The sequence below is a fragment of the Phyllostomus hastatus genome, unplaced genomic scaffold (assembly GCF_019186645.2).
Source record: "Phyllostomus hastatus isolate PE091 unplaced genomic scaffold, TTU_PhHast_1.1 phas_contig_159, whole genome shotgun sequence".
NCBI lineage: Eukaryota > Metazoa > Chordata > Mammalia > Chiroptera > Phyllostomidae > Phyllostomus > Phyllostomus hastatus.
Window position 1 is genome coordinate 39,788,775 of NW_025333640.1, and position 141,520 is coordinate 39,930,294.

Consider the following 141,520-nt stretch of genomic DNA (forward strand, 5'->3'; position numbering starts at 1 on the left):
TGTAGACTAAGAAAGAACAGAGTTAACTGTGCTACAGGAAAATAAATCATAACTAGACAGACGCTTACATCTGGGTTGGGATTCTTTTCCCCGGACCTTCGGAATACAAGCGTGCGTTCTGACCAAGGCCGGCTTCGGAAACTCCAGCCCGAAAGAACGGGATGAAGGCGCCCCAGCGGCTGCACGCAGGGCGGCATGAAAGGGTGGGCAGGCTCCTGTATTGTTTGAAGCCTCAATTTAGAGTCGGCTTAGTGGGGATCAGAATTTGTGGCGCGTCTGCAAACAAGCCTCAGAACATTCCCACCTCTGCGTCTACTGTAGATCCCCAAGAAGACAGTAGGATCATTAAAGTAACGTGAATAGTTCTAGAGGGACCGAGGGCAGATTTTCCTAAAGTGCAGGTTAGAATAACGGCAGATTTAACGAGACCTACAGCCGAGCATCACGTCTCCGCAGCCCCTCCCTCCTGCTAATCCCGCACTGGTCACCCGCCCGGCCCCGCCCACCCCTCTGCACAGCCCGGTGCTCAGCTGGACGCGCAAGGCCGGGGGCCACGCTGAATGGCCGAGGATGCACTGAGTGCTTAGTATCGACTTGGCATCGTTTTTTACCAAGATGACCATTGCATAAATATTAAACAATAATACGTGTCATACAAATGCACGGCCCCTCCGAGGGCTGCTGGGCGAAACTCCTGTGTGCCCTGCGAACTCGGAACTACGCCAACGACAGCCACAAGCCCACGCTGCTGCCATGGCAGTGACAGGGCAGGGGCGGGGTCCGAGGGGCAGGTCTCCACGGACCCCACTGCACAGAACTGTGGAGACGCCGAAACACCAAGCTCTATACCTAACATTTCAAAAATTTTAAGTGCACGCTTTCTTTTTTAACAATTTAGCTCTTTTGACTAGAAGAAGAAACAGCCGGAGGAGAGATCTGAAACTTGGGGAGAGTCTACTTATCAAGCCTGAGAGACTTTCGAACCATCCTTCTCCTGTCTTTGACGTGAAGGTCACTTTCCAGTCTACGGCAGAGGAGAGCAACATGAATCTCTGATTAGAGAGGAGATCAGACGAAAGGAAAAGTAATATGCAAAGACAAGGCAGAAATAATGAAGCGAGAAGCCAGTGCGGTGAACATGGTGTTAGCAATAACGAGCGAATGAAAACGTGGGACTTTCTGGAGTGTGGCCTGGTCTCTTTTCTCCAAACATATGAAAAAAGAAACAAGGAGCCCTGGCTGGCGTAGCTCAGTGGATTGAGTGCAGGCTGCGAACCAAAGTGTCACAGGTTCGATTCCCAGTCAGGGCACATGCCTGGGTTGCAGGCCATGACCCCCAGCAACCGCACACTGATGTTTCTCTCTCTCTCTCTCTCTCTTTCTTCCCCGCTCCCTTCTATCTCTAAAAATAAATAAATAATAAATAACCTTAAAAAAAAAAGAAACAAGAAAAGGTGGAAACTTCTCAGTGCCCACCAGCCTGCACTGCCCAGCCAGTTCTGATAGGCTGCCCCAAGTTGGAAGGCAATGATTTTGCCTAGCAGTGGACAAAGTCACTGATTTTTTTAAATTGAGAAAGGTTAACATTAGAAACAGCCTCCCTTTGAGAACTGTTCCCTCTCTAGTAACAATGGACGTATTCACTGGGTCCCTCAGGAGTGGACTTACTGTGCAAGCAAAGTTAGTACTTTTTCTTACTATATACTGGATAAATGAAGAAATCGTGGAAATAATTACGAAATTATTACGACAGATGTTGCTCGAGTTGGGCAGAGTTCCATTTTCCGAGCGCCCAGGGCCTGCAGGTCAAAAAATAAAGACAGTTTGAGGGGGAAATAAAAAAAAAAAAGACATTCCCCTAATTTAAATGTTTAATCTTCATAAGGTAAAAGTTATGTCGAGAAACCTTTATGGAAAGGTTGTTTTAATTAGTTGGTCTTAAAACAGCCCCTGGTTATTTTTGCTTTCCTAAAATGAAAACACAATTAGACAAGAATGCGAAATCACTCAATAAAATTTTAAAATATGTTTCTGTTTAAATTCAGGGGGAAAAAAGAGTTCTAAGTGGATGTGCTAGACAGCAGGAGACCAGCGGAGACCACAGGGGTGGAAGGAAAAGACAGGTCACTCCTCACCACTGCGGTGCTCCCTCTCGGGCCCGATCCGAAGACACGGCCTGGATTTCCTTTGCAGTCTGGGACCGGCATGGCCTTGGAGACGCAGTGCCGTGCAGTGTCGTGCACACCGAGTCCCGCTCCAAGCCGCCCCTTAGACTGGCCATAACGTTAGCAGCTGGCCCCTCTAAGGGGAGGATGGGAACGTGTTCATGTCCTCTCCTGTCACCGTTCCTGGAGATCCGAAAATCTCCAAAGTGAAGTATTCAAAGAACAGAGGGAAGCATTTCTAGTATTCCAACGTAGTTATTTATAACAACTTAGGATAAATTTATTTTGTTTTGGTCCACTGTGCACGAACAATAAAGGTAATTCAATCTAGACAAAGCTTTTAACACCGAGGGCCTTATGATTAAAGGAAGTGTGTAATAAAGACACACGTCAGTGGAAGGCTTATCTGAAGACAATGCAATATGACGGGATAATCAAAAAAGGATTTTCAAGCAGAAAAAGGAGAGGTAAAATAGAAATGTGAGCTCAAAAGTAACAAAGGGATCATGTAGGATGTTTGCGTGTTGAAGAGCCTTTCCCTTGAAGAACTGTATCCCTGGGGGGGTGGGGGGGCAGTGGGGACCTGGTCACTGAGGTGTTGGTTCGGCACGTCTGTGCCCCCCGGCGCCCACGGTCCGAGGGAGACACTCACGACTGGGTGTGAGCCTGGCCCCCTTGCCCTCAGGGGAGAGGCACCCGACTGGCAGGATCTTCACCGCTGTGTTTCTGAGACTCGCCCTGCCTGGTCCGTCTTGCCATGTCCCCTCTGTGCGGCTGCTTCTCCTGGGGTCCGGGGGCCGTGGGCTATGTTTACCTTGAGTAACTGCTGCTGTTGTTACAAACTTTCACAACGAATACAATCTGAAACAGCCAAACTACAATGGTGAGCATTTCACCAAATAAGGACTTTTTAGGACTTATCCTGGGTTCTGAAACCTCAGGCTCTGTCATCTGAACGAAACGTTTTGGGGTTTTTTTATAAGTTGACAACCAGTACTGGGAAGACTCGCTTCAGCTGCAGAGCTGGGGACACGGCCGCCTTCACCCTGCCTCCCCGGGACAGAGGGGAGTTTCCTCTCAGTCCACGAGGCTGTTTCAGCCCCCACCCACGCTCCAGAAGGGGGAGCGGTAAGGGGGCTGTTTGGGACAGAACCTGTCGACGCAGCGACACGCCACACACACCACCACACGTATGAAGACTGTGTGTGAATGGACCCTCGGGGTCTGAAAGGCGGATCAGAGCAGCTTGCAGAACAGAACCAGGGCAGCCGTCAGAGTCACAAAGACCGGATGTCACTAAGGAAACGAAGATGACAGCCATCTGCAGAGAGGTGGGAGGGACCACAGTTGCCCCGGGGAACAGAGGAGGAAGGGCAGGCAGCGAGAGGAAGGGCGTCCAGATGTCCTGGGACTGAAATCTGACTCAGCGGATGGGAGCAGGAGGAGGAGGGGACGGAGCTACGGACCCAAACACTGAAATGCAAAGAGGGCGAGAGCGAGAGCGAGTGCTGACCCCCTGCCGCGGGCCGGGCCCCGGGCGGAGCACCGCACACGCATCATCTCCCGGGATCCTCAGAGCCCTGCTCGCCCACTGCCATTCCTGTCTCTGCCTCACAGGTTCAACACAGGCACAGGCACCTGCGCTCAGCCCCTCCTCTCTGGCACCTGCTCCCGGCGCGTCCTCAGGCCCCGCCCTCCGCACCGCAGCGCTGCCCCAGCGGGGCCTCCCCCTGGCTGGCGTAGGGAGCTCCTGCCCAGCCACCGTCGGTGACCATGCCGGCAGGGGGTCCGTGTCACCGGGGGCACACGGTCAGGCCCCTGTCCTCTCAGGTGGGGAGCGACACCGACAGGGACGACAGGAAGAGGCAGGAGCTCTGATCTCGCGTCTCCTGCCGCAGGGCCGCACCGACCCTGCCTTTTGGGGGCGCTGACTGCGGCCTTCCGGGACCGTCTGGTCCGACCATCACACACGTCCTTCCCCGCACTGGGCGCGCGGCCCTCAGCAGGACCCCTCCCTGCCTTTCCCAAGTGCTGCCCCCCTTCCTGTCGTCCTTGTGTGATGTCTGCTCACCGTCCCTCTCCCCGGCCGCACTGTTTGCCCGGAGAGGGACAACACCCCGCGACGCTGCGGGCCTCCTGGAGCCGGGCAGGACCTGGCCCTGGGCCGTCTCCTCCGTCCGCCCTGTCACCCTGCGCAGGGCCGGCCCACCGCGCGTGTTTGTTGAATAAGGGAGTGGGCGAATACATGAGCATCCTTCTGCCCCGAAAAATGTGCTGAGTAACCCAAACGACTTCTCTCCGAAATCTCCAAAGAAATCTCCTCCCCGAGTGAAATCTGCCAATAATTCCTCATCGTCTCAGAGTCCATTCAATTACCCAGCACCTGAGATGGCCACGTAGGGACAGTAATAATGATAATAGTAATAATAATAATAATACATTTTACGTTTTCCAAGCACTTGTACATGCATGATGTTGCCTGGCCCTCAGGACCGTCCCCTGGGGATGACATGCAATCACTCTGTGTTCCGATGCCCTGGCGAGCATGGGCCACTTGCCTGTGGTTTCTCTCTGACCAGTAAGTGGGTGAGCAATTCTATAACATAGATTTCTCTCTTCCAAATCCTGTGCATTTTCATCATGTTATCCTAAGACTCTGAGCTTAAAACAAAGCAATTGCTCAGAACAGGCTGGATGGAACAGGACAGACTTCCCAAGGTCTCACAACAACATCAGAAGGCAGGAGTGCGGAAAGTCCATGGAAAGCCCACGTACTAATCCACGTATTTTTATCGGCCATCGAGGTGCCAGTCACTAGAATTCAAGACGTCTCCAAGTTCATCTGCTAGTTAGGGAACCCCAGAGGAAAAGAACACGTTCCAAAGTACCTGTGTGTGCGCTGCCTTCTGGTTTTCCATGAAGAGGGAATGGCTGTCTCTCACGGGCTCTCGGTTCCGCAGGGCGGCCACGCGTCGGCCCTGTGTGATGTCAGCGCGGACGTCACGGAACACGGGCATCTCTGCCCTGCCCCGACCCCAGCCCCCAGGTGCAAGCACAAAGTACTGTTTTTCCACCTTCCCTTCTTCTTTCCCGTCCCCAGAATAGGAGAGGGGAAAAAAGGTACCTGTACTTAAACCACCTGCTACTTGCCAGACCTACTAATTTGCCCAATGGCTGAGTTTTAGGTTCAATGAATGTGTTTAGGAGCCAGAACAAAATCCGCCATCTGGCACCCAACCAAGGTCTGACGGACACTCCACAAAGCTGCGAGTTCCCTTGCCCCCACACTGGAGCCGGGGCTGCCAGTCTGGCCTCGGGGAGGCAGGCGTCCCCATGCGGCCGCCGCCGGCTGGGGTTCGGCACCCACCCTCTGTGTTCGAGGCGCGCACGGCCCCAGACATGCGGGAGAGCCTGAGCCGGCGGGGAGGGGGAGCTGGGTGCCTTAGGAGAAGACGTCGTGGGCGGGGACAGGCCAAGAAAACACACAGACGGCCAGCGAACGCCCCGCTCTCATCTTCGTCGTCGTGCTGTCCTCAGCGACAGTGGCCAGTGACCACACGAGCCCGGGCCGCGTCTGGGGCAGGGCTCAGTCTCCAGCGCGCCCTGGTCTCTCCCTCTGCCGGCCCGTGAAGCCCTCGAAGGCTGCTTACATGGTTGCAAGTTTGCGTGTAGCTGACGTGACGATAAATATGACAAACGGTGCCCGACTATGGCACAGCGCTGAGCCTCAGAGCACGGGCTGAGGGGGGAAAAAAGAGGGAAAAAAACCCCAACAACACCCCCCCCCACCCCATAGTGAATCTATTTCAGACTCAGGCGAAGGATCGTTTGTCAGAGAACTAGCGAAGACGGGACGCAAAGGGTGACGTCGAGGTCCCGGGGCGGGAAGAGCTGACCGAGTGAGGGCACGCGCTTGTGTCCAGGTGACGGCCCTGGAGGACTGGGGACAAGACCCTCAATCCCACCCCGGGGGGACAGCAGCGTGCTGGAACCCGGCCGGTTAAACAACGCCAGCGGCTGCCGCGCCTGCCTTCTCGAAGGGCTCGCCCAGCCCGTGTTCTGGGTGGGTACATGGAAGTCTCCAGAAGGCCCAGGACAAGGGGAGAACCTATTGTTAGTCTTGGCCACATCGTCGTCTGTCCCACCTGGATCCAGACAGCTCAGGTTTGACGGGCCCCTCCGACTGACTTTCTGAACAGAGAGGGAGGTAAATGGAACCGTTTCAGTGTCGAAATGCTCAACAAGCGTGCACGGGGAGCCCGCCAAATCCAGGCACTGTGCGTGACCGACGAGTGGCGGCCCCCCAGCGGAGAGCTCCTGTCTCGGAGCTGGCCGGGAAATGCCTGACGGAAACCAGGGGAAGGATTACAAGAAGGGCCTAAGGGGTTTCAGGATCTCCAGTTTTCAATGTGTCTATGCTGGTGCCCTTTATCCCTGAATTAAATGAGCAAGTTATTAAAAATAAATAAATGTGGGAGCTCTTTGAACTGACTTGTGTGCCCCTCAAATTCATATGTTGAAGCTCTGACTCCCACGTGGCCATAGTGGAGAGAGGGCCTCTCAGGGGGCAACCAGGGTTAAATAAGGTCATGAGGGCAAAGGACCCATCCACAGACCCCGCGCCCGTGGGAGAAGGACACGAGGCCCCAGGGCGCTGCCTCTGCCCCGAGAGGACTCGGCAGGAAGGCGCCGTCTGTGAGCTGGGGAGGGAGCCCTCACCGGACCCCAGCCACGCCGGCACTGGACCTCCGACTTCCAGCGTCCAGGGCCGTGAGAATAGTGACTCTGCCCTCGAAGCCGCTGTGTCTGTGGCACTTTTTCGTGGCAGCCTGAGCCCGCGAAGACAGGAAGTGGTCGCGCCTCATCGCTAGAAGCCATCACGGTGACCTCTCTCCGAAACAAAACCCTGGACAGCAAGCTTCCTTGATACCTGCGGTCATTTTTCGTGCAAATGGACAAGACCTGGTCCACAACCACGCACAACGTGCACCCAGGGAAGGGCTTCTGCTGTATGGACAGCCTTGAGCAAAAAATAAAAGCACCTCCCAGGAAAAAAGCTGGTAGCTGCATCCCTTGAAATTAGCATTTTGGAACTCAAATAGACATTCGCTGGTCCAGGCCTTGTAATACTGTAAGTAAACAAGTCGGATGTTCAGAGGGATAAAATTTCTAATTAAAAAAGCCCTGACCTTGCCTCTTCTTTGCGTTATGATTATGAAAAGTTTCGTTCTCATTATCATGCCCATTTCCCACCTTCTCTTCCTACTCCCACTGAGATTCTCTTAAGCCTTTTCTTTTCATGTGTTATGAATAAATTCAGCGCAGTTGTCTGGGACGCGGTCCAAGGAAAGAACAATGAGACGTTAGCTTTTGATTTTTATATTCATCGGTTGTTTTTGGAAGGGGACCATTTGAGAAACACGGGTAGTAATTGCCTGCTATGCAGAGTTGCGGAGGATCGGTACCCACAATTGCGGTTCGCCGGGAAGCAAGGCACCAGGAGCCCACGAAATGCGTGCAGCCGAGGGCCAAACCTAAGACACAGTCTCTGGAAAACAGCGTTCCTTCCACTGGAAAAGACAGATGCCGAGGCGAGGACCAAACCGCCCCGTGTTTGCTTTGGGAACGGCTCAGCCACTGCGCCCTGAGTAAAATGATTCCTTCCCGTGGTCAGCGGAGCCTTAGAGCCGGGGAGTGCTGATGTGAATGCATACGACTGGAATGCTTTAAAATACAGGTTGCGTTTCAGCCACCATCTCAACATCTCCACTGCTTACCGAAGGAATTTACTTCTCGGTCTGGGAACTCAGCAGAAATGAATTGCACGTTCACTCCCGTCTCGCCACCCAGCCCAGTCTGTGGAAGCAGCTCCGCCTACATCTTTCTGATGCTCGGGGCAGAGGGCAGAGAGGAGACCGCGAACCCACACATCGGGATAAAGCGGCACACGTGACTTCTGTTCATCCTCATTGGCCGGAGCAAATGACACGGCCCCGTCTGGGGTCGGTGGGCCAGAGAAACCTAATCCTCCTTTAAAGCTGGGGGCAGCTTCGGACATCTGGGAGCAACAGTGCAACTTACCGCAGAGCCTTCCTGTGTAACGAGACACTGGGGTGTGACATGTTCACTCTCAAGGGAACACGCTCCGCTCCTGTTAGCCGCCAGGACCGCTGGGAAGCACTTGACCTGCGTGATTTCACTTAAACGCAAGATGCCAGTGCACGGCCATGTTGCACAGCAAGGTGGTGGGGCTTCCTGAGGCTGGCCCATCCGTGCTGTGCAGATGGTTTGTGAGTGCGCGTGACGGTTTGTAGACGTACTTGGGCCTGTACTGGACTTGAAACTACTGTCTTTCATTTTTCTTTATAAGTTGGGGCCCACCAGAGAGCCGTGCCCCTGGGAGCAAGTGTGAGGAGAAGGAAGCCACCCCCTGAGTGGGCCCAGCGGAGGGCGGTGGTAGAGACCCCTCTCCCGCCCGCCCCCTCCCACCCAGAGACCACAAAGGCCAAGGGCAACTGGAGCTCAGCCTCCAGCGGTGCAGAACCGCCCCTGCCCTGTGAGGCCTGGTCCTTCCACACCGGGCAGAACTGACCTTATGATCGCTACATGTTAAATGTGCTCCAGTGACTCTGGGGGTGAGCGAGTGGACGGATGAGAGACAGGGGAGCTGGACAGGCCTGAGACGCTTCCGAATGCATTGACTAATTCGCTTCGGCTCATCAAGAGCCTATGGGCAGCTATGGAAGCATGTAATTTGTGCGTTGGTTTTGAGAATCCCTAGGAGGTCTGGGACCGTGTCCACCTGTGTCCGGAGGGATGGCCGTGGCTGTGCCCTGTGTTTGCAGGGAGAGCTGACACCCAGGGCTGAACTCGCCGAGCCAAGACCCACTCAGAAAACTGGGTCGGTGGTCCGGAGATGCCTCCCGTCCAGAATTCCGCAGGGAATGGCTCATTTTTCACGTTCTGCTGGGTTTGCTTGCAGCGGCTGGGGCCACCAGACGGCCCAGGAGTGGGCGTGAGGCCCAGCTCTGGCGAGGGGCCCCACCCCCCCGCTCCGAGGACTGGCCTCCAGGTGGGCACCCGGTCCGAGCCCCTTCCTCAGGGCCCCTCCGGGAAGACCCTCACTCCGGCTCCTGCCACGGCATGCATGCACGGACGGAGTGCGGGCTGTTCCCGCTCTGTCTCCTGGCTGCGTGATGACGAGGAAGCCATGTTAAATGAGAAAAATGAAGCCAAAACGCAAGGAAAAGGGTCACAAGAAAGAGGTAGAAAATTTCCTGGTGACATTATTAAAACCTCTGAGACCAGCCATTATTCAGAGCTAATTTCCAGAAGAGAAGATAGGAGAAAAATCTATATAATCTTAAGTTAATCAAAGAGCTCTCATATAAGACACCAAAAGCACAAGACATAAAAATAATTAATATACTGGGCCTCATCAAAATCAAGAATTTCTGCGATTCGGAAGACAGTGTAAAGAGAACGAAAATGAAAAGCACAGAAAGGGGAAAGAAAATACTTGCAAACCACATGCACAGGAAGAGATTCGGGTCCAGAATATACTTTTAAAACCATTAAAATTTAATAAGGAGAAAATAAATACCTAAACAAAAAATAGAGCATAGTAGTAAAATTTTAAAAATTAGAACATTTGCTTTATCAAAAAAGGTATACAGGCGGCACACAGGCACAAAAAAGGTATACAGGCGGCACACAGGCACAAAAAAGGTATACAGGCGGCACACAGGCACAGAAAAAGGTATACAGGCAGCACACAGGCACATAAAAGGTATACAGGTGGCACCCAGCACACAAAAGGATGCTGAGCATCATTGGGTGTTATGGAAATGCAAATGACAACCTCCGCAAGAATCTACTACGCCCGCACACTGAAGTGTCCATCATTCAAAAAGACGGCCCCTACACGGCACTGGCAGGGGGCAGGGGCCTCAAACACCGCTCGCGGGGATGGAAAATGATGCACCCCCGGCAGACACCTTGACAGTCTCCTGAAAATCAAACGCACTCCACAAACCATTCCACCCCTATGTGCTCAGAGCAATGCAATCCTACGTCCACGACGGTTGACTGTAAGTTTACTCGTACACGTGGGAAGCCGGAAGCAACCCGAAGTCCATCACCAGGCGAACGGGGGACCCAGTCGTGGCCTCTCTGTCCGCCGGGGCGCTGCTCAGCGATGAGAACTGATGACCTATTGACGCAGGCACCGCGGGCGAGTCCCAGGACAAGCACGCCCAGTCGGAGATGCTGGGCCCGGCGGAAAGAGGCTGGGACCGCACGGTTCCACTTACACAAATGTGCAGGCCAGCGATTTCCAACCCGCGCGCCACAGGAATTTCTCAAACATGCAGCACCCGACTATTTAGTTGGGGGCACTGACCCCTTTCCCCTTAGACCGCCAAGTAAAAAACTAACGACAGCCCACACGACAATAGCCTTCCAGTGCGAATGAATCAAAATTATACCCCCCTTTTTTCTGTCACATAGGCAAAAATAGTTTTTGGTGTGCCACAGGATTCTTGTCATTGATGTATGGGCTGCGAGATGAAAAGGGTTGGAAATCGCGGTCTAGACAGCTGAGCCAGCCTGCAGCGGCGGCAGGCAGCCCAGAGGTTGCCAGGGAGCCTGGGGGGTGGGGACGAGGCGGAGGAGGACGGTGGGATGACAAGGGCAGAGAAGCTCTCTGGAGTGTTCGCTGTGACGGTTACCTTGGTTCTGGCGATATTTTTCTCCCATTCGTGAAGAACCACGGTCACCTACTCAGGCAGCGTGCAGGGGCAGCGCACGGCTTCTCGAACCCGGACATCCGACGGGCCCTCACCTGCCGTGTCCCACAGCATTTGCTTCTGCGACAGCAGCTGCCGAGCTCCGCAAAGACAGGGTGGCGTCGGAGGAACCGGCGTTCACGCTCCGGGTGCGGCCGCGTGCTTACCGCCTGGAGCCGGCAGCCGGCGAGGTCTCCGGCGAACACGGTTAAAGCGGGCTGGAGCCTCCAGAGCCAAACTGTCCCGTTTTCCTGGGCGATGTTGCAGAGTTTCCTAAGCCTCTAAGAATCTGAAGTCATAGCCACATGGGCTGACTGCTGGGCGGGGTGGGGGGGGGGGGCATACAGGGGCTGAAAGGTAATGGAAAAACCACAATAAAGGTTACATTTTTAAGAAAACAAAGCCATACCCACAAAGAACTGTTGGTTTAACCAGATAGGGTGTGACCTCCTCGGGCAGAATTTTTGGCGTGCGTTCCAGCTCCCAGTGGGGCCGTTCCGGACGCCCACTCTCCGCCGTCGTGCGTGTTTCGCCTGCATCTCTGCTGCGAGCGTGAGGCGGCACCCGCCCCGCCGCTGACCCTTCGGTGGCACTTGGGGAAGGAAATGCAGAGACCACCCCGGCTCTGCCTTGGGGCGCAAGCACCTTCAAAAAGCCCAGATGGAAGAAACCCAGACAAAGAAGCAATCTTTCCTCCGGGACCCCCGGCAGTACCTTTAATTCTCTTTGCTTCTGTTGTTGTGTTAGCTAATAAATCGTCTCAGGTTACTTTTCCCCACATGTTATAATGCAATCAGGAAACCTTGTTTGCGGCGCCTCAAGAATGACTGTCAACCGGCCTCGCTTTTCTATTTTTACTGAACTGATTGGGGTGACATTGGCTCCTGGCATCGCACAGGTTTCAGGCGTAAGTTCTAGAACACGCCTGTGTGTCGCACTCCGTGATCGCCATCCCTAACCCGGTCTCCTCCCACCCCCACACGGCCCCCTCCACCCTGTTCTACCGCCCCCCACCTCCCGTCCCTCTGGTGGTCACTACTGTGTCTGCGTCTACGAGGGGTTGTTTTGGAGGGCTGTTTTTTGCCTTAATCCCTTTACCTTTTCCACCCAGCCCTCACCGCCCTTCCCCCTGACGGCTGTCAGTCTGCTCCCCGCATCCGCGAGTCTGTTTCTGTTTTGTTGGTTGGTTGAATTTGTCCATTGGATTCCGCACGTAAGTGAAATCACGTGGTGCCTGTCTTCCTCTGGCTGCGGCCGGCCCAGTGCGGGGCTGCCGCGGGAGCTCCGTGAGGGTCTCGGGTCCGAGAGCGGACGTCCCCGCGTGCTGCGGTTTTAGTGAGCGGCAGGGGGAGTGTTCGTGAGCGGGCCTGTGCCTGAGCTTGCCTGGCCTTCAGCAGGGCTCAAATCTGGGGAAATTCTCCTTTCTCCTTCCATCTAACCAACCAGCTGCCGTCGTCTTCTCCCACGTCTTTGCCTTGGCAGCGCAGCAATCGATCTAACTCTGCCTGACAACTGGACCCTGTGTCCAGAACCTGAAGTGTGTTCCAGCCAAACGCCGATTAAATTGGCCAAGTAATCATGCTCCTCGAATGGCCGTCCCTGCTTCAGTAACAAACACAGTGCGACTCCCAGACGCAACTAAGATCCAGGCGTCCTCCAGCTCGCGTGTCCTTCCTGCCACACAGAGTCGTGGGAAGCTCTGCAAACATCTGCAGAGAGAAACAGGGTCCTCAGTGATCCAGCGGCGACCTCGCTGCTTAACAATCATGCACCTCTCCCTGGCTGGTGTAGCTCAGTGGATGGAGCGCGGGCTGCGAACCAAAGTGTCGCAGGTTCGATTCCCAGTCAGGGCACGTGCCTGGGTTGCAGGCCACGTCCCCAGTGGGGGCCTCATGAGAGGCAACCACCACACATGGATGATTCTCTCTCTTTCTCCCTCCTTTCCCCTCTCTAAAAATAAATAAATAAAATCTAAAAAAAAAAGGAATCGTGCACCTCTGAGGCAGCTGAGCACTGACCCATGAAACCTGCCTCTGCAAAGGTCAGCGCAGGGGCAGGAAGGCCGCACCACCAGTGAGCATGATGGAGCTTCAACAACGTGCGACCCGCGGCTGCTAATTAGGATCTGTGTTCTGGAAGTCAAGCACGCGGCCTTACGGCTCGTGATGCAGTTGCAAGCAGAAGAGCCCGGATGCACGGGCGAACCAGCGGAGACGGAGAAGGCGCTCCGAGCCTCACCCACGCACGCCGTGCTTTGCTTTGTTCACCGTGTCCTTTATCACGAGCGAGAATACAGTGAAAGCTCGCCTTTCTCCGTTCGTACTGCTCACCCTGAAACCACACAGGCTCCCTCAGGATGAGACCGCCAGGCCCAGGCTGGCCCTTCCCCAGAGGGTCAGGGAGCAGTGGAGTCGCCACCTGCCGGCACCACCCGGCCACTCCCAGGCTGAGCAAGTCCGGGCTCCGTGCTCGCCGTCCCAGGCTTCCCAGCGCCCCGGGATGCATCACCCCGTGGAGCTGCGCAGGGTGAGAAACGCTGCCCCGGAGAGTTCTGTTTAGGAGAAGTTATGCCCATCCAGTCATCTCAGGGGATGTGAGCACGGCCATGTTGAAGACTGCCCGTTACTTGTTCATCCTGGGAGGAAAAATGAGACAACTGCTTCTGAAAACATGAAAAGCATCACAGAATAAAAATCAGACTCCCGCTTGTGATTCAATTTCAACTCGGTAATTACGGGTGGAAATAATTACTCAATTGCCAGCAGTGAGGAATAATCCTTCATCCCGGGGGAAGTGCCGAGTTCTCACAAAGCGATTAAACCTTCTCTCGGCTTCGGAGCCCGCGGCGTCAAAGACGCTGCCCCATGTCTGCACGTGGCTCATCGACCCCCCTAACTGCCCCCGTGTCTCATGGCTGCGTTTACGCCAGCACGTTCTTTCTCCCCAGCTACACGCAACGGTTCCTTAAGGGTCTGGTCTTAAAGACCTTTGGATGCAAACACGTAACCCCCTGCCTCATGCAGAGAACGAACATACCCAGTGTCCATAACAAATGACCAACCTATTGGACAGTGTCCAGGACACTGGACCAGTGTCCAGGACACTGTCTTTACGGCACCGGGGAGAGCACTGGACACACGGAACGACTGAGAGATGTTTGCTGGGGATTGTCTGCACAAGGAGATGTTATAAACACCTTCCCAAAATTATCCTGGGACCCCATGACGTTGCCTGTTGTCCAAACTCTTTTTGTGACCCCAACACCCAGGAATGGCATATAAGGCTGTCTTCAAATCGAGCACAGGTGGTAAAGGAAAATAACTAAAAAGACAGAGAAGGGGAAGTTCCGGTGCAGCGGTGACAACACGTGGCTGTTACGTGCGTTGGCCCACTGAGGGCACTGGTTCTGCATGGACCACACAGCCGGAAGTGGCGCAAGTGACGTGAATTTGCCCCAACTCTCAGCACCCCCAGGAAGCGGGAAGAAGTGAAGGCAAGCTCTCCCTCTGACCGCGGTGAACAGCGCAAATGATTTTCTGTGGACGGGGACTAGCAAGCCGCCGAGGATAGCAAAGCTCCGAAAGGAATAAGACGACACGGGAGACGCCGGAAGGAAGAGGTACAGAAAGCTCTCTGCCGCCGGGTGCTATTAGAATTTCAGAAATGCAAAGTATGGACACAGATATGCTGATCACGTTCAAGGAAAGAGATGAGCAATGGAAATATCTGGGGAGAACAAGACACTATAAACAGGGGTTGAGAAATAACTAAATGAACTGTAGAATCAATGCTGCAATCACTAAAATCAGAACCTCACTGGCCACACTGGGACACGCGTGTACGAGACAGAACTAGCGAGCCGTGAGAGCGATCAGAAGAAATGGCCGTGAGCGCAGCAAGGGGCAGGCCCAGGGGGCTTTAGTCTCAGGTCTAACAGACGTTCAACGTTCAGAAAAACTGAAAGCACAATGTGGATCTGCCACAGCCTCTTCTGGGAGGCGAGAGGCGAGGAGACGGTGCAGCTCGCTCGGTCCCTGAGGGTCAGGGCCGACGCTGGACGGGGACAAAGGAAAGGACAGCAGGACAGTCTCATGTGTGAAGGCGGACACCCAAATCCCAAACCCGTCGCCAGCACACGGAACCGTGCTCCGTGAAAGGTGGTGACACCGCGATTACGTGTATCTCAGGACCACACGGTGGATCCACACTGTCAAACCCGGGACTGGGCAGAAGACAGGAGTAGTAAAGGGGCTTAGTGGAAACACAGAAACTTTCAGCAAACCAGAAATACAAGGAGACTTTCTCCGCTCCTGAGTTGTCCAAGAAGGAGCTGCAGTGCAGTGCGTGAGGGACCACCGAGCCCTGTCCTCTGACACCGTGACCAGAACGGGGACTCCGCCACCAGCGCCTCGGTGCACGCCTCCACCGCCCACGACCACAGCTCGGTGGCGGGCCCTGCAGACGGCGATGGACGGCGATACTCAGGAAACGCCGCTGAAAGTTCAGTGTCAACCTGGCACGCTGACCAAATGCATGAAAATGTCTTAGTTTTTAAAACTGTAATAACTACAATTCCGTTTAAATCATCACGTGGGAATAGAACATGACATCTGACTTTGAGGGACTACCCTTTGAGGGGCATCCCCCCCCCAAAAAAAGGCATGAAACCCCGAGTCGGTCAAAGGCGGCGATTTCTCTGGGTTCGCTCTCAGAAGAGGGTTCCCGGGCCGGGAGCCCGTGAGACGCGGCGGACGGGGAAGTGACTGAGAGCACTTGGGAGCCCCAGCGCCCCTCTGCCAATGTGCCTCCAATTAGAGAAAGACAGCGGATGAGTTAAATGTCCATTGTGTTTGAAGTGTGGAATCCAGCCATCGTAATCCACTGCACGCCTGCCAGCCCCCTGATTTCTTGGCTCCGTTATCCAGTCGGCCTGCCGCGGCGTTTGTGTATATTGCATGTGAAAAACATGTATCTGCCTGTGCACCGCGGCAAAGCCTTCTGACCCGCACCGTGTATCGCTCCCGGCTGTGTTTGGTGGACGGCGTCCAACGGCGGGGGGGGGAGCGAGGTCTCTGAGCCACAAACAACGCTCCGGGGGCGGCGCTTTCATCTCAACCAGAACCCCCCGCTCTGTCCGTGCCATCCCCGTGTGCGCGTAATGGGAGCCAGATCGCCGGCCGGGAAGGTCTGTTTGGAGGGAGCGTGGTGCGGTTTGAAGGCCAAGCTTCTCGTTTTATTCTGCTTTACTTATTTCACTTTATTTATTTCTTACTTATTTGCCGGCCCCATCTCTGGAATTGTGTCCGAACACAATTTGGAACTCGAGATGCCACGACGGAACTTTCGAGGACACGCATTGGGTTCCGGGGATGGGCAGAAACTCCTGTCAACCAGCCCCCGAGCTTTCTGGTCCCCAGCAGAGTCGGGGCCTCCCTGCTGGACGGATCCGGGAGGCGAGGGAGGAGAGATCGCAGACCGTTTTATCTTCTGGGAGGCAGGTCCGTCCCAGAAAGGGCCGGCATCCGAACCGGTGCGCCTCTCCCGAGGCCGGCCCCCCTTCCGTGCCCAGAGAACAGCGTCTCGTGCGAGACTGTGTTCGTTTTCCAGTGGGAGCGGCAGTTGCTGCCCGTCAGGGTATATCTGGGGGCTTCGTATGTTCTATCTGCCGGTTTTCCCCGTGATGTTTCAGGCCACGCACGATTGGTGCACGCAAACACATCTGACACATTGCCGGAGGGTCATGCAAAATCCTCATGGATACAGCATACACCTCGGAGTCACAGCTCCGCTTTTTAAAATATTCAAACAGTTTCTTAGAACAGATTGCTTTCTTTAAAAAGGTAGTCCCAGGTTCAGGCTCATCTTCACGAGACAAAGCAAAGGAAAGAAATGATCGGTGGGCACTCAATCTGAGTGGATCATACTGTACGCAGCATTTTAATCAAAAGTATTTAAGAAAGTAGATTTAAATGCCTGCTTGATGTTTGACTACGCAAATAGACAAACTTGTACAACTGTTTCGTAAATCAAACCTACTAATATTATTGCTTCATTTATTAGTAACATATCCATATGAGGGCAAATATCCATTCAACATGGATATTTGTCGACGATAACTTGGTGTTTCAGATCCTCAAAAGTCTGGTTTCAATCGCAAAATTTTGGGATAGCTAATTTCGTTTCTGGTTTTGTGTAATGTGTTCAAAACCTTCCAGCCTATCCTAATATTGGTCAAAGACACAGAAACACCTCAATTGTTTTCCAAACCTCATAGGCCTGTTAAAGGTTGAAGTTGCTTTTAACGAGGAGAGTTGCCGTCCTGCGCTAGTCCTTACAGAGGTCTAGGTCTCGTCTGATCCGTCCGGCCTGCTCGTCGGCGTCGGGCGCCGGGTCCCCACTGGCTGTCCCCGGGCCTGCCTGGCTCTCCGGTCCACACTCTTCGAGTTGAAGTTCTAGAACTTGCTGGAATGTATTTAATGCAGCTCCCACACCTGAAGTAACGCCACCAGGTAAGACGAGTGCTGGCTGCGTTTGCAGAAGCTGCTGCCAAATTAGCATCACAGACACAGACGGATGTGGGGGAAGGGAGGGCGCCCCGACCTGAGGGGGACCCCCGTGACCCAGCCCATTTGTGATGGCAGCCACTGCAAGTGCAGGCAGGGGAAATGCTTTTCAACAAGCTGCGCTATATCGTGTGGATACATTTTTTGGGGGGAGGGGGAGATAAATTTAGATCAGCACAAGCCAACTCCAGAGGGGTGCTAGATTTCAACTGGTATGCATAGAAACGTATGTGCACACATATGTACGGACAGGACAAGTGACACACTGCATGGCTTTAACAGGAGCACTTCCGTTCGTCAGGAGACACAGCAAAGCGTCCCCATCAAAGCACCCAGCGGAAAGAGATCCTTGTAACGTGTGTATCAGGGCACTCACATCCGGAAGCTACAATGTAGCCTGCACGGCCCTGGGAAAAGGCAACAACAGCGCAGTAGAAATGCGGCAAGTTTCTGTTTGGATGAGCTGGCCAACCAGGCAATAGCCAGACGCCCAGTACACACGGGAAAAGGCGGTCGACAGATCAAAGGTTGGAGGAGCCGGGCAGCCGCTCAAACCCACACTAATTTCTCGTGAGATTCAAGTCGCTTCCACCGTTTGGAAAAGCGATAGAATCCACTGAATTTCGACCTCGGCATTCCCCCGACTCAGCGGTTCCACTCCTGGGGACGTTTTTGGCAGGAACGCACAGATACCTGAACCAACTAGCATGCCCAGGAATGTTCTGAGTAGTGCTATGTGGAATAGCAAAAACAAAACAAAAAACAAAAACCAACTGGAAAGACGCCAAGGGCTCGTCACAGCAGAGTGCACAGGGATGCCTGCTGCCGGCCTCCACGGACTCACACGCAGCAGAGGGAAGGGACACACCGCAACTACCCGCAACACACACACACACACACACACGGACGCCCCCGGCGGGAAGACGCTCGCCACTCTCGCTGAAACGGGGCAGACGCGGCAGGACTCCCCTGGGTGCGGGGGACGAGGGAGGGTTGCTGGGGGGGGAGGAGGGTGTGAGGGGCTTCTGGAGGCCATTAAAGGTCCATTTCTTTCTGTGACTGCTGGTTGCGTCCTTAGGTTCACCCTACGCCAACCCACCAAGGGGTGCACTGCCTATCCACAAGTGCGGATTCACGCACTTGCATGCACAAATGTGGCGTTTACATGGAAAACGGTCCCATGTTTTAGCGTGATGATCCACCTTTCCTTTGTCCGAGGTCAGAGGTCCCAGGCTCACAGAGCCAGGACGGCAAAGGGCGCTGGACCAGAGGCCCAGACCCCCGACACCCGTCAGGTCCCATCTCGCTGCCCAGCAAAGGGTTTTTTCATGAGGCAGAGACACTCCATTGGCTTCTGAGACACGACTTCTTCGGAAACATCTGCGCCACGGGCCAGGGAATCAGCACAAACAGGACTTATCAGAGCAAAGTTGATCTGAGGTTGAGAACCACCGGCTGCAGCACTAAGCACAGCTAAACGCAGAACTACTGTCCGGGGCGACACGGCGGTGACCGCAGCAGCAGACACGGCGTGCACACTTTGCCATGAAAGTCAGGGGGGGCCCGTGTGGCATTCTCATGAGCCCCCCCTCTGGGAGAGTTATCCAAGGGACAAACACGTCTCATGCCTCTCGACGGGAAACCCTGGGGACCCAGTTCAGGACGCCGGCCAGCCTGAGAGCGCAGGGGCCGAGACCCCTGAACGGTGCCGGTGCGGAGGAAGTCTCTGGCGAGGCCGTGGGCGGAGAGGGACTCGGCTTGGGGACGGACTCGGGACCGGCCAGGGACCCGAGTGTCCCCCCGTCCCTCTCACGGGGCGAACCGCATCTGTGAGCACTTCCTGCTGTTTCTTAGACCGGGTCAGAGTTCCCCGGGCTCCTCGGCCGGCCCCGAGAGTCTCTGAGACGCCTGTGCTCTGTGCTGAGACGCAGTCCCTGCCAGAGCGGGGTCTCCCTCCCCGCGTCCTGATCTGAGGCAGGGTCGCCTCACTTGGACAAAAGGGGGAGAACAAGGAGCTGTCCGCCCGTTTTCTCCTCCGGTCCTTTCTGGTCCTTTTGAGATTCGTCACGGCCTGGCTTGTGCGGCGCAGTGACCGTCCCGACCTAATTGAATCACCAGGACGTGTGTGGCTTCCAGACAAACGCTTCTATTCAGTCCCTCCACGGTGCGTGCGTGTGTGTCCCCCCTTTCCCAGGCCCCTGCGCACCAGCCCCCCCCGCCCCGCCGTCTGGCCTCCCTGGGCTCCCACACGGCGGCTCCTCTCCGCGCTCACCAGCGCCCCCCGAAGGCGCGCTTGCTGTCCCCTCTCTGCTGTGTCTGCTTCGGGGCTGGGAACCGGGGGCCCTGGGGGGACCCAGACGGACCGTTCTTCAGCGCGGGTCACAGAGCTCCGGGACCCTGGGCGCTCCCAGGGAGACCCAGGCCTGGGAGGGAGAGCCGGCTGGAAGGAGGCAGTGGGGACTTGGGGCTTAGAGACAGGCCCTGTCCCGGAGGACGCCAGCCCATGGAGTGGGCCACCTGGCCCAGGACAGGCGGGACACTTCAATGCAGAAAACCTGTCTCTGTTCTTCCAGCATCGCCGCAGGCCTGGGCGAGGGGGTGCTGGCCCCTTGCTCCCTGGTGCTCCCCTCCTGGGGGACAAAGGCTGTGGGGAGGTCCAGGGGCTAAAGGTCACTGCTCAGCCACCCAGCTTTGCAACCTAATAAATCGAGCACCCTCCCAGGGTGGGGGGCCACGGGGCGCCCGGGTTCACAGGGAGGGGGGCCCATCCCTGAACTCCCTGGGTTCACCGGGTAAGTGCCATCCACACCGAGAAACACGCTGGGCTCTTGGCGGGGAAACGCCCAGTGGGAAACCAGGCCGCCTCCCGGGCAGACCGACCCCGCTCCAGTCCTGCGGGGCCCCCACTCTGCCCCTGTGGCCGCCCCAAGGAGGCCCCCGCAGCCCGGCCCTTGCAGACTGCCCTCGGTGAAACGTGAATGGGGCCCATTCTGCCGCCCGCGGCGCCATCAGAAACGGCACAAAACCCTGCTCTCCCACAAAACAGTCCCTTGTGTTCCCAAAAAGTCAGAGAAAAGGGAATGCGAGAATGCCGTTCCCCCGCACAAATGCCACTTGCTTGGCCACAAGAAAAGACAGTTTTATCTTGCAAATGAAGTGCACAAAGAAAAGAAACACTTGCGAAGACATCATTAAGAAAAACAGGGCTGTGCAACCCACACAGTAACCCTGTGCCCCGCACGGACAGAGGGGCCCTCGGAGAACGCGGACGCCGAAGGCCTGAACACTGGCAGGGGGCCGGTCCGCGTCCTGGGTCTCACTGAGTCCCGGCGGCCAGGGACACCCTTTCCTGCCCCCCCAGGGGCCTTGTGCAGTGACCACCCCTTCAGACTGGCCATCAGCCAGAGACCGCGGAGTGTGATGTAGTAAAACGACGCCCACTGCCGAGGGGGCAGTTCGTGCCCCACCGGTTCGCATGCCCGCGTGCCCCGAGCCTCAGGGAAGCGGCTGTCTGTCTCTGCAGTGACTTACGCAGTTGAGGCTCACACTAAGTATTTCTTTTCCTCCACCGTGTATGGCTGTAGGGCCTCGGTTCACCAGCGTTACAAACGTAGAGAATCTCGTTTCTGAGCCAATGCGTCCAACGTCAATCTCAGGAGGCACAGATGGAGCCTAAAAAGGCCCAGGGGACGCCGGAGAGGAGCCGGTTCCGGTGCTGAGACCCCTCGGACACGAAGGGAGGGGGGGTGCCCATGGGAGCCCCCAGGCTGCTGCCGGAGCCAGGCTGTGTGGGGACGCCAAGCTGCGCACACCCTGAACGGCGCGCAGCTCGAGATGCAAGGACACAGTTTTCCAGGGCGGCGGCGGCGGCTGACCTCCAGGTTCCCTCCGTCATTTAGCGACAGTTAAATGTGGATGAAGCCGGTGTTCCAGCAACAATCTTTGCAGCGTGGGGCCCGCCCGGACGCCTGCCCAGAGGCCTGTGGAGAGGAACGCAGGAGCGAAGGAGCTCTTCAGTAAAAGGAGTGCGGATGGCAGCGTTAGAATAATCACGTCCTGCGGACGGCAGCGTTGGGATGAGTACATCCTCACGTTGCTGGAGTGGAGAAAAAGAGACTATTGGTATCCCTGCAAAATTTCCCCCAAAGTTCGTATGAAACACCACATGTTTAGAACAAGAACTCTAAAATAAAAACAGTAAAGACACATTTTGAACTACTGAATATTAAAATATAATTTAAAGCTGGAGCACGTAAATGTTCTGTGTTACTTCAGAGATAAGTGGACTAACAGTGAAATGAAACAGTCCAAAAAGAACCAACCACATATACTGTTTTATGTTTAAAAATTGGTGAAATTTCAAACAGTAGAAAAACAGATCACTCAATGAATGATGTTAGAACAACTGGCTAACGGGCCTTCGGGGCCCCGCAGTGGCCGGCACCCCTGACCCTGCACTTCCCTCCGCCCCCTTCCCTGTCCCCCCGCACCGTGCACCCTCTGTTTCCCTGACAGAGCCAGAGCGGCACGGCCCTGCCACCCACCCCTGAGGCCTCGTCCTCCACCCCGCAGCCAGGGGGTGCTGCGTGCTGGGTGCCCCTCTGCCCCCCTCTGCTCCTCCTCCAGGCCAGTTTCATCCACGCCCACGGTCTCGCTGCATTAATGCTTCCCAAAGAACTTGCTCGGAAGCACCAGACTTATCCCCAGCTACCCACAGATCACTCATTCCAGGCCGGGTTCTCAAAGGCTGGCAGAGTTAGCACATCCTAGACGGCAGTCTGAACTTGCACCACAAACCCTTCCCGCCTACAGTGCGCGGTCCCTCAGTGAGCGGAGGGGTGTCGCCTGCCCGGTTCTCAGGACGCTAACTAACCTGGATCGAGGATGCCTGGCACCTCCCACCCCAGAGAAACCACCCGAGTTGAGCTGGGGCGTCTCACGTGTCCTGTCTGATTCCATGGTCTTTCCTCCGTCCGTGCTGCCTCTCTGCTGACCAACGGTATCTGCGTCTTCCCCCCGACTGCCGACCCCCGGCCTCCCGGAATTGTTTCTAGCCCCTGGACAACCTGTTCTGTAGGTGAGGCGGCTTTTTCAAAGTGTAAATCCGACCTCATCACACCGCAGATTCTTCTCTCCCTCTACAGCCCAATTATACTCCGTATTTTCCTCTTGTCCTAGAACAATGAGCGAAACCCTGAATGTTCCCTGGCTCCCTGCCCCCTGCTCCGGCCCCCCCCTTCCCCGGTCCCTCTGGCCTGCGCCCCGGGCTTCCTTCCCCTTCGGGGCTGTGCATGTGCCAGCCCCTCCATGGGGGGTCCCCTACCTGCTCCCCACCTCCCCTGGGTCGCCCCGACTCGCCGCTCTGAGCTCAGGGGAAGGGTGGTTCCCTCCACTGACCCGTAGTAGGCCAAGTGTGTCAGGTCAACCCTTTTCCAGGATGGACTTCTCATTTTCTGTGAACACTTGAAACCCTACCTTTATTAACTTGATTAGTTCCAGTGCTACCAGCTCCCCTCTGAAGGGGGAGGCCGGAGGACAGTGTGTTCGTCATCTCGGTCTGCACAGGGACACACTCCAGCTCGAGGGGTCCCTCCTCACGACTCAGCGGTGTCTGGGGACAGCCCTCCTGTGACTCACCCTCATTAAGCAGCAGAGTGATTTGTGTATTATTCAAAACGTCCCAGTGGATGAGGGATGGCTGTCCACGTGCAAGTGCATTTGCGAGTTTCTATAACGCGTGGACCGCACGCTCACAAAAGGCGTCCGCTGGAGCAGAAGGCAGCGGAAGGCTTGGCTCCAGATTGCCTTTTTCCCCTTTTCATTCTTTCAAGGACAGCCCGCGCCCTTCGGTCTAGCTCTGAGCCCTGCACCCACCTACGCTGCTCCGAGGCGGTCCCCTGGGGCCCGAGGGCCCGGGGGTGAACTCAGAACGGACACCCTGTGGCCGAGGCTCTTCCTCACCGCGTCCCCCAGGACCCACGGGCGCTCGGCGCACTGGCGCTTGGGCCGACTCTCACAGGGTCCCATCGGGCTTTCCAGCGCCACATCCTCACTGGGTGGATTTGTCCCACACCGATGGCAAGACAGGAGGGGCCCCAGTTCCCGGGTCCGCGTCACGCAAGTCACAGCTTGTGACGGCCTCTGCCCACGTCCCTCCCACCGACGCCCCAGTATTTCCCCACTTCACTGATGCACCTCTAGTCAACGATTTCTTAACGCCTTCTGTGTCCCGGGCGGCTTCTCGGAAAGGCCGTATCGGCCATCAGTATGAAGTGATCAGACAAATTCTACGGCCGCTTCATGTCTCCTCTGCAGATGTGGGGCGGGGGCGGGGGGGGGCCGGGGGGGTTGGCTCTGGGAGCCCAGCTGAGAACCACGCACTTCTCTCCATCTGTGTCTTCGTTGTATGTTTCCTGCTTTCAGTGAAGGAAGAAAAGAGTGTTCTTACACAAAAATCAACAAACTCCTTGCAAAGCACAAGAAAATGAGAATTTCTGGCAGTCTTTAAAAAGAGCATTAATTTATATCATTTGTAGAACTACTACAACAGATATCAATGAACAAAAAAAGGAGGGGTGTATTGTAAAATAGGAACCTAAATCCTCAGTTGTAGAGAGGAATTTTAGAAAGTTACTTTTTGAGTATTATATGACTTGAAATAACTTTGCGGATTTCAAGATCAGTGAATAAAATGTCCCCAGTTACATGTCTCTGTTTCCATAACCCTACATGTGTTCTGGAGATAGGTATCCTGAATCTATTATTTAACCTTAACACGCCTCAGCAATAATCCAGTAATAAATAGTCTGAAGAGAGGAAAAGAAATAGTGAAACTAATGTTGCATCCTTCTCCTTCTTCCCTTTTAGTTTCCCAAATCAAGTTAACATCTTCTTGATCAGTTTCCGGAACAGACTCTTAAAAAGCTGCCCCCGGATATCTACTTCCTGCTTTTTCTTTATCAAGCCATTACCTTCAATGTAGCTCATCGGCCACAGGAGAAATTCAGGACGATTTAGAGTATCTCCTGTGTCCTTCCAGCTCGAAGACAGACCCAGGTCTGGAGCCGGCCCCGGAGAAGCACGGGCGCCCGGAGTCAGAGACACGCAAAGGGGCGCCCTGGGGGCGGGACCACGGAAAACAGGTGCCCATGACACGCTCACAGACTTCCCACGGGGCTCCAGAAACAGACACACGCAATTTCTCTTCTCTTTGAAAACCCCACTCACCTGTTTACATAAAGTGTAAACACACATATGTAACATATTTCTGGGCAGAAAGATGAAAAGAAAACCATCTGGGGTTGCACTCAGTTACGAGGCATGAAAACTTTCAGGGCACGCGACCACGGAGACTTCCTCCCCGGCGCTGAGACTCCTGCAACGTCCCCACGCCCCAGCACCGCATCATAAAACGGAAACAGTCGCAGCCCTCGCCTCGTGGAACTGCCGAACAAGTGACACCCATCAGATCCTGCCAGGCACGCCGCTCACACCGTGAATGCTCAATAAATGTCGGCTTCCATCGCCAAGTTTGTCACCGTTGTCCTCACCGTCTGATGAGACTGGGCACTGAAGGGGCTGGGCATTCGAACCCCGGCCTGGCAGCCCCTGGCAGCCATAAGCCTGTGAAAAGGGCCGGTACTCCCTTCAAACCACGCTGAGAAAACCCGAGAGCCCACAGTTCTCACGTGGCGAGACCGTGACGATTCCAAATACAAGGCAACTTTCAGTCTGTCTGCTGCAGGCTGCCGTAGGGTTTGGGAGTTTGGGGAAAAATAAACAGATACACATAAAAAAGTGCAGAGGATGTAAAAACAACAACAACAACAACCTGGAAGGCCCAGAAACGCATAACTGAAATGAGAGAGGGAGGGAGGGTCATTGAAGAAATAAGGGGCTTCTGGTCAAGATGGAAGCAGGGGTCCACGGAACCTCCCACGACCACGCTGAAATTACAGCTGGACCACAGAACCACCACCCTTCGGAGCCGCCTGGAATCGAGCCGAGGGGAAGTCTTACAACGAAGGACATAAAACGGAAGCCACGTTGAGACTGACGGGGGGGACACTGTCCCTGCCCCCAGCCTGGTCGCCGTGGGGATCAGCACGAAGCAGTTACGAAGCACATGGCCTGGCCGGGCCAGCCTGCCGCCAGTTCTCAGGCCGGGGTGTGGCGCACCCACGACCTTGTCAGTGCTCCCTGCAGAAAACAGAGGTGACCGCCTCCAGCTGGGGGTGGTAAGGAGGTCACAACACACCAGGCGGAGGGCCTTTAAAGTAATTAATAAGAACACATGTTGGTTCTATGTGAAAATTAAAGAAACAGATCAGTTTTATCTTTCATTTGAGCCGAAGAAAGAAAAGAAGAATGGAAAACAGGTTAAGCACCATCCTGATGAAGTGGAGGGCATCGTTATTATTATTATTACTCTCTATATAAGATGCACGGCTGAATACAGACAATGTCGCTGGAACATTATTGTCTACCATCCAGCAACGAAGGAAAAGAATCGGGAATATTAGGAACTATGTTTTTAGAAGAATAACTCATTAAGACAGAATCAAAATTACATACTTATGAACTTTCAAGTTAACAGTTAAAATGTTAAAAAAGGGGAAATACATGTGAGAGAATACAAATAACATACTAAATATTCCGTATCAACTGCTATTTAACTCCTAAATAATGCTGTAATCAAATTTGAAAATAAGCATTATAATTGCCTCAGTAACTCAAGACTGCCATCAATGGAGAGCGTGCTTGTTTACGTAAACTACTGAATCATTTTTTACTTTTGTGGCTTTTCTTAAATAAAATTATAACGAGGCGTCCTGAAGACATTTTCCTAAATGGAAAGCTACAACGTTGAAGACGAGTTGCTGCTGCTTACATCACGCCAGTAACTTCTTCCCCGGTTTTCTTGGTCCGTCCATCAAGTTCGCATCCCTTTCTGTCCTCTCCCAACTCCGAACCGCCGGGTCTGCGCCGCGCCTGCGCCGTGTTCCGCAGACAGAGAAGTTTTACCGATTTGAACCAACGTAAACGTGTTCGCCGCAGCGTGAGCCCTGGTGCGGCCTCTGCTCCCGCGGGGGAGGCGGTGCTGCCGGGGGTGGGGGAGGGGGCGGGGGCCACACGCCAGGGAACAGACGCCGCCTTTTCGGGACGCCTAACTCTCCCGGAGCGGACAGCGCCCCTGTCCGAGGCGGTGGCCTTCCCTGATTCACGAGCTTCTCCTCCTGGGTCTGTCCGCGTGGGAGAACATGACCCACGCTCATCTGTCTTTTCCTGCCCGTGTCCTCAAGGCATGACACTGAGGGACTTCGTTCTGCCAGAGCGTTGTTAAAAGCTGACGGCATTCCCCTGTGGAGCGTTTAAATACTAAAACCCACGTTTCATTAGGATCGGGCGGAGCGGTAAGAAGGAAGTGGGCGCGGGGTTCCTGTTTCTCAGGGTGCCCTGCCCACCCCCGCCCACAGCTCCGGCCGGTGGGGGATGCTTTTCTTCGAGAACACCAGCTCTCTCTCTCCCTCGCTCTCTCTGCAGGGCTAAGCAGCCCCTTTACTGGGGCTCTGAGGGTTGTACCCCATTGTTCCCAACAACGTTCCCCCGAACTCTTCCTTTTCGGCTCTCACAATCGTTGTGGCTCTCAAGAGCCAACTGAGATAATCAAGAAAATAGAACAGATTTTTTTTTTTTTTTGCTATTCTAGTGTTTGAAGGGATGTCTGCTACATGTGTACTTAAACATTCGGAGTACTTTTGGTGGGAAAAATAAAACAGATTCTATCCTCCACCTTATCCATCTAAGGAGCAGGAACCGGCCCAGAGGCAGCTCCTGCCTGTTGGGGCCAGAGGTGGCTGCTGGCTCTCCGTGGCCCCCCCCCGCACCACGTCACCTTGTGAGCGGTCACCTACGGCCAGGTGGCAGTTCTGCTCCGAAAGAAGGGCGAAGCAAAGGCCAACTAACTGAGGAATAACGTAGACTGAGGGAATTCAAAAACATCATAACCAAACGTGAGCCGTATTATCTATAAAAGAGTGTCATGAACAAAACCACTCGGGTGATTGTTTCTTCTTTGTGAGTGACGTTTCTTTGCCCCAGCGAGGTTCCCTGTCTCCTCTGATGCTCTCCACCTGCAAGCACCCCCTGCCCCAAGCCTGGGGACCAAAGGAGCTCCTGGAGGAGCCTGCCCGCACCCCACGCCCTTCCCCGCACCCCACGCTTTGTGGACTCGCCCTGCGCTGCCATTGGTGACACCGGGGCGGATGCCAGCCCTCGGTCCCCAAATGCAAGTCCCTTGGGAGGGGACGCATCACCCCTTTCCAAAGCTCTGGTGACGGGCGTCCTTCAGTTCGTGTCGGCCGAGTGACGCAGCCTAGGAACGCTTGCTTCACGGCCACTTTCCAGAGAATTCTTAAACTTCTTACACGTGGGTTTTGTTTTCTATTTGCTTTGGGTTTTTCCAAAACGTTCTCACTGTGAGTGAACGAATCCACCTATCTAGATTTTACAACAACAACAAATGTGTTTTCCTGACCCCCGCCCCCGAACAGAACCACGATTTCGACCTCCAAAGAGGATAATTATAAGGCAGGCACTTAGTAATTACACCTTAGCGTGCTAAGGAATTTCAAACAGAGATATATTTAGGTTCGCTGCCTGCTTTGTTATGCTATTATGCTGTCAAATGACTTCCAGTATGTTTCAAAGCCTAATAGAATGTATTAATGAAGGTTCTGGTGGTTTAGAAGAATGAACGTGGCCCTGAACGTTGTAATGCACTACCAGAGAATAGCGAAGGTCCAAGGCAGAAGTAGGTAGACTCTGTGTTAACGGTGTCAGTGAGAGTGTAAAGAAAATAGGAGTCCAGGATGATTAAAAAAAACAAAAACAACAAAAAAGTATCAGCCAGTAAATATTATAGCCACTCAGGGCTTCATGGCATAACAGAAAAATAAAAGAATTGAGAAAAGTACAAAATAATCATAATACCAGAAGCCAAGAAATTAAAATTGAACTAACAAGCAGAACAGGGACCGGCTCAGGGAGAGCGAGCAGGCGGACGGCTCTGGGCGGGGGAGGGGCGGGGAGGCGGCGGAGGGATTCCCGCCGAAAGGCAAAAGGCCTCACGGACCCGACGTCAGTGCGGGGACTGCTGGGGGGAGGGGGGGGAAAGGGGGCTAAATAGTAATGAAAAAATGCAATAAATAAAAACCTGGGATGAAGAGAACTGTAAATAAGAACAACAGGAAGAAGAAGAGGAGGAGGAATATGCCTAGATATTTCATTTTTCCAACACACATACAACCAAAGAGTATGATGGCGAGAGGAGTTACTGAGTTAGAAGTTACCAGTAAGAGCAGGAGAGAGAATAAAATGTTCACTGTTCATTCATTTCTATACCCTTCCAAATATCACATGGACACTTACTATTTTATCATTATATGAAAACAAAATAAGTAACCAGACAGATTTTCCGCTCCTCACAATCCTCAAGCACCAAAGCATTTATTGAAAAAGGTCCTGAAACCCCCACCCCAGGAGATTATGAGAAGCAGGACAGAGACAGATTAGCCGGGAAGAGGTCACGCAAAAACGGCTTAAGAGGCGACCTCCAGGCCTGCCTTCCACACCGCAGCGCCTCCGGCTGGTCCCGAGAGCTCTTTGAAACAGAAACATAATTTTGTGTTCGATGGAAATGGATGTTTGTTTGGGGAACTGGTAAAAGTCTATAATTCACACCTCACTACAGTGTCAAATAAATCTTTTTTCTCTCTTGTTTTCTGAGACCTCCCTAAATAACTGATCCCCTTTTTCCTCTTCTCCCTTCCAGTAAATGTAACTTTTGAGAAAACTCAGAAAAAAAGTCATGATAAAACCACAACAATCGATCGTTTAATGCAAACCCCTACAAGGTCCAGTGCAACCGGAGGAAAGGCAAATGGTCCTGGCCACGCACTAACCAGGATTTACGAACCACTGCACATGAGACACCGCATCACGGACCGAAGACTGAACGCCCCCCACACCCCCAACGACCGCCCAGCGACCATATAGACAAGACCAGAAGAGAAAGCTCAAGGCTTCATGAATATCTGGAAATCTTGATATTCCACTGCTGGGACCTAAGTGAACGTTGATTTCATATGATTCAATACAAAACATGGTTATTTTTTAAAAATCACAAAAATGAATTGCCATTATCCAGTATTATATTTCACAAAAATAAATAGCATTAAGATAAATACTATTCAGATGTGGAATGGGAAGCTTCTGTCTGACTTCTTTTAGCTTTTTTGATTTGGACATTTTGTTTTGTCTTTTCTGTAAGTGTTAAGCAAAACTTACTTTTTGATAAATCCTTTTAAAAGCAGCAATAAAGAAAGAGTACAGAAATAACTTTATGATGTACAGAGCTAGATATTAAAAATTGGATCAAAAAATTTTAAACACAGGCCAAACATAATTTTCATTGATAGGCAACTTGGGTATCAGATGACATCATTTTAGTTTGAAAATCCAAATGAACCTGGGGAAGGGTCCCTTTTCCAGGTGTTTCAGGTCTCTGATGTGACCAGTGCAGACACACACTGACCAGAACACACTGACACACGCCTGCATCGGTGTGAGTCACTCAGTGAGTTTTGCTGCATTTCTTTATTTCATATGTGTGTGTTGAAGCTTCTAGCTTTGGTTGATAAAATCCCCAAACCAGAGTACCCTAGGTGTTCCTCTCAAGATGAACAGAAACAATCCCAAAATTGTAAGGTCAGAAACAAATTTTAAGAAATGTTTTAGGCCCTGGATAGTATTGCTCAGTGGGTTGAGTACCGGCCTACAAACAAAAGGGTCACCGGTTCGATTCCCAGTCAGGGCACATGCCTGGGTTGCATTCCAGGTCCCCAGTAGGGGGCGTGTGAGAGGCAACCACACATGGATGTTTCTCTCCCTCTCCCTCCCTCCCCCTGTCTCTAGAAATAAATAAAATCTTTTAAAAAAGACATATTTTAGAAAATGTCTTAATTTTTTTTAAATTTACAGAAGATGCTATAAATGAAAATTCTGGGAAAGTGATATGAAGACATGATTAGTTTAGTGAATACTGAATGCACTTCAAACACAAGGATGCAACACCCCCCACATGGAAACATCAGTCACAATGCTATTCTCCCTTCAGTTCATAAGGAAGGACATGTGATCCTCCACTTTGTAAAACTTTAAGAACCTTCAGCCGGGGTACGAAGTTCAAGGCCCTTGGCCATGGGTGTGAACGCACCTGGGAGGGGAGCTGGCTTTATTTGGAGATCCTCACGCATCACAGCGGCGTCTGACTTCAATTACACTTGGTCAGGGTCCTGTACCAGCTGGTCTTCGTGCCGAAAGAGACTATCTCGGAACATTCTGGCAAGATCTGTGCACCAGATCAGTCCCTCCAACGATTCCCAAACCGAGTCACGAAGCAGCACGTGGATGTTTCAATGTGCAGATGCACAGGGCGGATGGAATGGGAAATAAACGTGGGGAGAGGGGAGCCTGAGCACCCCCCACTTCTGTACCCCCCTCGCGCAGGACGAAGGGTGGCATCCTCCCCCCGCCCCGTGTCCTGTTGGTTTCCAGCCTCTGTGATGCTTTCTCTTATTTCCACGTGCGCAAAGGCAGAACCTCCGCGGGGTCTTCTGAGTCCCTCATTCCGCCCCCACGCCTTCTGTGACGCTGTGTTTGTGCGCCCCGATCCGTTCCCCTGCAGCAGTGCTGGAGACGCTGTCCTTCGCCAGTTAGAACAGGGCAGGGGATGCCGCCCGGCCCTCGCCGCCAAGCCGGAAATAAGCGGACCACCGTATCCAACACGCGTCAAATGCGCATGGGGGGCGGGCCGTGGAGGGGAGGGTGGATGGGGACTACCACTCATACAGAACAGCCACGTCACAGCTAAAGGCATTTTTTTTTCTAAAATAAGCTTTTCCGAAAATGTGTGGTTAATTTTTCTCCGGTACAGCCCCCCCATGTTTTGTTTTCTGCATGACCTGTTTGGTGCAGGGAAAGAGTTACAGCAACCCCAGGTGAGTTCGGAAGCTCCCCACCCCCACCCCACCCCCGGCCGGCTTCGCAGCCCAGGGATGGCGTCACCGGCCTCGCGCTCCGCGTCTCTGACCTCAGCGAAAGCTCGAGGATGGAAGCGAAAGCCGTCACAAGGGTTATAAACTAATTTCCTCTTCACTCGGATGAACGGTCAAAGAAAAAAATGTTTTTCTATGATTAGAAATGACATCACTCTGTCTTCTCCAAAATAACGGTCCCCGAAGTCATTCTATTTCCATTTTTTAAACTTAGTCCTTCACTTTAAAAAAACTATAAGTGATCATTTTCAAGAGTTTTTTTATCTCTTTTCAGAAAAGTATTGTTGGTCACATCATGTGCTCAGATTAATGGGCTGTGCGACTTTCTGTGGTAACGGTCTTTCCGTTTTGGGGTCGATTGCTCTATTGTAAGTAACGCTTTAACTCAAAGAGAAAAGTCGGTATCAAAGGGGCCAGCGAGAACCTAGCAAATGATTGCCCCATGAGCCCACACCTGGGCCTCGGCCTCTGCCTCTGCCACTGTCCACAGGGGACCTCTCTCTCTCTCTCTCTCTCTCTCTCTCTCTCTCTCTCTCTCTCCCCCTCCACCCCCTAACACACACCACTCCCATCATATGAACTGGGTGAGAACTACCATTTCCAAATCACTCTAATTACATCCTTAACCCCTGACAACTGGTCAAGTTCATGGTACGCCTGTGCTGACCATGGCCAGCTGAAAACAGGCCGTGAAACCGCGGCTGCTGGGGGCAGGGACTCCTGGAGGCACTGCCGACATCACTGTGACCATTTTCATTTCATCATCACAGAGGCAAGCGGCGCATCCTTCTTGTTGAATATTTCCACTTCTTCCTGGAGGAAATGATCGCGTCTTTCTCCAGGTCCCCAGTTGTCCACCTGGTCTAGTGTCTGTCACCAACGCACGGACCCCTCCATCACATTCGTCAAACGCCCACTATTCAACGATCAGAACACTTGTGCACATCGATGGCCTGTCACACTGCCTGGTGTGTTCCCTGTCTCCCCAAGGGGCTGGCGCTGCAGTTTGGCCGGAACCTGCCGGAGCCGCTGCTCCGAGGTCACCCTGGAACCACCCACTGCCAGCACCCCCGGCCTCAGCTCCGCCCTCAGGTCCAGATCCCCTGCTCTCCTGCCCCCACGGCGCCTTCCCCCGGGCCGTGGTGGCCCTTGGCTGGAGCCCACCCTGCAGCAGCCCCCTCCGCACAACGCAAAGGGTACGAGCGTCTCGGCCTCGGGAGCCCCGCCACTGACCCGCCCGCGGGGCCGACTCAGCGGTCACGGTCTCCCCTTGACCTGTCACCCTTGAGCGGGACAGCACCGGTGGTGGCTGTCGTGGATGTTTAATTGTGCAGTTACTTCACTACAACTGGGGAGAGGGAGAGATGTCACCTCCCCGCGGCCACTGACCTGGGCCACCGCCCAGCTTGGTCCTTGTCACGATGTGGTTGTCCCCGGAGGGACAGAGCGAGACGCGAGAAACAGCTCCGAGGAAGGCTCCCGGGCGGCACCGAGCCCTGCCAGCACCCCGGGAGGGGGCCTGCGGCTTCCCCGCGGCTGCCCTGCCAGAGCCCTGCCTCTGCGGAGCTGGGCGTCCGGCGGAGCCGTTTGGCTGCGGCTGCGCCCCCGCGGCGAGACCGTACCCAAAAGCAGCGCATGGTGAGAAAACTAATTAACTTTGACTTCACGGCTCCTATCCCCAGAAGACTCAGCTCTCTTGTTGTTTGGGGAGAATAATTAAAGAAAAATAAGATTTCCCCATGGAGAGGAACTTTGGGTTCTATTGCTGTGAGACGCAGAGATGAACTAAGCGCTTACCTCGGGAAGAAACGAACTGCGAACTCCTTCCGTCTGCTGGCGGAGGGAGGCGGGGGGCGACCTCATCCTCCGTGCCTCGGGCGGCTCTCTGTGCTGGTTCCGCAGCGCGGAGGGAGGGCAGCCCGGCTGTCCACAGCCCTGGCCCCCTTCGCCCAGGGCAGGCGAGTCAGGCGTGGGGCCCAGCGTCATCACACACAGGAGTGGGCCGTGTCCATAACCGGGCGGCCCAGTGACCACTGTCCGCAAACGATCAGTCAGGAGGGGCCACAGGCTGTTTCTCTGCGGGTGAGATGAGCAGAGGGTGGGCCGTCGAGGCGGCCGGCGTCCTGCTCATTGGACAGAGCACTCAGATGCTGGGTGGGAGATAGACAATGTCTCTAAACTAGAAGCATTTTCCCAAAATTAAAGTCGACTTTGGAAAAAACCTTTGAGGAGCTCTAATCTCCTCTCACCAGGTCCCAGGGAGTGCAGGACTGGCCGGCACCGTCCGTGTTGGACAGGAACAAGGTCTCTGCGCCTGGTGTCCGTGGCTCTCTCTTCCGGCTGCGAGTGAGGTTCCCACAGGGCGGGCTCACCACCCACACGCAGAGGACGACACACGCGAGCCCAGGAACCGAGGGGTTTCTGAAGGACGAAAAAATTACCCCGCGCTTTTACAACACATCCGAAAAACGTTTTTCTCGTTGTCCAGCGTTCTTATTTGAGACTGCCCGTGGCTCGCGATGACCAGCTCGTGCTGACGATGAGAACAGGTGAGTGATCTTTGCATGCACGGACCTTCTGCCGCCCAGGCAGTAAGACGCGGGGGGTGTGCGTGGCAGGGCCCAGTTCCACCTTCTGGTGGAAACCGCCCCCCCCCGACAGTTACCCCCCCAGGGCCTCTGCCCCCTGAGCTGGGCTGCGGGGGGAGCAGGGCTGTGGGGAAGGCTGGCACCAGAGCCCTGCCAGACCACGGCGGCTTCTCCCCCGCGGCTCCCGCGAGGGACAGGCTTGTGACCTTCAGAGAGCAGAACAAAAACGTCGTGTGTCTTTGCCGTCGCCTGCTCGGGAGGCCCCGCTCCCCGGTGTCCTGCTCTCAGCTCGGGTTTGGGCCGCACTTCATCATTGGAGGCCGCCGCTCCCGGGGCCTCGGTCCCCTGCTCCGGCTCGCGGGACCCGGGAGCCAGCTAATCAAGGTGGAGGATGAAACAGAAATGGATGGCAGCCGCTGACACCGCCAGTGCAGCCACAGGGCGAGTTACGGTGCACGGATGAAAACCCAGGAGGAGCCGGGCGGAGGGTCGGCTCTCTGCCCCACCCCCCGGACATGGAGGGGGGTGGGGGGGGCCCAGTGCACCCCGATCTAGCCTTCCTTCTGGGGTTCCCACCGGAGTTCCCGGCCCTCCAGGAAACGGCTCAGAGGGGCTTTTCCCCGGACTCAGGAGTGCCCTTCATCACGCCACCTGCCAGGATCGCCTGCGCCGAGCAGGCCGGGGACAGGTGCCGCCACAGTCCCACTGGCCGAGCGGTCCCACTGCCGTCCCCCCACTCACACGGGGGGGGGGGCACGGCACCGGCCGTGTGCGGTGTCCTCAGGACAGAGTCGATGAAACGGTGTTCCTGGGGGCGAGGGCAACAGAGTCACGTCAGCGTCTGCCCGCAGAGCTGACGTTGGACACACTCGGAGGAGCAACAGCTTTAGAGGAAGTCTCTGCCCGTGGCGAGGCCAGATGCTCAAGAAATCGAAGCGAAAGCTTAACCCCGAGAAGAACCTGTCTGGGAGGAGGAGGAGATCTCTGAGCACAAACACCCCTCGGAGCTGGGGTGCGGCCGAACTGGGGAGCAGCCCCGTGTGGGAGGGTGGTGGGCGCCCTGGGAGGAGGGCGCACGGGGCAGCAGGGCCTCCTCGTTCCCTGTGAAGTCCACTCCGTGCGCACACTGGGGACAACACGGCTGTTGTAGCGTAGCTTCCCGGCTTGGCCAGTGTGTCAGCCCATCGGCAAGTGCATCCAGCTGATAATTACTTTCTCCCGCACCCGCCCCTCCCCAGATTCAACCTGCCGGTCCCGGTCCCCGCTGGCGGCAGGACTGGGACTCTTCTCTCTGCCAAACACAGATTTCCAAAGGTGTCGACTGGCCGCCACTCCGAGTCTGAGGCCGCGGGACACCTCGCGCACACGGATGCTTGCTCAACCCTCCTTAGCAACCTCAGGATAATTCTCACGATCATCCCACATGCGTCTGGATAAACAGTTTCATTCGGTTCAGCATGAGGTTGCACAGGGAGCAGAGGTCACGGGCGGAGCAGCAGCAGAACTCGGGGCTGGGAACCGGGGAGTTTCCTTCCGTGGGGCTGAGTGAGACTCGAGAGCCGGACAGGAGGGGGGTTCAGACCCAGGTGCCTGGAACCGGGGCGCAGGGCGTCCCCAGTGGGGGGGGATCGAGTGGGCCGGAAGCTGGGCAGCGTCAGGAAGAGCAGAACCAGGTGGGCCAGCGGAAGGCATCCGGGGCCAGCTGGGTGCAGGGGGCTCGCACGCAGGTCCAGCGGAGGGTCCGGGTCGCAGGGAACTGAGGCCCCCGCCCCCGAGAAGGCTCTTGAGGAGGCAGGTGCAAACACCAGTGCTCTGTTTTAGGAGAAGTGGCTCATCGCCTCCCCGTGGGAAGAGGAGGGAGACTCGGAGGCGAGGAGCCCAGCTGCCCCGCCCGCCAGGAGCCCCGCACAGCCCGCGAGCGAGCCGGGGCAGATGTGACGGCAGCGGAAGGGAAGGGAAATCGTCACGAGCGTGAAGCCACAGAGCCGCCTGGGCGTCACTGGCCACGGACCCGGGCCTGGGGGGTGGGGGGGCACCAGAACAGCACCTGTCACCTGGTGACTCCCTAATCCTCAGTGACGAGCCACCCTAAACACTCACACTCCCTCACGTGCTCACAGGCGGTGTGACTTTTAAGCACTTGACACACATTAGTCGTCCAGGGAGTGCGCTGGCCCTGTCCCAGGCTCCCTGGCCCTCCCATTCCGGCGGTTGAATCCCCGCTGGACGCTCCCGGCCTCGGTCCGGCACCCAGGGCCCCGCCCCCTCGGCCGGCTCCCTTGACCGCACCGGCCTTCCGAAGGTTCGCTCCTCAGGTCAGGGCTTTACAAACAGTCTCCACTTTTCCAGGAAAACCCAGTTTGGGGGGCACCAGAAAACAGAGGACTCAGACTTAAAGAAACGACGTTTCTTCTAAGAAACACGCCTTTCCTGCCTCCCCTGTTCCGGTTCCACGGTCTGAAGGTCTGAAGGTGACCTCGTTAACAGGCCCATGTTCGCTGAGGCTGCCGTCCGGGGCTAGACACGCGTTAAACTAGTGGTTTTAGCTGCACGTATGAAATCGCATGTGTCGTCTTTCTGCCCTGAGCCCTAGCTTTAACGTGACAGGCCAGCCTCTTCGGGGCAGGAATCCCAAGCCTCGGAATGTCGTGAACGGCTGTCTGCTGTTTGCACACGGCACGCTGTCTAATTTATTACATGGAAAACAACCGCGGACCGTGAGCTGAACCACGTAACCTACCCCCTTCCCCCCATAACTTACCCGGGCGTGTAGCGCCTGCAGAAAGACAACACTCGGAGGTGCTGAGTTCGCGGTTTCTTCGAACGCCACGAACCTTCCTCTCGGCAGCCAGAGACGCCAGCCCCTGAGACGGCCCTGTTGGGCGCCGGGGGGAACTATCCTCCAACTGGTCCACTCTCCACGAGCTCTGATAACACGGTAGCCTGCGTCTCCCCACACGGACGTCAACACACACTTTCTGCGAGTCCCGAAAATAGTCAGTGCGCATGCTGGAACAGGCTGTTTGCACATGTGACATTTTTACACCAGCAACACTGCCCGATGGTGTCTGCTGGGGTTAGGGGGAGCCGGCCTCTTAATTCAAGTGAATGTGCTGCCATCCGACGAGTATCTATGGGGCGCCTGCTCTAAACTAGCAATTTCGGGGAGTTAAAGGGTCATCAGATTGAGGGACTCGCCCCCTCGATTAGGTCACAGTCGCGTGGGGGCGACAATGTCTGCAGACACGGAATTGTTGCCGACGGAAAAGATGAGTTCGGGTTGGCGCAGAACCGTGTGACCCGCACCAGCAGCGCCCTGGGTGTCCCCCGGCATTCCCTTCCCTTCGGTATTTACGTACAGGAATGTTGCTTTTCCTCCTTTTCTACGGAAAACTCAGAAACCACTCCAGTAGCTGACAGTTATCAGGGAGGAGTTTCTCCAGTCTCCTCCTGCTTCCGTCTCCTGCCCCTCCTCTGCCCAGCCTGCCCCGGGCGTCTCAGCTCCCCCTCCACCCCGGGGGCAGGGTTGCGACCCCAGTGCGCTCCCAGAGCACCGTTGACGCGGGGCGGGGGTTATGGAAGGCTGGAGCACAGGACGGGGTTCTCTCAGGACCACACGTTTACGCTGTCGGCCACCCCCAGCACGGTAACTTCCCGCCGCCCACGTGTCCCACGAGCCCCGGCGTGGCTGCGTGTCCTCGGAACCCGGCCATCGGGCCTTCCCCAGTATTTCCGGGCCTTCTGCAGGCTCTCGTGCGCGGTCTCAGACGCGCTCTATTCCACCTCGTAGTTCTGAAGGGCCGTTGGGCCTCCCCTTGGCACTCCAGGCTGCAGGGCATCCTCATTGTTCTGTCAAAGGGCCCGTCGTTTCCCTGAAAAGGAAAGCATCTCCCCTCGTGTGGAAACGCCAGTTGCCCGCCAGCAGGTGGGCGTGCCTGCAGTGGGTTTTGATGGAATGGGGGTCTCCCCCGCCGCGTGGCGCGAGCAGGGGGAGACGGCTCTCTGCAGCTTGGACTCGTCCTCGGGACTTCGCGCAGGAAGCAGACTGGCCGGACCAGAGTCACGGGCGTTTGAGCACACTGAGGGGAGGAAGCGTCCCCCCGCAGCAGGACAAGCCCCCAGGCCTTGGCTCTGGAACGGTGCCTGATGCGTGGGGGCTGGCGGGGGGGGGGGGAGAACGGACTTGCTGGCCGAGACTCGAGACGTGAGATGGTCAGGCAGGAGCTCGGGAGAAGAGTCTGCTAGCCCATCACGGCACCCCTGGCGAGCGCGGGAAGACCACGAACACGGGACGTAGGGAGCAAGAACGAGAGCCTGTGTGGGGCTCCTTAACGGACGTGTGGTTAGTTAGGTGAAGAACCGTCTGGGCAAGGTCCACCACCCGCTGGTGCAGCATCAGTGTGTGCGGCTGGAGTGCCAGCGGGGGCGGGGCGGGGCGGGGCAGTCCCTGCTCGGGGAAACGGAGGAAATGAGCCGGCCGGGGGGTCCTGCCCGGGAGGGAGCCCAGATGTGTGCACTGAGAGGACCGGGGAAGGACCCCTGAGGTGAGGCTCCAGGTTTCCGGCCGGCAGCACTGCCCGCAGCACCCAGCAAGGGGCTGGGGCCGGGAGGCAGACTGGACAGCCCTCCCGCCGCGCTGCAGGCTGGGCCGAGGCCACGAGTCCGGGGTGTTCTCTGCCCCGGAGGCCTCTCAACGCTCCCCTCTGCGCCTCTCGAGACCTCTGTGGCCCCGTTTGCCGATATAATCATAAATAATTTAAAAATATTTCTGTATTTTAATCTTTAGCAAACTGTGTTTGTTGCTTTTATGCCAAAGGGGATGAGTGACAGTGGAAGAAAACGTTTAAAAGGAATATAAAGTAACAACCTCAGCGATCCCCATCTGGAGATACACCCTGCCAACGCCCCGCCATTGAACGCATGAACTTGAGCCGCCGAACTGAGACCACGTTCAAGTCCACCTGCCTTCTGCCCAGCTCCGGGCGCTTCTGGAACTCTGGCTGCCGCGGGGCTTCCACAAAGGCAAGTTCGTTCGGCCGTGATTCACCGTTCTGCCCGTTGAGACAAGGGAAGAGAGGGGTTGGCGCTGCCAGAGCAGCGAGGCCGCGGCAGGGAGCCGGGGGCGAGACAGAGCCGGCGGCCCGGAGAGAGAGACCCGTGCGCAGCAGCAGCAGCAGCGCGTCCGGGGCTCCATCCTTCTCCGCCCGAGTCGTTAACCGTCCCCGAGGTTCCCTGGGCCGCATTGCTCACGTTCGCCGAGGACGGCCGGGACATGGCTGGGACGTGCCCGGAGGAGCCGGGAGAGATGAGCTGGCCCCCCCACCCGAGTTCACAGCGACTCCAAGACCCCCAAGCACTTGTTTTTCAGCTGCGAGTGGGCGCTGGGAAGACGGGATTTATGGGAGCCGGGGGGGGGGGGGCGCCGTAAGGAAGTGCACCACCTGGAACCGAAGACAACAGACTGCCCTGGGAGGTCGTCCGTCCTGCTCAGCGGCCCCGTGCCGCGGCAGGGGCTGTGGCTGAGGACCTGTGCTCTTCCCCGCCCGTGAGTGACGGCACGTCTCTCTCTGCGGAGGGACGGCGGCGGGTCGCTACCTCCCCAGCACTGGAGTTTAACTCCGCTGTGGGCCGTGATGTTCTCAACAGCGTGGCCACCGCTCTCCCAGTGTCGGGTCCGACAATGAAATACGTTTATCTCCCCAAGTGTTAGGGGCCTCCGCTGTTCGCTGGGGAGCGAGGACACCAGGGAGAAGGGGCGAGCGAGCGTGGTGAGTAACTTGGGGGGTTAGGACCAGACCCACGGCGTCCTTGTCCACGGCGGCCTTGTCCACGGCGAGACGGCGGCCTGTCGGCCTGTCGCCCGGGGAAGCCGTCCTCTCCTTCTCTTCACACCGGATGCTGCCGTGCTTTCCGCCCCGTTCTCTCTTAGCCGAGCCGTTACTTACGCAGAAAACCAGAGAAAAGTGAAACAGCAACGGTTTTCCGTGCGCCCGGTCGGGGAAGGCTGCACCCCCGGTAGCAGAGTCGCCGCCCCCATGCAGGGAGGTCGAGCCCCCGGCGACGCACGGGGCAGCTTGGGGCCGCGCTCCGGAGCGCGAGTGCCCGGGGATCCAGTAGCCAACAAACACCTTCGCTGTCCGGCGTCTGAAAATGCCGAGGAGAAGCTGTAACTGGGAAATGCGACGGAGGAACCGCCTCCGGGACAGTTTCCCTTCGTGGGAGAGGCTGGCGGGTGAACACCATGCATGTGCACGTGCGTGGGGCTCTGCACACGCGCCCAGGAGGCTGTCAGGTTCCTGAGGTCAGGGGGCGTGGTCCCGCCGGTGCTGCAGGAGGCTCCCGCTCCCACCAGCAGAGGCCGCCCCCAGCCCCCAGCACCCAGCCCCGGCGCAGGTTCCATCCAGAAAGACAGTAAGAGAACAAGGGCCACCTGTAAACCTGCCCCCTGGCTCCCTGACGTCCTGGGCAGCCCTGTCATTTTGACGGGCCCCTCGCAGGCCTTACCAGCACCTGGAGTTCAGGTGGAGCAGAGACCCCTGTCCCTGCAGGCTGACGGGGACTGCGGTCGGGTCCCCAGACAGTGATGGGGGGCAACCTGCATTCACTGAGTGCCCACTGGACCCCCAGCTCGGCCCTGCTGGGCAACCACACATCTATGGGGGGGGGGTCTCTTTCCTCACGAGCCTTCAGGTACAAAGATGAAAATGGCCCCTGAGGGGTGCGCCCAAGGAGCAGGGCGGCCAGGGTCCCAGCAGCTGCACGCCAGGCCCTCCCAGCCCTGCTGAATGGGGAGCCGAGTGTCTCCTGGACGCCCGGGGTTCGCAGACAAACAGGCACTTGGGAACAGCTGACAGAGGGCACTGTGGGCCCCCCAACCCCCCCACGAATCTGTGCCCCAGCATTATGAAGGGCCCGGCCCACCACACAGTGGGCTAGGCATGTGCGAGCTTGGGGAGACCACTCGCTGGCAGACGACGGCTCAGAGCCGCAGACCGGGGCCGGCTCAGCAAGGCACTACCCTGGGCTTTGGGTGCGGTGGGGCCCGGAGGAGAGAGGGGCTGAGGCTCGTCTCTGGGGCTCCATTCCAGACCCTCTGCGCGGTGAGAGTGAGTTGGTAAAGGGGAGAGTCCGTTGTCCGAAGCAGCTCTCCCCTTGTCCTGCCGCAAGGTTACGGAGGGCAGCGCCCGAGGGTGCGCTGCTCTGGTCGCAGGGGGCAGGGGGCCGGTGCCCCGCGTGCTGGAGTCGGCGGGTCTCTGGGGCCTCGAAGGGACACGCCCACCCAGGAAGGACTGGACTCAAAGGCCGTTTCGGTTTGTAGGGAAGAGAAGAAGCGTCGGGCTGAGGCTGGGAGGCCAGAGCGTGCCGTGTCTTGAGAGTAACGTCGTAGTAGTATCAACGAATTTTCATGCTTATGACGTATTTGAAATCAGTGACAGCTCACTTTGTATCTAGTAAGGATGCACTTACAATCAGTTACGCAGTGATGACTGGACATTGGGGTGACAGGCACAACGTGGGCCTTGGGCCCCGGACCAGGGAGGGCAGGCCGGAGTCTCTAGCCGTCACCACGTGGCCCTCCGCCGGCCGCCCCCCACTCTGCGCCGCGTCGTGCAGTCGGGTCGGTGAGGCATGGCTGCACCTCACCACCCTGCTGCTGTTCTTGCACGTGCATTCTCCCCTCTTCTGGATCTCTCAAAGAATCGGCAGCATGAAGCCACAGTAGGTTTTGTTTGCATGGATGGAGATTTTGACACGTTGATGAAAACTGATTCTGCGCGAGCTCCCGCACAGAAGCTCTCCCACCCGGCCCTCCCACCCTGCTCCCCCCGTTCATTCGCTTGTAGCGTCTGTGGGGCCGCGGAGCGCGGTTTGGAAGGAAAACCAAGGCGACCTCCCTTCCCTCGTCCCCGACCCCTTTGGGGTGCAGGGTTGCGCGTATTAACCACCCAGCGCGGCTTATGAAAATGCGTCAGAGAAAAACTATTTGTTCGCCTCCTGGGTGCACTTCAGTTCCCAATATTGATGACGTCTTCCCGTGAACCACGAGAAGGAAAACGTAGCAGTGACCCTAAACGGAATTAAAAGTGCCCTCTCGTCCCAGCACGTCCGTGTGGATGGAAACGTGGACGGGTAACGGCGTGGCAAAGGCCTTCCCTTCCGCCCGCAGGGCTCGCCCGGCTGGAGAGCGCGGTTGCTCTTGGCGCTGGAGCCCGACAGCCCCTGCGTCCCCCGACCAGGCGGGCTTTGTGCTGCTCTGTGCGTTGGTTTCCGTTCTCCTGACGAGTTAATTGTCGCCTCCTCTGAAGTGTTCGGTGGCTCCAAACGCAGACACTTCCGAAAGTAGATACGAACATGCATGTCTACGGGCAGGGACAAAGAGCAAATGTGCTTTGTATTTCTCTAAATGCACAGACTTACATAAAACGTCAAAGAGTAAACTTTTAGTTCCAAACTATATGAGTTCTGGTTTGCCGTACACCTTCATTAGACCCAGAGACATTTCTTCCTAAAGTAATAAATGCATTGTAAAAGTGCAATCTGGATGCCATGTGGGTTAGGAATGAGGATTTGAGATGCATGAAAATGACTGTTAGTTGGATGAGTAGGTTCTATTTTTTCAGGCAGACGCTCCAACATTCATTTCATAGTGACATCCCCATTGCTAGAGCCACCTCTAGTTTAAGAAAACTAACTCTTCTAACCTTTTCCTACGTGCATGGACAAACCAGTCCCTCGCCCTTGTCCGCACGGAGCCACCTGCGTGTGGGACGGGCCGTGCAGACTGCTGGGAACCGGGTCCCCAAAACCAGGGCTGCTTAGAGCCCCAGTCCAGCGAGGTGCCACGTCTCAGGACAGACGGGAACGATCTGGACCAGGTCCCTTTTGAGAGAATCAAATAAAATGAAAAATTCACAGAAGAAGGACCTGCTTCTGCACAGCCTGCTGGAACCAGGCAGGCCCCGGGCAGGGTCGTGCTCGGGGGGCGCCACAGTCCACGGTCTCCGTGCGGATTCCTCGGGCCACGCCCGGCTCTCCAGGCCACTTCGGCCAGTGGACGTCTACTTGTCCAGGGGCGGCCAGCCCGTTCCCACAGCAGTGCCCGGCACAGGAGGCCCCAGGACAGCGGACGGGGGAGAAAGCAACCCAGGGACAGAACGAACACCCACCTAGAGCCCCGAGCCCGCCTCGCCTGCTTTCCGGACCCGGGGGAGGCCCCGAATCGCAGCACTGGCACTGTGGGAGGGTCCCACACTCCCGCACCCTCAGGCGAGCGCCTCGGGGGTGTGGGGACGCCCACCCGTGTGAGGAAAAGGAGCTGAGAGACAGCACCTGCCCCCAGCGAGCACTCGTCTAGTTCACGACCGGGTGCCGCTCAGCCCGTCCACGAGTGTGTGCACATGTGTGTGCGCGTCAGCCTAGAGACAGTTGTGCAACAAAGTGGGTGTGTCTCTATCGACGGAGACCGGGAGCCTCCGCTCCGGACCCCTCACCAAGAGCACATGGCCCTCTGACCCGCCGCCTGCTTCCGAGAAAGCGAGAGCAGGAAGGATCTCGTGAGCTGTGAGGACCCCACGACACAGGAGGCACCTCAGATTTGACTTTCACAAACCTTCACGACCCGGCTCTGCAGTGAGCAAGGGCTGTGCGGCAGGCATCGCTCCCGTGGGAAAATGGGTCCCGTGAGGCCAAGGAACTCGTTCTGGGCCACTGAGCGCATCAAGGCCGCTGCCAGGCTGGGTGCCAGCCATTGCGTCCCCATCCCCAGCGCCCCGTGCCCTCCCAGGCCACCCTCCTGCAGGTGGAGTTGACTTACGCACCGTTCAACCGTCGCCTCCGACAGAGGGAGCAGAGGAGCCCGGCGTGTTGGATCTGACGCACCGGCCCGGGCTGTGGGCGTGGACCCGAGTGAAATCCAGGGGCCACCCCTCACCTGGAGGCGGCGGTTCATCCGCCGCAGGGAAGCACCGCCCACCGCCGCCGCTGGGCACGTCCGCACTCGCCTCCACCACGGGCCGTTTCAGCCCCCCCAGGTGGGAGCGGGTGTGAAGCCTCACACTCACTGGTTTCCCTCTCTGCCAAGACGCCCCAGGCCGCCAGCTGGCAGCCCCTGGAGTGAGGTTCGCAGGCACGCTCGGAGCTCCGGCTCAGAGCCCAAGATGCTGCCGCCGTCGCCCCGGGCTGGTTTGGGCGGCTTCCTCCGGCTCCAGGCCCCCCGTGCGCGGCCCTCGGGGACAGAGGGAGGGCCGCGGGGCCGCCTCCGACGGGACCCTGGGCCCCGAGTTTGGGTTCCCGGTCCGGGAAGAGAGGACCAGCATTGCTCGTGCGAGCAGATGGCCACGCCAGTGTGTTTACACGTCTCACACACGCACAAATACGGCATTTTTACCTTTCACTTGGGTCAGGAAGAAGCAGAAGAAACGTTTGTTAGCTGTGCCGGCTTCGCCGCCGCAGCCCTCGAGATCCTGGGTTTTCTGTCCGGCGAGTCACAGGGTGCCGGATTCGCCCCCTCGCACCGGGTCCTCGTCCCGGCTGGACACGTTCTGTGCAGTTGGGGGTCCTGCCTCCCAGCTATTAAAGGTGAGAGACAGGCGGGGAAGCCGTGAGGGCGCGGCCGCCCGGGGAAGACGGGAAACCGCGGCCTCCCAGCGCTCTGCGGACGGTGCACGCGGGGAACCAGGCCGCCAGCCACGGGCCGGCACTCCAGGCCCCCCCCAACCCCCCCCGGAGGGCACCGCTGGAGCCCAGTCAGGGGTAACGTGGCAATCGTCTCGGAGAAGGAACAGACACCCAGGTCACTTCCAAGCAAGAAGCCTTGGGACCCAGAAACCTTCAGGACAGAAAAACCGGTGAACGTCGGGGAGGGACGGAACAGTCCTCTCCCCTGGTGTGGCCAGTGCCCACACACCACATCACGGTCCTGGGGACCTCCGACCGCTTCTGCGAGCTGGGAGCGTGGGGGCGGTCCAGTCTGCCCGTTCTGCCGGGCTCTCCCACGCCGCGGCCACCCAAAGGCTCCACGCGGCTCGCACGTGGCTGCCCAGCACGCCGGCCCTGGCCGGCAGGCTCTGCTCCGCTGCAGGAGGACGGGGCGCTGTCCTCACCATAGGGCACCTCGCCGCTGCAGACGGAGCAGCCTCCAGACGTTCCTCTTTCGGAAAGAAGAGTGCCCGAGGATTTGGGGACACAGGCAAGTCACGTGACTCCTGGACAGTCATCAACGGCACTTGGTTCAGATGCACCGAGTTTGTGACAAGGAAAGCAAGAAGCAGGAGTGTCAGGCGGACAGACAGCCTGGCTACTGAGACAGACCTGGGTCAGAAGGGCCCAGAGTGGGGTCACCGGAGCGGCTGCCGTGGGCGAGGCGCTGCAGACGGAGGAGAGGGGCTGGGAAGGGAAGGAGCGGGGGTGCGAGAGCTGCTGGAGAGGAGACCCAGGGCGTCTGGAAAGGAAACTGGGAGGCAGAGAAGGGCCTGTAATCGCACATTTCACGTAAGACCCAGGGTCGATGTTATGAGTGCACCTCGGCAGTGACCTTGCTGCGGTCCCGGCTGAAGAAGCGAGTAGAGGCCGGAGCAGCTCCTTCTGTCCGGTGGGTTTTCGGGGTCCTCTCTCTGCAGCCGAGACGCAGAGGGACAGGTAGCAGGAGGTGGCCCGGGAGGCTGCCCACAGCTGTGGACACCGCACCTGAGATGCCGCCAGCACGGCGCCATCCGCACTGGGGACGGTCGTGCAGGGTGCGAGGGCTGTGGCGGACGCGCTGGGGACGTGTGTCCGGGTTGCCCAGAGGCAGCGGGCCTGTGACAAAGTCAAAGAGCAAAGCGATGTGTGCGACGGTTCAAGTGGAACATGGGTTTGAAAAAGAAACTTCAGCACACAAGACGGTGTGGTTGTGTAGGACACACATGCCCAGCCGCCTGAGGCGAGGCCGTGGCCCCACTGTCCGCCCACGCAGCGCAGACCGGGGTCCAACAGGCAGCGGGGGGCCGGCCGGGCATCCACCTCCTGTCCGAGACCTCAGGGCTTTGCAGGGAAGCAAACCGCCCGCGGGCTCAACTCCAAGGTAAAACCTTCTGCTGAAATTTCCTCCAGGCAGGCCAAAGGTTGTCAGACAAAAAGTAAATAAATAAGAAACAACTTTTCCCAAACAAAACTCCGGTACCACTGTGAACGGACTCCGTGGGCTTCCGTTCCGGAGACCAGGGCCCGCAGCCGGCGGGGCGGCCAGCAGGGCGGGAAATGCCGGCACCTTGCAAAGCCCCCCCATATCCACGGCCCAGTCGGCCCTACCTGGGACACTTGTAGTTTGGCTTCTCGGCCGCTAAAAGAACACTTTATTTTTTATTTTTTTTAAATGTTATGAGGTAACATAGTTGTTTTTTTTAAGATTTTATTTATTTATTTTTAGAGAGGGCAGGGAGGGAGAGAGAGAGAGAGAGGGAGAAACATCAATGTGCAGTTGCTGGGGGTCATGGCCTGCAACCCAGGCATGTGCCCTGACTGGGAATCGAACCTGCGACACTTTGGTTCGCAGCCCGCACTCAATCCACTGAGCTACGCCAGCCAAGGGCTAGAACACTTTATTTTATACATTTCTCCAGGCAAAGGGGTTCTGAGTATTTCACCTATGGGTCTCGGTTCCGCCTGGGTCTTTAAGCGGCGGGGGAGCCGCAGCCAGGGCCTCGAAAGAAGCCGCCCCCTTCCCACAAAGTGGCCTTGTGGTGTCCGTCCGTCTGGGTTCCGCGCCGCTCCAATCGCTGCATTGAAAACCTCATAAAGCGGCGGAGAATGGACCTGGTGACCCCGCGGCACAGTTCTGCAAAGCACAAGAAAAGAATCGAGGGCATTCAAAAGTGAGTCCACACTTTATGGGTTTTCTCCCCACACCCCAGACACCAGCATTGTCCGGGAGCCGGCTCCTAAAGGAGCCGGGCATTGACATGCAAATCAGGCCGCGCGGTCCCAGGGGCCTCGGGGCCCTGGGGCCCGCACTGTCCCACGAATCGTCTCTGAATCCGAGCCGTTCATTCAGGACCGTAACTCTGTGTTTCACCCCGTGAACAGGCTCTGTTTGCTCCCGGAGTTCGCACGCAGCGGGCGGCGAGGTCGGCCGGAACACAGGCCGCGTGCTGGGGTGCGCCTCTGAGCGGGGGTGCGTGTGTGTGTGAACAGACTGGGCACTCACTGCCCGGGCCCCGCATTTTCCTGTAAACGTAGCACAGCCCAGACGGCCAGGGTTTTTTGAAGTATTATTTTAAGGTGGGTTTTGTGTGGAAGTAATGTACTTGCCTTTTAAAAATAGAAACATAGAAACAGTTTCAGCACACACTGTTTGCAAAGTCGTAAAAGCCACGCTGTTGCCTTTTAATGGGCCGTGATAGTGCGGGGAAGAAAAAGGGTCCTGGACACGTCCCAGGAGGAGACGGAGCGGGGGTCGACGTCTTCCAGGCCCCTCCCCCCGCCCCCAGGTGGAGTTTATAAAGCATCGACTCCCCAAACAATGATAATTAACTTTTAAGATAGTCTGAACAAGCATCCCAGCCACCAGAGTGGTGTTTAGCCCACATTTCTGGTGTGATTTCCAGCCCCCTCCCCCAGGCAGTCCCTCACTGCGCCCCCCACCACCCAGGTACCTGCTCCAGGGAGCACACCCTGAATTCTCACCGTTCCACCCTCCACCAGGGACTCGCGGACAAGGGGCAGCTCCGGACACTCCTCCTCCTCCTCCTGGGAGCCCAGGCCCGGGCCCACGGACACGGGTCTGTTTTCACAACAAATCGGAGCTGCAGAAAAGGAACAGAAAACGCTAAGACGCGGAAGGAGACACCGCAAAGCACGTTGCCGGCACGGCTGCGCCCCACAAGTCCCGGGATCGGATAGGGGGTGGGGGGGGTGGGGGCTGCCGCACCACCACCACCACCAGCCCGGGCTCCTGCTGGGAAGGGGTGCGGGGCCTTCCCGGGGCTGCCCGCCCTACTGGGGACTCGATTCCCCGCTGAGGTGGGGGGCCTGCCCTCTGGCCTCACTCCCGGGTCTCCTTCCCCGCCTCTTCCATAGCGCGGGACCGGGGCGCGGCGGCGGTGGCTGGGGACCGGCCGATGGGCGTGGAGGAGGACTGGTCTGCTGGGAGCTGCCGGGGACTGCGGACGGAGGACCCCTGAGGACACCACGTGCTGCCCCTCCCTGCGGACACCACTGTTAAATCCGGGAACTTACGGATCCACAGACTTCTGCCACCTCCACTCTTGTGTTGCTTAGATGCTAACCCTGAACAATTAGTCCCTCAAAGTCATGATGGAATTTTAAAATCTCCCTGAACAGCTTCTCGGCATTTCTTAAATCCCTTAGGTAATGCTGCCGTATTAAAGGTGAATTTATGGGCAAATCAATAATGTTTACATGCCTCCGCCAAACCACCCATTTGATCTAATTGAATGAAGTGCAAATACTTATGTCAATGCAGTACTATCACACTACTCGTAAGATATCAGGAAATCCTATGTCCTCTTCTGTGACTTGTTCATTTTAAGCAAGCTGATAAAATCCTTTGAGTCTGAAAAATCGAGTGAAAGAAATAACGCTATCGTAGTTAAAAGTTATAAATACTAACATCTAAGACAGTCTCGTTTTACATAAAAAGGCGGTAAAGGTATCTTTAAAAATGGAAGTGACATTTCAGGACATGGTGAGTGAATGGGGGTTCGTCTCAGAGGCGAAAAGAGGAGGGGACCCGTCCCTCCGTCCCCTGGGACAGGAGATGCAGAAATCCTCGGGAAAGAGGGCGCTGGGGTTACGCGTCAGGACTTCAGAGCCAAGAGAATCTCGAACGGCATTCATTTTGTCAAGTTAAATTCTGGAAGCATTGCCCTCACTTTTGGGAATTTCCAGCAGTTCCTAACGTGCGTCTCCCATCCTGGAAGATGGTTATTGAGCTGAGCATCACACAGGCGAGGGCCGGCGTGGGGAAGGGAGGGAAGGAGCGGTCTTTCTTTATTCCTCTCGGTGATTATTTCTATGAAATTCTCAGGGAGGTACAGCCCAAAAGCACCCTGGAACACACACTGACCTTGGAGGACCGTCATGTGTCAAAGTAAGGCCCCAGTTTGTGCTTCTTTCTATGATCTTGACTTCTCTACTTCTCTTGACTTCGGTAATTGCAGGGCAGAACAATATGAAAATATGGAGACACGGGAAAATCTGAAAACTTTTTAAAAATATAAACACTTCTTAAACTATTTTATTTTGTATTTAAACATATAGGCCTAAATAACTGCGATATTCTTTTGGATTTTTATGACATCTGCTTAGTTACAATCGTGTGCATCATCTACAATTTTTTTTTTTTTTCTCAGACAGGGTTTTCTTTAAGGCGCTACTGCCATCTGCTGGAGGAAGATAAAGTTGAAGCCCCGTAACGACTTTCCTGTGTGACGAGCCCAACCAAGGATCGCCTTGCTCCTTAAAATTTACCCTTGGTAAAAACACTCATGATTCTTCCAATGTACCCATAGACATGGCTTCAGCTTAGTGTTTCAAATGGGCACATCGGGAAATACAGTGAAGTCCTTGGAATAATTGCTCTCACAAACACAGCTTTGAAGTGCGTTCACTACTCAACAGAGCCTGTGCAGAGAATTCTGGGAAGGCCAGACGAAACCCGAGGGCCAGCCCCCAATGTGCTGGGAGCCTCATGGGTCGATAGGTCGGAACAAGTAATTGTGGTGAAATTAAAGTGCTGCAGTAGAAGGATAGCCCCATCATTCAAACACGTGGAATGGATGTAATGATGAACTTACCCAAAGAATAACAGAACGTATTTGTGCTGAGATTTTTTATTTTTTAGAGAAAGGGGAAAGGAGGAAGAAACAGAGAGAAACAATGAATGGGGACTGGTTGCCTCTCCCCTGACACCATCCCGTCCCATCCCGTCCCCCCCAACTGGGAACCTGGCCCGCAACCCAGGCACGTGCCCTGACTGGGAATCGAACCAGCGACTTTTCCGTTTGCAGGCCAGCACTCAGTCCGCCGAGCCACACCAGCCAGGGCTGCTCTGAGGTTCCAGACAGCTGCCTGCATTTGCAGCTGAGCAAACCGATACCGCGATGCTAACGTCTCATTCGAGCCTATTGCTCACCCGTGCCAGGGCTGAACCCAGGGCCCGGGCGGACCAACGCTCTTCTCGCGATTTCTCCTTTCTCTGCCGTGATGTCGTGCTGAAGATTTTACGGGAGACAGAGTGATGGTGGAAATATTGATAAGAATGAAGGCATGTGACATCATGCTATTTTACATCACAGATGACGTGCACCGAGAGATCCACTTTATTGATGTATGTTCTCTTTATTTACAAACTGAGAAACAAAGAGCACGTCAAACCTTCTCACCATAAACCGAAGGCAGACACTCCGGGTCTTCCGAAGCCCTCGCCGTCGCAGAAGCGTCCGGCTCACCGAGACTCCGGGACCCAGAGGCCCCCACGCTGGAGCCCCGGAGATGGTGAAGCCGTGTGGCCGAGGGCCCCCGCCACGCCCGTCTCACCGGCTGTGCGGCCGTGGGAAACTTACCCACTGCTCTGATGCCCATCAAGGGAGTGGTAACAGTGTCAAGTGAGACAATAAATATGCAATAACTGACACAGGGAGCCCTTGGTAAACCCTGTCCATTAATATTATTGAATGGTCTTCTTCCTCCGAGGTAACAATCAGGAGAGAAAAGCAGTTGTCCTCACCAGACGTGTTCTAACATGCAGTCATGAGATACACCGCAGTGCGGTGCCAAAGTTACCAGTATCTGGAGGACTTCCAAGTGAATGAAAACTCATCTGAATTCTCACTGCCTTGGTGCAAATTAAACCTCAGGCTCAAAAAATATAAGAGTATAGGCAAGCTTTTATAAAACAGAAATAAAAGGCTAGAGCAATACCCTTAAAAATCCTTTAGGTCCTAAATCAAGGTCCAATCCAGGAGACTAAACACGTCGAAACTGGAAAACCCCTCGATTGTTTAAGTGCTGCGTCAGCCAGTTTCACTGCGAAAGGAACAGCCCCAAATCCCAGTGGCTCCCTCCGCGCAGTTCCTTCCTGCTCGTTTCTGCTGTCAGGGGCTGCGGGCCCGTGCGTCTCCCACCCCGCACCCGGGCAAGGAGGCAGCCCGGGTGGCCGCATCCTCTTCCCCCGGACAAGGAGCTGCACGGCCAGGGCCAAAAAACGGGAAGGGACGTCTGTGGCCCCCACAGGAGCGGGCAGGGCTCAGGGCTAGGGCGGTGACCACGGCCCCTCCCGGGCAAGGAGCAGGGAGCGAGCGGCTGGGTGGACGATCCGCCTGGGCTCACCTTCCCGGTGGCGGGTGCTCGCTCTCCACTCCGCGCACAGGACTCGCTGCCACCCACAGGGGAGGCATCCTAAACGCTGCAGCCAGCCACCTCATCAGCCTGTCAGTCCGAGAGCCGCACCGAACCCCAGCGGCTCCTCTCCATCTGGACACACGGGAATGGGCGGACGAGGTGTGCGCCCCACACGCGCTGGGCGTGCGACAGTCGGGGGAGGCCAGGAGCACACAGACGCTCCCTCCGGAGACGGAGGGGGTGGCGCAGGACTCGCAGGCTCCCTGGTCCGCGGGTGCTCCAGGGCCGCACTGCGCAGGACGCGGGCCCTGGGGACCGACGCGGCTGCAGCTTCGAGTCTGAGATCGGGACCCGGCCCCCCAACTCGGCCCCTCAGACAGCGCCCGGCTGCAAACCCGCCTTCCACCTCCGTCACCCCGACCGCGCTGCAGAGGAAAGGGTGGCCCCAGCCTCCTCGGGGCTGAGCAGCTCCTGTGGCCTCATTCCCGCACATGCGCTCTGCTCTGTCCCGGGGGCCGGACACGAGGCTCTCCCCCGCCCCCACCCCAGCACCGTCTCCGCTGCCCACCGCCCTCCCTCGTGCCCGGGTGTCCGCCCACGCCCGGCCAAGGGGAGGTGCCGGGACCCTTGGGTCCCCTCGTCACCGCCGATGTCGACTTCCACGGGTGCAGGCCCTTCCTTCCCATAGCGCCGACCGGGGCTGCAGTTCTTAATCACCCCTAACTGGTTAACGACTGGTTATCTCTCCAACGGGGACTTGAGCTTCGTGAGGGTGGGGGCCACCACGGGGTCCTCCCCAGCTGCATACGCGACGGCTGTTCCATGGATCCCACGCCGTGTTTGCCGTACAAGTTTACTGGTGCGCGGCGATGGGACCGAATGGACAAGTGGGAGTGGGGGGGCTCTCCTCACAGAATTCTTCTCTCGGTGGGGGGGGGGGGGAGCGGCAGCTTTCCACGCCGTCTCCTGGAGGGAAAGGAGGGCAGGAATGCCCAGCGCGGTCCCCCCTCCGGCCCGTCGGCCCACGGCCGGGGCCCCTCCCTGCCGGCCGATCCCTCGACACCCCTCCACGCTTCCCGAGTCGTCCGCACGGCACGGCTACCCACGGCCACATCGGTCCTTACACGTCCTGGTAGTCGCAGACTCTCAAGCTGCGTGTGTGTGTGTGCGTGTGTGCACGTGCGTGTGTGTGCCCTGCCTAGCTCAGGACAGGATTATGTGAGAGAAAGAAAGAAAACACGATGGTGAGTGTAGTTTCCTGCCTAGACCTGCAACCTGGGAGGTGTGGAGGAGGGTGCCACTCCCCGGTGACCTCCCGCGTGACGGGGTCATGCGGGGGGCTGTGCCGGGGCAGGCAGCACAGAGCGTCTGGCGGAGCATGCGCTCGCCCGGTTCTGAACGGTTCCCAACGTGGCCAGGGCGCGGTGCGAGAGCCGCGGCAGCGTGCACCCGAGACCGCCAGCGTCCGCGGTGCGCCCAGACGCAGCGCCGGGACGCCTTCCCGTGGCGCGCTCACACACGCGTGCCCTGACTGCTCACTCACACGGCGCTTCCGCGCGACGCCTCACACACACCCAGTGCTCCCCTTCCCCTAAACCCCCCCAGCAGGCTTTTCCCAGAGAGTGCGTTTTAAAATTAGCTTTTTACAGTACGAATTCTATACAGTAACAGTCGCCAATTTTAAATGTACAGTCCGATGACTTACAGTGCAATTTCGACATAGTTTTCCTTCAGACTAGATGTGTAAGTTTTATGAAAAACATTGCACGATACAAAATGGCCTTATGTTCTAAATTATTCCAGCATGGACTTACGTGGAGACGTTTTTGTTCCGTCTTACCCTGGAATATAAAGGTTACGTTTTCCCATGTCAAAAACTCCTTTTTAAGTGGCATTCCAAAAGCATGTAGGTCCTTCCCTACTGAGAGTTACACCTCAGAAAAGCAGTCGAAAGATTAGATACATAGAGTTTTAAAAAATTAAACACAAAGTGAACATTCTGTATTTAACGCCTAAGCCATGGATGCGAGATTATTCCCCATTCCTCAGAAATTATGACTTTTTATGTCGCCTCGAGGAGAAGCAGGGGGTCTTCTAACCGCAGCCCCCAGGACACTGCATCCGACTCATCGCACCAGACCCTCCCCCGCTGGACCCCCGGCCCCGGCGCCCAGCAGACCCCCACGCACACCGGGACTCGGCAGGACCCCCCTCGGGCCGAGTGCGGAGGGACACAGCCCCCCGTCCTGCCCCCCACGGGTTCGCAGAGTCACTGCATGGGGTCCTTCTCTCTCAACCTCCTTTAATTCTCCCAAACTTCTCGTGTTTTCTGACGGACATGAGAAACTTAAAAATAGTGCAACTGGGTTTGGACACTGAAACATTTGCACCGAGACTTCTTTGACCTCTCCCTGGAGAACGGCACTGTCATCCTAGCGCCAGGCGACATTTTGATCCAATTCAGTGGATTTTCTGTGCAGTCTCAGCAGACCATCCTCCTGAAGGCTCCGCCCGTGAGCCCCCGGGGGCTGACCTGGGCCTTTGGGGCAGACTGTGCCGGCGGCCGCCTGCCTCCAGGAGCCGGGGACAGAGGCGATGGGAGAGCCCTCACCTCCTCCACTTCTTTAAACAGGTTTGCATGTTTTAACGTTGTCTCCAGGAGCAAATGGGACTTCTGTAACGTCAAACACGGTGAGCGTGTAAGATACAAGGGAAAGTCGGTCACGAACAGTTTCAGGTAAAACCGTTGCTGAGAGAGAAAGGCCGGCCTCCGGTAAGAAAGGCATGGAGCGGGAGCAGGGTGAGCCAAGGGGCTGCTCTGTGGTCATGGACAGCTGGGAGTCTCATATTTTCACAGAATTACTTTAACACTGCTCCCACTGGAGTTTCCCGAGCGGTCACTTCCTCGTGACCCCTCCCCGCCCCGAGGGGCCGTGGCCCACCCACACGGCGCCGGGAAGCGGCTGGCTTGGCCCGGTTCCCAGCCGGCCAAGCAGCTGCCCACCTGCAGGTGCCACCCAGGCGGCTGGGAGCGTGGGCTCAGGGGTCAGCCCCCAGGCCTCCCTGGACTCCTTCTGGAGGTCCGCCTGTCCCTGTTGTCTGTGCTGCCCTCACAGGTGTCCCCGCCCGCTGCAGGGGCGCAGGTGGGAGGGGCTGGGGCAAGCCCGAGCCATCACCCATCGGGTCGGTCACCCAAACCGTCGTGAAGACCCCCGTGTGGGGGCCGGTCCCCGGACAGAGACTGGGAGGGCGGCCAGCCTGCCCAGCCCCGGGGCGCAGGGCCGGGGCTGGCGTGCGGCAGGAGGAAGTCCTCAGGATCGGGGACGAAGAGGAACGGACAGGGGACGCCCACAGAAGCGTCCTTTACACTCGCAGGACGAGCCGAGGGAAACGCCAGACTCCAACCCAGCAGCCCCAAGTGGGGGACGGTTGAGCAAGACGGCCCACCACACAGACATCAGCGCTGTCAGCCCTCGGGTTGGCAGGGAACACGCAGCAAAGCGGGAACCGCACGGGACGGCCGCAGGGCTGAGAGCGGGCCGGCCGTTGAGCTGAGGACTGGCCCGGCTGCACACTCTGCGCGTTTCAACTCGGCGTCGGACGTGCCGGGCCCACAGCGAGCCGAGCCGAGGCCAAGGCCTGCCAGAACCTCTCGGGGCGGCGCCCAGGACCTTTCTGCCGGTTTCGGGCCATGCGGGAAGGAAGGTGGGGCAGGAAGGACCCACGGGCTCGGGACGAGAGCACTTTGCTAACACACAATAGGGCGTATTCTTCTCCAGCAAGGGAAATGGTCTTTGAGTACAACAAATGCAACAGACAATGAAGATACGGGGGTTCCCACCCAGAATGTGGACGCAGGCTCGTTGGTGAGCGAGAGCAGGGGCGACAGGTGTGTTCGGTGGGCCACCAGCCCTGCACCACCTGGCGCAGCCGCACCTGGCAGTGTCCCAGGTGCACCGTGACAGGCACACGGATATGGGGATGGAGACACAGCCAGCAGGATGGAGAAAGGGGGTCACCAGGGGCCGGGCGGGGGGATCAAGGAGATGTGGTTAAAGGGCTCAAACTCCGACCTATGAAATCACCAGGTTCTGGAGAGCAAAGGCACAGCATGGTGATTGTGGCTAACAACGCCGCATCAAATACTTTAGAGATGCTGAGAGTAGACCTTCGCTGGTCTCGCCGCGCAGAGAAGCGGTAACTCTGCAACAGGGTGGAGGTGCCGGCTGACTCTACAGTGGTCATCATCTTGCACTATGTAAGCATATTAAGTCAACACATTTTATACCTTAAGCTCATACCATGTTATATGCCAATTATATCTCAGTAGAGCTGAAAAAAATTTAAATAAGCAGATATTTTAAAAGGATCCAGATACGCCGTCATAGTTCAGTGGGTTCTGAGTGTGGTCCACTCCCGAGAGCTGCCGCCTCTTACCTGCTTTTGGCCGCGTGCCAAAGACCCATGAACAAATCGAGCAGTTTCCCCCGTGATGTTGCCACCTCTTAACACAATTCCGGAGCTTCAGTTTCCAGGATTCTCTACGGAATAACAGGGAGGTGTGATGTAGAAGTATTTCTATCAGAAATAGTAAAAAAAAAAAAAAGTAATCAGGTTTTGCATTGACATGGCCATGCTTCGAGTGTCTGGGAAGTTTTCTGACATAGAACAAATCTCTCTCGGACAGTTCTGGGAAAATGAGGTGTTGCCGTGTTAGTTTAGAAATGTTAAATCGCACATTCCTTGTAGACAGTGAGGAGGCTGAGAGGCCATTCTGGTTTCCTCTTCAGACAGGGGGATCAAAGAGATTTAAAAAAAAAAAAAAATAACCGTCAAGCACAGCGATGGCAAACGCTGGAAATATTGCGTGTTGGGAGCCACTTACAAGGCCTATCGCCTTTCAGGAGAGATAGCCCGTCGGTGCCGCAGTCTCAAACATAAACTTGCAGAGTGCTAAGCTCTCTTCCGGACGGAGCTTCAAAGCCCCAGAGACCACTGTCTGCAGTAAACAAGACAAAGTGGTTTACTTCTGGCCCACGGTCAGCCTTTGAAGTGCGCTTTTAAAGAACATATTTGGAAGTCGTTCTCAGAAAGAATGTTATTTATGAGAATGAAAGGAAATGCTACATCCTTGTACATTTTGTGTTCCAGTCTCTCTGACAAACGCCTTAATGGCTCCTGTGATAGGAGGACATGATTCATGTTACTACTCCTTGAGAAAGCACAGCAACAACAGAAATGTCTTTAAAGTGAGCGACCCCAAAATTCCACGATCCCGCAACCAGTGTCCACCTCGGGCTCGTAAGATGCTAGTGGTTCTCATGATGCGATTACTTCCAGGAGCGTGGAGGGAGGAAGGGACACTGCTGTCCCGGTCACGGTCACGGTCACGGCGCAGTGCTTCCGGGGCCCAGGGCTTCCTCACGTCCTCCCCACCGGGGCGCGGCACCCTGCCCGAGGCACGGGTTTCTGTCTCACGCCACCTTCCAGCCCACGGGAAGAGGACAATGTAAGCAAAGCCCGTCGGTGCAGGTGTTCCTAGAGCTGACATTCCAAGCCCAACCTCCCAAGACACTTTCGAGGCCCCGGGCAGCCACACTGCGCCCCTCGATGCTGCCGGCTGCCGGCTGCCGTCAGCAGTGCCGGGGGTCGCGTGCTGGCCCTGGAGCGTGTTCCTAGCGGCTGCCGCTCACGCTGCACGTTTTTCTGCACACGGACACGCAACCACGGTTCCATCAAGGCCACCCCAAGACACCGCCCTTTTCCAGAGAGGCTACAAAACAAAGAAACAAGCAAAATTTAACCAAAGACACTGAAATAGAGGACAGGCTGACAGTGTTCAGAGGGGAGAGAGGAGGGAATTTCAGGGGAAAAGGGGAAGGGTTTGCAGGAATGAGTATAAAGGACACATGGACAAAAACTACCGGGGGGGGGGGTGGTGGGTGGAAATGGGAGGGAGGTGGGGAGGGCTGGGTGGGTGGGCTGGGATGGCAGTAAAAGATAGAAAATTGTACTTGAGCAGTAATTAAAATAAAATTATTAAAAAATAAAAGTAAAATAAAATGGGAAGAAACTGTAAATGCTTGCACCCCAAGAGCTGAAACGTGAAGAAATTTGGCCAACCGCGCTAGTTTTGCGTGGGCTGCCTGCAGCGTCGTGGCTGTCGGTCTGAGCGGGTGCGCCTGGGGCTCCACAAAGTGTCACCTCCACCGGCCGGGTTGCTCTGGAGCTGTAAGAGGGGCGCCAGCCCTGGCATCTCTACACCCCCCACAGCAAACCATCCGAGTATTTGTACTGAACACAGACCTCAACTCACCCTGTCCAATAGGACAAAAGCCCCTTTCTCAGCCCTGTCCCCCAGCGCTGGCTGGACCCCATGAGGCATGACTGAGCCCAATTGTTTGATGGGACTGAGGGCCAGGAAGTTACGGGGGGTGCCCTGAGGGTGCGGAGGTCCGGGAACCTTCCCAACAGGGCACACCAGGCCCATCCCCTCCCCGGCCCCTCCGGACACTGCACCCGAAGATGACATCAAAACAGGCCTCAGCCCGACCGGCCCAGCCTGCTCCCGGACCACCCGGCCACCAGGGAAAAGCTGACATCCCCCACCCCTCGGGGCTGGTGCGGGCGCCCATCTCCACACCCAGCCCCGACCTTGGGAGAGGGAGATAAAACGGCTCTTCCCGAACTCTCTCACAGCCCCGGTGACCGGCCCCTCTGAACACAGATTTATTTGAGGTGCTTGCTTCTCAGAGAGTATCAGTAAATCTCGGATGAAGACTCTCTTCTTTCCTGAGAAAATAAATATTGCCTTCTTCTTTCCAGTTCGCAGGCTCATTTTGGAGACGAGGGTCAGACTCTCCGAGGCTGTAAACAGGGTCCAGCGCGCAGCCCTGAAGGGAACCCTGGGAGTCGGACCAGCGCGGCCAAGGCCCCCGAGTCCCTGGGGAGGCTGACGCTGAGCCCGAGGACATCGGCGGCGCGGTGCTGACAACGGGCAGCGTCTGTAGTGGCCGTTCCATGGGTGCCCTCGTCGTGGGCGCCAGGTCGTCCTCGCCTCACAGGGTGGTCTGGGACGCCTTCTCTGCCCTGCACACTTAGGGAGAAGCCACGTGACATCGGCACTGATTCTTCCTTAAATGCTTCGGAGAACTCACCCGTAAAGTCCCCTGGGCACGGTGTATTCTTTGTGGGGAGACTTTTAACTACAGATTCAAGCACTTTTAGTGCATATTTGGCTATTCAGGTTATCTGTGTCTCCTTGAATGAACGTCATAGTTTCACTCAGGATGAAACGAACTTCATCTTTCCAGGGATTTGTCAATATCATTAAAGACACCTTATCAGCATGTGCATAATCGTCCCTCCCCTTTATCTTTCCTGATTAAAACAGGACTGGCACAGGAGGCTGAAATAGATCGAGGCGGACGACAGAGTCACCTGCTATACGTACACATGGCTAAGTGATCGCCACCGTACGCCCCGTGAACGCCCATCGCCACGATCAGGTGCAGTTCGCTTTCCCGTGATGAGCACTCACTCTTACGAGCTGCTGTCAGCCGCCCCCAGGCACACACCGTTGTCACCTGTAGCCGCCACGCGGCACATAACCTCCCGGAGTTTGTTCACCTGACAACCGGAGGTCCGTGCCTCCTGACCGCCTCCATCCCCGAGGTCCGCCTCATGCCACCTGCACCCCCCTTTTTGGCAACCACCCCGCTGCATCCATGAATTCCTCTTTTCCCTTGTTTGTTTGTTTCTTTGTTGTTTAGGTTCCACATACAAGTGAGGTCCTCAGTATTTGCCCGTCTGACTTTGATTTCACTGATCATCACGCCCTCGGGTTCCCCTGTGTGGGAGCGGATGGCAAGGTTCCCTCGTTTTCGTGGCTGCCTAATACTCCCTCGCACAGGTGCGTGCATCACGAGTGCCCTATCCGTTCACCTGTCAGTGCACGCACGGTCTTCCGGCGTCTTCTCCACCGTAAACGGCCCTGCTGCAAACACAGGGGGCGTCTATCCTTTCAAGTCCGTGGTTCCATTTCCTCTGGACGTGTATCTGGGAGTGAAATTTCTGGGTTGTGTGGCAGTTTTCTTTTTAATTTTAAAAAAGATTTTGTATTTATTTTTAGAGAGGGGGAAGGGAGAGAGAAAGAGAGGGAGAGAAACATCAATGTGTGGTTGCCTCTTTAATGCCTCCCACTGTGGACCTGGTCCGCAACCCAGGCATGTGCTCTGACTGGGAATCGAACCTGCGACCCTTTGGTTCACAAGCTGGCACTCAATCCACTGAGCCACACCAACCAGGGCCTATTTCTAATGTTTTGAGGAAACTCCACAGTGTTTCCCAAAGGATTTACATTCCCGTCAACAGCGCGCAGGGCTGCCTTCTCTCCACTCTCACTGACACCTGTCGGCTCCTGTCCTTCCGATGACAGCCGTTCTGACGGGAATGAGGGCGCGGTGGTGTTGGCTTACGTTCCCCTGGTGGTCAGTGATGTCCAGCAAGTTTCCATCTGTCTGTTGGCCGTCTGTACGTCTCCTTCCCTGTCACCTTTTTACATACCGGTGTGATCGATGGCGATGTCACCTCTTACTCCTGATAGTTCCCATGTGCAACTCCTTTTTTTCCCTGACCAGCCTGACTAGAGTTTTATCAATGTTATTGATATTCTCAAGGAATCCATTTTTTTCATTGACTTTTATCTGTTATTTTGTTTGTTTGTTTGCTTTTTACTTCCTGGATTTTTGCTGGTGTTTTCATTATCTTCTTTCTTCTGCTAACTTTGGGTTTCATTTACTCCTGGTTTCTTAAGGTTAAAGCTTACATCATGGATGATCTTTTTCCCCTAAAATTTGCATCGAGTGCGATAAATTTTTCTCTGTGTACTGTTTAGCTGCACCCCATAAATTTTAACTGTTGTGTTTTACTTTCATTTAGATCCAAATGCTTTTCAATTGTCCTTTTCATTTTCTTCTCTGAACCACGGCTTATTTAAAAGGGTGCTATTTTGTTTTCGAATGTTAAAGACTTGTCCTCATGTCTTTCTATTACCAGTTTCTAATTTAATTCCCTCCTGGTCCTAAAATCTCTACCATATGATTTTAATCTTCTTAACTTCGCTGAAACGTCTATTGTGGCTTAGCGCATGATCTCCCTTGATACAGATTTGTGCACTGGACGCCCGAGTGTGTTATGCTGCTGTCGGTTGGAAGGGGCCCTAAATGCCAATGAAGTCAAGTTGGTCGACGGCGTTGTCCATCCCTATACTCTTCCTAATACTCTGCCTTCTTATTCGATCAATTCTGTGAAAAGTTGGTGTTGAAATTTTAAGCTAGAATTTTGGATTGACCTGTTTCTCCTCACAGTGCTGTGAGTGTCTGCTTCGTGTACCTGGAAGTTCTCTTCTTAAGCACGCTGTTATTGTTATTGAGGGTGGTTGGGTGGCAGCTGTCAACAAAAAGCGGGGGGCTGCCTTAACAAATGCCTAGCGGTGTGAAAGCGGCTTTGAAACTTAGTGTTGGGTAGCGGCTGGAGGAATTTCGAGGTGCGTGATGCCAGCGTAGACAGACACTGAGGGTGGTTCCGACGAGAACTCGGAAAGACAAGAGACACTGCGGAGGGAGCTCCAGGGGCTGAGACTGGAGGGTTGGCTGAGGGGTTTCGAAGCCCAGCCACGAGGAGCGGCCTGACCCCCCCCTGACAGCTCATGGCAAAACGCGGCAGAAGAGAGGTCCGTCGAAGGGATGTCATCAGCAGAAGGAGCCAGAACGCGAAGCTCCGGGGAAATCTCAGCCCACCGACACCGCAGAAGTGAGAAAGCCGGTCTCCAAAGGGCGCACCCTTCCCCTTCCCCTTCGCCCAGGAGCCCTCGCACACTTTCCTCCTTCGTCGGGAAAAAGAACAGCGTGGAGCGCAGACAAAGGGCGTTGTCAGCGTTACCCCCGATTCCCTCTTTACTCAGGGAATTCCATCAGGGATGGCGAGACCAGAAGCGGTGCAGATGGAAGGGGCACGAAAACACAGCCTCTCGCTGCTGGAACTGCTAACGAACGCCCCACGGATTGTTTTTGTAGCTGCACAAGAACAGACAAGGACATGTCTCCTTGAACGTGTCCCTTCCCGGGGAAAAGTGTTAATGTCGTGTAAATTAAAATCTGAAAGTCCCTGCAGCCGAAGTCAGCACCCCGGAGAGCTGTGCTTCGGAGACCAGCGCCCCGGAGCGCAGACCCCGCGGGCCTGCGGGGAGCCCTGCGCGTCTCTGGCTCCGGCTCGGCGATGGGGGGGGGGGGGAGGGGCGCATGCGCGGGGCTCCTGCTGCGGGGGGAGCAGGGGCTCCAGCCAGCTTCAGGGAACACGAACCTGGGGGCCTGGCGGGTGACGGGGGCGCGGAGACAACCCTGATTCTCTCCTCGTGAGAACTGTGTGAGTCCTCGAGGGAAGAAAGTAACTGCACGTGCATCCCCTAAAAAACCTGCGCTCACTGTCTGTCATTCCAAAAAGGTAAATACGATTTTCAAAAGAAATTGGGGGGGGGGGCGTTATTTAGTTACAGACATGAAAACATGAACTAAGCGGAATGACTATTCTGTTAACATGATGTAAACGTTCGAAAGGCAGTTGTAACCCCGATCTTTTTCTCCTCCCTTACCAGCTTCAGGCGAAAACTTAAAAAAAAAAAATTTACATGTATTGAATTTATGTCACAACACACTATAAAAAAATGATGGCTGTTTGCAAACATATTGAATCCAAGGCCTGATAATTTTTTTAGCTTACTGGGGTGGCACTGGTTCACAAGATCATGTACGTTTCCAGTGTACAGTTCTGCGCGTTCAGGCAAACGTCTAGCCACGTACCCCTCTGGCGGCAGGAGGGCAAGAAACCGGAGTTCACGGGGCGTGGGGTCTGGGCGGACTCGGGCCGGGCGTGTTAGCGGAGGGGGACCCACCGCGCGCTGGCCTTCCACCTGGGGGAGGGACACCGCTCTGTTAAGAACTAGTAGCATGTATCACAGATATTTAACTGCTTTGGGTGCACGGCTAGAGCACTGAAGAAACAGTAAAAGGAATAGGAGTGTTTTACACAAAGAAATGCAAAACCACCCTGGCTGGCGTAGCTCAGTGGATTGAGCGCGGGCTGCGAACCAAAGTGTCACAGGTTCGATTCCCAGCCAGGGTACATGCCTGGGTTGCAGGCCATAACCCCCAGCAACCACACATTGATGTTTCTCTCTCTCTGTCTATCTCCCTCCCTTCCCTCTCTAAAAATAAATAAATACAATCTTAAAAAAAAAGAAAAAGAAATGCAAAACCAATGATTTAAGCTAAAAAATACTTTCCTTGCTTACTGGGTGAATCATTGGCTACACGGGGTCACTGGGCGCTTTTTTCAGAAGTGCGCCCCGGTTCCGTTTCCTGGGGAGGTGTTCGCAGAGCACGGGCCAGCGGCCCCTCCGTGTCCTCTCCGTGCTCTGTGGTCTGCCCTCCCCAGAGAGGCACTGGGACCTCTGTGGCCCCCGGAGCCGTGTCAGGTGTCACGCAGGAGCTCCAGCAATCAGAGTCTGGAAAGTGATGACCTAAAACAACGTGCTGAGGCCTCGCGGTCTTTTCGCGACACGGCACGGAACAGGGTTTCCCCGCACCCCTGCACACCCTGGGCGAGGAGCGAGTCCCGTTAAACCTGCTGAACCTCAGTGAGAGCGCGCGGGGCGAGGAAGCGAGTCTCTCACTCAGGAGCGTACTTAATAAGTGTGAAGACCGTAAGTCCTAGCTGTAGATGCTACCAGAATCTCAGTTCAGTGCGAAGGCACACACAGTTTGTGCACAATTTCCAGCAACCCCGCTGGCGCGCCCGGAGACGACGACGCTCTCACGGCTGCCGCAGCGCCGCCGCGCTCTCCCCGAGAGCGAAGTCTACCTCTGGCGGCGGCTGCAGCCCGCAGAGCGCGGGCCGGACCCGGGCCTCGGGGGCTGTCCCGGGGCTTAAACGGGCTCTTTCTCCCCGCGCCCCCACTGCACGGCTCTCTCAGCACAAAACCGCTTTTGAGCCCCGCATTCATCCGCTCAAACAAGGCATCTGCTGTTCAAGAGATTGATCACCCCGGGCCTGGCCTAATTGGGAGATTAGATATGGTTCTCTCCTCGGGCCGGCGTGGCCTGCACAGAAAACAACTCAGACCGGAAAAAAAAAAAAGAGCAAACTTGTTTTGGACTCCAGCGCACGTTTCTTTCATCCCAGAGTTCCGGACTCGAGACGCTCAGCGCCGCAGGCGGCAGGCGGCTGAGACCCGCGCTTTCCGCGCTGCTGCGGGATCTGTGCGCTCCCCCGCCCCCCCCCCTCCCCCGTCGCTTCTGCAGCCACAGGAAGCGCGCGCAGGTTCATCACGTGGCCACCCGTCACCCCCAACGTGACTGCTCTGCCACTGGCCACTGAGTCACGACCCCGAGTAACACGCACACACACTCAGAGACACACGGGACCCCGCCTTCCACGCGGGCGTGCGTCGGTGTTCTCCGTGGCCTCGCAGGCATCACCTGCGTCCCCCAAACACAGCCGGGCCTCGGCCGCGGCGCACTGCGTGCTCCTCCCCGGCCCGCGACAGCCAGGCCTTTGTGGGCACTCTCAGCCGCCCGCCCGCGGGACCCCGGGCATCCACCCCGGACGGCACAGAGGGCGCCGATGCGCTGGGCATCACAGTCCCCCCGAGTCCGCCCTCTCCGCCCTACGCGCCGCAGCCACAGCCACAGACGCCGCCCGCCCGCCCCGTCGCCTTTGTGCTCCCCTCTGCCGCCGCCGCCGCCGCCGCCGCGCCGGCCAAGTGCGCGTTCACAGGCGGCGGGGAGCGCCACGCTTCGTCTGCGGGCAAATCAGACGGCCGAGCGCGCGGCGAGGCCGCCCGGCTTCTCCACACAGAACCTCAGCGCGGCTGGCTGCTGCGGCGGAACTTCAAAACGGGTCTGTTCCCAGGATGAAGACGTCTTTGTCCTTAGGTTTTTCCGCCTTCTTGAACTCTCGAGATGGAACCGAGTCCGATTGTCCCCTCTCACCGGAGAGAAGGGGTTTCGGGGGCAAGTGTTCGGGCAGAAGCGCGGGGCTGAATTATTCATAAAATATTTCAGGACTGAAAGGTCCAGTTCACTACTCGACCCTTTCTTAATGCTTTCAGTACAATTTGCATTAATTACTCAGAATTTCCTCCCCTCTAAAGCCTTAATTAACGTAAAATAACGTCAAGATGCTTGGAAACGACTATAGAGATGTTTTTCAAGGAAGGTTTTGTGTGTTTTTTTTTCCCTTAATGGAGTTTTCTATTTACAAGACAAAAGGAGGAAGCAGGGTGAAATACAGACCAGTCCAACACCCTCACACTCGTTTGGGACGGAGTCTTTCAAGCAGCTGCCCCCACCCCTTTTGACTCTGGGGTGGGTTTGGTACAGACTCGGAGAAAGGGAAAAGGGAGGTTCTCAGGGACTCAGAGGGCCCGGGGAAGGTACCGTGTGTGCGGGTGCGCCCGTGTTCCACAACTGAGACGCCTTCCCACTCACTTGGCACCCTTTGTGCCTTTCCGCGTCCTCTACTTTGATAGTCACTGGTTCTTAGACACGGAGTCATTGTAAGAAGAGGCAGGTAAGAAGAGGATAATTTTTTAAGTAGAAAAGCAATTTATCCAGGCAGAAGCCAACAGCAATATTTGGGCATCTTAAGGCAAGCACAAGGACCCGACTAAGGTATGTGGCTCTCTGGTCTCCGTTCTGAGGACTTTTGAACCCGATGAGGGTTGAGTGGAGACTTGGTGAAAAATGCTCAGGAACTCAGAGGGTCGCGGAGCTGCCACCCTTGCGGGCTGCTCACAGGTGCACCTGCACTCACCTGAATACACTCCTCTGTTCATTCCAGCGCCAGACAGACAGAAATGCTTCCGCGAACGAACACAATAAAATGACATCAAACATTAGCGACCACTAAAGCTTATTCGCAAAGGTTACGGGACACGGCGGCCACCTTGGGAATCGGGTGACACGGCCGCCCCCGGTCAGGACTCTGCGCGGTGAGGCGGGGGCTCACAGGCTGAGTCTCTGACCAGCCCAGAGCAGGGCCGTGGGGGACGCCGAAAAGGCCCCGACGACAGGATCGGGGCTGCGAAGACGGCCGAAAACTTGGAGGGGCCCAAGGACCAGAAGTCGAAGACACAGAAGCCAGGACAAGGGGGCGGGACTGGCGGTTCCACAGTAAGGGGGCTCTGGCCAGGGCGGCGCTCGCTGGGGCGTCGACGGGGAGGAGAGAGTCTGTGACCTTTTTGCCTCCAAGGTCACCGCAGCGCCCCAGCCGGTCAGTCGGGGCAGCTCCCAGGACGTACGGAAGACGTCACTTTGATGGTGTTGTTCCTACGTTCAAACCCTGCAGTGGCTGTCTCGTGTCTCCTGGGGAGAGCCCAGATTCCTCAGCCGGCCACGCAGAACTCTCTAGACAAGGACCCCGGTGTGACCAGAGGCCACAAACACCGTGTCACAGGGGAGAGTGAGTATGCTGGGCGCTTACCCGCGTGGGAGCCACTGAGTTTAAGTTCCGGGCCTGTGCGTCCACATCCCAGAAGGTGACTTCCCTGCGTGACCCCAGCCGGACTCACTGCTCTCCACCCGGCCCCCCACCCGCCCCGCCAGGTCCCCCTGGAACCGTTGGCAGGCACCTCCGCGTTGTTCCTGCCGCGAGGGCCGCACCCTCCGCCCGGCTCTCCTCCTCTCCCTCCTTGTCCGCGGCTTTCCTGGGCTCGGTCCCCCCACGTGCAGTGGGCTTGCCGGGCGAAGAAAGGCCGGTCCCTTCTGCCGCCCTGCATGGCGGCCCTCACGGCGTCGGCAGCTCTCAGTGGCCCCCAGGGAGGGACAAGCCTCCCTGTCTCGTTTCTCCTCTGCCCACGCTTCCTTCAGCCCTGTGACAGCTGCTCCGGACTCTCTCCCACTCCTGCCTTCGCTGCCCTGCCCGTCTCCGCCCTCCCGGCTTCCCCAGACCGCCCTCCCCCCGCCCAGAAGCCCCTCACTCAGGGTCTCACGACAGACAGGTGGTCCCCTGCCCTCCCAGCTCTCTGCCCTGCCCTTCGTCGTTTGTCAGGGGAGGGAGGTGTGTCTTTTTCAGGCCCCGTCCCCGCCCGGGTCCCTGAGGCCTCCAGGGGCGGCTCCAGGGGCGACACTACTCTGTCAAGTTCGGTGTCTGCGTGTCCTCTGGTTCTCTCTCCTCCTGCAAACAAAAGCCCCAGGACCACGCGTGTTCACGTCATTGCCCCACGTCTCCGGGCTTCCTGTCTTCGTGGTGCGTCTGTTTAAGTTCCGACGGTCAGAAACACAGAAACAAAAGACCGAAAGCAAACGTGACATCCCAAGTATTAAAACAAGTGGAAGTATCAGACTTGGAAATCCCTCTTTGCAAAAAATTAAACTTTAAAAGACTTTAACAAATAATAAGGCCTATTAACCCTAAGTCTTAAAATAGTCATATGGTTAGTGGAAGCAAAAATAATTTCTTTTTAGTGATGTGAGAATGCTTTAAAATAAATATTTCTTGATTTCATCTTTCTTAATCACTAACATCTGTGAGTATTTTAAACATTCATGTGTGTCTGTACATATTTATACATTGCACCTAATACTGTGGGAAATGTTTATAATTTAGAGATGAGCTGGGTTGGGGATAGTCATTGCTTTTCCTGTTACTGAGGGGACACGCCCCTTGGAAGGACAAGATCTTTGAGAGAGAGAAGAGGGCAGTCCCATTTCCCGAGTCCCGGGACGCTCCTCCCGCAGCCCCAGCCCCCAGGAGACTGGGCAGGGCCCCCACACCGGCAGCGGCTGCCCCTCCCACCCCTTCCCTGGGGGGCAGCGCCTCAGGATAGAAATGCCCCTTTTTCCTGCATCCCCGAGATGTTCGACTTCCATGTTACAGTTGTATTTTTGGTTCTCTTGGAAGCTAAACATTATAATTTTTTATTAATTCAGTGGAGACTAAAGATAACTCAAAATAAATAAGACTCAATGTACAATTCCAAAAACAAAAAGGGACCTATCTCATTAATAATCTTTGAATTATACAAATTCATAACCACACCTCATTGTTTAACGATAACAAAAACCTGTGAATGCACTGAAAATCCCTAACTGCCACAGTCTGCTGTTTCTCACAGGAGCTATACTCATTAAATAAACCTTGATTTCAAGCTTTCTCCTATTTTTAGGATAACACAGCACAGGTTTAGTTAAAGAGGCTGGGCCGCCTGAAAGACCACCTTAGCACAGAGACCCCCCCCCACCGAGTTCCGCGTGAGAAGCTAGCACCCCTGCTCACAAGCACGCTGGGACGGACGGAGCCGTCAGAAAGACCCCGCTCCGCTGTCGCCCACCGGCTCCCCGACCCTGAACCCGAACCCGGAGCTCAGCGAGCCTCCGTGCTGCTCCGTGACGCTAGGTGGGTCGGGCGCCCTACTCGGGAGCGAGACTCGCCGTCCCACTCAGTTTGCAACCCCAGCACAGAAGATAAAACGAGTGTGCGTGGCTCATGGGTGACCTGGTAAATGTGGCTTCACTACCGCACTGCGTGGATGAGCCACGAACAGAAGGAAGGCAGGTGATGAGAACTGCTCCAGTCAAAAAGGCCAACTTCACCAAAACGGGAAAACTATATAAATGGATTAAAGTACGTTTCATGTTTTCACAAAACTTCTCTTCCTATACATGTTTATAAAGCGGTATTGACAAATATTTGAGAAAGATCTATATTTATAGTTTTTTTTCCTCTATGGAGCTCTTCAAAAGATACTTTCCCACTTACTCAAAATCTTAGTTTTATCATTCGTTGGTAGATTTGACAGAAAGCAACTATGCTTTCATGTTAAGCAATAACAAAAATAACCCTATATACGAAATATTCAAAAGCAACAAGCTAAAAATGTACTGTAGCACCCTGGCTGGCGTAGCTTAGTGGATTGAGTGCGGGCTGCGAACCAAAGTGTCGCAGGTTCGATTCCCAGTCAGGGCACATGCCTGGGTTGCAGGCCACGGCCCCCAGCAACTGCACATTGACGTTTCTCTCTCTCTCTCTCTTTCTCCCTCCCTTCCCTCTCTAAAAATAGATAAATAAAATATTTTTAAAAATGCACTGTAGCCATAAATGGGCCAACTTTAATATATAATTATAAAACCATTTAACACATTAACTCTATTTCCACCAATTTACCAGCAACCACGGTGTGCTCAGGCTCCGCACTGCTAGTTTGCGTGTCTACAACTGTTCTGGTTTGTTCCGAATGTGTTACATTTTAAAATGTGCTGTGCTGTCAAGCCCGACTGACCACAGAACCCGTTCTTCACGTGTGTCCCACACGCACGCACTGCATTCCACAGTCTCCGGGAAGTGACCGGGAGCACAACCTACCTTGCAAGTTACACCTTTTGGCACCCAACCATGGGTGAGCTATCGAAAATCTTCCAAGTGACTCTGTGTCACTATTTGAAAGAATTATGATAGAAGTAAGAAAATGAAACCCTAAGAAAACATGAGAATGCTTTCTGATAAAGGCGGCCCATGCTTTTCATGATAAGAACTAGGGACATTTATGCTTCCAATAATATTCAGCACTCCACTTTTACTAAAGGTAACATTTAACATCCTGTGCACGCACGGATCATTAAAACCATGGATCACGTCAGCACAGAGATACGTCTGTGGACCTCGCTAGGCCGTGACCCAACTCTGCCGGCTGCCTTTCCGAGCGGGGGCTGAGGACCAGGGTCCTGGGGCAGAGCCCGGGGGAAGACGGCTTGCAGGATTCACATGCCGTGATTTAATCCTCAGGCCCATGAAACACACACGCACACTCATCAGAGCTACAAAATAAGCCTTAAGCATCAGAGGAGGAAATTGATGATGATGATTCTTGCCTCTCACAAATGAAATATATATATATAAAGAAGAAAAATTTCAAGGCTTATGAGAGCACCCTTTTTTAAAATAAGCAAATCCTTCAGACTTACATAATTAAATACCTATGTGCACGAATGTTTTTTTCAAAACTTACTAGGTGAATGTCTTATTAAAATTATCATCCAGTATCTGTTGTATCAGATTTAAAATAAACTGCTCCATTTCAAGATGTTGACCTCAAGAATACAGTGACACCTGACAATGTGGAAAGAAAAACTTTCCTAAGTCTGTAAGAATAATGATTCAATGACTTAAAATGTTTTTGTTAAAAATTTAATGTGCAACGTAAGTGTAAATATAAACGTTTTTCTGGGGTGTTGGTGTGTGTGCCCACGGGCACACTGATAAATGTTTAAAAGGACGCCGGTTGCTTCATATGTTATAATTGGACAATTCATTCTGATGTAGTGGAAACCACCAAACTCATTTTTCCTTCGTTTTACTTTGAACTGAAAGCACAGAACAGGAACTGAAGTTTTAAGATGCTAGTTCACGTGGAAACAGCGCCACCTGCTGGCAGTTGAAACTTTGCATTAACAAAATCTACGATGGATTGTAACTGCCACTTCCTTGACAAGTTATCTGGTAAAAACTCACATTCTAAAACCAGTTCATTTTTTAAAACGACCTTTAAAGACAGGGACATTTTCCAGCATGTCCTCAGACAGATGTAATTTAAAGAGAGACTCACCCAGGGCCCCTAAATCGTGCTGCTGCGCCTGTGAGCAGACACTGAGCGCCGGACTGACTGGGGAGGCACTGGGGACCTCGGTGTCCTCGTCTGCGAGATTGTTCAGCTGCGTCCCTAACCGAGTCACCTCCAGTCTCAAGTCAGACTCGATTCTGGCTTGGGAAATGTTTGTGAGCGTTTCTGGTTCTGGCATCTTAACACGGAATACGGGCACACTTTTTCACGGTTATTCTTTTATTGTGACAGGTTTGGTCATATACTCTGCTTGAATTTTCCTAAAAAAAGAAAAAAATCACCTTAACTTGCACTTCTCCTTGTCCAAACAGCATTCCCCTAAACAATACACGTTAGAAAGAACTGAGTTGTGAATTAAAGTGAATAAAAACGAGTTGTTTTTTGAAAAAAACAACACTGCACAAAGGTCAGGCGCGCATGCTTTAGACAGCGAGGGGCCAAGGTCAGAGCTCAAGTCGCTCCAGCCCCTCCGAAGCTCCAGAGCCTCGGTCGCCGCGATACACAGGGAACCGCGCAGGCCCGGAGTCCTGCAGCCCCTCCTCATGGCCCGCAGCTGCGGCCGCACCGCGCTTACTGCGGCCAGGCCTTCGGGTTCACACGGACTGCACGCCGTCCGCCGTCCGCCCTCCGCGGCAGTCGTCCGCCCGACCCGTTCCGAGCGTCGGCTCCGATGCACTGCTTCGTGCCCCAACTCTCTGGCGCCCCTCCAGGCCAGGCCCCCGACTCCCAGGCCTGCACTGCTCAGAGACCCACCAAGCTCCTCTTCCAAGAGCCACGCACGCAAGGGCCTCCCCAGGCTCATCGGGGGGGCGGGTCATGGTGCGTCTTCCCCGAGAGCCCACGGAGAACACGCTGCGGTCAGAAGCGGGCACGGGCCGCAGCCGGCATTTGAAGTGCTCTGGTGGTCAGACTGAGAACTGAAGACACAAGTGGGGTTATTTTAATGATGCTTTATTTACTGCGATGCATGTCAGGTACAATTTCAACGAGCAATCGATTTAAAACCGTATCACGTCCTCAAAACCTGCTGTTTCGTCCTGCAGCATCTGAGTTCGGGCCAGCACGTTCCAGTGCCCGAGAGCGCCCCGCGGCGGCGGCTGGGGGAAATGCACTGGACCAGGGGGTAGGCGCCAGGAACCCACGTGTTCGGCAAAACGCCCAACCCAGACTGCCCCGGGCACTCTCCGTTCCACGGCCACGGCTGAATGTAGCTCTGAAAAAAGTGTCCCTTTCCTTATGGCGACCCGGAGAACCCAGAAGTCCCGGGTGCCTTAGTCCCATCCACTCGGATGCGAGTTCGAAGCTCCCACCGTGATGCAGAAACCCGCCTCCCGCCACGTTCCCGAGGGAGGGGGCTCGGTGTGCAGCAGCAGGTAGGGAGTCACACACTCGGGCACGCCCCTCCCGCTAAGAAGGAAGGATAGACACATGCTTTGCTGGGTCAGGCCGGCCCATTCCCGGTTACACTGTTTGACCCCTAAATGGATCCAGCCCGACATCTACCGGCGCTGCAGGCAGCAACCTCAGAGGGCCCTGCACTGGCGACCCCTGGAGGGCGCACCCCATGTAACCCGCTGTGCGCGCGGCCAGAGTCGTGCCCGCGGCGGGGACCCTCTGGGAGACGGCCCGACCAGCTGAGCCAGGCCGCCCCCGTGACCGGGCCCAGGGCAGAGCTACCCGGCGAAGGCCCGGGACGGACCTCCGGGCCGGAACGGCGAGCCTGACTTCCGCCCACCACGAGGGTCCCGGAGGAGCCCCCGGGCCCGGTTCACACCGCCGGCCGGTGTCGCCTGCTACGCGGCCAGAGCGCGGGGAGTTAACTAACACGTGGGCCCGGGAAGTGCCCCGACCCATTTTGCAGGTAGTTTCCGTAGCCGCTTCAGGAGTAAACTAGCCAGCCGGGCGTCGGCTCCCGGGGCTCGGATTCCGGACGCGGAGTCTCTGAGCCTGGCCGTCCGCGCCCCGAAAAGCTCTCTGCGTCCACGTGGCCCCCGGCGGCCCGGCTACGGTCCCCACGGCCCGGGTCCGCTCCTCCCCTCGGGGACGGCCGCACGCCGCGGCCCCGGCCACTGGGGACCCCGGGGGCTGTTCGCGGCACTTTGAACTCGTCTCCCAAACGCTCCGGGGCGCTCCTGGGCGCTCGGCCCGTCGGCTAGCGAGCAGCCTCCAGCCCCGGGGCCCGCCCTCCGCCCGCGACCCCGGGCCGCGGCCCACGACCCGGAACTGGCGACCACGCCCCCTCCAGCGCCCGCGTGACGCTCCCGCTCCCGCCAGGGCGGGGCGGCGTCTGTGGCGCGTGCGCAGACGCGACGGCGAGCTGCGTCGTTACTTTTGAAAGGACCGGCGGGAGCCGCCGCGGAGCCCCTCGGAGCCTTGCGGTCGCCGAGTGCTGGGGCCGCGCGCCGCGGCCGGGGGCCTGGCCATGGCGCGGCAGCTCTCCCGGGAGCAGGGCATCACCCTGCGTGGGAGTGCCGAGATCGTGGCCGAGTTCTTCTGTGAGTCGTCCGCGCGGCCGGGCGGGAGGGCGGCGGGGCGGAGGCCCGGGGTCTGCGGGGGAGCGGGCGGCCGCTGGGCCCCGGGTGGCGGCCTCCCGCGCTGCGGGGAGTCGGAGGCGAGGCGGAGGCGGGCGCGATGCGGTGAGGATGGAGAAGGAGCCGGGGCTCCCGAGGCTGTGCTGGCGCAGCGGCCTCTTTCCGGGAGCGCTGCGGAAAGGGCGCCCCGCACTCCCCCCCCCCCGCAAACCCCCACCGCCACCGACTTAGGACGCCCTGCGGCCGGGGCGGGACTACCGCGAGCTCTCGGCGCCGCGCCGTCCCCGCCCTCCCTTCCGCCGCCGGCCCGGGGCGGGTAGGCAGACCGCCCTCTGGGCGGCGCCCTGCGGGCCGGGGCGGGTGGGACCTTCTGCGGGAAGCTGGGCGGACTCGGAGAGGGAAGGGAGGAGGGGAGAGGGCGCTAGCCAACTCTGGTACTCTCTCTGGGCACGTGATCCGAGTTTGGACTTCGGGTGCAGTGGGGGGAAATTGGGCAGCGGTAAACCGCGTGCGTGGCATTTTCCTTTTGTCGCCGCGTAAATGGAAGTATGTATATCTCTTTTATTTAAAAACAAGATTTTGAGGGTGTTTAATGGCGTTTGATACCCACTCTGCTTTCAGCAGGACACAAAAACACACACGTTTAGGCGTTCACAGCTTAATACTGTTCGTGAAACCTGAAAGCCAGGTCACATCTAAGTAGGTTTTATTTTCTGGTCTTACAAAATGACAATGGCTTGTCTTCACCATTTCTGCCTCCAGCATTCGGCATCAACAGCATTTTGTATCAGCGAGGCATTTATCCCTCGGAAACCTTCACTCGAGTGCAGAGATACGGGCTCACCTTGCTTGTGACTACCGACCCCGAGCTCATGAAATACCTGAACAACGTGGTGGAACAACTGAAAGGTACTTATCCTTCTGGAATCCACATTTTCTAGCCTTTTGGTGGTTATTTTTTGGCTTTGTACACAGAAGTGTGAAATTAACTGCCATCTCAATTACAGTGAATCTCAATTAGGAGGAAGCAAATGATATAGATTGGTATTAGGAATCTGATACAGCTTAACAAAACTGTCTTCATCAACTTGCTTAGAAAATGACATGCAGTTTGTGTGGCCAAATGGAACCAGTTGGAATTTTACATAGTTATGATGGTATTTATTGTCTGTGGGGGAAAAAAGCCTTTATAGTCTTAATACGATACATTTTCTGTACCTGCATAGAGTCTAAAGCCATCATTAAGACTAAGGAAATAAAGCTGGATTCAACCTGGTAGCTAAAGATAAAATAAAAATTAAGAAAGAACTACTAAATAATAGAGCACCCAGTAGAGTTTTCTTATTTTTCACCTATTTCCACCTGTGTTTTTAAGAAATCCTGCCTAAATTTAAACCTTTTCTAAATGTTCTTTTTTTCTTGGTTCAAGAAGTTTTTTTGTTGGATCAATACTTGTTTTGCATTGATTTTTTTCTTTTTCTACAAGTTCACTACTTTCTCTTGCATGTTTCTTTCTGCTTGGAATTCTCACTTTCAACTTTCTGAGTTGTAGGATGTTTCTCACTATCTTGCCATTTGGTTTTTCAAAGTACTAGTTCCAAAACGTGCTACAGTGCTTCTTTTTATTCCGTGTATCCTGGTTTTTGTTTTGAGTAGCTTCGTTTTTTTCAATTACATCCTGTTTTGATTGACGCCAGGGCTGACTCACCCACAGCCCTTCACAGGGCCCCGCGGGCAGCTGCGGCCTGCGTCTTGGCCTCCGTGTGATGGAGACAGTGGACTCGCCCACGCAGCATCACTGACCTTTCACCTCGCGAGCTCTAGCTCTCCCTGCGTGACGTCCACCTCGTGTTCCGGTTGAAACGGAGGACTCGCTCTTCTGAGAGGGAGACTGTTTGGTCTGCCTCCAGTCCCATCCCTCTAGCTTCCTTGTGAGCTCGGCTCGCGCTCTCTCTCTCTCTCTCTCTCTCTCTCGTGCTTTTCACTTGTTTTGATGGGGATCATTTCCCATTTTAAAAGACAAAAAAATCACCACCTACCGCAGACCTTCCCGTCCCCCTAGTCCCGTCCCATTCAGAACTAAGAGGATAAAAGTCTGCGGGTCTGAGCCAGGGGTCAGCGCGGCTGGCTCGAGCACACGCAGCCCATTTGCTGTGCCGCCCGGGAGCTGCGGGTGTCCGTACGTTTTTAAAGAGTTTTTTAAAAAGAACACGCAGCAGGGACCTGGGTGGCCCGCCAGTCTTAAATATCACTGCAGTGTTTAAAGAGCAAGAAAACACTGCTGATGTCCCAGTACACTGTCCCAGTTCCCAGGATCAACTTAGGGCTCCGTCTCGGCCCTCTGCTCGCTGCAGTCTCTCCAGGTGACTGCGACAGTGCGCGGCCTCACTAGCAGCCTTGTGAGGACCACCCGAGTCCTCCCCGGCCCCCGGCCCCCGGCCCCCGCCCCCGGGGAATGCCCCCCCGCCCCCACAAGCCTTCGAGCAGCTGTCTGAGGGACGCTTCCAAGCCAGTGTGCACAGCTAAACCCAGGGCCGTCCCCATCTCCCTCCCCCGCCCTCTCGGCGCTTGGATGGGCCGCCCAGCCAGTGGCGTGACTCGGTCCTCTCTCGGTGACCCAGTTAACCGTGACATTACACCCCGCCTCTCCGGAGCCTGTCTGCTGCTCGTCGCTACCGGTCTGTCCCCCTAGGAGCCTTCAGCACCCCCTGCTGGTAGCGCTGACTAGTTGTCCCAGGTCCCAGCAGTCCGTTTTCCGCATCTCGGCCGGAACAGGAGTCTGATGTGCACATTCGGCTACCTCACACGCTGCTGCAAACACAGCAGCGCCTTCCGGGGCTCTTGAAGTAGAGTCTTGCGAGGCCGGCCCCCGCAGCCTTGCGAGGCCGGCCCCTGCTCACCTGGCAGCCCCGCCCGTTTGTGCTCCTTTCTCGGTGGCGGTGGTCTGGGCCTTCCAGTCCTTCCTCTGGTCAGAGCTCCTCCCTGTCCTTTCCCGAGTCTCCTGCCGTGGGCTCTCTGGGCTCTCGGAGCTGACGTCGGGCCTTTCGGAGGTGAGGCCTCCCCGAGGAAGTCAGGGTCTCCGCCTCGCGCTGTCCCTGCACCTTGTGCCTCGCCGTCCTCGCAGCCGTCACAGCTCTCACCTCGCCTTTCTCGGCCCAGTGCTCCGGTCAGCACCTGTGCCTGTGTGCTCGCTGCTCCTCTGCGCCCGGGCCGGCCCGGCTGCGCATGCGGAGAGTGGGGACAGGGGCTGGCCGGTGGGAGGCGCTGTAGAGGGCAGCGGCCAGGGTCTGCCGGGGATGGGGAGGGTCAGGGGAGAGTCACTTTGTGCTGCGGCCGAGCAAACCCGCTGCCGCCTCCTGTGTTGCAGACTGGCTGTACAAGTGCTCGGTCCAGAAACTGGTGGTGGTCATCTCGAATATCGAAAGTGGCGAGGTCCTTGAACGGTGGCAGTTTGACATCGAGTGTGACAAGACTGCCAGAGACGACAGGTAAGCACACATTAAACTGTTTCCACTGTCATAGACAAGGCCTGTCCGGGAACAGTCCCGCCATTGTCAGTATGACGAGAACTGCTTGTGTGACATCAGTGTCACCTGGCAGCCAAGGACAGTGGACTGGAATGTGCATGTGTGAACAATGACAATGTCTCTGCACTAGTCAGTGGGGGCGGTAGATAGCAGTGAGTGAGCGTGTGTACTGTGTGGCCATCATATTCAAAATGACTGAGCAAGTAGAGCAACAAATCTATCAAATTTTGCATTAAACTTGAACATTCCTCCGTGGAAACTATTTGGACGATTCAGAAGGCCGCAGCTGTGGGCAACTGGTGACTGGGAGTTTCATCACGACAGTGCGCCCACTCACATCATGTCTCCTGCAGAGTTGTTGTTTTTTTTTTTTGTTTTTTTGTTTTTTTTTTGAGAAATACCAAGTCATCCAGCTGACTCAGAGCCCCTACAGCCCAGATTTGGCACTCTATGGCTTCCGGCTTTTCTCAAAACTAAAGTCACCTTTGAAAGGGAAGAGATTTCAGACCATCGATGAGATTCAGGAAAATGTGATAGTCCCCTACTTTGAAGGGGACTGAGGCGGCATTGTCCTGCGTACAATGTGTCTTGTATCTTCTCCAATGAGTGCCTATATTTTTCATAGTACGGGCTGGACACCTTCTGGGCAGACCTTGTATTTTTTCCCAAAACGTTTCTTTAGTAAAATGAGTTCTGATTATACTGAATTAGTTTCATTTAAAGTATAATCTTTTCTAACCTATGCTAATTAGCTTTTCGGTCTCCTGTGGAAAAGTACTTTGCTCACTTTGACATATCATCGATGTGTCTCGATGGCCCACTTTGCAAGTGACCGCCTTTAGTCTGAACCAGCGAATTCCCAGTGTGCGTGTGCGCGTGGGTGTGCCCAGCCCTGCGCGTGGCGCACTGGACGGGCCGCCGAGGGGCTGGGTTACAGGCGCCTCTGACCAGAGGGGTCACCCTGGGCTCTCCCGGCTTGCGGGGCAGCTCTCATGTCCTCCTTCGTTGCCGCCAACGCCCCGAGACCCTTCCCGAGCTCTGCAGTGCCCAGACCCCCGAGGGGAGGTGCCCGGCTCGATCCGCTGGTGCGCGGCCCTGCCCCGGGCCCGCCGCCTGTGAACTGGGAACCCTTTCTCACGGTGAGGGCACGTTTGCTCCCGACGCCTGCGGTCTGTGTTGGGAGACGTGCCGCTCCTGAAAACAGTCTGGGGCAGCAGGGCAAGGTGTGGAGGCGCTGCCGAAATGCCGAGATGATTAGACCAGTTAAATGTCTTAGATGCTGCTTGCTATTTTTATTTCCAGAGGCGGTGAAGCTGTCCTCGCGTGGGCCACCTGGCAGACTCCCGGTCGTCTGGTACTCGGTGGCCCGGTGCCGAGACCGGCCGTGGAAGCAGCCGGTGGGATGAGTGGGCGGGCCAGTGAGGGTGCGCGTTGTGCCTGCTACGGACGGGTCCTAAGGACACACTTACACTCATCTAAAAGGGGAAATAAAAACCTCCTTTTTAATGTATTATTTGATTTTTGGGCGCATTCCCTCAAATAAGCAAGTTTGTCAGTGTTTGCAATAACTCGTTGAAACTGAAAGCGAACCAGCTGACGTGGTTTCTTCGGCAGCGCGCCCCGGGAGAAGTCGCAGAAGGCGATCCAAGATGAAATCCGCTCGGTGATCCGACAGATCACGGCCACCGTGACGTTCCTGCCGCTGCTGGAGGTCCCCTGTAAGCCGGGCGCGGTTCCCGCGGGGCGGCGTTGTCGGGGGGGGCCTGGGCCGCTGTGTCCAACTTTACCCAGCTTTCTCTTAATCACTAATGTGTACTGTGAGTGATGGGGGGGGGCATTGCAAACCAAAAGTCATGGTGTGCGTTCCCGAAACGTGGAGATGCTGCAAAGGCCGGGGGTGACAGGGTTCCGCAGTACTCACTCTTGGCCGTTGGGTGTGACTCCTTCCACTGCGTTGTTTTCTGCACACTCTCACGAGTATCACTAACACCCCTGCTGTCACTGGGGCTCGCTCTCCCTAGTCACTCCCTCCTCCTCCAGCTGTCCCCTGGACGCGCGCAGGGTGGGGCGGTCACAGGGTGGCAGAAGGAAGCAGAACTCCAGTCTTTTGTCAGCTGCAGTGAGAGGAGCGAGTCTCTCCTGCACTGAAACCGGGGGAAGGAACGGCCTCCCAACACTGCTGAGTGTCTCGGAACGGAGACCGGGACGGGGGTGACAGACCAGAAAGCACGCCAGTGGTCCTCTCTCCCACGCAGGTTCCTTCGATCTGCTGATCTACACGGACAAGGATCTGGTGGTGCCCGAGAAGTGGGAGGAGTCGGGGCCGCAGTTCATCAGCAACTCGGAGCAGGTGCGCCTGCGCTCCTTCACCACCACGGTCCACAAGGTGAGCAGCACGGTGGCCTACAAAATCCCCGTCCTCGACTGAGGGCGAGCCGGCGCGCGCTGCCTGACACCGGGTCGGCGACACCGTGCGACGGGTTTCACCGCTCCGTCTCCAGATGAGGAGCCCGACACTTTACCCAGCTGCAGGATCGCCCCATTTGTGGTGCCTGTTTGACTTTCCGGAGTAAACGTAGTCTTTTGCGTACTGTCCAAAGCGGGGAGCCACGGGTGACGGGGGCACTGCCGGGTCCTTTTCTGTGAGGGTCGCAGCTAGATGGGGGAACTTGCACTGTAACGCTGAAGGCCTTTTTAGTCGTCCCTTCTGGCCCAGTGGCTGGCGTCGGAACGCAGGTGAGGCTGCAACAGCAGCAGAAGTCCGACGATCCGGAATGTTTATTCAGGCCCCAAAGTGACTGATCGGCCACAGCAACAGAACACTGCTATTAGGTCCTTCTGCCATTTATTTCATGTGTATGGTTCCCACGTTGAGAAAATCTCTGAGTATTTGATTTAATGTATATAATTTACACTCATAAAGCCACTGCTATTTCTACTGTTTAAGTTTTCGTGATACAGAATTCTTAGTGTCTTTGTGTTGATAAAATCAAGCTTTGAGTGACCGTGACAAATAAAGTTGAGCGCGCGTGTTTTAGCTCTGCCTTGCACTGTGTCTGCCCCATGCTCCGGCTCCCTCGGCCCCTTCCCCCGCGGCTGACCGAGGTCCGGAGCAGGCCGCTCCTCGCTTTCAAACTGCGTGCGGCACGAGGCAACCTGCTGCTGTCCTGCCCCGCCTCCCAGGGTCACCGAGGGGGGCCCTCAGACGGACTGTCCTGGGGCCGAAGTGCTGGCACTCACGTCACCTCATCCCGCTGCGTCACGGCCGCAGAGCACAGGAGCACCTCGATGGCAGCTTGGGCGCGCCAGGGGGAAGCCCTAGAGGCTGCATTTCGGTGACCAGGCAGGCACACACGGGCGCACCGCAGCCCCGGCTATCCCCGGGGTGCCTGGCGGCTGTGGTGCCCGACACAGACAGACCCGGCCGACTGCGACCACAGACGGCTCCTGGCCACAGCGAGGTGGGAGGGCCGAGGGCTCCAGGGGTGAGAGAAACTGGTCAGTCGCCTCTCGCAAGCCCCCACCCGGGGACCTGACCTGCAGCCCAGGCACACACCCTGGTCAGGAGTCACACAAGTGACCTTTCAGGTTGTGGGACAACCCCCACCCACTGAGCCACACCAGTCAGGGCGGAAGGTGGGTAGGTCATGAAGGATGTCCTATTGAATGGGCTTCCAGTGCACCCCCCACCCCAGCCGCCCCCCGTCACTTCTGTACAGTGGTGACGTGGGGAACCGGTTCGGTTCGGCAGTGCGGCTTGCAGGGCCCACTCCGCGGGACCCTCGGGCTCCCTGGGGTTCCTGACCATTTTCTGCCAAGTGCGGAAGACACCTCCCTTCTCAGTGCTGAGCATGGAGGGGGAAGATGCTCATGTCCATCAGAAAGCATTTCAGGTTTTGGGGTGGTTGCTCAAGGCTTTCCAGTGTAAGGCAGTCTTTGAATATACTTTAAAAAAAATCTCTGTGTTGTACTTTCCCCAACACCATTTAGTCCCCTTGCACCCCCCACCGCCAGCAATCACCACGCTGTTGTCCGTGTCCCCGGGTGCTTTTGCCTCCGCCCCTCCGCCCCGACACCCCCACCCTGACCAGCGGCCACCCGCTCCCCATCCAGGCTCTTCACTATAAAACCCCCGCTACTTGTTTCAACCACCAACGGGGGGGGGTCACCGCTTTTAAAAAACGAACGGAGAAAAACGCTCAGTGAATTTCTCGAAGTAATGAGGCATATTAAACGCACACACAGCAAATTAGCACTTTAACCTCAGCACACACAGCAAAATTAGCACTTTAACCTCACCAAAATTACCTTATTAAAATGACCTAAATCTTTTAAACTGATAGGACTTTCTTGTGACACCCAAGCAGACAGAAGTGACATGGTGTGCTTTTGCACGTGGGTAGCGCTTCTCTTAGCAAGTTCACGTCCTGGGAAGTCACAGAAGCTGTTCCGCCTCTTTCTGTAACATGCCCGTCGTGAAGTCCTGCTCCAGTATACTTTCCGAGTTTCTTCGCCACTGCGCATCCCTTTCCAGCACACCACGCACTGCCCGAGCTCCGTCCCTTTTCCTCTTTCACTGTCCACGCTGGTCACAAGTCTGTCCCCACCTCCCCCCAGAGCCAGTTCGCAAGGCAAACCCACCCCCACCCTGCGGGGCCCTCCCGAGACAGCGCCTCCTGCGGGAAGTGCGCCCGGGGCACTTTCTATCCGCTGCGCCTTGGGGAACAGAGGCCATCGCTCCTTCCACTCCCGTTTTCACCGGGAGATCCCGCCGGTGCCCTCGTGACCAGCGGCTCCAGCAGTGACCTCCAGTCGGCTGCCCCGAGTCACCCGAGACTCCCCGTGCGGCCAGGACTGGGCCTCGTCTGTAACCGTGTGAGCGTGCGTTTAGCACGTGGGACAGTTGCTCAGCGATAACTGACATCCGGTTCGTAATTGTCAACTAAACTTCCAGCTCAGGAAAATGGGAGGGATATCTGAGGTGGCCCCAAGGTGAAGAATTTGAAAACTGTCGCAACAGTCTACATTGTAACAACACGGTTGACTGTCCGTGGCTCCACTGGAGTACGGGAGCCCTTGTGGTTCAGGTTCACTTTCTCATTCACGGGTTTTTCAAGTTTGCTCAGAGCTTTGCAAAGCAGTTTTACCAATTTCCGCCCCAAACGACACCAGGCGAGAGCGCCCGCTGCTCCAAACCTCGCCGGCACCTCCTATCCCCACACCGTGTTAACAGGCGTGCTCGCAGACTAGCACCCACCTGCAGAGGAGCCCCGCCCACTCGAGCGCCCGCACAGGAGCCCCGCCCACTCGGGCGCCCGCAGAGGAGCCCCGCCCACTCGAGCGCCTGCAGAGGAGCCCCGCCCACTCGAGCGCTGCTCTGCTGCCCGCAGCTCCTTCCGAGTCTCCCACCTGCTTCGGGCTGGATGCAGGAGTGCATTTTTCAGAAGGCAAAGAACAAAAAGCAATAAAAAGGGACATTTCAGATCCCTATAAATGGAAAGATACACATTACGATCATTTTTCATTCTAAAGTATCTTTCAGTAATGAAGGATACAACTCTCCAACTTTCAAAGAGCAAAAAATTAGTGACAAATGCCGAATTGTGTCACCGATCGAGTCCCGCCCCCAGCTATCCCAGGTGCCCAGCCCTGTTTTATTTTGGGTTTTCAGAGGAACAGTCAGACTGTGGTTTAGATGAAATAACAGCCTACAGTTTCTGGTTTTGTCTAGGTTACGTGAAGTATTCTTTCCATGCGTAACTCCAAAACTCCAAAGTTAGTCTTCGGCATTGCACTTCCACATGTGGCCTGGGGAACAGCTCTGTTCGCCTTCCAGCGTCAAAGACCTTTGTTCTTGAGCAGTCACACACACACACACACACACACACACACACACGCACGCACACCCCTGGAAACCGAGCTCCGGCCAGGCCCCGAGCCATCTGTCCCTGGGAGAAACCAGGAATTTGATAGGCTCTGCCACGGAGACGGGCCATCTGCGGCCCTGCCGGCGAAGCTCTGAGCCCCGGCGGGCGGGCGCTCAGACGCCCCCTGCTGTAGCGTCAGCGGCTCCGAAGCTGAAGTGAGGGGGAAGCCTTGGTGACACCGGGAGAAGCGCCCTCTACAGGCAGAGAATGTTGCAAATGCACAAGCCCTTTACCAAGGGGACACCCAGCTGTGCACACTGTGACATGTGCATTTCTGGGAAAACGATGAGGTTTTCAAAGCTATCCGTCAGGAAACAGGGACTGTGAAAAGGTGTGTTCAACAAACATAGAAATTAACTCTGTGATATTAATTGGATAATTTTAGTGCTTTAGAATCAACGCCACACTACTTCCAGTACATTTAACCCACAGAACTGAAATGAGGCGCCTGAGCTGCATTGTTAAATGGGGCATTTATAATACGTAGCTAGCATAAGCAGAATGTGCTAGAAAAAAAAACAGAATGTGACGTCTTGAAATGTTCCATGGCAAAACTTATTCCTACAAATCACGGAAATAACGATTAGTTTTCTCTGTTAAAAACACGTGAGGATATTTACTTGGTTTAAGCTGTAAAAAAACACTCACACGAAAGCTGTCCATTAACTAATTAATTAACAAGCACATTTCACACAGGCACTTTTTCATGTCTGGTATCTAATTCAGTGTTATAAAAATACTTAGTGTTCCTCAACCTCATAAAAGCCGCTACTCAAGAGTGTGTTTGATGTCGCCGATTGTCCACGCAAACGTGTCTCTCAGCATCACGGAGTCGCTGCAGCAGCACCGGTGGCTGCGACCCGCCAGCTCTCTAACCGCCGGCCCCTGCGCCCAGCGGGGAGACCGCACCCACACCAAGCCCCGCACCGCGCTCCAGGTTGTCACCTGGTCTCTGTGTAGCCCCTATGATGGTGGCAGGTGACGGTCCCTGCCTCTTAGGGTGACCACGAGAACTGAACGAGATGAGGAAGCCAGAGCGCCTGGCTCAGAGTCTGGGGCCTACTTAGCAGGGTGTCAGGATAAACATTGCCTTACTTCGCCCTCTGCGTTATAACAGGGTCATTCCAATTCCATGAAAGCAGGAAAATCTGTTTCCCTGAAATGTAATAAAATGTAAAAATAGATGGAAAACTACATGACCTATTTCAAATGACTTTCTCTGGGCTACTCGGGAATCCAAAATGAACAGATGAAACACAAACATACAGGAAACAGACAAGTGCCCCGGTTACCTGGAAGAAACAAGACAGCGTGTGACAAGCTCCCAGTCTGTCACTGAGCGCTCGGGCCACCCGTCACCTTTAGTCCCAGAATGTAACCGGAGGGACAGCCAGACACTCAGAGGCCACCCAGGGGTGCTCACCTTCCAGCAGCTCTGCATTCCGTCAGGCGTTCGGCATGTACACGTTGTCGATCGCCGCTGGGTACTAGGCACCAGGATGACTGTCAGCGGACACACAACTTAATAAGAAACTGTCTGTGTCCCCAGAGAAACGGCGAGTGGACCGTGCAGCGAAGCTCCAGGTGGCGGCTGAAATCTGGGCGGAGGAACGGCGCCAGCGCACAGGGCGGGGGGCTCGGCCTGCCTGTGGGGGGAGCGGCAGGAGGAGGTCAGTCTGAGCTTCGCTCAGAGGAGGAATCGGCAGAGCAGGGCCGTGCGACGGAGGGCACTCCGGGCAGGGGCGGCAGGAGGACCGGCGAGCGGTGCTGAGAAGGGGTGATGGGCTGTGTCCCTAGTGCAGGCCTGTGGGGTGTGCAGGAACACGGGGCAATGCCGGTGGAGATGCGATTGCCCTTCCCCCCAAGGACACTGCTTTCTCATGGGAGTGGGGGGTGTTCCAAGGGGCCTGCCCCTCGTAAAAGTCCTTAAAGGGAATTCATCACCATCTCAATACAAACTGTGACGTAAGTCAAGTGAAAGTGAAGGAAAAGATGGCCAGGGCAGGCTTCGCGGGGCGGGAAGGGTCAAAGAAGAGGAGGCACGCAAGGAAGACGCAGACGGAGGTCTTGGAGTAGATGGGAAGGGGCCTGTAGGGAGATAACACGAAAGCAGAGGCCTGACACCATCCAGCTCCAGGACTTACTCTAAGCTACGGGTGTTGAGACAGCGTAGTGCTGGCCAAAGAGTGGACTAACCGACCAACAGGAGCTAAGCGAGCCCCCAGAGACAGACCTCTGTGAACACGGTCAGCTGATCTGTGGGCACGGAGCCAAGGCGGCCTTTTCAGCAGAAAGTGCCGGGACCGCCGGGCAGCCACAGAGAAAAAAGTCAAGCTAGACGCAGACCTGGCAGCCTTCACAACAGTCAGCTCTGTGCGTCGTGGGTCACAGGCCTGCATTTAACATGCAAAACTGTACGACTCCTTGGAGGTGACGCAGCAGACACCCCACAGGGCGGGCAGGGCGAGGACCTGTCTCATGGACCCCGAAGGCACCGTCCACGAGGGAAATCACTAATAAGCTGGACTTCGTTATGGTCTGAGACTTCTGCTCCACGGAAGATAATTTCAAGAGGAGACAACACACCAGAAGAAAATGTCTGCAGAAGACGCATCCGATGAAGGACTGTCATCCAAAATGTACAAAGAATTCTTAAAACGCAGCAATAAAAAAGTAACCCAATTAAAAAGGTTGGAAGGTTCTGGACCCCTCATCGAAAGGGACGCACAGATGGCAACTGAGCGTCTGGAAGGCGCCCGACACCCCGCATCCATGCGGACATTAAAAGGGGGCGCTGTCACACGCCCTCTGGAGCGGCCCCCAAATCCGAAAGGCTGCCACCAGCACATGCTGGAGGGGACGCAGAGCAGCGGGGACTCACTACTGGTGGGGGTGTGGCCGCTCTGCACGACAGTCTGCTCTGCACGACAGTCTGGCGGCTTCTCTCAAAACTGAGCATGCTCCCACCGTGCACGCCGGCAGCCACACTCCGCGGGGTTCGCCCGAGTGAGCTGAGGTCCGTGTCCACACGGAGCCGGGACACGGAGGTGCCCGGCGGCTTCACGCACGGCCGCCAGGACCGGAGAGCAGCAGAGGCAGCCGCAGCAGGGGACACGCACATACACAAACTGCGGTCTGTCCAGACGACAGCATATCATCAGTGCCAAAGAGGAATGAGCTGGCCGTCTGTGAGAAGACAGAGAGGAAACTTGAATGCACGTCTCCAAGCAAAGCGGGCCAGCCTCAGAGGGCCCCCGGCACGCCGCGCCATCCCGACCACAGGCACTCTGAAAGCGCACAGCTGAGCAGGCGGCGGAAAGGTGAGCGGCTGCCTGCCAGGGGGCAGGGCGGGCGGGACGTGGAAAGTTTTTAAGGCAAATCGAGCCGTGTTTTGAGTATCCTCTGAAGGAACTGATACTTAAGTAATTTAATGATAAATTAATTTGCCAGAAGAGGATGATCTATAATATATGGAATGAATATGTGATTAGATTATAATTTTTTTCTAGGACTACCTAGATGAAAAGAGAATGTCATCTTAAAATGAGAACCTTAACTAAGTTCATAGTTCAATACGTATCTTCTTCTTGACCTGAGTAAAAGTTAAATCTGCACAAAATACACTTCGAAAGCATGACTTGTCGCCTTCAAACCTGCTCTCCTCCACCTACTGCACGTGTATCTGGGCAGCCACATCCTGAGCACAGGACAGTGTTTAGGTATTTCATTATAAGGATCAAAACTGAAGACCAAGTATCGGTAAACAGGATTGGAGAGTAACCCATAAATTGCATCTATTTACGGTTCTGTTGTAAAAAGAAGTCATTCCTTTCAACACGACCTGTGCGCCTTGATTCAGAATATTATGATGCTCTCCAGCTACGGCAGACGGAATAGTAAGAGCCCAGATGCAGGAAAGAAGCGCGGGAAGAGGAGCCCAGAATTTCCCACTTTGACGTCTCCTGATTCCATGAGGGGCCGTGGGGGGCAGTGCCAGACATCGGCATGGCGGGCATTGGGGAAGGAGGAAGGAGAGCAGGTAGGAGGGAGCTGCTCACTGACCTTGGTGGTGGCAGCTACACGGGCATCACTTTGGCACAACTCCCTGAGCTGTGCATTAGTACTTTGTGCGCTGCTGTGCGTGTGTTACACTTCCAAGTAAAAAAAAATCACACTGAGAAGTCTCGACTCTTCTTGATGTCCTTCAATTCACTTCAACAGACACACACACCGAACACCGTCTCCACGCCAGTCGTGGCGGCGAGTGCTGGCGGGACCGCTGCCCCTGCCTTCCTCCAGCTTCCGGTCTAGGAAATCCGCGGCGCCGTGGAGACCACGGTGTGGTGTCCAAGAGTTCAGCACTTACACGGGGACCACGAACTCGCTTCATAAGGCAAGATCACGTCAGCTCTGGACAGTGAGTGGAATCCCATTCTACAAATTCCCTGCTTGGTTTTCTGTGGTCACGCTTTTGCTCTAATTTTTATGCACACTAACTAAACCGTAAACTCCTTGAGGCTAGAGGTCATGCTTTATTTATCTTTGCATCCTCTGTCCTCTGCGCAAGGTCTAGCTCTGAGGTACGTGTGCATAGCTCAATGAGGAAATACATCAAGATGGTATACAGGATGTCTTCTTTAATGTACCTGGTTGTCTGTCTGACTTTGCCCTTTTAAATACAAGCTAGTTCAAGGCAGAGATGTAATTCTTTCAACTTAATGGGGAAAAAACAAGTGTCATGCGTAAATTTAGTGCTTAATAATTCTTTCATGATTATTGAAGTTCACTGTTCAGCTTTCAATTTTTAATCTTGGACTGATTTGTGGAAATCAAATAATAATGGGCCTTTAGCACTGTAAAGATTTGCAGCTTGGTCCAAGTTTTTCATCCACGGAGGGAGCCAGTGTAGCCCTGAAAAGTCTAATGACTTGCCCAAATGCAAAGCCAATGCACAATATACTCAGACAGCTCTGCTTGCAAATTCTCTCGCTATTCTCCAAAAAGAAAATTTGGTCCAAGATCACTTTATATATTTACTAGTTTGTACTACCTCGTAGTGAAGTCAAAAAAGAAAAATAATTCATATTCAGTGCCATAAAGCAGTTTGATTCTGCTTTTTTAAAGATTTTATTTATTTATTTTTAGAGAGAGGGGGGAGGGAGAGAAACATCAGTGTGTGGCTGCCTCTTGCGCACCTTGCAATGGGGACCTGGCCCGCAACCCAGGCATGTGCCCTGACTGGGAATCGAACCGGTGACTCTTTAGCTTGCAGGCCAGTGCTCAATCCACTGAGCCACACCAGCCAGGGATGATTCTGGTTTTGTTGTTGTTGTTGTTGTTTAAATGGAGTCATTTGTCCTGAGGATAGCAAACCAAGTCTTTTTTTTATATATATATTTTTAAATTTATTTATTTTTAGAGAGGGAAGGGAAGGAGATGGAGAGAGAGAGAAACATCAATGTGCGGTTGCTAGGAGTCATGGCCTGCAACCCAGGCATGTACCCTGACTGGGAATCGAACCTGTGACACTTTGGTTCACAGCCCACGCTCAATCCACTGAGCTACACCATCCAGGGCGGATGATTCTGTTTTTAAAAGGAGGGAAAAAGAAGGCAGGAAATATATAATATGTATGTGAAAAAATAAACATCTACGAATTGTGTGTATTTAACACCAACAAAGAGTTTCAATGGAGTCAGTGCCATTTTCTGGAGATAGGCAACTTCAAGTTTTTAAAAATTGCTTATTATTATGAGCGCTGGAAAATAACCTACCACCACAGCTATCTTCTACCTGCGATCAATGGACTGACAGCTGCCCGACCCGCAGATTTCCCGTGTTATCACTGCTGCTGCTGCAACGGCGCCGGCAGCACGGGTTTGAGGAGACCCGGCCGGGGAACCCGTCTCCGCCGTGAACCGCCTTCCCTGCTGAAGGGCAAGCCCAGGGGACGACCAGAGGTATTCAATCAGACTCTCGGACCGCGTGGCCGCTTGCTGAAAGAAAAACCCATCGCCGCATTCGCGAGACAGGGAAAGGGTCACGTTTAGAAGACCTTTCACCAGGCCGGGCGGAGCCGACAGCCAGGGCCCCAGGGACCGTCTCACTCGCCCTCCGCTCTGGGGTCCCGAGGGTCGCCACCTGCAGAGAAGCCCCTTCACGGGAGGGCGCGGCCCTGCAGGTCGAGGCATTGCCACGCCGCCGTTGTCTGAACGGTGAAACCGGTCCCAGCCCCACACAGCACACACCCTTATGGAGACACTGCTGAAGGGACCCGAGAAACGGAATTCAGACATCACGGCAGTGCGAGGAGCCAGGGTTTCCGTTACGGACAGAGCTGGGAAGAGTGCTCGGTGGTGGAAGGCTACCCGGGGTTGAAGGTCATAGGACTTCCTGGACACCTGATCTTGCTCATCAAATGCAGCCCAGCCAAATGAGTGAGTCGTTTACATGAAAAATTCCTGCACCGAAAGGACAATCTTTCCAGGGTTCGAATGTTCCTCAGGGCTAAAGGCTGACTTGGAAGGAGATGAATGCTCGATGAAGACAAACTGTATTGTAAATCCAGAGAAAACTTTCGCTTTGCCAAAGCATTCTGTAACCTAAAAGTTAAAGCGTAAATAAGCGAGTGGGGTATTTTTACAATTGGGAAGTTGTGGCCGAGTTTCTGCTTACTCTCTTGCATGCTGTAGGGGCCCCAGATGTTCTCGCCGGTCACATTACATCCCGGTATTTTTCCATATGTGACCGTTTTTGTTGTTCTATTTTAGAAAAAGCTTGGCTTCTTATTTTTCAGTTATAATACACAGAGGGAGTTAGTGAAGCTGAAAATTTCATAATCAAAATCCCTTTCCTCCGACATAACCGAACAATGTTTCTTTCAGTTACATTCTGGCCCCAAATACTGCTTCTGGAGAAACAGTAAATTCAAGTAATTGCCTTGAACGTTATCAGCAACAGAAAACACGATATGCGAGACTGTCTGAGAGCTCTGCTACTTTTTTTTAATCCTTACCTGAAGATATGTTTATTGGGTCTTTTTTGAGAGAGAGAAAAGGAGAGAGAGAGAGAGAGAGAGAGAGAGAGAGGGAGAGAGGGAGAGAGAGGGAGAGAGGGAGAGAGAGAGAGGAAGAGGCAGAGGGGGGGAGGGAGAGAGAGGGAGGGAGAGAGAGAGAGGGAGAAAGACAGGGAGAGAGAGAGGGAGAGAGAGAGAGGAAGAGGGAGAGGGGGGAGGAAGAGGGAGAGAGAGGGAGAGGGAGGGGGGAGGGAGAGAGAGAGGGAGGGGGAGAGAGAGGGAGGGAGAGGGGGGGAGGGGGAGAGAGAGAGAGAGAAAAGGGAGAGAGAGACACACACACTGGCTGCCTCCTTCACATGCGCCCGACCGGGGACCGAACCTTCACGGCCTGCTGGTTACGGGCCAACGCGCCAGCCGAGCCACCTGGCCAGGGTGAGCTTTGCTACTTTAAAGATACCCAAACCCCATCTGGCTTTTTGGGTGAACTCTGAAAAAATGGGGGTATTGCCTGGGAAAGGCGATAGTGAACAAGGACAATCCTCCCTGCCGCTACCGCACACGAGTTAAAATCGCACGTAACCCTGATCAGTGTGTCACCTGGTAAACCGGTGGTACCAGAACGAGGTCGAGTCATTCGGTTTGACTATGCCCTTTTTTTATCTTTTCTTTTTCTTCGCCTGTTTGAGAGCAATCTCGTCGTTTTCTGGAGAGTTCTCTCTCAGCAGCGGCGATTGGGAGTGAGGGCAGGGAGGCCGGCGGACCCCAGAGCCAGACCCCCTGGGAGCGCGCACAGTCCCACCCCCTGTCGGCCACGCGGCTCGCCTCCGCGTTTCCATCTGTGAAGTGGGGGCGCTGATGACGTCATCCCGCCTGACGGGCCGCGGTGACGGTGAGTCCGTGCACCGAGAGCCCTTACAGCGACGCCGGAGCGTCCGGGACGTTACTTACCGCCCTCGCTCTCCGCAGCGCCGACTGCAGGCCAGTGTAAGAAGCAGCCCGCCACTCGTAGCGGTCGTTTTCAAATAAACGTTATTTTCATTATTTACATTAACTTCTTCTCACTCGTATCTACAGTTCCTGGGCGAAAATCAATGACCATTGATCTTTCAGAAGGGACAACTATTTTGAAAAGCAAATTTATTAAATAAAACCACTTGACCCACCTCTTACAAACGAAACTGATCTTGTTTCAGAATGGTGAGCAGAGCAGGTAACTTACTGTACACTTTCAGGCCTCGCTTTGAGTGGTAGAATTCTTTAGGGGGATAGGTATGTAAACAAGAAAATTTAGGTCTCATAAAGAGAAAATTAAAAAGTTCAATGTTGAATCACAGCATAATTGCAGTTATAATATGCATCTATTCTAATTTGACAAAGTTTGAAATACTATCTCTGCAAAAATTTGAAAATTCAAAATTTTCTCAAACATGAATTCATAGCAAGTCTGGTTTCTAAATACTGGAAAAAACCACTTGAATGATGTAAAGTCAGTCTTCTCACTTTATTTATATTGGTTCCACGTGTAAAGCCAAAAGTCCTCAGGCTTTAACATTGCATTCTTGTTAGAATCGTGAAAATTTAAAACATTCATATTAAATGGGACTAAAAAAAGAAGTCACAGGACAGCTTTGAAAACATAAACTTATCTTCCACCAAGTGAGGCCCAAGGAACACATTAAGCAACGCTAGACTCAGGTACCGATTTAAAATAGTTTTGGCACCACGGCTGGAAAAACTGAGACCTCAGAACTGAGTGTGTTACATGCGCACGGAGCCCGGGGGCTTTTGTTTTGCCCAAGTGCACAGACGGCGATCGCATGGATTATTTTAATAAGAATTCCCCCAAAGAACACCAAACTTGGTTCTTTCCCAGCTTCGCAAATGTGAGGCCAGCGCGTTCTCTGAGTGCGACTGACGCCCTTCAGCCCTGCCGGGTCCCCCCACCACCCCCGCGTTACAAGAAAGGCAGTGCTCTGCTCGGACTGCTGGGAAAGGAGTCTTACTGCAGGCCCTACGCTGTGAAAGAGACACAACTTTTTAGGAAGGTAATAATCAGTTAGGAGCACACTTTGGAAAATGCTGAAAAGGAGTGTGTACAGCGTGACTACGACTGCTATTGTCACTAAATGCCACATATAATTTGCTTGTCACGAAAATACTCTGCGTTCACCAAAATAATGAATGCCTTAAATTAATAGATACAGGAAGTTCGTTGTATGTCCTAACCTTGCACACGTAAATGTCCATAGCAAGTATTCTCATCCACGGCGAGACAACTCTTCATCTATTACTAAGCCAAGAAAGGCATCGTCATCGCTGAACGAGTAGATTAACAAGCACATCCAAGGTCACTGGGTCAGAAGCAGTCACTATGACTGCATGTTTCGAAGACAAAACTTCACAAGAAAAACAAGAGAGGTGACTGCCGCAGTGCACGTGTTAGCCGGGGTCCGGGGACCTCCGCCACCTGCGCCTGCGGACAAGCTGCGCGTGCGGACGGGGAGGGAGGGCGGCGGGCTGGGCGCTGCGGGCTGCCCGGGGTCTCAGAACAGAGATTCTAAGTCCAGGGCATAAGACCTGCACAGGAACATTTTTCCTTACACCACAGGCAGTTTGATAAAAGAAACCACACGTCGACCCCTTGAGATTTGTCCTCAAGTCGTCCAGCTTTCAGAAACCCACCATGCAGGCTCAGTCCCACGTGCTTTCGGAGCCCGGGCCACCCGCGGTCGCGAGACACGGCCTCGCCGATCACGCCCCCCCCACCCCAGTTTGCGGCGTCCCCTGGTCTCCAGGGCCGTGCTTTCCCTCGGGTCCTCCTCCTCCTCCTCGGGTGTTCTCTGCTCTGGGGCGGTGATGCTAAAAGCCTTTCCGACCGCTGTCTTTGAGCCATCGCCTTGCGTTCGCTGGGAGAAACAAGAGGCAAAACAATAAAAGAGAAGAGGACTTTTCTTCAAGTACCAGAACCAAGAAAACCTTCAACTATGCTATTTCCTTGTCTATCAAGGGCCTAATGTTTCAAACAATTCCAAAAAGAGTTTGCTACATCGGATTTTGATGGAAAGCAAAAGAAGCAAATTTTGATTAACTTATGCTACAAAAAATTAAAAAAAAAAGACTCGGTGACCCCTTAGTATCTCGCTGCACCACGGGTCGCGCTCAACAGTCAAGTTTCAAGAAGGAAAGGGGGAGGCCTCCACGCAAGGCGCTCAGGGGCTCGCGGCAGAGCCACAGGCGGCACGGCCTCCAGCCTGACCGCCCTCTGCCGCCAGGCACGCGCGCAGGGACCCCCGCTTCCAGGATGAAGGGCCGTCCTGGCCCTGGGGTGGCTGAGACCCTGACGGGCGAGGGTGGGGCACTGGCATCGGGCCGACGGGAACAGCAGCTGCCCCGCCCTGAGGGGGGGACGGCGACACCGTTCCTGCACACGAGTTCAAGTGTGTCTGTGAGAAGGTTTTTTCAAGTGTGAACTTACGGTCATGCCGTCCCGTCAACCTTTGAGACGTGCGATTTTAGAAAAGGAATGCTCTGCTGACATCTTTAGTCCTTGACTATAACCCTCCTACAACATCTGAAGTTCAGTTGGAGACACATCTGCCATTATGAATTCAGGATGAGACTGATTTGTGTGTGCTCTGGAATATCAAAGGTCCAGGTCAGATCTTTAAGTTTATTTTTTTAAAGATTTTATTTATTTATTTTTAGAGAGGGAAGGGAGGGAGAGAGAGAGAGAGAGAAACATCAATGTGCGGTTGCTGAGGATCATGGCCTGCAAACCAGGCATGTGCTCTGACTGGGAATCGAACCTGCGACACTTTGGTTCGCAGCCCACGCTCAGTCCACTGAGCTATGCCAGACAGGTAAGTTTATTTTTAAACACTAAAAAAGGATCAAAGAAATGGAAAAATCGGTGTAACTAAGAGTTTTTCATGCATTTTAAGAACAGTTATTGAGTTTTACAATGTCCCTTGGGGAAACTGCTATAATGTTGATGAAATGGCAAATCAAGAAAACAAACTCAATTCTGCACATACTGAGTATTTCTGGCCTAAGCAAAGCACTACAGAGATACACAAATAAGTAAAACCTGTCCCTTGAGTATCTTAAAACATAATGGGAAGTATAAACTAAAATCTCAAATAACTACAGAAAGTTACAAATAAAATGTTATAGATTGTAGAATCACAGAAATGGAGATCACATGGAGTGGGGAGGGGAAGGGGGGAGAATGGGGAAAAGGTTCGGGGAATAAGAAGCATTATTGGTAGGTACAAAACCCCGTCTGGGGAGGTTAAGAACAGTACAGGAAATGGAGAAGCCAGAGAACTCATTTGTACGACCCATGGACATGAACTAAGGAGTGGGGGGGATGCTGGTGGGAGTGGGGTGCAGGGCAGAGGGGACTAAATGGTAGAAAAAAATGGGACAATTGTAATAGCATAATCAATAAAATATTCTTCTAAAAATAAAAGTTATTTTAAAAAGTAAGATTCTCTGAAGCTATAGCTAATCTTTATTAACTGAGGAAAGATGTAAATTCTAAATGAATGCAGGAATCAGTGGAAATGCCAAATACAAGGCAAAGAATGGCCGTTCTAAATCAAATGACCTTTAGACTCTTTTACACATGTTGCAGCACATTTTGTTCTGTGCTCTCACTGCTAGTGGGACAGGCAGCGATTTTCGTGGCAGCCGCCTCCCAGCAAGCGTCCCGCCCGAGGCACCTGGAGCTGGGCTCACAGCGGTGACCTGGCGTCTCCCCAGCGCAGGACCGGCAGGCAGCTGCTGGCCCCGCACTGCTGGGCTCGGGCGGCCTCCAAGTCTCCAGTCTGCAACCTCTCATTCATTTGATTTGTATGTTCTGCGCCTATTTCCCTTTTCTAAAAATAATTTTTAAAGAAACGTTATTTGAATTTATTCCTGTTTAAATCTATAGTGTATCTTCCCTGAGTAAGGTTAGAGAACGGAGAGGCTGAGATCTTGGCATAATCTTCTTTCAGCCCCTTAATCTTCCTCACCATTATCGGTACACACCAGTGTAGGGCCCTGTAGGCAGAGCGCTCTGGGCGAGGCGGTACGACTGTACAGATACAGAAAACAAAGCCTGCGTTCAAAGGGTCTGCGATCTTGTTGAGGGCATGCGACATATTTACTTAAAATAACGAGGTAGTTCAGGACTGGATGTCAGAAGGACAGGTGCGGGGCCCCTGGAACACCCTTGAACCTGAATGATGTCCTCTGAGACATCCCAAGCAGGGGCATTACTCCTCCCTTTCGGGGGACTGTCCTGGTATCCTGACCACTGTCTGTCACCCAGACTCCCAGGGACATCATTCGGGACATCCTCAGCGTTAACCGCCTGCCGTGATTCACTCGGGATGGAAGAGCCCTTTTCTCTAACCCCCCAGACGACTATCACGCCAAGGGTTTGCCTCTGAAACGGAGGCTTTTGGCAGAAGCTATGATTTGAAAACTGAGAAACTGAGGGCCACGGCAGTGAGTAGGACACAGAAGAGCAGCGCGAGAAGACACGCTACGTACAGTGCGGTCAGAAACGGCGCGGCTAAGGTGTGCGAAGGGGCAGGAACAGTGAAAAAGCCAGCACTGTTACAGGAGCAAGAAGTCCCCTTCGGGTCAATACCAGTCACCGAGTAGGTCTGCAAGGGTGTGCAGGGAGCAATCGCAAACCCTAGGCGCCACCCAGCGGTGGTGTGACCGGGCGGGGCTGCTGACCTTGTCCGGGCTTGCTCGCAAGGTACCCGGGGACGTGCCAGCTGCCAGCTCATCCGGAATGACCTTGGCCGCTCCAGCTGGGACGGCTCGCGCTGCGCCATATGCCGCTCACTGTCCCCCAGAGCGACGGGCACGCTCTCCTCCTGGCAGCGGGAGAGGCCAAGGGCAGGCCCGCCCAGCGGCAGCAGAGCGTTGCATGTCTCTCAGCAGGAACAGGAGCACGGAGCCAGCAAGGTCACGAGAGTGCACGTCACCCCCCACGACCTGAGCTCGGAGAGGTCGTGGTGAGGACCCTGGGAAGGGGCTCGAAGCCGACTGCGTCTGGATCTAAAGGCAGAGAGACCCCAGCTGACACCTGTTTCAGTGTGTCAGTTTTCCGTTGCTGCGGTAACAAATCACCATGAGTTGAGGAGCTTAAAGCAGACGGCTACACTCGTGCACAGTTGTGTGGGTCGGAGGGCTGGGTGGCTGCCCTGGTTTCCCTGTGCTGGCGTCGCGAGGTCAGAATCAAGTGTGTGGGCTCCAGCGTGCTCTGGGACAATGAGCGGCTTGCGGGCTCGCGAGGTCGTCAGCAGAACCCAGCCCTTGTGGCTCTGGCGCGGAGGCCCCGTGTCCGTGCCGTCTGTTCGCTGGGGACCGTTCTCGGTGTCTAAACGCCGCCCCCTCTCCATGGCTCCTGCATTTTCCAGTCGGCTGCGGCTGGGGGAGGCCCTCCCACGCTCCGGAATCTCGGGCCTCACGCTCCGCTCACCGCTCCCACCTCCACAGGGAGAGAGAGGGTCTTCCCCTAGCCCGGGGACCCCTCAGCCGGAGGAAAGGCTGCACCAGGAGCAGCCGGGAGGGGCTGTGTGGCACTATGTATGAGCAAAACCAAAACCGTTCACATTTATGCCAAATTACTTGGATTTGTGACCTGTGTTTGCTCACGCCGAAATGAAGTCCCTCCACACCCCCCTTTCATCCACCTAGAAACCTCCCCCTGACATTTCTGAGTCTTGCTGGGGTCATGTGCCCCCTGCGACTCTGCCACGGCTCTTTCCCCAGGTGCCCTCCCCGCATGGCACCCTCTCAGTCCCACGCCAGGGGCCTCCCGAGTCTTAAAGGGACAGCGCAGCACCGTGCTCTGCAGCTGCAGGAGGAGGCAGCAGCAGAACCGAGGCTGCTCCCGTCACCAGATCTTTGCGGTGAGTGCGCCAACGAGCCCTAAAGCAGCACTGCTGGCGTCGACAGTGCACGGAGTCTCCCAGGACTGGGACTGCTGCAGCCCCCACGCCTTCTGCCTGGGGGCTGGAGAGGAGAGAGCCCGTCTCGTCCCCACCCTGGCCTCATGGCTTCAGCACCCCACTGCCACAGAACCCTTTCTCCCTTCCGCTCCCACAACAGAAGACGAACACTTCCTGTGTGCAGGCCCCTAAAGATTCGCCAGTCTGCCAGTCCCGCAAACAGCCCGACCCGTGTCCCCCTCTGGGACAAGCGAGGGTTTCCAGCCGCACGAGGGGCCAGCAGCTGCAGAACGCCAGAGGAAGGGGGGCTCACCGTGACGGAGGTCGGCAACGCAAACTTAACAGAGGAAGAACGATTTTAACAGGAAACCGTGGGGTTTAGATGGGTGAAGAGATGGAAGGCCCTCTGGGCCACTGACTAGCAGAGAGAAAGGGGAGACAAATGTGGGTGCACGAGGCAAAGGGAAGATTCACGTTACTCGGCCACTATGGTTCCTCACAAGGACCCAGCAGAAGTCGCCTCAAACCCCAACCCCCCGAACTCTTCTTTCACAGCCTCTTGTTCTCAGGAAGAATGTCTACATTCCTGGGGATTATTTAGACAAAAAATATTTCTTTCCCACTCACTTCATTTAGGAAATTTCTGTTTGTTTGTTTTAGGAGTTCTGGCCCAGACGATGGGTCCTGGCTCTGCCTGCAGGGGGCAGTCTCACGCTGCTCCGCTCTGCCCGGGCCACAGCAGTCCGCCGTCGGTCGGTCCCCACGCCTGCCCGCCACGCAGGCAGACGTCCTGTTGTTCTCTTTCCTCCCCATCAGCACCACGGTGAGCCCCAGACGGCTCCCTGCTCCTCTCTGAGGACCTGCAAGGAGCAGATGCATCACCTTCCCCCGCCCCCGTGAGCTTCCCTAGCAACGACCTTGCTGGACGGAGGTCTCCGGGACGGCAGGGCAGGCAGGGCGGGCCATGTCTGGGAGGCGCCTGTCTGTCCCCACTCCTCAGGGACCAGGAAAAGCACAGGCACAGGCCCATGGGACCTGGGCCACCAGGACTCTCGGCCTGGCCTCCATCCTCGGGCCGTCACATGTCATGACAGTCACTGTGCAGGCTCTTGTCAGATGGCCTCGTCTGGGGGACGGGGCTGGGGGGCGGGGCCGGGCCCCTGAGTGCCTGTGTCCCGCGGCACCTGTCCGTCAGCAGAACCAGCAAGCTGCCCGGGGCCCAGCCCCGGAGGTCGCTCCACGGTGGCTCATTTCGGGGCTGTGGTTTGGCCTCTGCAGACATGTTTTTGTGGAGGGCTGCTCAGGACTTAAATGGCTCTGATCATTTAATGTATCCAAGTGTGCCTGCTCCAAGAAATAGGTTCCTTGCTCGTGAAGAAAACAAGCATCACGGCTGGCTGACAGAACCCGGCTGGAATTAGTTTTGAAAGGTCATAAAAACAGACACGTGTTTTTTTCCGGGGCTTATTAAAATGCACGATGTCTATAAATAGTAAAATAATCCTGGTGGTGATGCGGCAGCATTGTGAAGTCTTGCTTGAGAGTCTGTTTAGTGTAAAGGGGATTAAACTAACTCCTGCTGAAAAGGCGACTGCACAGGCACGGATCAGTTACTGAAAGATCACCAAGGGAGGGCTTTGCTGTTATGTTTCCATCGCAGCCCCGGGATCACGCCTGGGTCAGAGGGTGGGCACGGGCATCCGCGGCCCTCACGGTTGCTAGGACGCAGCGGAATCCTGTTGAAACCTTCCAAAAGCGTTTCTCACAGTTAAGTGCTCCTCAAAACGACACTTATCTTGGGGAGTGCTCGCATCTTCTCGTGGCTGGTGTTGCTGTGGCTTCTGTGAGGAACTCGTCTAAAGCTGTAACACGTGGGTAGGAAAAGGAAACGGTGTTTTTTGAAAATCTGCAGCGTCTTGGGTGCTTTGCCATGGAGAGCGTTAACCTTCGCGCCAGTTCCCGGCGTGGTTTACCCTGATCTTACAGATGAGAAACCGAGAGTTCGGGGGCGGGGGGAGGCATTGAGCAGTCGTGCGCACGGAGGGCCGCGCTGGCGTCCCAGCCCAGCTCAGACTCCGCGTGCCTCGCGGCCGCTGATGCTTCCTTCTGCGCCTGCTGGTCTGGGGCGCTCGCTGGGCTCTGGGGGTGCAGGCTGTCCTCTGGGCGGAGCCCACGGTCCCCAGCCACGCCCTCTCTGACGTCAGGGCCCTGCATCCCGTACCCACCGCCCAGCCCCAGGTCAGCACCTTGTCCTTTCCTGTGAAGCACCCCAGACGTTTCTCCGTGCGGTTGCTCGTGTAGTCGGCCGGTTTTCTGCCTACTGGCTCCTCCGAACTGTCAGCCCGGTGCGGACGGGGAGCGCGTCTGTCCCACTCCCTCCGGCGCAGCCCGCGCTCAGCCAGGGCTGGGCGTGCAGCAGGCGGGCCGGCGAATGCTAGTTGGCTGCGAATGACTCCCAGACATTCTTACTCACTGCACTGCTTCTCATGAACCATTCGTTCTACTAAAAATTGTTTGTTCATAAAGTCCCAAAATAAAAATGTTGAAGACAAAAAGAGTAACAAAACGTCCCAACCGGATGCTCCACAGTCACACGTGACGGGCTGTTTCTCCGACAGCCCCTTTCCGATTTCTCGCGCCCCCTGACAGTCAGGACGCCCCGGCGCCCCGGCGCTAAGATGAGTGGGCGCTGTCTGCCCCCCAGAACAGGCCGGCCCGCGCAGACCGGAGAAAAGACGGCGCTGACGCAGCTGTGCGCGCCGTGGAGGGCCCAGGGCGCTGCTCCTGCCTTCCCCGCGACCCGGATCCTCAGCGCTGCTTGCTCGCGTGTGCGCTGCAAACCCGAGTGCAGAGGCACACGCGTGCTGGTCCCGGCCCCGCCCCGGCCGAGGCGCGGCTCTCTGTCCGCACGGAGTCCCGGCAGCACGCGGTCGTGTTCGGAAGGAGCCGGCAGGGAAGTGTGTCCGTGCGCGCACATGTTGGTCCTCGCGCCTGCATCTGCCACGTGAGGCTGACGCTGCCGGCCGCCCGTCTCCCGGGACACGGGGCTCCGGCTCCGGGGTGTGCAGGGCAGGGGAGGGAGGGAGGGAGGAGCAACTGGGTTGCAGGTCTTGTTTATTGAGGCCGCCGTTGCTGCCGTGATCCGCGGCCAAGCAGCGTGTGCTCCACAGCTGACCTCAAGGGAGGCCTCGACTTGCAAAGTTTTGCCCTTCGTTGGTCACTGTTTCCCACTGCTGGTTGCCGAGTCATGGTGTCACTCCGCTTACAGCCGGGGATGCCAAGACAGCACATTCACGCCCCGCTCCGCTCACGGGAGGGGAGGGCTCTGGGAGGGCGGACGTGACAACCGCGAGGCTGAAAGCACACGGCAGCGTAAACCGGGGGCCCACTCGGCGGCGGCGGCACCCAGGTGTGACCTCCCCACGGACCGAGAACCGTTTCTGGTCAGAGGTGGATGGAGCCAGGCGAGGCCTGCCCAGCGGACGGCAGGCCCCACTCGCAGTCCCGCTGTCCCGTCTGAGGCCGTCCAAGCCCAGGGCGCGTGGGCTTTGCGCAGCATCCCCACGGAGCACTTTGCGCAGCTCCCAAGACAAAGGAGCGCAGCCCCAGAGAATCGAGCCTAGCGAGGGACTTGCGTTGTTCGGTGAACTCGCGGTGACGCTGGCTCACTGCGACCATCACAGCTTCTTCGAGTGTGTTGTCCCAAGGTCGAGAGCAACGATGGGAAATGGCTTTGACTGCCTGCAGAGGTCCCGCCGATCTAGACCGTGGCCTTGAAGAGATTCCCCAATGCACGCCCCCCTTGCCTCTCTACCTTTCCCTTTTTTTTTTACACGGAAAACTATGTTAGGCTATTTGCACCCGCGCCGCCCAGGGACCCCGCACTCAGCGGCCGCCCGTCTGAAGCGCGAAGACAGCACCCCTGAGGTTGCCAGTGCAGACCAGAGGGGGCCTGCGTGTGCGGCCCGCGGGCTCCCCGGGAAGGCCAGGGGCGGGGGGCATGCTGCAGGCGGGCCTCCTGGGTCTGGCCCCACGGAGAGCGAACTGGACGGTCACCTGTAAATTTTGTGAAGCCCCACGTTCCTTATCTACATCCTCACCTGTCTGTCTGTCCACCTGTGTGCTCCTCTCCTCTGCCCTCTCCTTTCCTGGTGGAAGGTGCTCTCCACCCAGAAAAGAACTCACTGGTATTGGCTCACATGTAACTCCAGAGAGTTTGACTGATATTTATGTGTGACTTCCTTTTGACTTACATTGTAATCATTATTATATTTCTCTTTTTCTTATGATTTTATTTATTTATTTTTAGAGATGGGAAGGGAGGGAGAAAGAGAGGGAGAGAAACATCAATGTGTGGTTGCCTCTCTCACACACACCCCCTACTGGGGACCTGGCCCGCAACCCAGGCATGTGCCCTGACTGGGAATCGAACTGGCGACCCTTGGGTTTGCAGGCCGGCACTCAATCCACTGAGCCACACCAGCCAGGGACAGTATTATATTTCTAACATTACTTTAGTAACCTGTGAAAAACTGTTTAGTTTACCTGTTTAACCTTTATGTTCCTGCTCTTTTTCTTTAAAAATATTTTACCTTTAGAATTTGATATCTATTTATTTTTACCTTTAATTTCTCTTTGCCAGTCTCCATCCTGCACCTTTAATTCTGCCACCCTCTCTGACCCGGTGCTGCTGCGAAGGAGGTTCGAATCGATCCGAGCCCCCTTCCTACACAAACGGCCGGTTTTCTGCAGGTGCGCTGCCAGGACCGTTCGTCCCCCTGCTCTGACCCCTTCCGGCACGTGGCAGAGCGTGCGTGCGTCTGCAAACGCCCTCTCAGGCCGGGGGTCCCTTTGTCTGAGGGGCTGTGTCTCCATGTCTGCAAACCCTCTGCTTTCTTTTCCCTGAGAGCCTCTCCACTCTCTCGGGCGCCGGCTCTGACGGGCCGGGACGTTCAGTGCTATCTATCACCCCGTGTCGGCTTCGGCACTCTCCCTCCCTCGCCCCTGTGTGCTGAGTGCCGCTGTGTGTCGTTTCTTGCATTTGCGGCTCATTAGTTTCTCTCCAGCTGTTCTTCTGTCGTCCTGGAAATGGAGTCTGATGCTAATTTAATAGTTATGCCATGTTTCTTATGTTTTGTCACTACTATCATTATAATTCTATTTTATTCATTATGCTATTACAGTTGTCCCAGTTTTTCCCCTTTAGCCCCCTCCACCCAGCAGCCCCCACTCCCTCAGGCACTCCCCCCACCATTGTTCACGCCCATGGCTCATGTGTAGAAGTTCTTTGGCTGCTCCGTTTCCTACGCTGCACTGTGCATCCCCACGGCCGTTCTGTGACCACCTGCCTCTACTTCCCCATCCCCCCACCTCTTCACCCACCCCCCACCTCTTCGCCCACCCCCCACCTCTTCGCCCACCCCCCACGCCACCCCCCCTCCTGGCGGCCACTGACCGAAACACTCTCTGTGTTCGTGATGCTGTCCTGTCCTTCTTGTCCGCTCAGTTTGTTTTGCATTCAATTATTGCTCCACACGTATTTTTTTGCCATTTTATTGTTCATAGTTTTGATCTTCTTATTTTTCTTAAACAAGTCCCTTTAACATTTCGTATAATAATGGTTTGGTGATGATGAACTCCTTTAGTTTTTTCTTGTCTGGGAAACTCCTTATCTGCCCCTTGGATTCTAAATGATAGCTTTTCTGGGTAGAGCAATCCTGGCTGTAGGCCCCTGCTTTTCATGACTTTGCATATTTCTTCCCAGCCCCTTCCAGCCCACAAAGTTTCTTTTGAGAAATCAGCTGACAGTCTTGTGGGAACTCCCCTGTGGGTAACTAACTTCTTTTCTCTTGCTTCTCTTAAGATTCTCTCTTTCTCTTTAAACTTCGGCGTTTTAATTTTGTTGTATCTTGGAGGGGCCTCTTTGCGTCCATCTCGTTTGGGACTCGCTGCTTCCTGGACTTGCATGTCCGTTTCCTTCACCAAATCAGGGAAGTTTTCTTTCATTATTTTCTTCAGGTAGATCTCCAATTCCCTGTTCTTTCTCCCCTCCTCCTGGCAGCCTTGTGATGCGGATGCTAGAACGGTCGAAGTTGTCCCAGAGGCTGCTGACACTGGCCTCATTCTGGGGGGTCCTTTTATTTTTCTTCTTCCTGTTCTGATTGCTTGTTTTTGCTTCCTTATGTTCCAAATCATTTTGATTCGACTCTTAGTTTCATTCACTCTCCTGTTGCTTCCCGGTGAATTGTTCTTTATTTCAGTTAGTGTATCCTTCGTTTCTGACTGGATCTTTTTCATGCTGCTGAGGCCCTCACTAAGTTCCCTGAGCATCCTGATAACCAGTGTTTTGAGCTCTGCATCAGATAGATTGCTTAGCTCCCTTTTGTTTAGTTCTTTTTCTGGAGTTTTGATCTGTTCTTTCCAAGTATAGTGGACACAAATGCAGGAGGGATATCTTGGGAGCAAGGGGTCCCAGCCCCACAACAGCCCCCCCACCCCCGCCCGGAGTTCCAGTGCCAGGAGGGTAAGAACCCATAACTTCTGGCTGCGCAAACCAGTGGGGATCACAGTCAGTGGAAGAAACTGCTGGAGTCCCAAGCAGCTCCCCTTGAGGAACCCACACACGGACTCACGCAGGCCCACTCCCACTGGGCCCCAGCGCCGGGGGGGGGGAGCAGCCCCGCACACGGACTCACGCAGGCCCACTCCCACGGGGCCCCAGCGCCGGGGGGGGGGGAAGAGCCCCGCACACGGACTCACGCAGGCCCACTCCCACGGGGCCCCAGTGCCGGGGGGGGAGCAGCCCCGCACACGGACTCACGCAGGCCCACTCCCACGGGGCCCCAGCGCCGGGGGGGGGGGGTGCAGCTTAAAAGGCATGCGTGGCAAACGCAGGTGTTTGGAGTCCAGGCAGTAGCTGGGGAGAGCTTCCTCCCAGACAGAATGGTGGGCAGAAGCCATAGTCCCCTTTCTGAGCCCTCTCCTGTCCCCAGAGCCACAAAGCCTGCGGGAGGGTGCTGCATCTGAGACTCCACCAGTCTGGCCCACACCGTTTGCCCCACCCTGGAGACCCCCTGGGACTTTGCCACGCGCAACGTACAGGCCCACCCAAACTGTTCACTGTGACTTTTCCAAATGATTGGCTGGTCTTGGCTCCTACTTCACAACTCCCTAAATCTCACCACACAAGCAACAGCTGGCCCAGGAGGTCTCCTGCCCCTGTACGTCTTGCTAAGTTGCCCCAGGCCCGGCACTAGTGGCAGCCCAGATGCATGGCTAGACTTCGCCTGGGAATCGCCAAGCCCAGTGCAAGTAGCAGCCATCTCTGATTGCTCTACAGCTCACGCAGGGTGGCCGCGGGCAGAACACAGGTGGGGGCTGAGCTTGGCCTGAATCACCTGGGAAACCCCAGAGCCTGCACACCCAGTGGACAGCTACAGACCACATCGGAGCACCGCCACCCTGCCCCTGCACAGCTGACCCTCCACAGAGGGTGGAGGTGGGTGGTCACAGCCAGTCCTGGCAGCTGACTGGCCTGGGTGAATCCCTCCCATCGATCTGCCAACAGCAACCAAGGCTCAACTACAAGAGGGGGTGTGCTCAGCCCACATGAAGGACACACCTTGAGTACCCAGCCTGGGTGACAGGGGAGGCTGTGCCACTGGACCCTACAGGACACCTACTGCATTAGGCCACTCTACCAAGACACGGAGTCAAAGCAGCTCTACACAATATATAGAAACAGACACAGGGAGGCTGCCAAAGTGAGGAGACAAGGAAACATGGCCCTATTTACTATTATATTTCATCGAGATATAATTGACATACATTATCGTTACAATCTATTCCTGTTTTATAAATCTGTAATTACATTCCTTAGTTGTGATAGCTTTGCTTACAGCTCTTAGGACATAGGTGATACTTATTCTAATTCCCTGAACTGGCATTTCTACTAAGTCTGCTCGCTTTTGCTGAGTTTGCAGACTCTCGTGTGATGGCGGGTCTCTGGCCCCGGCTGTCTCTGGCCCCGAGGCACGTGCAGCAGCCGAGGACCGGAGCTTTCGCCCTCTTCGACTTGAGTTTTCACTCACGGTGCTCTGGCCCAGACGGTGGTGGTCCGGGACGCCCGCTGTCTGGCTGGAGGGCCTGGGGGGCAGGGGGGGCAGGGGGGCAGGGGCCAGAGCCCCGCCTGCCGGCTGCTCCCTGCAGCACTGCTGAGCAGAGACCGGCAGAGGCCCGGGCTCTCTGCTCCTGGCACCACGCAGACAGACCACTGTCCCCAAACAAGGCCTGTCCCTGAGTGCGCACGGACCGGCAGCCGGGCCCTTCGCCAAAGCGTGTGAGCGAACAAGGATGGCTCCGGTTCTGTGCTGTGCGTGTGTGACACCCACACACACACACTGATACATTTGTGCACACACAGAAAACACCCAAACTGTTAACAGGAGTACTCCCAAAGAGGAGAAGTGGGTTTTGCATTTTTACTTTATTTATTCCTATTACTTGAATTTTCACATACATGGAATCATATTTAAATTTAGAAGAATTTCTGGCTGGCATAGCTCAGTGGATCGAGCGCGGGCTGCAAGCCAAAGCATCGCAGGTTCAATTCCCAGTCAGAGCACATGCCTGGGTTGCAGGCCATGGCCCCCAGCAACCGCACACTGATGTTTCTCTCTCTCTCTCTCCCTCTCTTCCCTCTTTAAAAATAAATAAATAAAATCTCAAAAAATAAATTTAGAAGAATTACTAAAATTTAAAAAATGTAATTTTTGCCACGAACGCGTTTCTTTGAACACTCAGATCCTGCAAGCCGGCGGGATCCTGCCCCTGAGCTCTCCCGCTCCAGCTTCTGCTGGAGCACATGCTAAACGAGTTATTCTTTGGTGTGATGCCATGACCTTTATGAAGGGAAGTCACAAAGAAATGTCTCTGCGAGAGTCGTTGTCTGATTTAGGTCATGAGCGTCGTCCGGGACCCAAGTCGTCACACTGCGTGCGGCCTGGCGTCCCTGCACCAGGAACAATGTAACACAGGTCCCCCGGGCCGCGGCCGAGTTCGTTTCTTAATGAGTTTGCGACTCTGGCTCCTGACGGCGTTTCCCTGTCACACCGGCTTTGAAGAGCTCCGAGCCCACTGCTGGCACGCAGACAGAGGCTGGCAGCGAGGATCTGCCGAATTCTCTCACCTCTCTCACCTCATCTGCTTTCCGTCACATTTTCCCTTCACCACAATCTGCCCACGTTCTTATTCTGTGTATTTTTGTAAGTGGTCTGCGATCCTTCTTAAAACAAAGCAGGGTATAAATAACCGAAGTCATAAATATGCAAAGCGCACCGTGCCAGGACCCTGACATTTCCATTTATGTCCAAATATTACTTGTTTCACTCCAGCCTAATACCCATAATGCTCTCACTTCCTCCCCACCGCCCTGGAAAAGCTGTTTCATTAACGAGCTGTCCAGTCTCTGGGGCACTCAGGGGAGCTCCGGCAGGAAGGCCGTTCAGGGCAGAGGCTGAGCCCCGTCACGGTTCTCAGGGAGTCCCCAGTGGGAGGCGTCGTCAGGCGGGCCACGCAGGGGGCGGCCAGGTCTGCCCCACGTCTAGCAGACCACCGCAGTCTCAGCTGCCATTTGCATTCTCCACTGGAGCCCAAACTAGATCGTCATCCGCTGAGCCCGGTTCAGTGCATCCTCTCTGCGCTGTTGGGACTGAGTCCCGCTGGCCGCAGAGAGTTAAGGGTCGTGTGAGCAAGAAGGAAGCCGACTTCTGGTTTATCGTAACTACTCTGAAAGGGAGAACAATCTAAAATATCCCTTTCAGTCTCTTTCCAAAGTATGTCATGATAAAGATGTTGTTATTACACTGGACTACCTGGGCCTACAGCATAACAAAAAACAAAAGGTAGAAAAGAAAACGCTAATAGAACTAGAAAGCGTTGAATCCCAAACCATACGCTGTGCAGGGCGTGTGCCCGACCCAGAGGCGCAGCCCCCGGGGCCCCTGCAGGGGGTGGGGCTGCCCCACCGCGCAGTCCGCGACGGTCTGACCACTCTGCTGCTCGCTCGCCTGGAGCCCGCACAGGGCAATGCTCCTGTCGACTGCGACTGAAAATAAAATTTAAAAATAAAAATAAAAGCAGTTAACCACCGCCCACAAAAAAGCAAGTGACCCAAGTGCAGGACGACGCAGCCGCTCAGTGAGTCCTGCACACGCGCGGCCCCACCCACACGGAGTCGTGGGACAGGGACGAAGGAGAGACCACTGGTGGCGGCCACCTCGGTGTCCCCGGGCGCGCGCGGTGGGAGAGGAGAGGGGAGGGGCGTGGCCACAGCTGCGGTGGAAGCGAGAGTCACGTACGAAGAGAACTAAACGAACGTGACCCGGCGGTGCGGCAGCGCCCTGGGGTCCGGTGCGGGCGCAGGTGGCCTGGGAGACACGGCGCGCGCAGGCGCCGAGTCCGGGACAGAGCTCGCCGCCGTCACCGGCAGCAGCTGCCCCGGTCAGGCGCGCCGCTTCTCCCCCCTTCCCCGCCCCCAGTCCCTGCGCGCACAGCTCGCACCTTGGAAACAGAGGGACAGCCAAAAAGAGGCCACAACAGAAGCCAAACACAGAGGCAAAGACAAGAAGAGACGAGAAAACGAGGGTGGAAGGAAAGAAGGCCGCGATGATGACTCAGAGGGGGCACGCAGTTTGGATCCGTCTGTTGCCATGGCGACCGGCAGGGCCAAACCTCGTTTCCCACGGGAGCTCGCACACGCGTTCCAGGAGGGCCCAGGTCCCACCAGCTTAAGTGTGTTTCCTGTGTGTGCGGCACCGCAAGTCAGGACTGAGGCCGCGGGAGGAGAGCCGGGGACGCAGCACCGCACGGGTCACCGCAGCCGCCGCGGGCTCTGGGGCGGCCCCCGCGGCGAGGGACCACATGGCGACACTCACCCCGCAGGCGGCGAACGTGCAGCAGTTCACGCAAACACCGACTCACTGTGCCGCCTGCACAAAACTCATGGGATGGCGTGTGCCAATTACACTTCAGTAAATAAATACACAGATACGCAAAAGCCCAGAACCCATCACCCTAAAGGGTATGTATACAATATTTACAGGACAGAATAGAAGTCAAACACAATTCCTTTCAAAAAGCATAGAAGAAGTTAGAAAATATATTATTATATGAAAAAACCAAACACGTTATTATGAAAAAGGGCCAACTAGGAAACAAAAAAAGCCAGTTTTTAAAATTTCCAATTATAACTACTAAAATTTAATAGACTATTTGGATGACAAAATTAAGGCTTACCTATGAAAGCACAATAAAATGGAAAAAATGGGGATGGGACGAAGGTAATCCAAGTAGAAAAAAACAGAGAATTCAGATAGTCTAGAACCAGAACAATACAAATCGCAGAAGGAAACACTCCCCCCGCCCCCGCGAAGTAAAACAGAAGTAACATTAACAAAGCGACAACCGAGAGGCCAGCTGGGCGGTGGAGTGCGAGACCCTGCAGCTGAAGAGAGCCCCGGCCTCCGGCCCTGACACGGCGCAGGTCTGGGAACTCGCAGAGGCGGAGTTTAAAGTAACGACGTCCAGTGTCTCACAAGGGCGCTACAAAGAGCAGACAAGAACAGATGGTCAAGAGAAGCAGAGTGAGGAAACCTCGAGAAAACGCCAGGACTCAGACGACGGCAGAAGCAGCAAAGGGCACCTCTGCCCTTCCCCAGGCGGGCTCACGGGGGGCCTGGTGGTGAGAGGAGCGGTGGGCTCACCGTCACCTCGACAGAAACGCCCCAAGGACAGAAGCAAGCAAACAACAATCTAATGAGGAAAACCCGGAACAGTATGTGCGACAATTACAAAAGCTGTGACGCATGTGAAACCGCAATGCTACGCAAAGAAGGAAAGGAAACGGAAGAAATGTTTGAAGTAACAGGGGCTGAAGACATCCCCAAACCAGAGATGTGCCCTGGCCCGACACCCAGGAGCTGCCGAGAGCACCCAGCAGGATGAACACTAGGCGTTCAGTTACCCCCGGTCCCTCACATTCCAAGAAAAGAAAGGGATAAAGAGAATACCTTGAAAGAAGCCGGAGAATAAATGCTCCTTACAAAGAGCAGCCAAAGCACTCTCGACTCCTGCAAACTCCCTGTCTTCAACGGGTTTTCTCAGGTTTCTCCGTTTCTGCTCGCACAGACCCCACGGCGGAGGGAGGGAGGGAGGCCCCGGGCCCTCCGGCCGCTCGGCCGCCGGGCTCTGGGCGTCGGGCTCTGCTGAGGACGCGCATGTGCTTCGGGCCTGTCCTCGTCTCTGAGGCCTCAGTCCGAATGTTGAGAAAACACAAAGATTCCTATCAGATATCCAGTGAACACATTTATATAGTCATTAGGATGTTACATTTAACAGTTTTCTTATACCTGTTACCCTTCAACACTTAGGCCCAGTGAGGCGGCAGCTAGTAGGTTCTGTGTCTTCAGGAGAGGACGATGCAGAAAATCTGCAGCATAAAGAAGTCCATCTGCTGTCCACAGCCAAAGCCCAAGGGCGAGGCAAACATCTGACGAGAAGAAAGGACCAGGTGGGGCCACACGGCCAGCCGAAGAGTCAGCAAGAACGGAGGGGCAGGTGCCAGCACGGGAAGAGGGCCGTGGCCAGCCCAGACGCCCGCCCCCTTGACCCACACTCAGCCGCCCGCCCGGGGCGCAGAGGTCTCGGGCGACGAGAGCTCCAGGAGGGAGAGAGGGGCAGGCACGGGAATGAGTGTCAGTTATCCTCGCGGCCAGAGACTCTGATTGGAAACCCGGACGTGACACGCGTCTGCCTGATTTCCGTGGAAGGTGCTGGAAGGTCACACCAGAAACTACTCGCACGGCTCATCTGCAGGGCGCGGGACAGGACGTCGGCAGGGGGAATGAGAACTTCAACGTCTCCCTTTAAAACTCTGACTATGTCCATAGGTTTTGGAATTCGTTTACTTAGTCAACAAGGTATAAGTTGTTTTTAGGAAAGCAAAGTTGACAATTGACAGCGAGTGCAGAACACGTAGGTGAATGCAGTGGGTCCTGCGAGAACGACAAACAGGGAACGGAAGAGCACTGAGCGAGGAAGGGGAGCGAGGGGGCAGAGAGAGAGAGGTGAGGACCCCCAGGGAGTCGGCAGAGGGGAGGGGAGACGCCACCGGCCTGGCCTGTGCGATGGCAGGGCGGGGCTTCGTGGGGGTGTCCACGGCCGCCGTGCGGCTGGAAAACACGGAGGAAAACTCCGGAAGGAGGCACCAGGCCAGGTAAGGAGCTGCCGGTCGCACCGCTAAGGAGAGGCGACAAGGTCACGTCTCCGCGGCAGACAAGAAGCCTCGCGGACCGCTGCAGCCGCCTCCAAGTGCGTGGAGTTCGTCGGGTGGAAGGAAGATGAGACTCCAGTTTTGCCTGGGGAGCAAAGACTTGAAACCAAAGAGTGAGTTAAAAGGGAGCAGATTTTACAGAGTTTCCTAAAACCAGACACATTAACTAAAAAGCAGTCCCCGACACCCTGAGGAGCAAAGTGTGGGGAGATTGGGAACTGTTGGCCCCTCCAGTCTGCCTTGGCCGGGACGGCAAAGCGGCCGCGTGTCTGCAGACGGAACCTGAACGGACACCCACTCCCCGAGAAGCGGGGGCGAGCCCAGCACTGGGGGCGGCCCTCCCCTGAAGACACAGAGCCGCTGCTTCTGCCTTTTACAGGGACGAGGACGACACGGCTACCCCAAGCTCATGGCCGCCAGCCCGGTGCTGGGGACCCAGCCGGGACGTGTCTGCAGAGAGGGCGCCTGAACGGAAAGTGCGGACGGACAGGGGGTGGGGAGGCCTGGGGAAGAGCGGAGACTAACCCGACGCATCCACGACTCAGCCCTGGGCCACACTCGTGGCCCACAGGCCACGCCGCCCTTTCTGATGCCGCCCACCGCCGCGCCCGCCACGGAGCCACAGCGAGCTGACTCCGCACCTGGGCCCTACCCAGGCGCCGCGTCGGCCCAGGCTCCCGGGCCCCGGAGGTCAGAGGGCGGAGAGGAGTTCGCGGAGCATGACGGTCACGTGTCAGCAGCGTTGCAGACGGCGGAGTGACAGCCCGAGGACGCTCCGCATCTCAGCGCTCGTCTGAACACCCGTCGCCGGGAAACGGGCGCCCACGGCGATCTCACACGCAGGCGGGCGTTCATACCTGTGATCTGCGGTTCAGAACCCAGACCGCCTGCGCTGTTTAACAACCTGGAGGCTAGAATGTTAAATGGACGGAACGGACAGAAGCTACTGACAGATGCAAACCGAACTGGTCGTTGTCACCGTATTAGGTGCTTGCGAGGAACGCTCAGTAGCTTCACAGTAAAGATCCTCCTAAAAACAAGACAGACTGTTCACGCCCATCTGTCTCAGAACAAACAGGCGTTCAGAGACTTAGCCAGCGTCCCCAGGGCCAGGGGCAGCGTCGCGAGTCCGATGCAAGGTCAGGAGACTAAGGAGGCACCGCGGGCACCGTGCGGCTCTGGACGGCTGTGTGACGTGTCCTCGTGCGCCAGCTCCTTGGATCCTCACAAGGACAGTCTCCTGCCCTCACCGCCCCTCCTGAGCACCCTCTTCGGATGACGGGCGTGGAGACGGAAGACGGGAGAAGGCGCTGCCTCGCCTGCATAGCGACGCTGAGTGGCCAACCCAGAACGCAGCCGGGTCCACCCTCAGACCCGTTCAGGTGCACCTCGGAACAGCGCCTCCCTCTCTAAAACGCTGTTCCTGCCACTGGCAAGCTCTGCGGCCGCAGATAAGTTGATTAATTCCTCTGGATATCAGTTCCCTCCCGGGTAACATTCTGTTACTGAGTTACAGGAATGGCAAGTCCTGCTTCTTATCTAGCATTCCACCCCTCCTGCAGTGACAGCGTGTCGTAAAACCAGAACTGAAGGATACGATGGTACTGCTGAGTGTTTCTTCAAACACAGGTGATTGTTCCTCTTGAGAACGTAAACTCTACTTGGAGAATCAATAATACACATGTAGTGCATTAAACCAGCACTAAGAGCCGACTCTGTAAGAGAGTCGGCCTGATGCTTATGACAGATAGGAAGAGAACAATGCTAAAATAACAATAATAACAACAACAATCCCTGTCTTCGTGGAACTCAGACACACCGGAAACAAGGGGCGAGTCGGGAAGCCGTTGGGAAACCATGTGTCGCGCAGACACTGGACCAGACAGAGTCATGGGACAGAGACCAGCGCGGTGGCCTGGAGCCCCGACCGCGCCGGGTGAGAGGTGGAGCAGGCACGTACACAGGCAGAGAAAGGTGCAGGGGGAGCCTCAGACAAACACGTGCTCACAAACTAATATCCTAGAAACTGATGTGCATACAATGGTCCAACTTCCGAAACGCACCTGTACTCACCACAGCCGCAGGCGCCGAGGCAGCCGAAGTCGTCCGTCCGCAGGTGCGACCCTGCAGCCGTGCGCGAGACGCGCGGACGGTGAGCGCGTGGCCGCGGCCGTGCGGGCGGCCTGGCCGCGAGGGGCGGGGCTGCGCTCTGCTCCGCGCCCCACGCACCGCGGCTTCCTGCACGCGTCTCCCGGGAGCTCTGCGGCCCGCGGAGACCCTGGGGCGGAAACACCTCCCAGGACGCTGGACGCCCGAAGCAGCGCTGGGTCACTCGGGAGAGGAAACACGCGAACACGAGCTCAGCGGGAGCACCGGGCGCGAACCCGCTCCGAAGCCGTTTGGAAGGGCCTCCCGGCGGAACCTGTGCCGCGGCGCGTCCCAGAGGCGTCTCCGAGACGGAGGCCCCTCCTGCAGAAAGGCAGTCAGGGGGGGCTTCCTGCCCTCGGAGGCTGGAGGGGGGGCCGGCCACGGAGCCGCCCGGCCCGCAGCCCCGGTGTGGGGAAGGGGGTGGGAGGGAGGGGGCACAGTCAGGCCCGCTCTGGGCGAGCGGAGTGCGACTTCACTTGTGGCTCCGCCGTAACCGGTAATTTACGGGCCGGCGTGTTTTGACAAGGCCTCACCAGCCTGTAATTTTTTAACCAGAAAGGTCCAGCACATTCTGAGTTTTCGTTACTGATTTTTACATCCCAAGGACAGAAGGTCAGTGGTTCTTTCCACTGTCCACCACAGCGCGTCCACTTCCTACCTGCGTGCTGGGTGTGGCCAGCAACACCAAGTGCCCTCCGGCCCGTCCATACGAAGTGGGCTGACGGCGGGCGGGTGTTTCCCGTTACACCACGTCCTGGAACAGGCAGAGCTCCGCGGTGCAGAGCCGCCGGCAGCCTGGCCGGCCCGGCCAGGGCACACGGCCGACAGAGGCACTCACTTCCTCAATGTCCTTCTTTCAGTCGACCAGTTCATGCTCTTCTTATATTTTTTTATGAATTGAACATATTGGGATGACATCTCCATTTCTGAGTATTTTCCAAATCTTCTCTGGATCCTCATTTCACCCTTTCAGTCTCTTCCACGCCCTGGGAGGCCAAGTTCAAGGCCCTCTCACCCCATTCGGCCAGTGAGAGGCACGGTTCCCCCACCCGAGGGTGGGGCGTGAGGTCGGAGCGGCTCCCTGCCCCCTCCTGGTCAGGCTGTCACCTCCCTCAGGCGGGACTAGCCAGCAGCTGGTTTATAACTTTGTCTTCCATTAATAGCACATGGAAAATGTTTAACTCTTTAATTTTCAAAAAAGGCGAGGATTAAGGGTGATCAGAATAAAATCACATGACAAGGTTGGAAAAAACAGATTTTAATTGCTTTATTAAACATTACATGTTAGAGCTGAAAAAAATCACATAAAAGTTTCACCTGGGTTTTTTTCCCAATTGCATTTGAAAATGTCTGTGTTCCAGGAGACATCCAGTTACATTTCATTAAAACCTCCCTTCTCCGCATCCTTTGGCTGTGCTCGGGGGCGTTCGGTTTCTAGAAAGTAACACTGAGGACAGTGGTAAAGGGTTTGCATCACCTACTGCACGGGAAAGGTCGTTCCCAAGCTTTTAACTTCCGTGGTTGGTGCTGTGATGCTGTTTTCTGCCTGTTCTTTTCGGAGCTCTCCCTCAGAACACAGCCAGGACGTGAAAGAAGCGAAGCTGTGGAAATAAAAACGGACACTGTTCCCTTCGCTTCGACACCGCAGACCTGCACCCACCACGCAAGTGGCCTCGCCCTGGACGGGACGCAGGCATGCAGGGCCGGCGGGAAGCGCCCTGGCTGGGCAGCGCCGTGAGCCGTCACGCAGGGCCCCCCTGCGCGGGGCACCAGACCGCCCACCCTCCAGGCAGGGCGCCCCGGGAGAGTGTGAAATGAATGAGACCTTGGCGGATGTCTCGCTAACCGGCTGCTGGGCCCTGTGAACACGGGCTCGCCTTCTGGCAGGCCAGTTTGGTGGGGAAACTGCAGATGGAAGTGAAGTTTCAGGACATGAACGGCCTTCAAACTGCCTGGTCAGGTGCCGCGGAGTCTCCGCACGCCCCCCACCCCCCGTCGGTGGTTGCTGCGCCCACTTCCACACACAGGAGGGGCACTCGGGGCCAGGAGAGCCATGGCTTACCCAGTCTCTGACTCACACAAGCTCAGAACTGCCTCTGTAAAGGGACAAACTCTATCCTTTTTTAAAAAGATTTTGTTTTGTTTTCAGAGAGAGGGGACGGGAGGGAGAAAGAGGGGGAGAGAAACATCGATCCGTTGCCTCTCACGCGCCCCCAACTGGGCACCTGGCCTGCGACCCAGGCGTGTGCCCTGGGTGGCACCGAGCCGGCCACCTGTCCGTGTGGGGGACGACGCCCAGCCCACGGGGCCACCCCGGGCAGGGCGGGATGGAACCTGTTCTTACTGTCCGGTGGAAGAGTAGAATACGATGAACCTCACGTTTTCCCCAAATACCCTCCGCTCAGGCCGGTCGACTGCTTATGTCGTCACTCATTCCCCCTGTGTGTGTGCGTGACATCACACGTATACACACACGTGTTGATGTGCATTTCCTGAAAACAAGGGCGTCTTCCGCGTGGCCACGGCACAAGGGCCAAAGCCAGGAGACGCACCCGGGACTCGGACACAGCGCCCTTCGCTGGCCCGTGTGTCGCACACGCAGACTTTCCCCGCTGCCCTGTAACGTCCTTCACCGCCGCCGGGGTCCCGTCCGGGGTCCAGTCTGGGGCCGCGTGTCGCACTCACGGCTGTGTCCTCACGCTCAGCCTTCCTCAGACTCCCGTGACCTCGGCGCTTCCGTAGAGGCGAGGAGAACGTGTCCCCGGTTGGCACAGGCTGGTGTGCCCGCACGGCCAGACGCAGAAAAGAAGCCCTTTGCAGCAGCAAACAGGGTGCGGCACCGACGCCCAGGGGCCCCGGAAACCGGGGGGGGGCCTCGGGGAGATCGGGGAGAGGCTTCCATCCGCAGCCCCGCCGCGTTGCTCACTCGGACACTCCTCCGCTCACCCAGCAAGGAGCTGCCGAGCACCTGTCACGAAGCAGGCGGCCTCCTGGTCTCCTGGAACAGGGCAGTGAGCAAAAGACAAACGCCCTGACCTGTGGCAAGTTTAGGGCGGGGTCCTGGCACCTGGGGCCGTGACCTTACTTGAAAACATGGTCCTCGTAGACGTAACCGAAGCACAGACCCCGCGATGAGCTCGTCCTGGATTCGAGGACGGGCCCTAAGCCCGGCCGCGAGGGTCCTGGTCAGGGACACACGAGAACACACAGACACACAGACACGTGGTGGGGAGGCCGTGTGAAGGCAGGGGCAGGGCCGGCCCTGGGCTGGGCCAAAGGCGTCGCAGCCACTGGAACCTCGGAGAGGCAAGGGGGGCCCCTGTGGAGGAGCCCACGCTGCCGACACCTGGATTTGGGGTTCTGCCCTCCACAACTGTGAGGGGATGCATTCTTGTCTCTGTGAGCCACCAAGCTTGTGGCGCTTTGTCACAGCATTCCCCGGAAACGGACCCCTGGAGGCCGCACTGTGGTGACCACGACGTGGTGGGGGAGGGGAATGCTAAGGGGGGGGCGGCCTTGGCAGCTGCGTGAGCTCCAGTGCATCTCTCTCTGTCTCTCCCTCTCTGGTCACAGTTTATCTTATTTTATTTTTCTTTCTTTTTTAAAAAAATATTTTATTCATTTATTTTTAAAGAGAGGGGAAGGGAGGGAGAAAGAGAGGGAGAGAAACATCAGTGTGCGGTTGCTTCTCACATGCCCCCACTGAGGACCTGGCCGGCAACCCAGGCGTGTGCCCTGACTGGGAATCGAACTGGTGATTGTGTGGTTAGCAGACCGTGCTCAATCCACCGAGCTACACCAGCCAGGGCTATTTTATTTTCCTGTGGCAGGTGACATTCAGTACTACTTTGCACTAGTTTCGGGCGTGCAGCACAGCGGTCAGGCGACCGCACACCTTACAAGGTGATCCCCCCAGTAAGTCTGGCACCACCGGGCACCACCCACAGTCACTGCGTTGTCGACTCTGCCCCGGGCGGCACGCGGCACCCCTGTGACTGCTCCGCACCCGCCAGCCTGTGCTCCTCAGTCCCGTCACCTGCTCACCCAGCCCTCAGCCCCGCACTCTGGCAGCCGCCCGTCTGTCCCCGTGCCTGTGGGTCCGTCTCCATGCCGTCTGTTTATTTCATGAACACAGTGTTTTACGCTACAGAAAAAAGGGGAGCACCCTTGGGTGAACCCATGCCGTCCTCCCACATTTCTCGGGGCCCCTGTTGCCTGGCCTGCCCCCCCCCCTCCCCACCGCCCGTGCACCCGTGCCCTCCACCTGCTGCAGCTGCGGGCCCTCCTCCCGGACCTGCCAGTGCGACGCAGCGGGCCCACCGGCCACCTCTTCAGGGCACCTTCCCCGCTCCCCCGGACAGAGGCCCCAAAACATGGACGCGGACACCCCTCGGACTGTGTCCGTACTTCCGAGGCGGCGAGCAAACGCACCGGAGAAGGACAGAGGAAGCCCCTCCCTTTGCCGCCCGGAGCGGGAGCGCCCGCTGCCCAGGCGCGGCGGGGTCCCGCGCAGCCCGCGGCTCTCCGGCACACGCCTGGGGTTTCGCCGCGTGGCTGCCATGGCCCCACTGGGAACTGGCTGGCGAGCGCCGGCACGCCGCCGCCGTGGCTCCGGTTCCGAGTGTGACCTCAGTGCCGGATGGGCGCCTCCACGCTGAGAAACCCCGGATCTGCGGGGAAGCTGCGCTGGGGCTGCGGCCACGCAGGAACCTCTCCGAGCCCTAAGAGGATACGCGGCCACCAGGGGGCGGGGGAAGGCCTTCGTGCAGGGACTGGACCCCGGGGCAAAAGCCAGCGCTGCTGTCGGTGTCGCATGCTCTTCCCTGGAACCTGGACTCGCAGGCCCGTGGGAGCCACGCACCGGTTGGTGCCTTCAGCGCTCAGCGGCGTAAGCTGCTCGCCCTCCCGGTGTCCCCCCCCCCCCCCCCCCGGCACTGCGGCCGCGTGTCTGTTCGGGCTTCAAAGGACTTGTCGTCAGACTCACTGCTCCCGGGAACGTGGTCTCTGGGGCCCTCGGGACCCTGTCAGGGGCTTCACAAAGTCAAGAGCATTGTTTAGGGTTTTTGTTTATTTAGTTGTAGAGGGAAGGGGAGGAAGGGGGGAGAGGGCGAGAGAAACACCTGTGTGCGGCTGCCTCTCTCGCATCCCCCACTGGGGACCCGGCCCGCACCGGTGCCCAGGCGGGCACTCATCCACGGAGCCACACCAGCCGGGGCCACACTCCTTCTCACAGTGAGCATATTTCACCTCGGGGCGTCACACTGTAAGCACCTCCCCCCCCATAAAGGCTATCCAGGTGTTTACACAGAAAGTCTAAGTAGAACTATCACGGTCACTTTATCTGAGTTCTGGGGAAAATACAACGGAAACCATCACAACCGAGAAGGCAGCCACGCCTCGTGTGGCAGGAGGACACGAGAAGAGTTCGGAACGCCTGAAACACAGATACTCTCACCACACAGTGCGCCGTGAACAGGAAGCCGACGGCTTGAACTAGCACCCACGGGAGACACGCGGGTTAGCTGGCTGACAGTGGCCTCCCGCACACGGGCGAGCACAGCCAGCTCTGAGAAGAGATGGGCTAAGGGCGGCGGGCCAGCCACAGTGCGCAGACTTCCGGGCCCTGCCCTTCCTTCCAGAGTGGACCGAGGGACGACTTACTGCTTCTGGTCACAAATCTGGGTTGAAATTATTAGCCCTTTTCACTCAGTTCAAGGGGGGCACCCCCAAAACAGAATTGTCTTCTGGAGGGCGGGCCCTTTGTAGTACGGGCTCCCCCCACTGGGTGAGTGCTCTAGGAGCCCACCTTTATTGGTGAACCAGCTGGCGTTGTGGTGAGAGGCTGAGTTCAGCCTCAGTGAATTTACTTGACGACCCTTTCAACGTGTTTGCCAGCTTCACGACAGGTGATTCATGAGCGCACCCCCCCACACTGTGTGGAACAGCGGCTTCTGGCCGAAAGCAGCACCTCTCACGCGCTCCCCCAGGACGCCAGTGCTGCCCGCTGGTTCCTGGTCCGCGTTTGGAGAAGCAAGGACCTGGGATTCCGGCTAAAAGTGTAAACCCCAAGGCCCGTTCCAGACCCACTGGGCATCACAGCCCCTGGAGAGAGACCTGAGTTACACCACCAAACAGCCCACGTGGTGCGTCTTTCCAGGACGAGGAAGAGTCGTGACCTCGAGAAGCCCCCTGTGAGTAGAAACTGTATGATCACACCCCCACTTCTCACTGACCCCCCTGCGGCCCCAGACACAACTGGTGCCGTGGCTCGTGTTCCATGGCAGTACCGCTGCGGCCCCGGCCAAAAGCTGGGGGAAGGGCAGCAGAGCACGCCGCCCCCCCCGCCCCGGACAGGCCACTGGGCACAGGGCTGTCCTGAGAGCAGCTGAGAAGAAGCAGATACAAGACGGCGCTCCGCACGCCCCCATTTGCCTAACAACAGGGCGTAAATTCTCCATCCGGGAAGGGCGGCAGCAGCTGATCACGGGATACGGCTCTCGCCCCATCAGCCCAGAGGCAGCGCTGGGGGGTCTGCGGAACACACCTGCTGAGACCAGCCCTCGGATGACACCCGTTTCCCGTGAGTCTGCCCTCCCACCAGGTGCTGCCCTTGGGAGCTCAAAGTCCTTTCCTTTGTCTTGTCACTTCTCTAGAGACTTCATCTTCTCTTGTGAAGACAACGTATAAGCCCAAGTTCACGCTGCACCTCTGGGTTACTCATGGCCGTGTGCTCTCCTGTGTGCGCACAAGGCACTCCGTGAGAGACTTCTGTTGGATTTTCTGTCGTGATCCCTCTTTTGTCTGATTTACAGAGAACCCAAGGTGGGCACAAAAAAAGATTTTTTCCACCCCTTGCATTTGGAATGGGGGTCATTCTGCAGAGGGGTCAGCGCGGAGGCCCAACCAGAGCAGCTCAGACCCAGCCGGAGAGAGCGGGTCCCAGGAGCACCCTGGGAGTGCTGGACAAAACCAGAACCTGGAGTCCAGCAGCGGGGGCCAGACTCAGGGCTCCGGAGAAAGGAGGCAGGAGGAGGTGCTGGAAGGGCAGACCAGCCAGAAGCGGACGGTGGAGACAGGTAGAGACAGGTGGAGACAGGTGGACACAGGCCGAGGGGCACACGGAGGGAGGGGCTGCCGTGGCGCAGCAGGTACAGACTCACAGACTCGGGGCCACGCACCGGCGGCCAGAACCGCCCCACCCCCAGGTCCCTGCTGCTCTCGCCCGCAGGGCCCTGTTCTTCCCTGCACAGGAATCAAGGATCTGCCCACAAAGGCCGACATGCAGCAGGCCAGCGAAGCCAAATAAATCCATAAAGCAAATACCACTCTTTAAACATAAATCAGTGCTTCTAACTTATGTCTAATGGCTTTTTACACAGTTGAGCTTCTTAAAAACACATGTGACTGAGTCCTAATATTTAAAAGAGAAACATGTTTAACAGAAAAAAAGGAAAAACAAAAGTTATCTAAACTATGTTTTACCCGGGCCTGTGTGGCTTAGTTGGCTGGAGCATCATCCCGTACACTGAAAGGTCGCAGGTTCGATTCCCAGTCAGGGCACATGCCCAAGTGGTGGGCTTGATCCCTGATCGGGCGTGTGCGAGAGACAACCGACTGATGTCTCTCATATCGATGTTTCCTCCCTCTCTCTCCCCCTCCCTTCCTCTCTCTAAAATAAAATTTAAAAAAGTTTTTATTATCCTTATGATCTTATTACCATGGTTCCCTAATGTTCTCTTTCACAATCACTTCTACCCCTCATTTTGTCCATCACTCGCAGGGAGCTAAATTCAAGCCTTTAATCTAATAAGAAGCTAAAACCAGTGTAAGGTGTTCGGAGGTGAGCAGATAGAAATCAAAACGTATGTCTACTCATCCCTAATGCACTTCAGTATTAAATATATAATCAACGTGCTTTACTCTCAAAGGACTCATTTTCACACGCGACACCATGAATTGCCACTCGAGTGAACAGCGGAAGGTGGGGCTCATGGATGACTCAGAGCAGCGAAGCAGAGGCTGCGACCAAGACCGAGGCCGGGGCAGCTTGAGCGAACGGCTGGCCTGCAAGACCCAGGACCTGCGGGAACACGAACCACACAGGTGCAGCGTCTGCCCTGTCGGAGGTCCTCGCCCCTGGTCCCCGGGCGCCTCTGCTCCCCTGGGACCCCCTCGGGGACCTCGTGCACCTCCCAGCCGTCCTTTCCCTGCAGACGACTCCGGTCCGCACCGCGGCCCAGGTCCCCCTGCGGGGCTTCGGACTCGCACACTCAGCGGCCCTCGCTGTTGTCCCCGAGACCGCGGCTCTGAGCCGCACACTCAGTGGGCCCTGAGCTGTTGCAACCACTGTGTCCCCCCCAGAAGAGCCCCTCCTGCGGTCTGCAGGCAACGGGAATCCCTTCACCGCACACCTTCCTGTCGCAACAGCCAGTCCCTTCTGACTCTCCTTTCTCCGCCACCGCCACCGGTCACAACACCCCAGTCATCGGACTGTCAGGGAGGCTCTGCCTCCGAATACTGCGTGTGTTCGCTCTCCCCCCGCATCCTCACTCCCTCCGCCTCGCGCAAGCCCTGCGACTGTTGGCCGGCCCCCCACACCTCCTGTTCAAACTCGCCCGCTCCTCCCTTTGCGGAAGAAACGCCTGCCTCTCCCAGGCGCCACATCTTCCTGCGGAGCCTCCCCGCGGAGTGGGGAGGCGTCAGGGGGGCAGACCCCGCAGAAGGAAGGTGACTGCCTGCCTGGGCGCGGCCCCTGCAGCGGGGGCAGCGCACACTGGCCTCGCTGAGCTGCTTCCCTGCTTCCCCGCCTCTTAGACCGTTCTGTCCAAACGAAGTTGGGGGGAACCTGTACTGTTCGGCCAAGACGTCTGCATTCAGATTTACTCTGCAGTGATACAGACGCCGTGATAAAAGTTGTCTTTGTTCAGTCGAAGTTGCAAACAGCTGTCCCAGACTGGGGAGACTTGCTCTTACATCCTTGTCCAAAATGCAGCCACCCCCTGGGAACGGGTCCTCACACCATCCCTGGTGCGTGAATGTCCACACCACCACCACTGCCACAGCCGAGACACGGGCACAACTAGGCGTGTGCATGGACGGCAAACGTGGCGGTGCGCACAAGCCACGGAGCCTGCCTCCACCTCCGGACGGAACAGACTGCGAGCACGCACCACAACGTGGGTGGGCGGGTCTCAGGGACACTGGTCTGCGTGAAGGAGCCGCCCACGGCAGGCCACCGCACGCATGACTCCGGGTACACGTACACGAAAAGTCCAGGACAGGCGAACCCAGAGAGACAGGAAGCAGTTTGGTGGCCACCGCACCAGGGAGCAGCAGCAGGGGGTGGGGAGTCACTGCTGACGACGCAGCCTCCTCCCCGCGTGGCAGGCGGGTGTTGGACTCCACGGCAGCTACGGTTGCGCGACGCTGTGAATCGGTGCGCTGCTGCCCCTGAGTTCATGTTAGCAAGGTTAATCTCAAGTTATGTGAGTTTCACCTCAATTTAAAAAATGCCAGCTGCTATGACTTAAAAGTAATCAGAAATAGTTATATAGGGGTTAACTTTATGTCTTTCCCATCATAAACTACACAAAAGGGGAGAAAAATTAATGTGATAAAAAATCTTGCACCCTGGCTGGCGTAGCTCAGTGGATTGAGCGCGGGCTGCGAACCAAAGCATCGCAGGTTCGATTCCCAGTCAGGGCACATGCCTGGGTTGCAGGCCATGGCCCCCAGCATCCGCACATTGATGTTTCTCTCTCTCTCTCTTTCTCCCTCCCTCCCCACTCTAAAAATAAATAAATAAAATCTTTAAAAAAATATTATTCATTTTTGGAAAGCTAAATTTCGATGACCATATTCATTTCTTTAAGTTTCAAAGGTTTGTGGAAGACAACCAAGAAGAAAAACAGAACAATCGGGAGGCAAGGTCTATAGCAATTAATTTTTGGTTTGCTTTAATAAAAATAAAAACCAGATCAAATGGATCTGCATGGTTCATTTTTTCCACAGCTCCTATGTATGTTTTTCAAAGCTAAGCTTAGCCGAGCCCTCTCTGCTAACAATCAGAATGAATTCTTTTGTCATACGAAATAACCTGTGTCTATACGTGCTGTGAATTTGAAACTGCAGAAACAGACGACGCACGAACGCGAACCTCAGACTCCACGAGAGGGGTGCCGTCGAGGGTTTGGGTCTCCTCCGTTACTGCTGTTCCAGATGGCACCGCCTTTCCTGTTGTTGCTTCCGTGGGAAAACAGACGTGATTTTTCCAAATGGAAAATTTTAGGGATTCTTCAGCACAAAATGACTCATGTGCATGCTCAGCAATGCTGAGTCGTGTCTAGCTGGCGTGGAATAACAAACGTGACTCCTTCCGCGCTGAGCTCCCGGAGGAAATGACAGGGCTCACAGAAGGTCACATAGGGCTCACAGGAAGTCCCACAAGGCTCACAGGAAGTCCCACAGGGGTGCATGGCAAGGTGATGCTAAAACGTGCAATCTCATTTGTAGAACTACTACTGCCATCTCAAGGAAGGTTATCTAACGTGTGCTCTCGGTTAAGCCTGCCCAACAAATACAGACCCTCTATTAGAACACTGTAATAGAGAATTAAAAAAAATAAACAAACACAGAATTGCTGGTTTTAAGAGACTCGGGATCTGATGAGACCGCAGAATCCAAAGCAGCTGTGACCAGACAGTGCCGTGAACAGCCCGGTGCGGGCACGCTGCAGGAGTCCTGAAGCAGTGGTGGGCTCGGTCTGGAGAGGCCGGAGGGGAGAGGGCGGGCCAGGGAGCGTGGACTGGAGTGTGCATGTGTGAACAGTGATGACTTCTCTGTGCTAGTCAGTGGGGGTGGGTGGTGGACACCATTGAGTGAGTGTGTGTACTGTGTGGCCGTCACATTCAAAACGACTGAATAGAGCAACGAATCTGCATCAGCTTTTGCATTAAGCTTGAACATTCCTCTGAGGACACTATCCGGATGACTCAGAGGCCGCAGCTGTGGGCAACCAGTGACTGGCAGCTTCATCATGACAACATGCCACTCACATCACGTCTCATGCAGAGTTTTTTGGCAAAACATCAAATCGCTGCAGTGACTCAGTGCCCCCACGGCCCAGGTTTGGTGCCCTGTGACTTCTGGCTTTTCCCAAAACTGAAATCATCTCTGGAAGAGAAGAGATTCCAGACCATCGATGAGGTTCAGGGAGATAGGACGGGGCAGCTGATGGCAACTGGGAGAACCGTGTGAGGTCCCAAGGGGCCTGCTCTGGAGGGGACTGAGGTGTCGTTGTCCTGTGCACGGTGTTTCTCGAATCTTGTAGCATCCTCAGTAAATGTGTGTACCTTTCAGGGCGCACAGCCATGGAGCCCCTGGAGGAGCACAGTCCCGAGGAGGGAGCGGTCACCACCGCCCAGCGCCAGGGAGGACGCGGCGAGGCGGGGCCGGAAGGGGTTCCCTGGGTCTGGCGACTACGAGGTGGAGAGAGGCGATCTCAGTGGAAGGGGAAGTTGGAGTTCAAATTGCAGAGGGAGGGGAAGAAAACAAAGGTATTTTGTGTTATTATTTTTTATTTATTCAAATGTTTACAAGTTATTTTATGAAGGTATTATTCCAGTAAGATGGTGGAGAAGGACAGAAACCATAGAGGCATTTAACGGGGAAAGAAAAGTTTCAGAGTATTAGACTTCTTTCTTAATGTTTTTAGTGTCAGTTCACTCTTTTTTTAAAGAAAACAAAGTCACTGGCAGTTTGGCCTCTAAAGTTTTCCCAGTAGCAAGACGGCCCGCTGCTGAAAACCTGGAAGTCATTGGGAACAGGAAGCGTGGGAGTTTCCGGACGTCCGTCCCGTGGCAGACAGCCAGGCCCTGGGGGCAGGGCCGCTGACAGCCGCCCACGCGGCCGGCGGAGCAGCCGGGGCACCTGGCGGAGGGCTGCGCTGCGCGGACGCTGCAGAGGGAGCCGGAGAGGCCCCGGCGCCCGCCTGTCGGATCAAGAGGCCTGGCTCCCCCGCTCTCCGCGACCTTGCCTGCGGACCCACACTGTCCTCAGTCCCCGTTTCCCGCCTGCGACGTGGGGACCACACTCAGTGTGCACGACGAGATGCTGCCAGGGGTGGATGAGTCAGCGCTTCGCTGGCTGGCAGTCCAGGGTCAGCGCGGCGTGTTGACTGGGGCGCTTCGCGAGACGACGGAGGTGACGTGGCCCGTGCACAGCTGCCTGCCGGCCGGACCACGAAGGCGGTGACGGGAGGAGCGGGCTGAAGACGGTCAGGGGCTGCAGGAGGACACCAGGGGCTCGTGGGCGAACAGCAAGGGTCGCACCTTGGAGAAAGGAGAAGGGAAGAAGGACCTGGCACCCCTGTCTGGAAGCCTAAGGCAGGAGGGAGGGAGGGGACAGGAAGGAGCTAGGGAGGGAGGGAGGGGGAGAGAGAGAGAGAGAGGAGGGTGAAGACCTAGGAGCTGGACAGAGAGGGTCAGGTGGGGCAGGGGTCGGGGGCGGGGAGGGAACCTGAGCTGGCACGCTGTCCCTGCCTCTGTGTGGCCGCTGCGTAATGACGCGTGGCACACGGAAAGTGAACAGGTGTGTCTTTAGAAGGTAATGGTACTTGTTCAGCACCCAGACAACTTTTTCTGCCCATTTATCGCATGAAAAACAAAGAAAGCACTGAAGCCATGTACACAGCAAGGCCCTTGACTTAGATTCCTGGTCCTGCTGTCATCGGCCGGCCGTTTCCCTGGAAGAGCCGCTGTCGCCGGCGCCGAGTCCGCAGTGCTCCGAGGCCCCCCGTGTTCCGAGGGTGTTTCTCAGCAAGCGCCTGAAAGCCGTGACAAATGGAAAAGACCCACTTCCGTCGCGTCTTCTGCAGATGCTTAAGGGACGAAAGACACCAGAAGACATCGTACTAGCGAATGGTCAGAGGGGCCTTTCCCCAACCTGACAAATGAGGTTTACACAGGCAGGAGCCCTCAGGGGGACCGCAAATGGCCTAGGACACTTACTACCTATCTAAGAACTCCGTAAGGCTTTCGTCAAAACATCTCAGTTCCTTTTTCTCCCCTCATGAAATAGAAATAAGGAGCTTTGAATACCATACTATTTAAATTGTACTATAAGTAGTTATTTCCTTTTTCAAAAAGTTTCTTTAAAAATTGATCAGATATTGGATTGGCCAAAAAGCCCATATGATTTTATATGTAAACTAAAAGACACATTTTTCATTTTCACCAACAACTTGATTGATTTGGATATTTTGAGTACGCCAGCTATCTCCCGGGTGGTAGGACATTGACTGTTTTCAATCAATGTCTCCATTGGGTCGCTACCAACTCCAGCTGGTCCCCCGACTGGGGAGCATTGTCCGGAGAGAAACCTCCAGCACGAAACTTCGAAAACCACTTCTGACACATTGATCAGTCACAGCACCTGCTCTACACACACGGCACAAATCTTTTCTCGCATTTCAGTTGCGTTTTTACCTTTCTTGAAATAATAGAACATAATATGCCAAAAATGTTATGTATTTTCTTCCATCTTCAATATTAAAATGGCTGCACAAAAAGTCACCAATTTTGATTTTTTAAATGCATGCTGATAGGACAGCTGTCGCAACAGAATCTAACAAACTTGTTTCGAATAAAGTTAAAGACAAAGACAACTAAGCGCTACCAGAGCCACCTTACAGAAGAAAACAAACGGAGTTTTCAGCCAAGCCAACACTTGTGAGTTGGAAGAATTTTAGAGAGAAGACCCATACACTCACCACCTAGATTCCTCCACTGACTGCAGCAACTAATGTAAGAAGTCAGCCAGAGAGGTAAACTTCCACGGCTCTGTTTTCATAAATCATACATGGACGACTTTCTTTAATTCCTTGCTTTACCAAAATTGAATCAAATTACCTTACTTTGCCGTGCAAATGTCCCCTCTCCGTCTGCAAAGGTTGTGCGTGGCATTACATAATCACGGGAGTGGGTGCCCATGACCTTTGACACGAGATGCACCTTAATGAAGGGGCCACCGACTGTCACGGCCATGAACGCAACCGAGTCCTGGTGGCCCTGGGAAGCCGTGTCCTCCTCAGGGGGTTTCACGTGCTGGCGAAGCGCTGGGACCCAAGCTGAGACGACCGAGGTTTCATCACAGCCCTGCCCCTTGTCGGTGCTGTGACCTTGAGCCCTCGGCCTCAGTTACTCTGCCTGTCAAATGGGGAGGACGGCATCTCAACAAGTAGCTGCGGGAATCACGTGAGATGACGTGAAGTGTTTATTCCCGGGGTGAGCAGCTAGCAAGCACTCCGGAAAAGCAGGGCCACCATCACTCCGATGATTCAGGGGCTGGAGCAGATTCATGGGCTCAGAGCACTGTGCCTCCCACAGGGAAAGAGCAAGGTTCCTCCAGAGCCAGGTGTTCCTTTCCAGGTGCTAGGATGGTGAGTGTCAGACACGCGGGAAGTTGCAATGCTCCTCTGACACAGGATCTTAACGGTGCTTTGAAAACTATGTACAACAATAGCCAGAGGGGAAGGGGGCCATGAATGAATACTTTTACCTTTGCGATTTTTAATGGTGAACTTGAAATAACAGTGTTGTAAACTATAAAACATGTCAGCCGACTCCCAAGTGCCCAGTAGCTCTGCAGCTGAGCGCAGGGATGGCACTGGAGGGAGAGGCTCCGGGCAGCCGCCGTGCAGCCACTGCTGCGTCGAGAGCGGCCTCCGCGCCGCGGACCGCAGGCCAGATCGGCTCCTCCGGTGTTTTCGCTGCGGCCGAGGGAGGGCCGACCGCAAACCTCCCGAGCTCCAGTGCTTCCCCGGGAAACACTGGACACGCCGGCTGTCACTGGTGTCGGCGGCCCATTTCCTGGGAAGTGCAGGGGTGGAGAGACAACGTCAGCGCTTTGGTCTCGTCTGCACGTGGCCCCCTTGAACTCCAGCGGGAGGGTCTCCAGGAAGAAGAGCCCGGAAGCGCGGGCTGCGCGGCGGACGCTGCCTCCTCTGGCTGCGTGGGCTTGGCGAGGGTGGGGACTCTCCGTGGGGGCCCCACGGGCTCCTTCTGGGCCTAGTTTCCAAAGGGGTGAATGGTTTGGTACTTTCTAAGTAGAAAATACCAAAATCACCTGGCGTTCCTAATGAACCGTGCCCTCTGAGAGCACGCTTGGAAGGACATGCGGGTGAAAGGCATCTTGGTGGACCCTGGCTGGAGGGACACAGGCTGCAATCAGCAGCCGGAATCAATATAAAATTAAGTCGCATTGTAAGACTATTCAACTGTCTTCCTAGGCACAGAAATGGAGCTTCCAGGATTATCACTTTTAAATTGTAACTGTTTTGAAATGCGCCTGGCTGGTAACCACGCAAAGAAATAAAGCAGAACACATTGTTAATAAAATTTACTGTCACATGTAATTAGCAACTACAGAAAGCAAAGCCTTCTAGGGGTTATTTTCAAACATTCAGACTAGGTTTCACTTCATAACAGCCAAACTTTCTGGTCGTCATGCAAACGCCCACTCCTATCCCTGTCCTAGTGACATCCAGCGGTCAACAACAGCTGTCCAACCCAGCATCTGTCTCTCTGCATCCTCCAGGGAGGCGGGAGGAGGGGAGGCCCCGCCCACGGGAGGGAAGTCAGAGGCCCAGCCCGCACTCCCGGGGTGCACAGGGAGGCCTCTCTGTGTTTGACTGAAGGCCACATTTCGGAAGCGGTGGAAGAACCTCACTGGACACGTTTGCGTTAAGCATCGTAGCCCCACAGACCATTGCAACCCTGCTCTTACCATTGGTAACCGGCAATGGTGTGTCTTCCGGGTGGTCCCGCCCCGAGTGGCCCCCACTGATGGGGAGCAGGCACCCCCTGAAACGGGTGACCTGCCACTTCCGAGCTTTCTGGTTGCTCTGGGACACATGGGGGTCTGTTAACCAGCCTCCAAGGCCTTTCCCCACGAGCTCTGACCAAACACTGTCATTGACGTGCTGAGATTAGTGAGCAGTTGCTCGGGGGAAATGGATGTTTGGAGAGTTTCTAGGGCAACAGTTCATCTCTCCCAGCAGCAAGCAAGTCTGCTGGGAAACATGCGACGGGAGAATCAAAACCCTTTGAAGTTAGAGGGAACTCCGTGGTTGAAGATCAAGGCCGACGGAGAGATGCAATCACACACACGCGGATGGACGCAAAGGAGTGTGCTGCCTCAGTAGAAATCGAGGCGATTTTGCTTGATGAAATGGGTTTTTCTGTTTGTTCGTTTGGGTAATGCTGGCTTGGCTTTGTCTGGTGCTTCCTGTGGGTTTTCAACACAGTTGAACTGCGGAGCTGCCCACAGGTCTGGCTGCAGGAGCCTCGGGCGCCACTGGGGAGCCCTGGTCGCAGGGGGGTGTCTAGGGCCCGGTGCGGGGCGGCGGTCAGCGCAGCCGCAGAGGACGGAGGAGGACGAGGCAGCAGCCCTGGGCCTCGCACTTCCCGATGATGCCTGTGACTCCGTGGCCACCTCTCTGCCTGGAGCTGCGCTCCTCTCCGCTGTTTAATCTCTACTATAGACAGACCTAGAAAACAGAGGCCCTTTCTAACAGGATATTCTCAGTTATAGTCCTGCGTTTTCTTTGAAGTCTGCGAAGGCTCAGATCAGGAACTAGAACTCTACTGGAGAGGAGCCTTTCCGCGCCCTTCCCCCTGAACTCCCGGTGAGTGGGCGGGCGCTGGGGGGCGGAGGAGGCCACGAGTGGCCGTGAGATGCGCCTTGCTGCAGGGAGGGGGGGAGCGGGGGAGGGGAGGCCGCCCCTCTCCCCTTGGGGGTCCCGTCCCTGATGCAGAAGTGGGTCACGGGGACCGAGCCGCTGCCAGCCGGCATGAGGCTGTGCTGGCCGATGACGCCCGGAGCGGCGGGACCCCCAAAGGCTCCACGGAAGGACTCTCGGGGGCAGCGGAAGGAACACTGGGAAGACAAGGGAAGCAGAACCAAACCCCACGATCGCACAGCCTGCCGCCCGCCGGCCAGGGAGGGCCGGTGTCCCCGGGAGCGGAGCGTGTGTGTTTGCTTGTTCTGTCCTTTGCGGTTTGTCCGGGTGGAGAAAAGTCAGGTCGCGAAGAGGGTACAGTCCTCAGCCCCAAGATGACTCCAGGAAAGAGGAGCAGCTCGCTGGACTCTCAACACTTGACTGTGGGCCTTCAAGGGCGAGAGTCCCGGTCGGGAAGCTGGTGTCCAGGGGACAACGCAGGTGGGGGCGGGGGGCGGGGGGGGCTCACCACGTCAGTGCGCCTGCTCACCCACCTTCTCTTTAAATCGCATTCCTCTCGTGCCTCGTCTCCTTCGACATCCACCGAGAAATAGCAGCTTTGTTTTCCTTCCCTTCTTTGTTAACCAAAGTAGCTACGGATACGGAGGTTTCATCCCCCAGTGACCCTCCTCCTGCGGACGGTGCGGCTGGCCCGGCCGGCTCGTTCCGCCTCCGCCTGCAAGCGCGGGGCCCACTGTGGCCGCAGGCTCCTTCCGGAAACATCTCCGGCCAGTGTTCGTGGGCTCCGGTTTTGGGGTTCTGTATTTGGTCGCTCCCGCACCCTGCTGGCGAACCACCCCCGGTGTCGAACGTGAACCCCAGAAAATGTTTCCTTCCAAACAGCTGGAACCCTGACCGTTTCCCCGGCCACGTGCTACCGGCTCCGTCCGAAGGGCCACTCCGAGCCCCACCGTTTAGTTTGCTCCGTGCAGGGACCTGCCCCACCCGCGTGTGGCCTGGGGGGCCTGTGAAACTCGGTCTCCCTGCAGACGGGGCTTTGGGCGAGCTCTCCGAGGCCAGGCGCCAGCCGGGCAGTGGACTCGGGCTCTCCCCAGAGCACGGGCAGCGTGGGAGAGCCGAGCGTCCAGGTCAGCCCGGCGAGAGGCCTCTGGATCGGCACACTGCCGCCCCTTCTCCGACTGGCATCCTCACCGCCGTTTACAATTCTTCTCTAGATCATTTTTAAATAAATTAGGCCCCTCTGTAAAATCATAGACATTGTAACACTACTGATGTCCTTTAATTCATTCGAGTCCCACTGCGACGACTCTGGCTCTGGCGATCCCCAAAGGGCGGCGGCGGCAGCTTTTCCTGGGAGCGCATGAGAGCCCAGCGCCGCGGCCGCCCCCGCGCTCCCCGGAAGGCCCGCCGGTGCGCAGTCCCTGAGGACCCGCCGGCACAGGGCGGGAGCCCGCGGGGGTGGGCGTGGCTGTGCCCCCCACTTCCCACCACCTGTGAGGCCAGGGGCCCGGCGTCAGGTGCCACTGCTGCGTTCTCTCCGCCGAGAATGGCAGGTGCCCAGAGGGGGACTGACCCGCAAGGGCTCCCTGTCCCTGTGCCACCGATTCTGAACAGTCTGAGGCCGCGCATCACAACACTAACCCCTCAGGGTGTCCGGGTGCTCCGGTCTGCACTGAACCCCAACCAAGTAACTCCCCACGTGGGCCAAGCCAAACTGGGCCTCCCGGTCCCCTTCTCGAGGGTCTGCAAAATGACCTCGGGGGAGGCAGAGCCCTCCAGCTCCAGCTCCGGCCTCTGGCCCTGACGCGGGCTCGCGGTCCAGGCTCCAGGCCCAGCGTTCTCACCTGAAGACCCATCATTAAACCGCCAGGCGGAAGCCATGGGCAGACGACCTGTCTGCACGGACCACCCAGCGGTGTAATCCCCCTCTGCATGCCTTTGGCATTTCACTGGGAAAAAGCCATCGCAGGTCCCGGGGAGTCCTCCGCTTCCAGGCTGGTTCCCGCCGGGTCCCAGGAGTTTTGTCGAGCAGAGAAGCAGCCCCCACAGGTGGCCTTACCTGTGACGCAGCACAGCAGTTCCGGTCGTCCCGCAGACCCCACCAGCATAGTAAGTCCATCGGAACATCACATGACACAAAGCCCTTCTCCACGCCGCGGCGGCAGCAGGGCTGAGAACAGGACTGGGTGCCCCCGCCTGTCTCACCACGCCCCTCGCAGCCACAGGAAGATCACAGCACCGGCGTGTCTGTGGTCTCCGTCCGCCCCTGCCGGTGGGTCTGCACGGTCGGCAGCCGGCATCACTGCCTACCCTTAACCTTCTCCTCCGGGCGTGCCTCTGACCTGGGCAAAGGTGAGTAATTCTTCCTGTTTCCCCATCTCCCCGTCCCGGGGGCCGCTGTCTTTCAGAACACGTAATTCATGAAAGAACGCCCTCTCGGAAGCGATGAAGCACAAGAATTTAAACCCCTCAGCTGCTACATTCCCTTCAGATCTTGCAACACGGCATTCTAATTCAGTGCCTGACATTCCCCGTCAGCACCCCAGGCGTTATTTTACCCGGCACTGATGCAAATGTCAAGCCAGAAGTCGGTCACAGGAAGTGGTGACGCCGGCACGCACGTTAGGGCTTCCTTCGAGTGCAGGTGCCGGGGAGAGCGCCGGGGCGGGCGCTCGCCGTGGCCAGGCAGCCTCGGTTTCCCCCGTGCCACACGTGGCCAATGGAATGGCGATCTTGGCATCTACTGACCAGACTTCCGTTTAATGAGGTGCAGTGTGTATATGCGAGTGTGTCTGTGAGTGTGCTGGCTCGTGTCCCATTGTCCCACACTCATGACACCCCACTTGTCAGCCCAGGCTGACGGGGGAAGAGAGACCCCCACAATGTCCGTGGGCGCTTCTGCCTGCCTGACAGTGCTGTGCCACGTGGTCCTGGTGCGCACAGACAGGCCAAGTGCCACCAAAGGTGACCGAGAGCCACCATGCGTGGTCTGTCGTGGCATCAGTCACGGGCGCAAAACAATTCCACGTAATAAAGGAAATCCACTTAAGGGAAGTACTCAGTATTTTAATAAGTCTTCCTCTGGTAATTGGTGTCTTCTGATGAAATTCCAGAAACATCCCGCGGGACACCCACGATTGTTTCGGCAGCTCCGCATACCAGGGCCACAGTCACGTGGAGACACGTGTTTGGTTCCCTCTGGCCCACGCAGAGGCAACCCGGGGCCCTGGACGAGTACCTCGCTTCCAAGTTAATGGGGAATGTTATTACAGCAACTTGGCAGCACATTAAAACTACTGTTAAGAAATGACAGACTTCTCCCAAACAGCGGGCTTTGGTTGGGTAAGCTGGGGTGCAGAAACACAAGCCCGCAGGACCACTTGGGGGCCTCCACCCCCCGAGGAGTTAACAAGCACAGACGAGATGGCGTCAGCGCATCCTGACAAACACTCACTGCCACTTGTATGTAGCTTGTTCTGAAATATGGTCAGTGGTCGTGGAAAACAGCTTAATGTCTTCTCTAACTCCACAAACAGCTTTAGCATGTTCTTGCTGGCCCCGCCAAGGCTAAGGCTGCGAGTCAAAAGTCTTACGTCGGTCCCTGGGGTGGGGACGGCCTCTGCTTGGAGCGCTGGGGTGCAGAGTGGGAATGGCAGCAGGCGGGGGGGTGGGGCAGGGACTCGGGCACGGACACGGGACTGGCTCCAACCGACCAGTGTCTCGTGACTCTGTCACCCCCGTCACCCCACCGTCCCTCGGTTCCCGCCTTTGTTATTTCCAGCTTGGCCTCCTTCCTAGCGTCCGAGCCCCGGCCGCCCTCCCTCCCCCCGGCCCTCCCGCTGCTCCGCAGGAATGCGGCCCCGGACGCCTGTCCCGAAAGCCTGCGCACTGGTCCGGCTGCCCGTGGTCCCCAAAGTTCAGACTCCTGGCGCGACACACCGATGTCTTCATGGTTCTCTCCAGCCCACTTCGTCCACCTCCCCTCTAACCGCCCTACACGTTTTTCCGAATACCCCACACTTCTGTCCTGTCGATCCCAGTGGCTAATAGCACAAGCCGTGCGACCAAACTGTCTGGGTTCTCGTCCCAGAAGTGCCACCTTCTGTCAGTGTGTGAGGCAGAGACAAAGCACTTAGCTTCTCCAGTTTTGGTTTTCCGCCGGCAAAATGGGGACCAAAAGGTTGCTGCTGGTGTTAAATGACACACAACCCTCCGTAAAGGGCAGCGAGCACTAGTCACGCAAATAAACGCTGTGTTCGCTCGGACCACCCAAACCCGCTGCCTCCCCTGCCCGTCCCGCCCAGTGCCCTTACCCCCCCCTCCCCTGCACGCCTGCTTGTCCCCCGAAGTCCTGTTCCAACAGCAAACGCCCCGGAGCGCCTCCCTTCCCCCTGCACTTAGAAGGGGGCGGTCCCCCCCGGCCACGCCCTGCACCTTCGCAGAGCCGGTGCAGGTGCCGCCCCGCACGGCAACGTCTGCGCGGGCGGCAACGTCGTCCCTGCAGCCTCGGGGGGGTGGGCCGCCAACCCAGTGCGCCGGGAGTGCTTACAAAAGGACAGCGACGCGGAGACGTGGGGACCCAGGGAGAGCACCGCGTGACCCGCAGGCAGAGACCGCGGCTGTGATGCGGCTGCGGGCCCAGGGCCCCCGAGGGCCCCCGAGGGCCGCCGGCCCTCCCCGGAAGCGGAGAGGCCAGGAGGGGTCCTCCGGGGAGCCTTCGGGAGGAGCGTGGCCCCGACCACCCCTGGGTTTCGGACTCCCAGCCTGCAGAGCGATCACACGGCAAACTTCTGTTGTTTCCGTTCGTGGTGCTTTGTAATGGAAGCCTTAGGAAACGAACTCACGTTCCCAGACTCGGGCAAAACTCCAGTCTATTTGTGTTGAAGCAGCTAGGGGCTTCGTGAATGCCACCTGGTGGGTCCGCGCTTACCCAGGAAAAGAGGCGGGTGCACACAGACCCTGTGTTAGATCATCGAGGGTTCTGACTCGGCTTCCTGTGCCACCTAAACATTTCAGGCGAGAGACTTTCCGGCCTTAGGGAACTTTGCTACATTCCTCCTTGCCCTGTAACCTACACGGATCACCCGTAAAACGGCCATTGCTATTAACCATCAGGCAGTGATACCAGGTTTTCCAACAAGGGAGTCATTAAAACTGCACCATTATTCATTTCTATATATCATCTGTAATCGAAGGCTATTGTGTTAGAACTTTAGAAAAACATTTTAAAAGCATTTTTATTAAAGCACGTTTGCTCTTAGTATTCTGTTTATCTATTACAATGCAGTATGCGAACATGGGCCTTACCTGGGAACATTAGTTTTTGCAGAAATAGCAGTGTAAAGACGGATAAAACTAATCTTATATTCTAGGCCAGAATCAACGTCCACTCCCTACTGCAGTAACTATATTTGAGGAGGAAGGATAAAATTTCTAGAAGAATCTGGAAAGAGGATGTAATTTCTGTCATTTGTGGCTAGAAAGGAGGTTCATCGTATAATTGAAAATTCCAAAGCATGCAGGGAAGGCAGCTCGCCGTACTCTTTGTCGCCTGAAATAACTCATTATTATAGAGCAAAGAGAGTTCATTTTTGGAGCAAGGGAACCCAAGGCTCTGGATGTGTGCCTTCTGAGTGAGGCCCCTCTCGGCTCCAACTTCAAGGACAAGCGGTGACGGTGCCAACTCTGTCCTCGAGTAGACGCCTCGGCCCTCCCGGAGCCGAACCCCCAGCTTTCTGGCACCCCCACGGGACGCCTGCTCTAAACTGAGGGTCCGTCTCTCGCTGTGCAGGTCTGCGGACCCCGTGCCCCATGGGAGCAGGCCACTGTGGCGCGGTCCAGTTCTCCAGGGCGGCGCTCCTGGGGGGGCAGGCGCTCCGCCCAGGCACCCAGCGGTCCCACCGTCATCGACAGTCTCGGGTTATGTTTTACCCCAGACCCGCCACCGCTCTGCTGTGGTGCTCGGGGTGAGTGATTCTCCTCTGAGCCTTCCTCACTTGTAAGCACGGGCGACGACCGGACCTGCTTCCTGGGATTTGCGGTGAGCGTTAAACAGGAGAAGGCTCGGGGCGTTTAACCTAGAACCTGGCACAGAAGAGTCAAGCTCACTGTTATTTCCATCGTCAGCATCCTCACTTCTGAAGCTAGGAAATGAAGCGAATAAGCAAGCTGAAGGCAGGGCCATGCCCGATACTTGGTGGACGCATAACACCAGTATTCTAGACCGGTGGTCAGCAGACTAGGCCTTGGGCCAAATCCAGCCCAGTGCCTGCTTCTGCAGGGCCATGCTCGCTGGCCACGGCCACCCTGTCCTTGTCCTGTGGCCCGTCTCCACTTTCCCCTAAAGAGCCGAACACTTGTAAAAAAAAAAAACCACATAAACCTGTGGACCCCAAGACGTCGTTACCTGTTACCTGGCCCCTGAAAGAATTGGTTTGCTGACCCCGCACTGGGCCCTTGGGACCCACAGTGTTGCCTGCAGGTCCCCCAGACCTCCTGGGTCAGACGCTGCACGTCCCACAAGCCCCCAGCTGGTTCAGGGGCGCGGGAAAGGGGGCGCGGCATCGGCCCCGGCCGGAGGTCGGCCATCTCTCTGTGAAGGGCCAGACGGTAAACATTTCCACCTTCTGGCCAGTCTTACACTCCGCCTCCCTGACTTGAGGGCAGCCATGAACAACACGGGAATAAAAGAACATTGTTCTACACCAATAAAGCTATTTGTGGAAACTGAAATTTTAATTCCATTAAATTTTCATGTGTCACAAAGTAGCTTTTCATTTTTCCCAAGCATTTAAAAACGTTCAAGGCTTTCTGAGCGCACAGGCCGTGCAAATCGGGCGGCAGGCTGGGCACAGCCGCTGGGCCCGGTTCGCAGCCTGGACCTGGGCCACCGGCACAGCACCGCCCTGCCGCCCCCTCCCCGCCCGCGCCCCCTCGGGCTCAGCACCTGTTCATAGTCTAGCACGTGTGACTCCAGAGAAGGTACCTGTTGTTTATCTAACCTTTCCCGGGACACGTTTCTCCGTTTGTGTCCCTCCTTTATAATTTCTGACTCGCCCCCTACGGTTTTGGGCAGACAGCGGACGGGAGGATGGACTGCATCCTTTCTCCCGGGCTGAGCAGAACGGTGCGGAGGGAGAGCTAGGGAGATCGCCCTCCCTTTCTCCCTCTCTCTCCCTCTCCCTCTCCCTCTCTCTCTCTCTCTCTCCCTCTCTCTCTCTCTCTCTCTCTCTCTCTCTCTCTCCCCTCTCTCTCTCTCTCTCTCTCTCTCTCACACACACACACACACACACGCCTGGCTCCGAAGGAATGAGAAAGCGGTCATAAAGAGCTCCTTTGTCCCAAATTCAAACCAAACACACTGCCCGATGACATACAGAGACAAATCCGTTTCATAAAAGAAGTTTAGTTCGTGGGAATCTGTAACTTACGTCCGAGCTTGGCGGAAGCTGAGCTCAGTGAAGACCCGCCCTGACGGGGGGGTGGGGGGGGGTTAAGAATCGTTGAGTTGACTCGGCACAAACAATGCGGGTTAGCAATTGACGAAACAGGGAAGTGCTTGAGTCAACAGCATAAACTATGTGAACTATTCGAATAATCTCAGAGGGAGCATTCATATAGATACATATATTATAATGGCTGTATTTTACATTTATGATCTGAATGAACTTGTTAGAAGAGGTTCTGACTCCTGGTCGAGGCTATCGCTACATCTTCATGTATTTTTTAAAAAATGTTCCCTTAATGACTCTATTTGATGTTTCTACCATCACCCAATTTTCTCTCTCCTTTCTAAGAAAATTACTCTGTAAGACAGGCTAATATAAAGACCTTTCTACTTAATCTCACAAATCCTTTGCTAATGAAGGAAATCCTTCACTAAGGAAGTATTTCCCCCAGCGTATTAATTAGGAAAGCCACACCCACATGAAACAGAAAATGTTGGCCTTACTCACTGGAGCCTTATGAAATTCATTCTTTTGTGTAAGAAATTCTGAGGCGAAACAGCCCCAGCGCTGCCTCATTCAATGCCTCAGCAACATCAAGGATGAAGTCTCTTTCCATGACTGCATTCTTCAAGATGTGCGTAGACTTGTCCTCAGGCTACCGACCTGGCATCATAAGCAGACAAAGCAACACCCAGTAAAAATGCTGTCTTTTCAGCCTTTCTTCTGAACTGTGATGAAGTTCAGAAGAACTCTCGGGAACTTACGGAGAACTTATCTCCGTAAGTTCCCCAGGAAATTCGACTTCACGGCCCACTGACCGGAAATGCATCATACCTGCGGTTTAAATAGGATCAGCCAAGAAGAGTGGATCCCCATAACTGGACCAGGAAAGCCTGTGGGGGAGGTTCAATGACCTGAACGGAAACTGGAGATAGATAGGAGGGAGGCGCCGGGCTGCAGAAGTCACTACCGGACAGTCAGACGACGCCCAGTGCTGCAACCGGAGTCAGTATGCAGCAAGGTGCCACTAAAAAACACTCACCCCATTCTTCAGCAAGAGCTAATCTGAAGGTGGCTTACTCATTTTCGGGGCGTGTACTCATATACACCACTGGGGGGTTGTGGCGGTGACCGAACCACGTGCATTTTGGAGCAGCACAGGCCTGCAGCAGACGAAACCGAGTCGCAGAATTCAAGACACACGCCACACACCGAGCATCCCTAGAGACCTCAGCAGAACCCAGCCCTGGCACCTTTCGGTACACCGATGTCCGTCACGCGCATTAGGAAGCTGGAACCCACAGGCTCCACGGAGGCTCCAGCCGGCCTTCTGCACGCTGTGATTGGTCCCAGTCAATACCATCGCTGGCCAATCGGGACCCGCACTCTTTTCAGGGGCCTTTCTGTCCAGCCAATCAAAACGCTTGCCGTGTTAGCGGCGCTCCGTTCGCTCCCGACTTCCTCCCACGTCTTTGTGGTGTTGGGGGTTCTCGATCACAACTTTCAAGTCGTTCTAACTTTCACCGTTTGTACTTACCAACAGCAACCGACATTCGTCTTCACAGGTGGGGTGTTAGGGAGAAGTGCGGACTGTGGAAAAACGAGGACATGCGCTCTACTTACAGGACCATCTCCTTCCTGGCGTAACTGACCGCTGTTAGTGAAAAGGCGGGCTCAGGAGGTGAGACTTCCCAATGTTTCAAGAGAAATAAGGAATCTAAATGTTTACGAAGTAATGTCCCAAGTTGTCAGTGTTGGCAACTAATTTCGTGGTATTGAATACATGGAAGTGTTCATGGTGTGAACACTCTTTGAGCTGCACACCTTGACTTGTGCATTATTCTATGTGTAAGTATAATATGTTCTTACATGCAACGTTTACTTTAAAATAAGCATAAACTACTTATCAACAACAGTGGACTCCCACCTTAAAAATATATTCTATTCTCAAGAAAAAAAGCGATAAGCCCTGGCTGGCATAGCTCAGTGGATTGAGCATGGGCTGCAAACCAAAGTATTGCAGGTTCGATTCCCAGCCAGGGCACATACCTGGGTTGCAGGCCATGACCCCCAGCAACTGCACATTCATGTTTCTCTCTCTCTCTCTCTTTCTCCCTCCCTTCTCTCTCTAAAAGTAAATAAATAAATCTTTTAAAAAGCAATAAATCAACTAATTAATCAATTAAATTAAATTAAGGATAAAAGCCCTCCAATGTGGCCCAGAGGCTGTCACTTGGTGACTGTCAGGGGCCTGTCTCCGACAGACTCGTTTCAGGACACTGCGGGTGAGAAGGGGCAGGACCCGGTCTTCCAGTGGCTGACGGGTGGTCGAGGACTGAAAGGAGAAGAGAAACGTGTGCATTCTCTTCCTTCCGTCCTGGCTGTCCGCCCTCGGTGTCCACCCAGCCGCAGGAAGTCCCGGAGTCTTGGGGAGGAGGCAGTACTGTTTCGGAGGCCCGGACGGCGGAGGGTCACCGTGCAGACAACTGCTGTTTGTTGTTCTCCACTACTCTTCAAGCTAGGAAACAAAACCTATCTCAATATAACCTATTCTCGGTCTTCCAACCATAATCCAGAAAGCATCTCAGACAAATTTCCTCTTTGTGATTTAAAAACCTAAGTTAGAAATGGGCTGATATTCGTTAATGTGATCGGGATCTGACATGTTTCAGAGACAGTTATTTACCTTACCTTCCTGTCAGGTTTTGCTTTTTTAAAAAATAGCAATACAGTTACAGAGTCAGTAATTCAGGACGAGATTATCTCTCAGTGTGCTTCATAAGCGGTCTTGCTGGAGACCTGCTTCTTTTAAATGTTTTTCTGCTGAAAATGGGAAAGCTGTTCTTTCCTTTTCCCACAAATGCTTTGAAGACACATTGAAACGTTTCAGACTACGAGAATTTGCTTGCCCTCACTGCAGAACTATTAGAAAAAAAAGTTATTATTTGACCAGGAAAGAATAAGGCATTCAAATGGGATCAAATATCTAGAAATAAAATAGTATATTCCATGAAGAAACTGAAAAGTCACGAGACACACGCACTGTTAACAAACAACTCGGACACGTAGCGTAAGAGAAGAGGAACATAAGTGATGTCGTTAGAGGAAGCTTATTGGAGCATGCAAAGTCACATGAGAATAAGTCTATTGGTTTTTCCTACATAGAATAGAGGGGGGGAAATAAAATAAAAATTGGCGGCATTAAATTTCTCCATTCTTTCAACTTAAAGGTGAACTGTAGCTTGAGAACTTTCTGAAAGTTTAATAAATAACTATTTCCCTTTAAATCCAAAGTGTTTCCTCTACCAGCTTTTTGGCGAACTATCTGGTTTACAGCTCAAACACATCGCTCTAAAGATAAATTTACCAATTGGATCCTTAAACGGCGTAGCTGTCGCCTCGGAGCCCTGGGGAAACCGTTGCCCAGAAGCTGCCAGGATTCCAAGAAATCAACCAGGAAGTCGAAGAGCAGTGCGGGGCAATGTTAATGAGAAGTCCACTATCTAATCTAGGGTAATTGAGTATTTCCACGGATGTTTATGAGATTTTATCACACATCGTTGAGGTTCATAAACACACCACTCACACGCACAATCACCACGTGTGACTCAAACTCTCAGAACTTCCGAGTCACCATCTAGCCGGAACGGACGGTCCCTCACCCTGATTTAGCACACCGCTCTGGGTTACCCCGGATGGGAAGACTGGCTCCTGGGAAAGTGGCCGAGAACACAAGGAGGCTCCCGACCTTCAACCTCCCTAAGAGTCATTCAACGGCACCCGGCTGCTTCCGACAGGCGAGACGCTGGCGTCTGCATATCTGCACTTACATGAAGTGTCCAGGCCTCACAATCCGAAAGACCACTCCGGCCTTTCAAAACGTGCTGGGGACGTGGAGCCAAGAGCATCCTGCACGGGCCCTCTCATCGGTGGCTTGGCTGCTCTGCCCGCGGGAATCGGGGGCGAGACCCTTCTGGAGACGGGCCCCGCCTTGCCGACTCTGGGAGGCCTTCCCAGTCCTGTGACGCCCACACCCCCGACCACCTGCACAGACCTGGCCGCAGCACAGACAAACCGTCCTGTGACTAGACGCCCTCGCGACAAGCAGGAACTCCTGCATTCCGTCCGACTTCTACTCGCCAACGAAACGCGGGGTGCGGACACTTCCGAGATCTCGCTCCATGCCTGGTTGTCTGTGGTGAGCCGATGCACCACACACCCGTGAGTGAAGTCTCCCTTCTCACACCGAGGAACGGTGGGGACCGCCCCACCGGGAACATCAGCGGGGTCAAGGGCAGCAGACACGCCCCGGCCAGCCTGGGTGCTCGCTCCTCGTCCACCGCCCCAGACGGTCCTGTCCAAAGAGATCGGTAAAGACGCGAAGTCGCTGACCCGCATTAGCGTGTTGGTTTGAACCGAGACGACACCTCGCGGCGTGCTAGCGAGCATCGCGCCAACCCCGAGAGCCCTCCCCGGGGAGTCCAGGGCGGAGAAAACCCGATCTGGACACTGTCTACGACTGCAAACGTCAGCCTGTGGTGGAAAAACAACAATAATAATAACAAACGTGCACGTGGTGACTCGGGCACCCAGACGCACTCTCTCACGTGATGTTGACGTCTGCGGGAATTGCCATCCTAATCGAGTTCTGGTCCTTGGATCCCTGGGGACTCAGGGACAAACAAGCACGAGCCGAGCAGCAGGAAGACCTTGGGCCGTGCTCATTGGTTGATGAGACCCCTAGACGCTAAGGGTGGAGTGCAAAACCGCAAACAGTACCTTATAGACAGTGTATCTGGACGCGGACCAAACAGGAGTCCACAGGCGTCCTCGCGGAGGCAGATCCGTTGTCACGGTACCCCTACTGCCCTAGCTTGCGGTCACCCCTGCATTCCACTCCGCTGGTCTGTGTCCTGAGCCTCACCCGGTGTGCAAGGGCCCAGGGGTGACCAGGCTGGCGGACCCCTCGGGACTCAGGTCTGCCCCCCAACCCTGGCCACCCCGGGGCCCGCCCAGCCCGGGGCCCCTCCAACTCCCACTCCCACTCCCAACACACCAACTCCGCCCGAGGAAGCAGATTCGCTCCCGCCCCCACCGTTGGCTGCGTTCTCCGGAACACTCCACCACTTGGACCTGGCCTGCCACCGGCGGTCACCGGCAGCTCCCGCCCGGCCCACCTCACCGCCCCAGCAGGTAGGCGGGGCTGCAGGACCTACCTGGGCTGAAGAGGCCCAGCCTGTCCGTCCTTGGGCGGCAGCACCGAGGCCGAGGCCCGCCGGCAGGGAGACCCGAAACCCATTGGAGGCGCTGTTGGGTGAGCGGCACCCAGGCCCGCCACGTGCGCGACCCTCCGTGTCCGACCCCGACGACCAGCAGGGCTCCGAGCTGCCAGCTCTGGGATCCCTGCGCAGCGCCCGTATACGGAGCGCCCGTGCACGCGGGCGCACGCGCAGGCCCCACCCGTCAGCCCGGGGCGGGGCGCACACGGGCCTTGTACCCAGCTGCGCCTCTGGCGGCGTCTTTGCTGGGAGGCTGGTGAGGGGAAAACGGCTTCCCGCCGGGGACACGGTCTCCTGTTCTCCCATCATCCGCATGGGCTTCCTCGGGGCACGGCTTCCTCGGGGCACGGCTTCCTCCAACACGCCGCAGGTGTGCAGAGCGGCCA

At 55.8% G+C, this 141,520-nt stretch overlaps 2 protein-coding genes across 2 annotated transcripts; one reads left to right on the forward strand and one right to left on the reverse strand.

Annotated features, from left to right (window-relative positions):
- Positions 1–46,695: 46,695 nt before the first annotated feature.
- LOC123813669 lies at positions 46,696–116,230 on the reverse strand. Its single transcript, XM_045830806.1, has 7 exons — positions 115,921–116,230; positions 114,616–114,667; positions 114,355–114,481; positions 111,585–112,120; positions 55,997–56,100; positions 47,882–48,000; positions 46,696–47,033 (listed from the first exon to the last, which is right to left on the reverse strand). Exons 1-7 carry the CDS (start codon positions 116,228–116,230, stop codon positions 46,989–46,991), a joined length of 1,293 nt encoding a protein of 430 aa, XP_045686762.1. The 3' UTR covers positions 46,696–46,988.
- On the forward strand, positions 72,534–79,330 carry MAD2L1 (mitotic arrest deficient 2 like 1). Its single transcript, XM_045831303.1, has 5 exons — positions 72,534–72,730; positions 73,529–73,675; positions 76,134–76,254; positions 77,908–78,011; positions 78,549–79,330. Exons 1-5 carry the CDS (start codon positions 72,658–72,660, stop codon positions 78,719–78,721), a joined length of 618 nt encoding a protein of 205 aa, XP_045687259.1. The 5' UTR covers positions 72,534–72,657; the 3' UTR covers positions 78,722–79,330.
- Positions 116,231–141,520: the final 25,290 nt, after the last annotated feature.

Excerpts from the sequence above, each read along its gene's own strand:
- MAD2L1 (XM_045831303.1), top strand. The coding sequence starts at position 72,658 with ATGGCGCGGCAGCTCTCCCGGGAGCAGGGCATCACCCTGCGTGGGAGT. Across the intron at positions 73,676-76,133 it reads CGTGGTGGAACAACTGAAAG|ACTGGCTGTACAAGTGCTCG; the intron begins GTACTTATCCTT and ends CCTGTGTTGCAG. Across the intron at positions 76,255-77,907 it reads AAGACTGCCAGAGACGACAG|CGCGCCCCGGGAGAAGTCGC; the intron begins GTAAGCACACAT and ends TTTCTTCGGCAG.
- LOC123813669 (XM_045830806.1), bottom strand. The coding sequence starts at position 116,230 with ATGGCAGCCACGCGGCGAAACCCCAGGCGTGTGCCGGAGAGCCGCGGG. Across the intron at positions 114,482-114,615 it reads GCTCGGCAGCTCCTTGCTGG|GGCTTCTTTTCTGCGTCTGG; the intron begins GTGAGCGGAGGA and ends GCTGCTGCAAAG. Across the intron at positions 56,101-111,584 it reads TGCGGCTGTGGTGAGTACAG|AGAATCCTGGAAACTGAAGC; the intron begins GTGCGTTTCGGA and ends GTTATTCCGTAG.